Raw genomic sequence first — 143772 nt, forward strand, 5'->3', positions numbered from 1 at the left:
TGTGGAGAGAGCAGATGTGATTGATCTGGCCATTCAAGCTTGAGCAGAGTCCATGGGGGTGAGCATGCAGGGATGGTCTTCCCAACGGTCCAACTGAGGTGTGAGATGAGGTTCTAAAGCACCTCATGGAAGTAGCTACATTTTAGGTGGGACTAGGTATGTTTCTAAGAGTTACGCAAATGTTTATAGAGTTCTAGAGAAAAGAGGAGTCCTTTCTGGAGAAACAAGATTGCAGGTACACAGGGGGCTGGGTGGTTGGAGCCTAACACTGTAGAAAACCCTCCTGACCGAGGGGTTTTTGCCTTTGTGCCAGAATTGTATATCTTGAGACTCAGTCTTCTCTATAGGCTCTTCCTTTAATCAGAGCCTGGCTTCTCTGTCCAATAAGGAGCTTCTTGTGCTTCTTGGAACTGTAAGGGAACTCAGTATTTCTGGGGGCAATAGGACCACCTATGTAGTATGGGCTGGACCTTCCCAGGGCAGGGGTCTCCCTGTGCACCTTCACCACACTGATGAAGCAACGATTCCACCACTTCTCAGGATAAATCATGCCAGATCATCGTCTGGTTGTCTTAAAGGGCTGGAACAGAACATGCTCACGGCCTGTTGTGAAAAGGACCATGTTCTGGACCATGTTCTGTGCATAAGATTCCTCTGGGAGGAGCAGAACAGGTGGTGACTGGTGAATTCCTATCTCTTTGTACAGACTCCTGCGTGTACACATTTCCGTTTAATCTCATCAGGGTTCAAGTGCCCCTGTCCTGATACCTTTGTCACTACTATAGGTAAAGGAATGGAAAATACATACCTGAGGTTTCTGCAATATCACACACCCTGAAACATCTGGAAGGGCACAGACTCATAGCAGCCCCATGGACAACTCACCACATGGGAGACTCAGAAACTCTGAGAAGGAAATAAGGGTTCACCTTTACTCAACAGGTGCCACTTTGTTGCGGGGGGGAGTATATAGTTTAGGATGCTGCCATAAACTTCCTGCAATTGCTTCAACTTGAGCAAACTCATTATGTAGAATGTCCTCACCTTTTGTCAACAAATTGGAGCCTCTTTACTGGGAGGTGGACTGATACATGGCAGCACTGATTGAAAACCACTGAGAGGATAGGCATGGACTCTGCCTGCCAAATCCAGGAACTGATTTTCCTAGGATTAAGGAACACAGGAGAAACATGGGTGTCTTCTGTAGAACACTTAGAGCCTTGTCAAGATTGCTCTATTGGTGGCTGCCAGGAAGATTGGGGTTGGGGCTATTTGGAGGATGGGTATTGACTGGATTGGGAAGTCAAACTAATGGAATCTAGCAAATAGGCCCCTGACATTTGGATGTCCTATGGAATGGAGCTCATTTGATTGGCTAGATGGATGTACAAAAAGCAAAGACAGAAGGGCTAGACGGAACAAAATATTCATTTGGACAAAGGTTGAGTATTACAGCAATTGGAATCCAAGGGTTTTGACAGAGGCAATGTAGCTACCTTGGCTGATGGAGAGATAAAGATCTGACTCAGGGTAGGGCCATCTCTGGGACCCTCCAAAGGGAGATCATCTTGGGCATAACAGAACCAAGTGGGATTGAGGGTACAACCACTCAGCCTCATTACATGAAATCACAACGGAAAACATCATACAATGCATACTTCTTATGTATTATCAATTGATCATCAGGGTCCAGAAAGGAGCTTCCTCTTCCATGAGGAGGAGAGTTGCCACTTCTTTCCTTCTCTGATCGTCCTACCATCTGCAAAGAACCAAAACATAGTCAAGCCTCACCTGGTTAGGTCAATGCTAGCTAAAAGAACTGAATCCACCTGGTAAAGGCTTCATCTTGAAGGCTGGTGTCACCTTGAAGGCCTTGCCAGGGCTTAGGCTTAAACTGGGGTGTATGCTCTGGCCCTTAAGTGTAGACGCTCATCCAAGTTCTCGGTGACTCTGGGGAGACTCGTTATAGGCTCCCATCTAGGATGCTCAGGGTGACAGAAGGAGTGATGGATGTCAGAGTGTCCTTAGATGTTTGGATATGGCAGGTCATTGTGTCTTTCCAGATACCACAGCCATAGCTACCCTTGTTCCTTGTACACTGGCGGCATGCTCCTGGGGTAGAAACAGCTTAGCAAGGCCATCCAGGACCATAGGGACCAATAAGGTTTGAAGGTGTCTTGAGCTCAGCCCAGGGTCCCTGGAAACCCCAGATTCCATGTACTTGGTACATTGACTACCTGTGAATCAGGAGAGTAGAGAACACAGAACTGAGTTTAAGTTCCCTCAGTTTCTCAGGGTTTGACAAAGGAGTTACAGTTACTGGTATTGTTACAGAGAACAATCTGATCTAGGGATTCCTTGTTACTTGTATGGCAAAAACATTGAGCTCTCTAGGATCCAAACTCAAGCCTCATGACCCTAGCAAGGTTCATTCACACATCAATGTGTGAAGTATCATTATTGAGGAGCATCCTCCAACATGGCCAACTCTTTGTGGGGGCAAGCCCAGAAGGAAGAAATCATGTCTCAGAATTCACGGCCAAGTCCCTAGAGGTCAGGTTCATAGCTTGGGGCTCCATGACTTTTTCACTCATTTTGGCATTAGAGTCCCTCTGACTTCTAGCTTGCTTGGATCTCTGTGACTCAAGGCCTTATAACTGGACTGGAGAATTCTAACCTAGAATTCTCATAATGTCATATGCAGAATATGCCAAGGTCAAAGGAAATAGAGCTTCGTGGGAAACAGAAAAGGGGAGTTGCATAATTTGTGGCAAACTCAGTGCCTGCCCTGGTTCCTTTCTGATACTGTCCTGACTTACTGAACCTCTTAGTCTCCTCTCCCCTTTAATGGTCATTCTGAGGAACAGGATGTGGACACATGAACCTGTGTCTCCAGCCCTGACACTTTCTACATTCTTCATGCAGACGCAATTTGTCTGCAAGCTACTTTGTTAATCATAAATATGTCATGGCAGAGTTGAAACTTAAGATTCCCCTCATTGAAGTTCGCCCAGCAGTCAGTGGCCTTCATATCTATATCCCAACAGATACTCAACAGAAAACCCCCATGTTCTGATGGAGCACATAGTTTTAAAAATGGGATAATGTGAAATTATAAGTAATACAATCCGGCATTTGGGAGGCTCCAACCATCCTCATTCATTCCATTTACATCCTTGCCCAAACTTATTACGAGGCTGGCGAGATCTTGGTCATCAAAGACCTCTCACTATGTACCCTGCCACTCCTCATAAGGTCTATGGTCAAGGCTTCCCATGGTCACACATTCTGCAGAAGAGCTATTAGAAGCACAATGCTTCCCCTGTTCACCATTCCTGGCTCCCAGCACCACCTTAGTGGTTCCCAAATCTCATTACCTTCACTGACACTTAAGGGTTCCACCCCACCTGCTTACACTAGGACTTGCAATCCAACCTTTTCCCTCTTCTCATGGCCTTCTCCATGTCACCTCGGATATCAGCCTGTATTTTAGCACCTAGTACTCCCTGACCCAATGTCCAATCAGTACATCCCTACTTCGGTTCCAAACAGGTGTCTGAGCACATTTTCATTTGGTTTGCAGCCGTCATTTTCCTTAGGGGCCACTAGTGTCCTGGTTCCAATTGCCCCTTCTCAGAGCTTGGCACCCTCTCTATTCTGAAGACATGTGGTTGGCTCTTCTCTGTGTTGGGGCAGATTATTGACACTCCCTTGAATTCTACATTAAGAGATATCAACAGCTTTTCCGGAAGCAACATATATGACTTTTAGTACTACCTGTGTGGGGATAGGTAGAAAGGCCATAATTGGCATTTTTCTGGACTCGTGATCCTCAATTTGTTCATGCCTAGTAACAGTGCTTACATCTTACCCACAAATTAGGAAGGATGTTTTTGTTTATACTGTGGCACAGGACCCGGGACCACCCTGGGATAAAGCAAGAACCCGAGGCATTGGAAATATGAAAATCTTGGGCTTCATGGTGTCTTGGGAGAGGTTGAATGTTCTTAGACTCTGGTGCCGTCATTCACACTTCCTGATGGATGAGGGCTCAGACATGGGCTTCATTACCAATGGACTCCTCCCCTTAAAGCATCAAGAAAGCATCCTACCTAAAACCTAGTGGTGACTCAAGCAGTAACACGAGTTTGTCACCCTATAAGAAGACTGTGGTGATGATAGTAGCCTCCAGCCACGAATGAAGCAGTTTCCTGCCACAGAAATGGTTACTATCTACTCTAACCCTTCAGGAAGTGGTCATGAGAGGACTCTACTCTGATGCTTACTCCAGTTCTTTAATGCCTTCTGCCAGCTGTAGTATTTGAATAGCCTTGCATTTGACTGGAAAGTGACAAAAGACACTATGAGCCTAACTGTTTTTCTTTCTAGTGTAATTCTTGGCGGCAGCATAGGAGCACTGATGTGACTGGACTGAAGTCATCAGAACCTGAGGCCCGAGATCTTCTCACCGGGCGAGGGCCCATCCCCTGTAAACAATACCATAGGATAACCTGTTCTTAGGTAAGAGCCTCTAGTTGGATCCTAGCCTTACGATTGCATCACAGTGACAAATGGCAGGAACCCAGAGCTGCCGGTCAGTTCTGAGAGAGGTCAGTTTGATCAATTACCCAATAGGTCCCACAGGAACCTGGAGGATCATGTGATTCTTGCACAGGTTGTCAGGATTTACCTGTAAGATTAGCATCTCAACCTTCTTGTCCCTGAGAGCCAAGGGAAGCAGAGACCCATAAAGTTGCAGCAGGTTTAAAATTGCGGTTCTGTAGAGTAAGCCAGGAAAGGACAATGGCAGCACAATCCAGCCCTGAGTGTGAGAATGGCTGGGCTGAGGTAGCTGTCCTGTCAGTGAACAAGATGTTTTGTGAACATAGGGATAAAAGATTTGCAAAACAGTCAGTGTCTGGGTGAGACTGCCTCGCCAGCAGCCTGCCTATCTTGGCCAGAACTGATTGTCCTCTGTCAGTTGAGCAAGAACTAACCTGAGAGGGCCTGGCCTGGCCAGGAGTGGCTTCCACCCCTCAGTACATGTTCCCTGAGGTGACTCTGTCACTGACAGTCTGGAAACTTGGCTGAAAACTTTTTGCTGAGCGCATTCACCCTGGTGTTACTACATCCCTTAGAGGGGGTATTCTTGTCACCCTGCTTTTCCTGTATGCTGGCTGTCTGAAGCGCATGGTCACTCTGTTCTGATAGTTCCAGAAATTGTGACAATGGAAACTCTAGCCTTGGCACTTATTTTCCTCTGTGTCCCTCATATAATGAAGCAACACAGACCTCTCTACCCACAATACCTGGCTCAGTCAAGGTGGACTGTCATTACTCCTGTGATACTGTGGTCCACATTAGTTTCTATTTCTCACCCTCTGAATAAACTTTACAACTTGTTTAAGTCGTGTTGGCACCTGTGCTTAAAATGCTTTATAAGTAAAAGGCAAGAACCTAAAACATAAATATTTGGCCTACACCTAGACCATAGGGGCCTGGAGCAGTAGCCTAGTGGCTAAAGTCCACACCTTATACATGCCAGGACCTCTTATGGGAGCTGGTCCCATCCAACTGGGAAAGCAGCTGAGGATGACCCAAAGCCTTGGGACCCTGCACCGACATGGGAGGCCAGGAAGAAGCTCCCGGCTTCAGATCAGAGCTTAGCTCCAGTAGTTGTGGCCACATGGGGAGTGAATCAGCAGATAGAAAATCATCCTTTCTGTCTCTCCTCCTCTCTGCCTCTCTGTATATTTGACATTCCAATAAAAGTGAATAGATATGCAAATCTTTTCAAAAAATCCTAAACCCCAACATCTTGCAGGAGCCTGAGCCACTGTAACCACGGGCAGAGCACATGAGGTACCTAACTCCCCCGGAATGCAGCACATGATGTTGCTGTACAGGACATCCCCCACCCCACTCCCATCCATGGGGAGCACATGCCTGGTGAGTTCACACACAGCCTCACACCTACATCTGAAGTCAGTGTTGATAACATACCAGGTCAGAGTGCCATGTTTTGACATAAACTCATACCGAGGTCACTTTGGCTCCTACCAGCAGCACATCGTGAGGAAAGAGTGACATGACTGTCACACTAAGAACTCAATCATTCAGCAGCAGCAGCATGGAGAGACCAAGCAAACTCACCCGGGAACCGCTGTCTGAAAGTCCCCAGGATATGCAGAGAGCAAGGTCACTCGTGTAGGCAGTGACTCCATCCAGCTCTGTGAAATGTGCCTCCAACCTGCAAAATAAACAGGTAAGTCAGACATTGGTCACGCTGGGGACCTCCAACTGCCACAGAACATGGAAAGAGAGGCTTCTGGGTAATGGTGGCATCCTGGAGTTCTATTAGCCTTATGCCAATGCGTTTCCTTGGGTCTCAAGGTCCCAGATTCTGTTTCTTCAACTGCACGATAAGCCACAGCTCACAGAGGGGCTGCTGTTGTCTTTCCAGGGATCAGATAGAGAGGAAATAACAGTCGCAATGTGCCATGGAGTCAGCTGTGCCACTTTGTCACCTTTTAGAGAAGGTTCCAGGCCCTGCTCAGCTCTACTCTGGTCCCTCAGTGAACAAGCTCATACCAAATGCTGGAGGTGAGGGTGCTGCTTGGATCTGAGAGGTCACTGCCTCTAGGAGGTGATGCACAGCCCATGAGGTATGGAGTGAAGCACACGGGAATTATAGGAAAGAAGAGAAACCCCCTAAAGCTATGCTGAGCTGCAGAGTACAAGTTCAAGTGCACAAAGATATTGATAAGAGGGATACAAACAACACCAATGAATGCAAACCCACAGTAAGGGGATTGTCACGTCTTCACCACATAACAAATAAGGAACATCAGAGTCACATAATCCTCCTCTTTAACTGAATCCTAACAGTTGGATGAGTGAAGGGAAATTGCAGGGATAAATGGATGTCACTCCACTTCACTTTCTGTATCTGTAGACATAGAAGGAGGGGCCTGTCCCAAAACATAAACAGCCAAGCCAGGTTAAGACACACACCATAGAAAATGCTTAGCAACACCTCCAGCCTCCAGCTTCCAGTCCATGCCATGGTACTCTCCTGGCTCTGTCATTGCCCAGCCATCAAGGCGAGCAGTCTAGGGGTCTTTCTTCCTTAATATGTATAAACCCATAGAGATTCCTCGAAGGTCAACCATGACTTACTGGTTTTCCTACAGTATCCACTTGAGTTCCGTTTTAGATGCTCAAATGTCTGGGTTAATGGTGACTGATTTCAGAATGTATAATCATGTTAAACAAGATGAAATTCCCAGGCATGGAGAAGATATTGGGCTGCCATACTACCATGATCATATTACTGAGTTCAAACATGAACTTTGCAATATTCATATTTTACTAATAAACATGCCTCAGTTTCCAACCATGCACTTTTTTTGTGTGATTTCTAGTTATTTCTAGCACACCTACATTTAAGGAAATGTGATTATATAGGATTATAACCCTCTGAAATATACTGACACTGTTTTATAAAACAAAAGCTTCTCAAGAATGCATATAAGGAATAAATAGGGGCTCAGCACGATGACCAAGTAGCTAAAGTCCTCACCTTGAACATGCCTGTATCCCAAATGGATGCCAGTTCTAATCCCGGCAGCTCCACTTCCCATTCCAGCTCCCTGCTTGTGGCCTGGGAAAGCAGTCGAGGACGGTCCAGTGCTTTGGGATCCTGCACCCATGTGGGAGACCTCGAAATAAGTTCCTGGCTCCTGGCTTCGGATAGGCACAGCATCAGCCGTTGCACTCACTTAGGGAGTGAATCTTCCTCTCTGTATATCTGAGAGAAGAAATTCCAATAGCAAAGGTCTACTAAAAGGGTGGGAGGTTACTAAGGAAAACTCTGTTAGGAAGAACGCGAGGTAGAAGTTTGCACTGGCCTTGTTCTTGGTTTGTCTTCTGATGGCTCAACTGGAAGAGATTTCTGTGAATCACAGGAGGTGGGGTCCCATGATGGTGTCCACTGTAAGAACACCAGGACACAGACAACAGGGCATTTGTCAGAACATGAACAGCACAGGTGGGACAAGTGCGCATAGAACAGGAGACATCTCGGAGACAAACAGACACTCAAACACCTGGTTTATGTACCTGCCTTTGTTTTTGAGAGTTCCACGTTTATGTGTTTCCTGCTGATCTGTCGATCAACTTCAAATTTTGAATTCTGCTCCCAAGTTGTACATGTGCTTTGATACATTCTGTACCTTCTTCTGCAAAGTATCAAGCACTCCCATTCCTGTCGCACTCCTCTCTAACCACAGGTGACCCATTGCTGCCCTCACCACTGCCAACCTAATCAACATCCAATCACTGCTCATCCCTATCCTCAACTCACTTGTGATGTCATCGCTGCTCTACCCTATCAAATCCTTCTCCACTGTATTCCACACCCACCTACACCCAGCAACTCATTCCAGTGAGAGGAACCAGTCAAGAAGGTGTGTGAAGGTTGTCCTCTGGCTTCCTGTGCTGGGTTGCCTAGTCCACAGCACAGATTGTGAGTAAACGCTGGGTTCACTTTGGTTTTTTCCCCTTTCATTGGTTGTCTCCCATTGTGGTTTAAATAGCAGCATTTTCTGGGGCATTTGGACAAAAAAGACTGCCTCACCAAAGATGAAGGGCCTCAGTACAAATGTCTTGATCAGGTCTGTGAGCTTTGTCACTCTTGTGACATAACTTCCGCTAGATCTAGAAAGGGAAAGGCCGACTAAAAACAGCAGCTCATGAGATCAAAAGAGAAGGATTTGTGAATATCCTATAAGTCACTGCATTGTATATTTTAATGATGGGACTTGTATGATATGGGATTACATCTTACTAAAGTGGTTTTTACAACAGGAAATATTCTTATTTCCTAGGAGTCATGCATTCTAACCTGATTCCTACAAGTTCAGTGGAGATTCTCAACTGCCACCAACTTTGGTTCCATCATTTATATGGCTGTTTTCACTGAGATAAGATCCAGGTTTATTGAGGCCTAGAAGCCTTGTTACAGTAGTGCTAAATCAGTGGTATTAGCACTAGTTCATTAAAAGCAAACTATCTAGTTTGAATTTTCTGCTTTCTTGATCCTTAGACATTTCTGATGTTCTTTTCCTCTTTTCTTGGAATCTGTCCTTAGTGATGGTTTGACAGGAGCACTGAGGAAGTCATGAAATGTGAAAATAAAATAGTAGTGGAGTAACTTGATGTGAAATATGAAATGAGTTTGTCTACTAGGTCATGTACAGATTGTTAATTCACCTGCAGGAGAAAGAGAAGTCCATATTGTCCTTAGGATTGTCCAAAGCAATGGCAGATCACTGCCGGGAAGCCTTCACACTGTCACCATAAATTCACATTTCTCCTGTCAATCAGGAGAGAAAGAGGGCAAGGAACTAAGAGCAGCACATAATATAAATAAATTTGCATGAATTAGTGAGCAACAGATCCAGAAAGAGAGAGCGAGAGAGGGCCCTTCCAGTGATGAGGATCAACCTTCACACTGAGACAGAACCATTTCACATGATGGCTCCACTCAAAGGAGGACATATTCAGTTTTCTGAGTCTACTGAGGAGTTAATATCTTGAAAATATGCATTGAATTTGTTTCTCTTAACCGGGCTGCATTTTAATTAATGAATTTGGCTGTGTCCTCAACCTCATCTCTGAGTACCTGGATAGACGATCCCGACTTCTCTTTCCCTTGTTGGCCCTTTCTCAGGGTGATGCAATCTTTAGCTTTTAAACTGTTTAGATCTCACCTGGATGGAAGTACACAAATGGTACTGTGCAAACAGGTGGCAGATGCAATAAAAGTGCCCATTACTGGCCATGTTGGAACCATTGCTGACCGATGTCCTCTGTGTTTATGTTGCGTGTGTGGGGTGTGTGTTAACGGTACTATGAGTGCACCCATTTAGACAGCGGCTCCTCGGAAACATTCTATGCAGGAATACTCACTGACCTGACTTCAGCTTTCAGGACCCAGGATCAGGACGAAAGAGTTTGTATTGGAGGCAATGTTCTACATAGGTTTAATTTTAAAAATGAACCAATGAAAAGGGAAAGACTGAAGGCTTACAGAAGGGATATATTCACAGTTTGTGTTTTAAAGGCAAAGATTAATTGATTAAATTACATGTCCTAGCACCTCTTTCCAAGCTAAAAGTTGAACAAAGTACAAAATAGCATAAGTAAATTACTGTCGGCAATGAAAAGAAAAAATTAATTAATATACTAAATGATTAACTAATGAGTAAATCTCAAAATAGATTGCACCAAGTTAACTGAAGTAGAAGGGCAATAACAACAAAATCCATCATGCGTAATTTCTTCTGTAAAATGTAACCAACTGGGGCCCGGCACGGTGGCGCAGTGGTTAAGGTCCTCGCCTTGCACGCCCGGGATCCCATATGGGCGCCGGTTCTAGTCCCGGCAGCCCCGCTTCCCATCCAGCTCCCTGCCTGTGGCCCGGGAAAGCAGTCGAGGATGGCCCAAAGCTTTGGGACCCTGCACCCGTGTGGGAGACCCAGAAGAAGTTCCTGGATCCTGGCTTCAGATCGGCATAGCATCGGCCATTGCACTCACTTGGGGAGTGAATCATTGGACGGAAGATCTTCCTCTCTGTCGCTCCTCTCTGTATATCCGCCTTTCCAATAAAAATAAATCTTTAAAAAAGAATGTAACCAACTGGGTGGAGGTCAATAGTTCGTGTGGAATGGGAAGCAGATGGAAATTTTGGGAGTCATAGAAGAAATTACTATATTGAATGTCATAGTACTTGCACTGCTGTATACATAAATAAAAATGATTTAGGATTTCTAAAATGCTTCTTGCTTGCTAAAATATAGTGAGTGCGATTGTGTCTACTGATTATCTTCAATATATATTTTTTTTAATCACAGCTATCCCATAACTTTCTGGGCCATTTTCAGTTCAGTGATCTTTGGGGAATTTTTCAGAAGCCTATAGTTATTGCTACCTCCATAGATATTTTGGAATTTGCCATTACTTTCTGGAAGACTATCCTTGCTGTGAGTATAATAGAGTACCGTAAGAGAGCCTTTTTATGATAAAGACGAATTTTTATATTCCCTGGACCATCTATTTGTATTTCATACAATAAATCCTCCTCTATTCATCGCTTTCCTTGTATCCTACACATTTTAATAAAGCTATTTTTCTTTTTAAAATTTAAAATTTAAAATTCACTAATTTTTAAGATTTTTAAATGTATTTTGATTTTGAATTATGTGGTACAATTTCATATAGGCCGGGATTCCCCCCAACCAAGCTCCCACACCCGACAGATTTTCCCCACATTACTACGATAGTATAGTCCTTCATAAGAAATCATAATTCTATCAGTCTCTTATTTAAGTGTACCCCGACATTGTTGGTATAGACAATGTCAGGCAGTCCAGGATCCCATTGTCTACACATGTCCAACAGTTTCACTGGGAATCCATCTTTCGGCTGGAAACAGGGATGCATGTTGTATTATACCCCCATATCTGTATATGATAGACCCCAGCACTCCAACACTATACATTTCCATAATTGAGAAGCCATGAAACAAAGTCAACAACTTGTGTGAGTTAGAACAGCCACAGCATCAACGACCAATTACAGCACCATGAAAAAATGCGCCACTGAGTAAACGACACATGGGTGACAAAAAGGAAACACAAAAGTCTCTTGGGAAAAGTGATGCCACCGTGTAATCCATGAGCCAGTGATGAATTAGACAAGAGAAAAAGAAAGTATTTGGAATAAAAAACCATCAAAACACATGGGATATAGCCAATCAAACAAACAAACAAAAAACAGTATGGATCGGGTTATTGAAGTTACACTTTCCATGCTGCTTTCCTTATAGTAGAGAGAACATTTAGTATTTGTTCTTTTGGGATTGACTCATTTCATTGAGCATAATGGTCTCTAGTTGGGACCATCTAGTTGCAAATGGTCTAATTTCATTTTCTTAATAGCTGAGTAATATTCCATGGAGTAGATGTACCACAGTTTCTTTAACCACTCTTCTTTGGACACACATCTGATTGTTTCCATGTCTTTTTATTGAAGATTGAGCTGCTGCAAATATAGGATTACAGATCCCCTTCTCATATGCAGATTTCATTTCTATTGGGTGTATATATATGTATATATTCCAATTATATATAGAGAGAGTATATATTATATTATAATATATACATATATTATAATATATATTATATATATTATATTATGTTATATATTATATATATTCCAATTATATATATATATATATAATTGGAAAGGCAATATATAATTGGAAAGGCAGATATACAGATAATGGGAGAGACAGAGAGAAAGATTTTCCATTCAATGATTCACTCCCCAAGTGACCACAATGGCCAGAGCTGTGCTGAACCGAAGCCAGGAGCCCAAACCTCTTCCAGGTCTCCCATGTGGGTGTAGATTCCCAATGTTTCATGTCATCCTCACCTGCTTTCGCAGGCCATAAGCAGGGAGCTGGATGGTAAGTGGGGCTGCCACGGTTAGAACCGGCACCCATATGGGATTCTGGTGCATTAAAGGAGAGGACTTTAGCTGCGAGGCCACTGTGCCAGGTCCTAAAAGTTCATTATTTTATGATACAGTTCCATAGGCTCTGGGATTTCTCTTCCTCCTTCCCCACCACTGATTTCCCCTGTATTATTACAATAGTATAGCTTATTATAAACAGTCATAAGCCCAGCATTTCTGCTATTGAAGTCTGTCCTGACACTATGGGCATGGACAATGGCAGAGAGTCCAACATCCTATTGTCAAGATATGTTTAACAGTTTTATTGGGAGTCCATCTTTGATTTGGAAGGAGATACGCATATTGTATTGTATCTTCATTGTAACTTGGATTGAAACATTCCATTGTAAATTCTGTATTTACAGCAGCACAATCTACAAAAGCAAAGACATGGAAACAATCCAGATGTGTGTCCAAAGAAGAGTGGTTAAAGAAACTGTGGTACATCTATTTCATGGTGCTGTAATTTTGTTGTTGTTGTTCTAATTCATACTGTTTGTTGACCTGATGTCATGGCTTCTCATTTATGGGAATATTCAGTGATAGAGTAATAAAGACTACCATATCCAGATGTGGGGATACGATGCAATATGCATCCCTGCTTCCAAATCAAAGATGGACTCCCAATGAAACTGTTGGAAATATGTAGACAATGGGATGTTGGATTGCCTGGTATTGTCTACCAGCAGTGTCTGGACACACTTAAATAACAGACTTAGGGATTCATGACTCTTTATGAAGGACTGTACTATTGTAGCAATGTGGGGAAAATCTGCCAGAAAGTGGGAGTTTGAGGGGGGAATCCCAATCTGTATGAAATTGTACCACATAATTCAAAAATTCAAAATAAAAATTTAGCAACAAACCAAACAAAAAAAAATAGTTTTTGTGAAACTTCCTCAATCCATGTATGTTTCTGGGTGTGTGGTTTAATCTCTTAATGCTTCATAGTTTTTGTACTTTGTGATTGATTTTCAAATTAATTTGTGTCCTGGTAGTCAACTTTCTATGATTCTTACTCTTTTGCATTTGTTAAGTGATCTTAAGGTCCTGAATCTGGTTATCCTGAGTGAATGTTTAGGGTGAGTCTGAGTGAATGCATGCAGTGGTTGCTGGCTGACTCACTCTATAGATGTGGCTTGATTCAGCTGGTACTGTTCAGTTATGTAATGACGTTTCAGCATTTAAAATCATTATTGATATAATTGTTTTGACATTTTCCATATGTATTGCTGTTTTTTTAATCACTGTCCTTTTTTGCATTAAAATCTTCTCCTGCTGTATTAGGCTTCAAGGCAGAATTTTGCAAATTTTTTTAAAAGATTTATTTTATTTTTATTGGAAAGGCAGATATACAGAGAGGAGAGACAGAGAGGAAGATCTTCTGTCCAATGATTCACTCCCCAAGTGAGTGCCACGGCCGATGCTATGCCGATCTGAAGCCAGGATCCAGGAACTTCCTCCAGGTCTCCCACATGGGTGCAGGGTCCCAAAGCTTTGGGCCATCCTCGACTGCTTTCCCAGGCCACAGGCAGGGAGCTGGAAGGGAAGCGGGGCTGCCGGGATTAGAACCGGCACCCATATGGGATCCCGGGCGTGCAAGGCAAGAACCTTAACCACTGCGCCACCGTGCCGGGCCCTCATTTTTTTTTTTTTTTTATTATTCTTAGATCACCGGTTATATGTTGGGAATTCTTTGCAGTTCAGGATGCTTAGGCTTAGGAATTAAGTAAGTTGTGTAAGTAGGGAAAGAGTGTGGGGCCTGTTCTTTCTCAGAGTTAGACAATTTTTCTTCACAAGATTACCTTTGGAAACCATGTCAAGTGCATGGGAAGTCTCAAGATTTGAGTGACCTTTTTCCTGAGAAAGGTGTTGAGAAACAAATGGAAGACCTGCATGTTGACCAGGATGTCAAGGAAGCTTTTTGGTCCTGACTGAGTACTTATCTACAGATAGGAGGAAGGGTGGCCACGTGCAGCCCAACTCTGAAACAGCTAGGGTAAATAAGACCTTGCTAATTGCATTATCATATTTCGCTGATTCTTGCTTTTCCTGACTGCACATGATCTCTGTAGACTTGTTGGCCAATGAACCGTCTGATGCTCAGTAAAAGCTGAGCTGTAAGGTGGCTCAGGGTTCGATTGCATTAGAAGTGCCATGGGTCCACTGTCCCCCCCCCCCAAAACATACAGACTTTTGACTCATTCTTCTCTTCAGCTTCTTTCCTGGCAGATCTGTCTCTCACTGGTGAGTGACACTTGTGTTTATACTTTGATTCAAAAGTGGTAAGCCCTGAGTTGAAAAAACAGTCATTTCAAAATCCATAGGAAACTTGTGTTGTGAGAGACTCCTCAAACTCCCATTTCTTATGACATTGCTTTTATTCATCCATAAACTCTAGTCACAATATATAATATTGGTGCTATATATTTATTAATAAATTATAGTCATAATTTTTTAGATTGCTGCTATATATTTATCCATAAACTATAGTCATAATATATGATATTACTACTTCTTTTGCGGTTATATTAAGCAGTACTAGCTGATAGTCAATGAGACAATTTTTACACATATTCCTTTGCCATATGTTAGTTTTTTTCTCTTAAAGGACCTCTTATTTCTTTGAAAAAACCCTTGTTTTTATTAGAGAGTTACAGAGAGAAGAGACAGAGAAAAATGTTTCACTCACAGGGTCATGATCTAACACTGTAAATGGAAGATTCCCTTGTAAATAATCTTGATAATATAAAACCTAGTGAGCAAGAGAACTATATATTCTCAGATAATTGCAGTTAGCAATTGATTTTATCCCAGAAAACCTGAATATTTTGTAAATGTATTGCTCTTTCCAGCCCAGATTGTTTGTAAATTTAACAAACATCCAATTGTGTTTTACATTCTTTCTTATGAGTCAAGGAGATATGCTTTAGTGCAAAGGTTTTGGGATTTTTTTTCTGGTTTTTTGGAGGCTTTTAAACAACCCTTAAAACTTGATTATAGACATTGTGTTACATTAAAATATAATGTACATGAATCATAATTGTAAACATTTTCAGCCTCAAGGGTGGAATTAAAAAATAAAATAGAATCATAGACGAAAATACGATACAAATTACATTAGTAAAATATAAGCAGGTTTTTTAATGTTTCACTCAGAAATGGTTTAAGGAAGGATAAAATATATTTTATTTTTTGAATTCTATAAATTTATGTGAAACTAAACATTTTATTTCATTAGTTTAATATTTTCATTTTCATCAAGAACTATGTATATGTGTGTGTGACCGTGTGATTGTGTGTGTATCTCTTGATACGTTTTATGACAAAGTTTCTTCCTCTTCCAGGTAAAACAGGCTAAGAACTTAAATTTCTATTTTCTTTTTAGTACCTTCTTTCTTTATTTTTTTTAATTTATTTTTTTATTATGTGACACAATTTTATAGGTACTGGGATTCCCACCACCCTTCCCATAACCCTCCCCGCCATGATGGATTCCTCCACCATGTTGCGTGACACAGTTCAAGTTCAGTTGAGATTCCTTCATTGCAAGCATATACCAAGCATTGTGACCCTCATATTATTGCCCAGATAAGTTCAACGGCTTTTTGGAGAGACCTTCTCTGGTCTGAAGGTAGAGCCAACAGAGTAAAAAACCCAATCAATCAATCAAAAGCCCCAACATTGACATTTCCCCATGTAAGGTACATAACCGTTATAGGAGGGGTGAGCAGAGAAATCTTCGGCACCTTGGTGAGGAGTACTTGCTCTGTGTCCTACCTAGCAAAGTATGTTTGAGTCTATACTGACCAAGCTTTCCTTGTTGTTCTCTGTTTATCTATTCGTGTGTGTGTGTGTGTGTGTGTGTGTGTGTGTGTGTGTGTGTGTGTGTGTGTGTTTGGAGGGAGGCTCTGGAGCAGCCCTGAGAGTCATTGCAGAGAGGATTGCAACGTTGGAACTAAGTATGGACAAGAGAAAGCTTCTCTCCTTAGTCCTGAAGGAAGTTTACTGTTCTTTTGATTCTGAGGACCGCTCAGGGTTTCTGGCTGTTTTTCCAACGTCCTTGGATCCCCCGAGGAAGATTTCAGGCTTCTTTCATCCCGTATAGTAGATCCAGTTCGGGAGGGATGCCCTCTGAGTTGGCAGGCTCCGAAGGCATTCCAGTTCCCCGTGGTCTCTTTGGCATTTGGGATGCAGTCCTTGGTGCCCGTACTGATAGTCCTTGGTGGGGATTCTGGAGTCTCCAGGTGTGGGATACAGGCCTCTTCCTGTCCTGCTCCACTCTGGGGTCCACCTTGCTCTGTGCATATGACCTCCTGTTAGTAGGTTGTCAGGATCGCTCTTGGTTCCCCCTGTATGTCTTTGTAGTTTAAATGTTGTCTAGTGTTGTTTTGAGTCTATTACCAATAAGTTACCTTTCATTTTCCTGGTAGGTTACACTATATGTCTTCCTCACACTTTCTAAGGCTATGGAAGATTTATTTGCTTTCCGCCCCATTCTTGATGGGCACAAGGTTTTGAAAGTGTAAAAGGTTTTAAAATTGATCAAAACACATAGGTTGGAACAGTATTATTCACAAGTTTATCTGAGGAAGATTTACTGTTCTTGGGAATCTTTAGGATTAATTCACATCCCCAAAACCCTGTAGATTCAGCTAGAAGCTATCTAACCATCATATCTAATAATGAAAATCCCAGAGTTCCCTGGCTGGGCAGCCAGCAGACAAAGCCTAGCGCCTAATGGCGTGCTGGCCCGCCCTGTGGCCGCACTCCACATGGATGCAGCTGCGGCTCGTGTGTGGTGGGCATGGGGCAGCTGTCCCATCCAGCGTCTTCCGCGGCCAGGCCCGCGAAGGTTTAGCTCACCGGACTCCCAGTCCGCCCTCCACCCGGACTCCATCTCAGCTCGACCCCCAGGGCCCTTCTGATTATTTCTATGAGATGTGAGCTCTAATTAAAATCTTACAAGTATAAAGTCAATACAGCACTCCTTCTTGGCTTCTTTCCTGTTGAATGTTGTAATAATCTTTTAGTAATTATTTACTTTCTAAATAGTGAAGAAAGATTTGTGAACTGTTAAGATCAAAGAAGAGAAAGGGGAGGTGGAATCAAGATGGCAAAATAGGGTAAGGACACGTTTTAAAAGGACAGAAAAACATTTAATCAGGATGAAGCAGAGAGGACATATTCCAGGAAACAGGAAAGGATGGAACAATAGCAGAGGGGTACCTGGAGACTGACAGACACAGGAAAGCAGCAGACACAATGGTGTGGTGTTGCAGTGACTGATACCCCAGCAGCATTCAGCTAACAGCCATCTGAACTTCACCAGCAGCCGGAACTCCACCAGCAACCAGATGGGAAGGGACTTTCACTGGGAGCTTGGGAGGTGAACCCAGACAAAGAACTTTCCGTCCCACTGGTCCGTTTGATTTGCCCAGGTGCAGAGACAGAGCAGCAGATCCCAGATGGGCAGTGCAAGAACAGGGTGGATTTCATAGCCTAGTCAGCCCCCTAGAGCTGAATTGGGTGCCATTTTGCATAAGGAGGCAAAGGCAAGGACTGAGCATACACTGAGCTGGGAGTGAACTCATTTCTGACTCAGTGAACTGCAGCAACATGGCATTCTACAGGTTCTGCGCAAGATAGGTCTGGGTAGCCCTCAGATTTGATGGCCAGCAGATCAAGAACTGAAGTAGTGGTATGTCAGACACCATTTGGCACACTGTGGCAATAGCTTTAGGACTGCAGGGGACAACAGTGACCTGCACATGTGCTGAGCTCGGCAAGAACTCACTGAGTTCGTGGATTGCACTGGTCCTATAGGAAAATAATAGCAACTGTGGCATCTTACGGGTCCAAAAAGGTCCATGTGGCACCCAGACCCAACGTCCAACAGGTTCCAGCAAGATCAGCACCACCAACAATGTAATTATATAGGACAACTGGTGTCACTCTAATCCTGGGACCTGCTCCAACCAGAAGCGGGAGGAAGGTTGCAGAGACAACGGTGCAGCCTCAGCACGGTATCACAGGAGGTGGAGAGTGGTGAGCCAGGAGCTGGGGCTGTGGAGACCACAGTGGAAATCTGACATAAGAACCCAGACCTGGAACTCGCTGGAGGTTGTGGCACTAGTGGCTGCAAGCAAAAAGTTGTATACCAACTACAATAAGTAAAATCACACTGTAGACCTGTGGGTGACACAGCTTAGAAACCTGCCCCAAGGAGAAGACTCTGCTAACCAGAAGTGCAATGATCAAGAGCAAAAGAAGAGACCAAGGTACAATGAATATTACTGAAAACTCCCCTGCAAAGGAGCAAAACCCTATGCCAACCTCAGAGTTCACTGAAGAAGACATTGAGGAAATGGGGGACACAGAATCCGTAACACTCATTTTAAAGCTTCTGATCAAAAATGAGAAGCTCATGCAAGAGTTCAATTTAAAGAAGCAATAAAGCAAATCAAGGCTGACATATCAGAAATTAAGAACACAGTAGAACAAATTAAAAGTACAATGGAGAGTCTCCAAAACAGAATGAAGCTAGCAGAAGAAAGAATCTCAGAATTGGAAGATATTTCCTGTCATCAGGGGGAAGCAAACAAAAAGCTGGAAGCAGAGCTGGATCAGGCCAAAAAAGTATTCAAGAATTGAAAGACACTATTAAGAGACCAAATATAAGAGTTATGGGAGTCCCAGAAGGTGCAGAAAAGAGAAACTGGTTTTACAAATATATTTAATGAAATAATGAAGGAAAATTTCCCTAATCTAGAGAAAGAATTGGGAAACAAGATCCAGGAAGGGCACAGAACTCCCAACTGGCTTGATCAAAAGCAGTCTTCACCAAGACACGTGGTCATCAAGCTCTCTTCAGTTGAACATAAGGAAAAGATCCTTAAATGTGCTCCTGAAAAAATCAATTGACATATAAAGCAATCCCAATTAAACTCACAGGAGGCCGCTCACAGGAAACTCTACAGGCAAAAAGAGAATGGAGTGACATATTCCAGATTCTAAAAACAAAGCATTGTCGGCCTAGGATGACATATCCAGCAAAGCTTTCTTTTGTCTTTGAAAATGAAATAAAATTCTTTCACAGTAAAGAAAAGTTAAAAGAATATGCCTCTTCCAAATCTGTCCTACAAATCATACTTCAAGATGTTCTCTTGACAGAGAAGAGGAATAGCACCCACCAAAACCAAAGGCAAATGGGAAGAACATCCCAGTAAAATGACAACAGAAGACTAAATCAATGAACAACCCATTGCTAAAATGACAGGACCAAATTACCACCTATTTGTATTAACCCTGAATGTAAATGGCTTAAGCTCAATCAAACAGCATAGATTAGTAGACTGGATTAAAAAACAAAACCCATCTGTTTATTGTCTAGACGAGACACATTTCACCAACAAAAATCAGCAGAAAATATATTGCATGAGTTTTGATGTTTTCTGTTGGTTTCATCTCTTCAAAACACTTTTTTCTGATTAAATCATTCAATGATTCATAGATCATAGAGTAGCATCATTTTCTTCAAAAAGGTTCTTGATTTTCATTTCTTCAGCTACACGTTAGTCATTTAGTAGCATGTTATTTAACTTCATGGTGTTGTTAATTTCTTTTTTTCCTCATGTTGATTTTGTTTCATGACTCTTCATTTAAGGGGATGTGTAGAAGCTATGCAATGGAGACTGTCGTATCTAGTAACATGTCATTTAACTTCATGGCATTGTAAATTTCTATTTTTCTTTCTATTGCTGATTTTGTATTATGACTTTTCATTTAAGGGGATGTACAGTAGCTGTGTAATAGAGACTGTCATATCTAGTAACACGTTATTTAACTTCATGGCATTGTAAATTTCTATTTTTCTTTCTATTGCTGATTTTGTATTATGACTTTTCATTAAAGGGGATGTACAGTAGCTGTGAAATGGAGACTAACATCCAGATGTGAGGATACAATGTAGTATGCATTTCTACCTCCAAAGATGGACTTACAATGAAACTGTTTACTTTATCTTGACAATAGGATTCTGGACTCTCTGCCATTGTCCATGCCCGCAATGATGGACATATGACTGTGTATGAAGAATTACATGTTAGTAATGATATAGAGGAACTAGGTGGGTGGGAGGGGGTAAGGGAATATGGAACTGTATCATAAAATGATAATAAGAATAATAATAATAAAATAAAAAGAAAGAGGTTATATTCACGAGCATAGGAGACTAGGTGTAGCCGTACCTGGACATACTTAAGGAACAAATGAAGCTAAGAGTCTGAAGTGTAGTGGGAGCATTGAAGCACAGCCTGGCTGTCGGAAAAATGAAAACATGCCTGAGAGATAATCTGAGAGCCCAGCATTGTGGCATAACAAGAAAAGCCACTGGCTACAAAACGAGCATTGCGTATGTGTGCTGGTTTGTGTCCTAAAGGCTCCATTTATTTTTTTTAAGAGGTATTTATTTTTAATAGTAAGGTGGATTTACAGAAAGGAGAGACAGGGAGAGAGAGATGAGAGAGATCTTCCTTCTGCTGGATTACTCTTCCGATAACCATAATAGTTAAAGTTGAGTCAGTCTAAAGCTGTGAGCCAGGAGTCAGATAATTGCAAGGCTCCAAAGACTTGAACTGTCCTCTGCTGCTTTCCTAGGCCATAAAAAAAGGTTTGGATCGGGCCTGATGCGATATTGTAGTGGTTAGGGTCCTCGCCTTGCACACGCCAGGATCCCATATGGGCGCCGATTCTAATCCTGGTGGCCCCACTTCCCATCCAGCTCCCTGCTTGTGGCCTGGGAAAGCAGTCAAGGACGGCCCAAAGCCTTGGGACCCAGCACTCGCGTGGGAGACCTGGAGGAGTTCCTGGCTCCTGGCTTCGGATTGCCTCAGGTCTGGCCGTTGCGGCCGCTTGGGGAGTGAACCATCGGATGGAGGATCTTCCTTCCTGTCTCTCCCCCTCCTCTCTGTATATCTGCCTTTCCAATAAAAAAAGTAAAAAGGATTGGATCAAAAATGATCAGCCAGGACATAATCTTGTGTCCAAACAGGATAAAAATGCTGCAGCTAGAGAATTAGCATGCTATATTACTATGCCTGCCCCTGCTCCACTTCTGATACAGCTTCCTGCTAATGGACTGGGAAAAACAAACAAACAATAGAAAGAAGCCCAAGCGTTTGAGCCTACGACGCCCACTTGGGAGACCTGGATAAAGTTACTTGCACTGACTTTGGCCTGGCTCAGCTCTGGTCATTATGTCCACTTGCAGAGTGTAGCAGTGGGTAATAAATCTCTATCCCTCCCTCCTTGTAACTTCTTTAAAATTAATCATTGAAGAAAAGACAAGATCAGAACCTATTAAGAAGCTTAAGGCTTAGAGAAGAACCCAGTTCTGTTATGATAATATTCTGCATGTTCTGACCTCGTATGGTCAGAATTGTTTAATGCCATGCCAGTGGAGAAGCAGCATGAAGCACAACGAGGAGGGTGAGCTGAATGCAGGTTTTACAAAACATAACTAAGCCCAGATCACTGGGATGTAGCAGGCCTAAAGTGCTAGTGTTTATTTTTTAAAATGTATTTTATTTGAAACAGAGACATTTCTTTTAAATACTGGTACTTTCTCCCAATGGCCCAAATGATTGGGCACATTTCAGGACTAGAGCCAGGAACCAGAATATTTTCCTGGATCTCCCACTTGTGTGTGTGAGCCCAACCATTAAGGTTATCTTTTGATGAATTTCCAGGTATAGTATCAGGGTGCTGGATGGGAAGTGGAGCAGCCAGGAGTTGAACCGACACTCATATGGCATGCTGAAACTGCAGGCAGCAGCTTAATGTAGTGTGCCACGGCGCCATGCTCGATGAACTTTCTTAGGTGTGATAGTCACTGGGCTGCAGGACATCACTGAAGCTGTTGGAGTTCAGCGACTCTTTGGCTATTCCTTCTATGGAAATTTAAGCAGTGACTACAAGTGATGCAAACCTCGTGAAATTTTAACCTTTGTGGAAAGGACCTATTTATCTGTTTCGTAATTACAAGACAGAAACCTAGGAAGCTAGAGATCTTGGAGTCTTCAGTTTCACCTCTGACAAAGACAAAGCTGCTTGAAATTATGGAATTTTCTAAGAAAAAGTGTCAACTTGCAATAATGACAAAGTATTTGAGAGAAACCATTGTGTTTCCCCAGAGTTCATACTACTTTAAATAAGGGTATCATTGACAGTTGGTTGTTATACTTTATTAGTTTTTTGGATTTAAATTACTATAATGCTTTCATCAGACCCAGAAGTAAAACATAGCAGTTACTTACTGACCACAGTGTTAGACAATGAGGAGTTTCTGCTAGTATAGTGTGCAAATTCATACTCTTCATAATCTTATATTAAGTTTTTATTTCCTTTTAGTTAACATGCAGCAAATTTCTCAGAATATCAACAATGGCAAGAAGAAAATAGAAAAACGTATACAAAAAAATTCTGTTTTGGAACAAAAGGTATCATTAACTTTTTAACTGCTAAAATTTTCGTGTTTTTACTTTGAATCCATTCCACCGCTAGCAGTTGGCTACACCCAATTTCTACCCATTGTACTATTCCATAAAATCGATTTAAAGTGTCACATGCAAATCCAACTTCCTGCAAAGTTTTGCTCTGTTCATTCATGTAATAAACCACAATGGAAGATGTTTTTGGTTGAGCCTTAATTAACATTTAAAAAATTCTGATTTCTTTACTATTGTGTATACATACATATCAATAAATCAAAGAAATGTCTCCATGAAACCGAAGAGCAGAAAGAGATCATCTTTTATGAAGCAATGACATTTAAGATAAAACCCTTCACTTATGTGGAATTGTAAAAGGAAGTAAAAAAATGAATGTTACTGATTCAATATGTTTTATTGAAGGATGATGTACAAAAATGTGACAATACTGAAAATCCGTTGAATGAACAGATGCAAAGCACACGTAACCTGAAATTTGGAGAACAGAATGACAAGGATAAACGCTTGGTAAGAATTTGGTGTCTAGATTTTATTATAATTTGGCTCTGAGCTATTTAATTCATTGAATGTGTTAGATGGTGCATTTTCTTTTGCTTTTTATCAGAGTAAAAGAATAGGAATATGGAGGAATAAACCATTTTACAACTTTGTTTAAATATTTGTTTTTATTGGAAAGGCAGATATACAGAGAGGAGAAGAGACAGAGAGGAAGATCTTCTGTCCGATGATTCACTCCCCAAGCGGTCGCAATGACCAGAGTGGAACCAATCCGAAGCCAGGAGCCAGGACCCTCTTCCACGTCTCCCACATGGCTGCAGAGTCCCAAGGTTTTGGCCTTCCTCGACTGCTTTCCCAGGCCACAGGCAGAGAGCTAAATGGGAAGCAGGGCTACTGGGATTAGAACTGGTGCCCATATGAGATTCTGGTGCGTTCAAGGAGAGGAATTTAGCTGCTAGGCTACTGTGCTAGACCCAAACCATTTTACATCTTAATTTGAATAAGTATGTTAATTATCACAAAATTCATCATTATTATGCAAGATACAGAGAAAAACTTAGAAAATGAATGATATGTGAAGGAAGATACATAGGATCAAATTTAAAAGTTCCCACTCAGCCCAGATGTGGCAGTCCAGTGGCTAAATTCTCCCCTTGCAAACTCCAGGATCCCAAATGGGCACTGGTTTGTGTCCCAGCTGCTCCACTTTTCATCCAACTCCCTGTTTGTAACTTGGGAAAGCAGTTGAGGATGTCCCAAAGCTGTGGAACCCTGCACACACATGGGAAACCTGGAAGAAGCTCCTGGCTTCAATTTGGTTCAGTTCCAGCCATTGTGACCACTTGGGGAAGCCATTGTGACCAGCAGATGGAAGATCTTTGTATCTCCTTCTTTCTGTAAATCTGCCTTAGCAAGAAAAATAAACAAAAAGTTCCCACCCTTCTTAATGCTCAGCAAAAAAGTCAGGGAGACCTGACTTTATTTTTATTCTCTAATAATTCATTAAGAAAACTGTTTCATTAAAAAGTTCATTCAACCTTCTTGATTTGAATATTTACTCCATATTTGCCCTATCTTTCTCAGTCATCTCTCCTTATTTCCTGAAAAGGGGGTTTATTAGTGCCACAAAGTAGTTTTGCTTCAGTGTCTTTCCCTCCTCACTTTCTTATGTGCCTGACATTCTCCTATTCCCAGTTTGAATTTGTTACACGCCTATAAATTGTAGAAGTAGCCATGGGAAATGCATGGTTGATGCTTCACCTTTGCAGCTTATCACCTAAGATTTCCTTGGAATTAAAAATACAGTTAAATTCCAATACAGAAGTCACAATTCCCAAGCCGAGGCTTAACTGCTGTGTCAAATTCCTGTTGCATTGTATTTTGTTTCACTCCACTTTTTCTTTCATTTCTTTGCTTTGCATAGATAGTGGAAATAAGGATTCCCACTGAAAATATGAAAAAACTGATTTTTAAAAGATTTATCTATTTATTTATTTATTTATTATTACAAAGTCAGATATACAGAGAGGAGGAGAGATAGAGAGGAAGACCTTCCATCCGATGATTCACTCCCCAAGTGAGCACAACGGCTGGTGCTGTGCCAATCTGGAGCCAGGAGCCAGGAGCATCCTCCAGGTCTCCCGTGTGGGTGCAGGGTCCCAAGATCTTGGGTCGTCTTCAACTGCTTTCTCAGGCCACAAGCAGGGAGCTGTATGGGAAGTGGAGCTGCCAGGATTAGAACCGGTGCCCCTATGGGATCCAGGTGCGTTCAAGGTGAGGACTTTAGCCACTAGGCCACGCCGCTGGGCCCGAAAGAACTGATTTCAATGAAAACCTCAGTAATTTCAGAGGTTTTTCTTAGTAGTTGGTACATAACTTACATTGCATACCGTAGGTTTGATGAGAAACATTTCATGTTTTTAGAGATAAAATTGATATGATCTCTATGTGGAATTTTGTTCTTGGAAATAATCAGACATTAGAATACTTTCTGTAAGATCAAGTTACCTTTAATGATGCTGATTCCAGGGAAGAGAAACTATTGTCAAAAAAGGAACAACAACAAAAATACTTGGCTGAAGGATCTAGTGTGAGCAGGCAACAAGATGAACCACATTTTTGAGACAGTAACTCAGGGAGCTGAGCAATGTTTTCCTTTTTTATTAATTGTCCAAAATAAAATTAACATTGAAGTTTGACATAACATAAAATTAACTATTGAACAATTTTCAATATACATTTCTGTGGTGTTAAGGTCATTGAGATTGTTGTTCTGCAGCCATTTCTAAACTGTCTTTTCTCAAAAAGCTGTTAGCGGCCGAAGATGGAATCAAGGATTTACAGCTGAGAACCTTGAGGATTCTGGGAGGTATGTTGCTTCACAGAGAGAAGGCGTCTCATGGAGTATCAGGGAGATGTGGTGGGGCAGGTGGAGACTGGCTTCTTGCTTCGAAGAACTTTGTTCTCTCTCTCTTCCTCTGTAAAGTCCTTTGGTTCATATGCACAGACACAAAGAAAACTTGTATCTTTTCAGAAAATAAGAAGAACCTGGAAATAAACCATAACACATTTCAGTCTGTAAAAGCAATATGGAAATCTGAACTCAAACTGTTGGACATGAATATGAACAGTTTTTCTGAAATCTATAAACTGAAAATGGCAATTGCTGAAAAGTAAGGTGGCTCTTAATTGATTTGATCATATGTATGTAAATTTCAATGAAAATTGTGCAAGTCTATCTTGCCTTTTCTGAAATATGTATTTGTTTTTTCTGTTTATCTGTTTGCCATGTCCTCTTGTCATTTATTTATGGGTACTGAAAATACTACTGCTAGGATTGTTCATGGCTCTCTGCATCCTCTCAAGTCTATACTGCTTGTTGCTCAAATCATATTTTGTCGACCCATTTGTGTCAAATCACTTCTTATTCAATTCCTCGCACTGAGTAAACCATTAGTAGAAAACGTTGATGTCTTGCTTTAGAAAACATGAGAGCTTGCTTCAGGCAGACTAGCTAAGTCACTCATCAGCTGAGCACATCACCTTACTCTCGACTCCTTCAAGGCCAGAACAGTTCATGTCTCTCTATTTTTAGTATGCCATTCTCCTGAGTGTCATGCAAAGCCTGTAGATTTTTAGGGTCACCTTAAATGGAAAACCCTGAACTCCACTGTTCTCCTCTGAACCCACGAATGTATACAAAGGCTGCTCATCTCTCCTCCCCATGGCCTAGAGAATTCTCTTATCTCCAAATGCCATGTTGATGTTATTCCTAAGCTTACTTCTTGCTCTCACATTTCCTTACTGCTGTATTAGCAAATTTGATACATCCCATCATATGTCTCATGTCAGCCCAGCGTTTCCTACTGTTATTAGGGGGTACCCAAGACTTCACTCTCAACTTATCTATGTTCTCTCTCTCCTTTTTTTAAATTTTGATGATCTTTACATAGTTGATTAGGGCTCAAAGGGTCAAGAGCTACAGAAAAGTGGGTAAGACCTTTGTTTTCACATTCTCTTTTTCCTTCCTGTATCCAAAAGCAGAACCATTCTTGTCACCTCCCGTGACTCAGATTTCTTCTGAAGCCTGAGACATAGGTTGCTTTTATTCTTAATAGTATAATTTTTTGCACTAAAGTGTGGGCTTTGTTAGGGTTGTGCTCTATTGTGTTTCCTCAACACCTAAAATCACAGTCACTGCATTAAGGTCACTTCAGGATGAATTTTCCGAAGGATTCTAGGGGTTGAACGAGATAGCTTCATCGACTCCATTGTTTTGTGCCTGCTGTAATGTTATGAGAAAGGAGACTCTCGACCACGGTCTTCTGTTGCCTGTGCTCTCAGGAACACTAGTCAATCTAGATGCACTAGAGCTGAGGCAATTGAGCCGTAATTACATTTCTCCAGGAGCTGGATTACCAATGGGCTGAAGCTCAGGACATTGCCAGCACTGAGATTTTTTCTTGTCCGTGCATCATATTCCCAGCTGTACATGACACCCCTTCATCTTATCAGTGCCCAGTTATTGCAGGGTTAGTGACCCCCAATCCTGCAGACCAGGCTATGCCATGATACTATGGCACATCCTGAGAACCAGGTTTCTCCACGGGTAAAGGCAGACAAGTAAAAATCCTTATCTCATCCTAATGGAATCAGTTGTGATGAAATGATTTGACCTGGTTTTTCACCTTGAAAGGAAATGAGCATTTATCATGTCAAGGCCACAACTAACCAGGGAATGCCACAGGGGCTATGAATAGTCTTTCACTTATAGGTAATGAGTAGGAGTATAGACTTAAGCAGAGATGTCTGTGATCCAGAGGCCTTACTAGCTGGCCCGTGTGACTTCCCTCTGTCCCTCCACAGCAAGCTTCAATTGTACTGTGTGGGTCTGTGCATTTTTACAGAGGCTGTGAGGGGATTTTCACGTGAGCCCTCTGATTGCTAGAATGTAAGATGACAGAATTTCACATGTATTTCTGGGAAATGTGTATTTCTTTCCCATTTTAGGAAATGGTCAGAGAGACAACAAGAGTGGATAGAAAAGCAGAGGATGCTATCAGCAAAGGAGGAAAATGTGAAGCAGGCTGAAGAAATACAGAGCTACAAGTGAGTTCAGAGATTGAACAGCAACTCCAGAAACACTGGTTGGAATGAAACTATAACTACTGTTCAAGAGATGTGCAAATGATTAACACAAGATCATACAACATATCTTAAGTTTACAAATAACTAAATTATATGTTTACTGCACATTTTCTGATTACAAATGCTGGCTTGTTTATATGGAAACTCAATTCATACAAACAATTTGAGAGTAGTGAGAATAATAACCCTTAGAATGACAATTTAGGATAAAATAGATCAAATCCATTAAATTTTCCCCAATTCATGCACTTACCAAAGAAAAATGATTTTTCTACAGGGTGGCAATATGCCTCCTCAGTGCCTTAGCTAACTGGTAAGTTGGTCTCACCTCACAGAGGTACAACTCCAGCTCCAGTGCTGATATGGGCAATAGGAAACTTGATCTTTATGACAAAAGGTACTCAAGGAAAACCTAGGAAACATAAAAATGTCTGGAACAAAGGAAATAACATTGCAGTGAAACAAGAAAACAGACTTGGTAAGAAGGTTACATCAGCTCAGAACCCTGTGTGCATGAACATGAGAGGTAAGAAAAATGATAAAATACTAGATTGCAGCAATGGTGAAATATTTTTGACATCTGCGAGTAAGCTGTGTAAGGGTATAGTTTCAAGGAAAAGAAAACATGAGAACATTATTTAAAATCTTAATCAAGATATCACACCTTATCTAATGAAAATGATTCTAAATCACAGGAGAAGACTGAACGAACTTCAGGCTCAGCAGCAGCAGCAAACCCAGACCTTCAGACAGGAGGTAACCTTCATTCTACCCAGCAGTAACAAAGCCCTTCAGCTTTAATGCAGACACTCAAGAGGCCCCGAGAAGCCCTGAGCTGCATTTCTGTGTTGATCTTTGTAGGTTGCTGTTCAGAAACAGAGGGCTCATAACATGAAGGTAAGAGCGTTTCTTGGTTTCTTTCCGTTTTGCCCAGTTTTCCACAACTGAACATGCTTGTATTTTCCTCTGATAGCGCAAGGCTCAAGCTTTGGAGAAGCAGTTGACGGTACAGAGAAGAGAGACTGCACACTTAAGACACAGGTGCAGGAAGAAACAGATATGTTAAGGGTGTTTGTGATTTACGACTTAGGGGTTGAATGTCAAAGAACTTGTTCGTGTGTGTGCTCTAATCTTAAGCCCATCATTTATCCTCAAGATTGGAAATACTACATGTACAGATGCGGGAAGAGAAATACAGGCGCCAGAAGCCAGTCCCAGTGGAACATGCCTGGGAGAACTCTCCGAGAGGTAGGAATGGTGGGAAAGGGTGGAAGCTTTCATTCTTTTGAAGAGTCTACCCTTTTCATTGCTGGTTCCGGGAAGTGAGCCTTGTTTCACGATGAGAATGCCATGAACTTGGCAAAGAGAAATCATCGTGCCACGGGGTGGCAGCATGCTTTCATCCGGTGTCCTGGTCAGATGGCTTTTTACTGGAAGGGTAGAGCTCAGATCCCAGTGTTGCTGGGGACTTTCTCCTGCCCATCTGACTCTATTTATTTTTAACTGACAAGGAGGTATAGAGGAGAACTAGGTCAGCCCCTTCTGTGACTTTGAGTCAGTGATGGAGGCCTTATTTGTGTTAAGAAGAAAAGCCGTCGCAGTATTTGAAAATAAAGGTTGCATGTCCTGATGAGAGAGGCAATTTTCTTGACTATGTTCCTGTAGTAATATTGTACAATCTCTGATTTTACACTCGGGCATGGGTGCTTTGTTTTATTGTTTTTTATTGTCAACTGCAGAACTGCATCAGTTGAATTTTATTTCTATGTAATTATACTTTTCTAATGTAACAATAACTAAGATTTTAGTAACCCAATAAAAGGCCTTTTCTTTTTGTCATTACTACAACTATTAATATATTCTAGACCATCTTAATTTATGAACAGTCACTTCACACCTGATCACATCAGGAAGAACAGTTACACGTGGATTAATATTTGCAAAAGTATTCTGTGGCTTAAATGTCCAAGATCTGTTGATACTCTGTATCCAAGAGTATACTTAAATTAACATTTTCTCTCTGTGTTAAGTAATTTAATTTCATATTTACTTGGAGTTCTGAATTATCATCAGTGAAGAAGCTTGTGCTTAAAACCACTGATATAGGCTAACTGGGTACAATCATCTTTCACCACAACATGGCCTTTCCACTTGTATGCACAGATCTTAGGAGGTACCTGGTAAACCCTGTGTGTCTGACAAGATACACAACACGGTTTTCGAGTGTCAGGTGTTGAAAACGCGTTTGGATGTTCTGAACAGAATATTAAGTCAAACTCCACGGGCAATCACTGTGGTACAGCGAGTTAAGCTGCCGATGGTGCTGCCTGCATTCTGGGTCAGTGGAATGTCTTGGATTGAATCATGCCTCTGCTTCCAACGCAGCTTCTGGCTAACATGCCAGGGAAGCAGCAGAGGAGGGTTAAGTGGTTGAGTTCTGGGCACATGTTTTAGTCTTGCTGTGCAAGAAGAAGGAATTTATCTTTGTCTTTAAAAAAAAATAAGTGGACATTTTCAGCAAAAAGAACACACCCAGTTTTTTTCTTGACCTTTTAGCAGATCCAGGGACTTGTGCAAGCAGTACGAAGAATATTGGCTCATTCCCTGCAGAGAACACTAGGAAAGGAAAGGTAAATGTTGTGGCCAATTTTGTTGTAATGATAACAGGAAAACCGATCATTGTGCACAACACACGCTCCTCTGTTTGCTGGCATGTGTGCACTGTGATGTATTTGCTGTGTCTTTACATTTACAAGAAGTCAAGTCTAAACCCAAGGGTCTATCGGCTTCTTCCTTCCAAGCCTGGCATTGTTGGTGGTGCTTTCACCTTGAATGCTTAGAGGCTGAAGTGTGATGTGCTGGGAAGCTTCTGGGACTCACAGGAGGATGGTGGCTGCAACCTCCAGACCATGACACAGCGTCTCCTATTCAGCTACTTCACCTTGTGGAATAGTCAGGTCCTATTTAGGTATTGGAATAAAATTACACATTTTGTTTTGATACAATTTTGGACATTTTCTGTTTTCTGGACCCATGGGGAACATAAACTTTCATCTTGTAAATTTTTTTGTGTGTGCTGTGGGAGATGTTCAATACCCTTGGACAAAGAAAACCACTGTCTCATTTCTCTTGGTAAATGGGTTATGCAGACAACTATGTATGGATGCTCTCCACAAAATATACTGAAGTTTCAGGAATCACATATATGTAATAGTAAATGTTTGCTTGCAGTAATAATGCAAACTGACCCTCTGTAATTACCTGCTGGGGCAGTTACAAAGAGCATCAAACGATGTTCCCATAGGCAAGTTGTGGCATGATCTGTGTAGGTGCTTCAGTGGTGACTTTCTATTCCAATGTCACAAGATAACTGTAGTTTGAACTGAAAACACATTTTGTTTTTATTTTATCCCCACCTTCATTGCCTGCAAGATAAAATCAGTTTGCAACTCTCCTGCCTGTGAATTAAGTGGCTGTGATTACCTAACTTCCATGGGTAACAGGCTTTCTCTCAAAACACATTCCTGGTTTCCCTGCACAACAGCAGGAATCCACATTGCCCAAGAGCTGTGTGTGTCTTGATGCAGCAACTCTAGAGAGGAGATCCTCAGCCTGGGAAGGGACAGAGAAGGATGACAGGTTCACAGGGCAGAGCTGGTTGCCAAAGGAGAATGTGTGCACTTTGCCATCCTAATGATCCCTTTTTAATGTACAAGGAACAGTCTGTGAATGATATGAGGAGGTAGATTAGGATTTGTCACCGACATAGGAGTTGTCTGCATGGAATGTGTATATTTATCATTTGCCCATGACCCAGATTTTCCGGGTCAGGCCCCATCTTCCTACATATGCAGACATAAACAGCAATTTATACTAATAGCAGTTCATTTTTGTGACTTCCCTTTACTCCTCAAACTGTTGGGAATCAGTGGGAGAGAAGCCCTTAATGGCTTGAAGTTGCTTATTCGAACCCTGGTGGAGGGGAAAGTACCAGGGAACGTCACTTGTTTTAAGTGATTCAGTTTGGGTGATATTGGTGATGCCCATTATATTAATATATCTCAACATGCCAACTTCTGCTCTGCAGGTCAACATGGCTACAGGAGGGCCTCCTCCTTTCCCAAAGTCGCCTCACACGGTCTACTACATGGGTGGCCCCAGGTCGTCATTCATGTGCTATGTGCCACCTCCTCCAGTCTGGTGGTCTCCAAGACCTCTACCACATCTAGCTCCAGAGTTTGGTATGATGATCAGCACAAATGAACAGACTTGCCAAACGTATCCATCCTTTATCTCGTTTTGATTAAGAAACAAGATGTCCCCTTGGTCATGCCAGGGTTTTTATCTGAGGGCCTTGTAACTACGCTCACATTTCTAAGGACACTCCAAGGGGCTATACCACAAGCCCGCATTGTTTCAGGCAACAGGTGTCTGTTTAGACGAAGACAGGAAAGGTTTTCAGAAGCTAGAAATGGTAATTTTGCAGATGTGTACAAAACATGACTGGGGAGTCACATGCCCAGCTGAGTGAAAGGGAGACATCCCTGGCTTTCAGTGTCTCCATGACACAATGTCACAGGGCACACTCCTGGTCAGAGTCCCCTTGTTGCACTAAGGCCATTTGTCACAATGTGAGGGAAGGGGAAAGGACTGAGAATTCTAATGGGTTAGGGTTCTCGATCATGGGAGTGAACACAAAGCAGATCCAAAAAAATTCAACCTTGTCACGAACTGGTTGCCTGTATGCATCAACCCAGCTCCTCTGCCCTCAGCTGCCTCTGTTTCACATTGGATGTGACTCTGTGCCCCTGCATTCCCAGCTCCTGACGCTATTACTTCCTGGAGCTGCCTCACAGCCTCAGCTATCTTCTGCAATGTGGGCATACTAAGGGTTTCTGAGGCTATTTGGAGCAGGAAGAGGTTTAATCCATGGGAAGAGTACCCTACAAATATCTGGCAAATATGTTCCAATGAAATCTCCACTGCCATCAGATCTCCAAGAGATGCCAAGCATATTAAATAAGGCTGAGGGTGTAATAGCTCACACTAGAGGGTTTTTAAAAATTCTGTGTTTAATAAAAAAGTCAAAGCCCCACTCTTCTCCTACTAAAATGCAGACCCCACAAGAAACAGACAATGATGAGAGTGTAGGAACAGGTTATTAGCACAGTGGCTATGGCCTTTGTTTTTCATAGTGTAAAGACTCACAGATTCAGCTGACATGAAAATTTTCATCAGAAGCCCACATATAGAGGACAAAACGAAGAGGGGAGGAATAAGAGTAAACATGGTGAACTAACTGCAAAATCTTCTGCTTTCCAGGGGAACCATTCTAGGATTGGAACAGGAAACCATATCCTGAACAGGCCTGTGAGTCACATCTTATGTTCATTTTCTGGATGTTTTCCTGACTCATGAAGCCTCCTCTGTTCCATCAGCCTAGTGTTTTCCCTAATAAACTCTTTTGTGATTATGCCTTTGACTAAGTGCTTGTGGGAGGGGTGAACACCCCACAATGTCTACTCACACAATTCAAACACAGCCTGGCCACAGCATCCATTGGTTTGCTTATGAGATGGGGCTGGGGACGGAACTAACTGCAACCACAGAGCACACCGTCATGCATGACAGACTGAGCCAGATCCTGCACTGGCTGGCACACACAGGAGTCAGCTCTGGGGTCACCTCAGGCAAGGTTTATCTGGGACCCTGCAATTGGACCACTGCACTCAAAAGTCCAAGCACAGGGAAAATCATAGGATCTCTGGTCTGACCTTGGGCTGTGTGTGTCAGAACCTGGCCTCCTTGGTTGCTGAAGTACATGCAGTGGACGGCATGCCTAGAGGCCCATAGGGGACATGACAGATCGTTGAGACCTGCAAAGGGTGTATACTACCAGGCAGGGCAAAAAAAATTGCACAACAAATCTTGACAAACATGGCTGGCTGCTTTCAGAAAAATCAAAATATTTTGAATTAAGAATGCTTTCTGCCACATGTGAGTTTTTCAGTCAGAACTTCTTCACTGGATTCCTGCATATATATGTGTGCATGCATATATGTGTAATCCATCACAGAGGAAAATTGCATTTAAGCCAACTGGAAGGCATCTATTTGAAATCTTAGATAAATAGGTGCAATAGAAAGTCACAATAGAAACTTCTGTATTGCTCTGTAAATTCCAAAGCTATTTATTTTTGATGGGCAATTTAAAATATTTGCCTGCATGGCAAACCTACTGGATACTAACTTTTCTTTTTTTTTTTTTTTTTTTTTGCTTTAAGATATGCTCAGACTTCCACGTATCAAGGAAATACAAATAAAAACCACATTAAGATTCCATCTAACTTACGAAAAGCAAAAATTAAAAACTGTTCAGTAAATAAAACCATCTACATATGAATGTATATTAAAAACAATTAGTTAAGAAATTAGAATATTTTTAGCTATTTTTTAATGTAAAACAAGTATACCTTGTACTTGCAGCCTGGGTACAGGCGATCCTGTTGCACTGAAAATGCTACGACTCCAACCTCTTCACATCTACAATATCATGATGATTAATGCTTATCATGACTTCTAGACACTACAATAACCCTCAGTGACTTTTAGATCATCAAAAAATTAAATAGGTACAATTTTAATCTAGCTTTATGTAAATATATTTTTAAAAATTTGTAGTCTATCAATATATATGTGAAAATTTTCTAACACAAAGTGTTGTTCCTTTACTACTAATAAATAGTAGAAGCTTTGCCCTGATTGATTGCTCAAAATAGGATGAGATGTAAATGTTAAAGACACACAGTCTATTTAAAACAGACTCTATACTACTAAATGTAGCAACTTTTACTCAGCAGCCAACTTGCATATGGCAATCTTAAGAAAAAGCTAACCCACCTGGATTGGTGATGTCAGCAGTTTGCAGTAGTAAGGATCCTCCCTGTCGTGCACAGGTGCGTCACAGCTATTTATTATAAATAGAGCATTTATTATGAACTTCACAAGCACAAGGAGATGTGGTGGCATCAACACCAGTCACTGATCTACACTTGGCCTCACACCCATTTCAGAGCTCTCACTTTGATGTAAGTACTCATGAAGACTAATTTTCCCCCATTTTCTTCTAGTCTAGCAAAAAGGGTGAATAAGCAAACCAAAAATGGCTAACAAAGTGATTTATACATGAGACTTACACTGCAATGCTATAAGAAAGCAAGCATGAATATGGCCTAGCTACGGTGGACTATGTGCTCAGACCATCTGAAATCAAGCTACAAAACTTCTCAAAACCCTACTACCATGTCTGCAGTTTTCCTTTTAGATTCCCCCTTGCATTAGAAATATCATGAGGTTTAGAACACTGATTTCTATTAACCTACAATCTTTTCTTATTGTTTCTTAGTGAGGGTACTCTAAAAAAATTAAAATTCCAGCCTGTAGTTTTGCACTTCATTTTATAAAACATGAATTTTAGCTTCAAGATCCAACATTCCACTGAGATGTCTCCCACCAACATTGATGCTGAGTCATAACTCTTTTCATACTAACCTCCCCGACTCTGCTCTAGCTTAACACTACTGATCTCCCCCAAATGATTTCTATCTTGGATGATGATGTTTACATAGTTGATTAGGGTGGAAAGGGTTGGAGTTAGGGGAAAGTGAGTGAGACCATTGTTTCCACATTTCTTTTTCTTCCTCTATCTAAGGGAAGTGGGGAGATACAAGATGAAGCTGTACCCAGCCTCCCAACCACCTCAGTATCCAGGGATGGGGACTGGCCACCTGACATCATCCCAGAGTTTCTGGTGTGAAACATAATCCAAGAGTTCTGCTCAAGTGGTTTCAATAGTTCAATAGTTCTGAAATGCTGTTTATATCACCAATACAAGGATGAGGAAATCCTTCCAAGGTCCTTTGGCTGACATAGTCCACCGTAGTCTCCATTCGCATAGATAATTGCTGTCATTATTTGGCTAGGGTAGTTGACTAATTTGTTCTGCTCTCCTTCCTCTGTTATGGAACCAGTTGTCCTCTGCAGATTCCAATGTACTGCCATATCCTCCATTTGTATCTGGGAGTGCCATCCACTGCTCCATCCGAGCCAGTGAGGAGTCGCAGCTCTGACACACACACTCCACAATTAGACCACAGATCCTGTGATTCTCCCCATGGTTGGGGTTATGAATCCAACAGTTCAGTTCAGAGGATTCCCAAAGAAACCTTGTCTGAAGTGATCCAGGCACTTCTTCCAGTTCTCCAATGTGGGTGTAGGGTTCCAAGGTTTTGGGCCATCCTTTACTGCTTTCCTAGGCAATAAGCAGGGAGCTGGAAGGGAAGTGGTACAGCTGTGACATGAACCAGTGCCCATATGGGATCCCAGGACTTGCAAGGTGAGGATTTAGCCATTGAGCCATCACACTGGACCCTGTTAATATAATTCATCACCCTGGGAACACTGGGCAAATACAGGGGAAATCAGTTGGGGGGAGGATTTGGTGGGAGAACAAGGAAAATTCCACAGTCTATGGGAATTGTACCATAAAATTTAAAAAAATAGAAGGAAAAAATAAAAAGAATTGAGAGGAATGTCCTGCCTGGACAGTGGCAGAGAGTCCAGCATCCTATTGTCAAGATATATTTAACAGTTGCATTGGGAGTTCATCTTTGATCTGGAAGTGGACACACATACTGCATTGTACATCACATCTGGATATGAGAGTTCCCATTACACAGTTACTATACATCCCTTTAAATGAAAAGCCACAAAGCATGGTTAAGTTCAGACACCTTAAGGCGGGTTCAGTCCTAACAAAAACACTCAGCCTTAGCATAGCTGTTGGCCCATGTTGGCCACAAGGAACAGCAAGAGTAGACTCTCAACTCAGTTTTCTATCTTACTCTCAATGACCAGCTTTTTGGTCTTGTCAGCTGCGTGGGTGAGAACTATGGCAAACATGTTCGAGAAATTATGTGAATCAGAACATTTCCTTGGCTTTTGGTTAGTCTAGAGTAGATTCTGAGAGGGCCACAATCAAGTTACACCAAAAATCAAGCTTGGGAGATTTAGACTTCTGATTGTCTTTTCTCCACAATTAAAGACAAAATGATAAGATAAGCAGTATCCACTTTCTGAGATTCAGAGCTCGGAAAGACAAGCTACATTCTCTTTCTGGCCCAGAGATTCTGCATAACAGAAGATATGGCTCAGATGCAGCACTTAAGACTGCCTGTGGCCCTCTCTCATCCACAGCAAGGAAGACAGGAAGCAGTTGGCACTTCTTGGCTATTTCTTGACATCAACATCCTCCTGGATCCTCAATCTCCATGTGTACCTCCTGCACACACACACACGCACACACACACATCAGAAGATGGAGACAAAATACAATGATATGACTATTAGCATTATCAAGGCATCAGCAAACAAGCACCTGTCTTGACCAAATAGTGAGGTCACTCACTGGGGCTTTTTGTAAATGGGTTTGATGATGGACTTCTTATCACTGAAAGCGTAGAAATGGAAACCAAAAATATCAAGACAAGGGCAAGAGAAGGACAGAGAGTGGTGTTTTTGCCCCACTAGTCTCTGCCTCCAAACTTCTCTTTTGAAAAAGTTTGACTGCCAGCTCAACTAGTGTCATCACATGCTAGTAGACCAGTTGCCAGCACTGGAGGCACAAAGAGGATTTCCTGATACCACAACCAACATATTATCCCTTGGCTCAATCTCTAAGGTTTGCTATTGTTAGAGGCAACCAAAATGTTAAAAGGTCTACATATTAGAAGTGGGTTGAGTAAGTCAAAAGCAACTTGAATTTAAAGTAAAAAGTTTCTACAAATAACTTGGGCCACACTCTCAGGCTTAGGCTGTGAGGGTCAGTGGGTCTTTTGCAGGCACTGATAAGAGTAAGAGCAAGAGTCCATTGTCCACCGCACCCAGGCTCAGGATGTAAGTAAGGGTCAGTGGCCCTGATAAGTGTAAAATAGCCCCATGGTCTGTATTTTACAGATACGTTACCTATTGCTTTGCATCTGTAACCCTTTAGCTTAGAATAGTTTTGTCTTGTCATGATGAATAGGGACTTGAGGCATTTCACGGGCTTTTAGTTGATTGGAGTGTTTCATATTTACTTTGAAATGATTGGAGTGTTTTTTGCAGGCGTGGGCTTTGCTGTAACAGCCAAACTGGCCTATAAGAATCTGGCTTGTCCCTAGCTCGGGGTCTTGCTTCATCCACCGGTCCTGCGTGTCCGTGTGAGGAGCTTGGCCCTGGCTAGCCAGCTCAATAAACTCTGCTTCTGATTGCATCCACATCTGGTTCTTTGCTGTTCAACGGAGAGGCGATTTTGGACAGCTATGTTGTACTTGTGGTTAAGGCAGGACCTTGCAATAATTCCTGAAGAGCTATTAGCCCTATTTAACTAAGACTGTTTTATCTAAGATTGTAAAAGGAGGAGATAAATAAACTCCAAGATTCAAAGTTACATAGGACAATAATCTATTGATCTCTATTCTCACCAGGAGAGAAAAATAAACAAGTGAGGTAAGACTATGGTGAGAGGACTATAGGCCAATAACCACTTCATCATCATGTGGGGCTTTGGGCTACTGACACATCCTGGTCGGGTAGGTTCCAACCAAGCACTATCCAACAGAAACAGAATTAGAGTTACTACTTAATTTTAAATTTTCTCATTGTCTCAGACTGAGCTCCTAACCATAACCCTTGGGATCAGAGTCCTTGGGCCAAATAAACTCAGACAGCTCAGTGAAGTGTACCTGTCATTCTTATCATAGATGTTGAGACCCAGTCACAGCTCTGAGCCTTTCCTTTTCCTAATGCTGACAGTTCATGCCATATACCTCCAGATTGGAGCAATCCGCACTGAGTGACAGATCAGAGGCCCAGAGGGGAGCCTAGCTATCAGAGCCAGGGAAACAGAAACCCTGCTTGCTCTACATTTCTAACAAGGCTCTCCAGAGTGGGAAAGAGAACAGAAAGTGCGTGGATGACAGACAACAGTGCATATAAGGCTTTTGTTAAGCAAATTTTGCTGCCAAGAATTTAAGCTCTGAGATTCCCAAGAGGAATCAGGGAAGGCTGAGCCTTGCCGGTCTCTGGCACATTAGCTGCTACAGAAACACTTTCCTTCCCATTTATTTTTACAGACTATGATACTGGCATGTTCTTAGCAGAGCTCAGATATGGCAGTGATGGCTAAATAATGAGATTTTTCCTCAAACACTGCAGTATTCAGAGAACTCCTTCCCTATGTCATTTCTGGAGAGAAATCATAGGGGTCTAGAAGCCCTGGTTTACTGAGATCCCCTCCTCATATTTATGGTCAAAACTATTTGGGCTAACAATTGCTACCATTCACCAAAACCAAACAAAAATTCCTATAATGGGAATGTTTTGCTTTCCATATTTAAGTGCAACAGCATCTCTGTCCCTCTTCTCTGCAGCATCCAACAATATCCCCAATCTTCACTTCCATACAAAGGCTACTGGGCCCAAGCTGCCAGGGAGGGCTTACTTGAGCATACCCAGGAGTTCCTCATGCCACACGTGGAACCACTCCTCTCACTGGTCCTTGCTGAGGTTGTGCTGCTCTAGAACTCTAGAAAGCAGTAAGTGGTGAGTGGTTCAAGGTATAAAACCACATACAGGAGGGAAAGGAAGCCCACCTTAGGTCACTAAGTAGTTGGTGCAAAGAGAATGAGCAGTCATCTTATTGGGGTCAAATGAAAGTAGACAAATTATAGCAGAAAGATAGGACTACAAATTAGATGACCAAGAGAGATAATGGAGATGTATCTTCAACCAGAAAATCCGATACTACATTGCAGTCTCTATCTCTAACATGGCAGTGATGTATCAGGAGTCTGTGCTGACTTAAATGAGTTACAGTAGGGAAGGGCCTCATGGAGACAGGCATCATGTTCTTTTCCCAGATCTTTTTGGGATCAATAGTTTGAAAATCTTGTTCAAAGAGGACAGCCTTTGGGAACAAAACAGAAAGCCAATCCCATGGCTATGGGAGAAATTAATAGGCATAACCACCCCAATCTACTAGATTATAAATAAGGTTTGCTTTAAACATACCATCTCAAAGCAGCAATGACAATGACTCAAGTTGGGTCTCAAGGCACTGCTATTCCTAATGCCTTCTCCTGGGTTGTCATGGCTCCCATAGAACTAGAGCTCGCACTATGAGAACTGGCTTGTTTTTCTAATCCAAATACCTATGAAAATGATCGCTGGACACAGTGAGGGAAAAAGCAGCATTAAAACACTGCAGGGTCCAAGGTCTGGTTGGACCTCCAATGAGCAATGAGAGATGGGGCAAGTCAATATAAGAGGTACTTTTACTTCCTTACCAGAAAATATAATGTCCGATTATCCATTTAATGTGCTATGATACTAAAACAAAAATAACAAATGTTTCAGGGTGTTCAGCATTGAAGTTTACAAAAACTTCTGCAGTTTGAGCTCCCCATATCCCTGGCTTGTGTATTTCTCTCTTGTGAACCCCTGATACAAAAGGATCAAATCAGAGCGAAACACAGAGAAAAATATAGCCAGCCAGCAAGGGCCTGGCATGGTGACCTAGCAACTAAAGTCCTCACCTTGAATGTACCAGGATCCCATCTGGGCGCCAGTTCTAATCCGGGAAGCCCCGCTTCCCATCCAACTCTCTGCTTGTGGCCTGGGAAAGCAGTTGAGGACGGTTCAAGGCCTTGGGACCCTGCACCCGCGTGGGAGGCCTGGAGGATGGTTCAAGGCCTTGGGACCCTGTACCCATGTGGGAGACCTGGAGGAAGAGGTTACTGGCCCCTGGCTTTGGATCGGTTCAGCTCTGGCCATTGTGGTCAACTGGGGAGTGAATCATCGGATTGAAGATTTTCTTCTGTCTCCCCCCCTCTCTGTATATCTGACTTTGCAATAAAAATAAATCTTTAAAAAAAATTTTTTTAAATTAAAAAATTACATATATAGCCAGTGAGGGGAGAAAAATCAATCCATCTGATTCTATGTAAATACTAGCTCCAGGGTATAACATTCTATAAACAGGCACACAGAGGTGGTAGGGGAAAGAATATTTATTTTGAAAGCCAGAGAAACAATAGGGTACGAAACTATATACAAATGCATCTCTCTGCACAGTGTAACATGGTCTTCAAACAGACCCTAGTGGAAAGTCATAGATCCAACGGACCTTTAGAGTAAAGCCTTGGTAGTCGTAAGCAGCTGCACCCTCCAGCAAGGGCAAAGGACTAGGGCACCATCTCACTCTGCAGCAACTTGTCTCTGGTCAATTAGCTAGACTTGTGCACCAATTATTGAGGTCGCCACACTTGGACTGGACAGCACCGAATGCCCGAAGCACAGCTGTCTCAGGAGGGCAGTAAATATCATCACTGAGCATACTCACCTTCTCTTGCAGAAAGAACAGGCACTGGGCAATGTCCAGGATCAGTTCTTCAGATAATCCTCAGGGTAGAACTTGCCTGAAACTTGAAGAACAAGGGGCTTTACTTTCATATATCCTGTAGAGGCACCCAGACACAACACGGAGTAACAGACTCTCAAAATCCAAGTTTCAAGGTAGAAGCTGGGGGACAGATTGTAGAGCAGGGAGGAAGACACTCAAAAAAAAAAGGAAGAAAGAAAAAGAAACCAAAATACACACACATCCAGAGGGCTGGATGGCACACTTTGGGTATTGCAGAAAAGAGATGCATTATTTTCTTTGAGGACCCAGCAGCGTCTAATCTTTTCCCGTTGGAAATTTCATCTGGAAGTTCCATAACATTCACTGATGGTCTGAAACCTTCGAGGTGCCTTTAGCTGGCAATATATCCAACTGTTTCCAAATCTGAGGGTTAACTTAAAGCTCCTCTTCTAAGGTTCCTCAAACTCTACTTATAAGTGAAGTAAAAATTAGAATGTATGACTGAGACTTGGGAATTGGATAGGAAATAACAAAAACTAGATAATCATTTCAAAAGTATTTTTATTTGGCGAACAGTGCAACAGCTCAATTGGCTAATCCTCTGCCTTCAAGAACCAGGATCCCACGTATGTACTGGTTTGTCCCAGCTGTTCCACCTCTGATCCAATTTCCAGTTTTTGGCCTGGGAAAGCAGTCAAGGACAGTCCAAAGCTTTGAGATCCTGCACCTGTGTGGGAGACCCAGAAGAAGCTCCTGGCTTTACATGGGCTCAGTTCCAGCCACTGATGCCATTGGGATAATGAACAAATGGATAGAAGATCTCTCTCTGTGTCTCTTCTATCAATATGCTTTTCTGATAAAAATAAATAAATCTATAAACATGTTTATATTTATTTATTTTCAAAGCAGAATGATAATGGGAGAGAGAGAGAGCAAGAGAGAGTATCTTTTGTCTGCTGGTTCACTACCCAAATGGTTGCAACACTCAGGGCGAGGCCAGGCTGAAGCCAGGAGCTAAGAACTCCATCCAGGTCTCCCATGTGGGTGGCAGGGGTCCAGGCACTTGGGCCGTCCTCTGCTGCTTTCCCAGGACATTATCAGGGGCTGGGTTTGAAGGGTTAAGTAGCTAGGACTCACACAAGGCACTCTGATATGAGGCAAAGGCACCCCAAGCAGAAGCTGAACCTAATGTGCCACCAAGCTTGTCCCTAGACCATCTTGGGAAACAAGAAACTGACTCTTATTCCACATTTGTACAAAAAAACCTCTCAGCTTCTTGGAAAAAAGATTCTGCTAGCAGAAGGTGGAATACCCACTCCCTAGATGTAACTGATGTTACATGAAACCTCTAAGGACAAAGTCAGCTAGTTTGAAGATTCCTGCAGAGATGCTTCCTAGACTCCAATGATCCCATCTGGAATCCTACTGAAATGGAAGATCAAGAAAATGATAAACATTTATATGAATTGGGGTATCAATTGACCCACAACAGACAGATAGCATGATTGACATATTTAAGATTTTTTTAAACTCAAAAGTCTGTCATTCTCTAACAATCTTCAATAGTCTTTAATATTAGGAAAAGGGAGGGAGTATCAACCCCCTCTTAAAGCACTACTAATGAGTTCTGTTCCAAACAAGCGAAAGTTCCAGGCAGACTTCCCAGTGGGAAGGAAAGGGTCTCTTCTTGCTAGGACACTGGCCCTTCCAGCTGTGAGAGGTCAGTGCAGAAACACAGCAGGTGCTTTTCCTTGTCTGTCATCTGTCTGTATTCTGATCCAGACTCAGGTATCCTGCATTTGCCAAGAACTGTATATTATCTTTCTGAGCAAGTTCTTACAGAGAAATAAGTTCTGAATCCAACAGAAGAGTAAGCAGTTACCTCTTTTTGAGCTTGAACCAAGTGGAGAAACCCTCTGAGTCCTGGTGTTGCTGACCAGTTTACCACATTTCCTTCAGATCGATTGTTTTCACAACCTAGGAAACACAAAACCACAACTGATTGAATACTTTCCCTGTGTAACAGGCACAGAGGACACAAATGTAGAGCCAACAGAGTCTCATGCCCTTAAAGAGCTCGGAAAAATGGTACCTGCACCTCTCTGCACTAAGTACTTCTGCTGGATAGGGAGGAGAAGCATTTCAACATTGAGAGCTTAACATTCATTATCTTCTTTAATTTTCCAAATAGCCCTATGATATAATAAGATCTACTCTATAGATACTGAAAGTGAGGCTAAGAAACATGAAGTATGAGCAGCACCATGGGTGTCTGAGTCCCCCAGTCATGTGGCTTTGTCAGCCCAGCCTTCCTGCTAGGGATCCTAGTTCCCCATCCACCACTGCTAGGCAGGGGGAGAGTCTTAGGCTTGTCCAACCCCAAAGTCTGAGAATTTCCTCTGTCCACAGTGAGTATGCTGGGGACAGATCCAGGACAGCTCTGAGCATGCCCAGGACCATGGCTCTGTCCATCACTGCAGTGTTGGTGAGCGGAGTCCAGGTAAGTCTGAGTAGCAGCACAGGTGTCTGGGTCCCCCAGCCATGTAGCTGTGACTGGGGGTACCCATGCCAGCCCAGGCTTTCTGCTGGGGAACAGCTGGGGGAGCATCTTGGGCTTATGGGCAGCCAGAACACCAACTGGCTCCAGGCTCTGGGATCTTAGGGATATGGAATTACTGCCTAGGGACATCCATGGATAAGGCCTCAGCACATGTTGGGGAGGAATGAATCCTGAAGGACACTCAATGATAGGGCCACTGTACTTGCTGGTAAATGAGGGGACTGAGATTTGGTGATTTGGAGGGGAGAGATCTGAAGATATTTTTGGGTCAGACTGATGCACCAGCCCATGTAGAAGTCCTGGGTTGGGCTTGTTAGCATGGAACATGGCTGAACACCACATGCCAGCGCACATGCAAGCTATAGCTGGGGGCCTGTCTGGCAGGGCAAGATCCCAGTAACTGACAGTGAATGTCAAATCAAGGGATGGGTAACATTAGATTGGGCTATGATACCAACCAGCACACAAGAGAATCAGGTCCAGGAGTAGATTGTGTGGGGAATGTGGGCCCAACCTCATGGAACTACAGTCCCGCTGGTTAGCCTGAGAGTTGGGATGGTGATGGGCTGAGCTAGGTGTGACCATGTGACTCACCTATGCTCACCGGTACTGGAGCTGGGAACAAGCAAGGCAGGTCCAGGCTGCAGCACCCACATGAGCACCCTAAAACAGGGTGTGGGGTGGGCCAGGCACAACAGCTCATACAAGGCCAGGATTGATGGGACAGGCCATGTTGGGTAAGAGCCAAGCATCGCTGGCATGAGTAAGAGCTGAGTCTGGGAATGGCCCAAGGTGGGGGGAAACATGGGAAACTCCCCTAGTGGGTCATAGCTCCTGCTGATGAGCACGTGGTCCAGGCCTGGTATTGGGCAGGCCTGGTAGGGTAGCTTCATCCATCAGCAAGTTTGAGTCGGTTTTGGAAGGGAGCGGACCTGGCAGGGCCAAGTAAACTATAGGTCACTGACAAGTGCAGAAACCAGGCTGGAGTGCAAGTCATACCAGGCTAGGCTGCGAGCAGACTGAGCAGAGCCAGGCCGCAGCATCCACCAGCAAGAGTTGGGACTGGGGACTGGCTGGGCCAGGCCAGGCTGTAGCATCCAAAGACAAAGGCAAAGATAGGGGAGGGACTATGCCAAGCTTGGTCAGAGCAACCACTAGCATGTGCAAGATCTATAGCTGGGATTGGGCCTAGTTGGGGCGCTAAGGGGACACTTGGCTAGGTTGTGATTTCCACTGATGAGCATGGGGCCAAAGTGGAAGATGTGGTCTGGTCTGGATATGGATGCAGTCTTCCTAGGCATGGGTTTGGACTGGGTCTGGAGCATGCAAAACTGGGCTAGACTCCAGCACCCACTGGAGTTTGTGAGAACCAGGATGGGTGTATTATGGGCTAGGCTAGGTCTCTGTCCCTTCTGAGCCATGTGTGAGTTGTGTCTTGGTATGGACCAGGCTTAGTTGGGCTGTAGCATCCAACAGTAAGGACTGGAATGGGTGAGGGCCAGTCAGGAAAGGCCACTGCTCTAGCTAGGACATGAGGTGGACAAGTAAGGCTGGCCCATGGCCCACCAGTGTGAGTGAGATCTGGTATTAGGAGAGGTTCTAATGGAGGGGCTTGGCAACTCCTCTAAAGGGACACAGCTCCTGCAGGTGAGCACAAGAACCAAGAGAGAGAGCAGCTCAGACCAGGCCAGGATACAGTACCCATGGGCTTACCTTTGGCTCAGGTCTGGGGCAAGCCAGGCTGGACCAGTTCATATCAGTCACTGGCAAATTTGAGTGCCAGAATGGTGTGTGGATCATGCCAGGTCAAGCCCATAATACCAGCCAGTTGACACTAGGTATGGAACTGGGGGCCAGCTGGGCTGGCTAGGCTCTAATCCCCAGCAGCATGTGCTGAAACTGGAGGAGGGCTAGGCTGGACCAGGCTACAGCATCCACTGGCAAATTCCAAGATGAGGCAGGTCATAACAGATTGGGCCGCAGCACCCAACCAGCACACGTGAGACCCAGGGTAAAGTGGGCGAACCCAGAAAGGGGGGCTGCCAGGAGATAACCTGCTGGGCCATTATGCCCACCTGTGAGTGGGAGAGTTGCGAGTGGGGGCAGACTAGGCCAGGCGAGGCTACAATACCTGTTCACCTGCATGTAAGCTGGATCAAGGATAAGCCAGGCTGGGCAGACTGTACCTACTGGCACATGCCTAAGCCAGAGGGGGTAAGGGTTGGTTGGGCAGGATCGGACTGGGCTACAATACCTATCAGTTTGCATAGAAGACAAGGCTGGAGACAACTGACCCAGCAACTGCAACTAATAGTGTGCGCATAGGCTGATTTGGGCGATGGACTGTCCTGGAACCTGTATTTGCATGTACTCACAAGAATCAGATCTGGGATCACCTCAGATGATGTTTCTTTGGGAATCCCTTCAACTGAACTGCTGATCTCAGAACCCCAGCCATGAAATAAATTAAAGGTTCTGTGGTCTGACTGTGCAGTGCATGTGTCAGAGCTGTGCCTCATCAGTGGCTTGGACAGAGCAGTAGACAGCATACCAGATGCACATGGAGGATATGGCAGTACACTGGAGCTTGCAGGGGATACCTGGTACCATAACAGAGGATAGAGGACAGAACAAATTGATCAATTACCACAGCCATGTGTTGGCAGTGAATATCAGGGAAAACAGAAATTCTAAGGTGGACTATGTCAGTGGGTGGAGTCTGGAGAGATTTTATCATGATTGGAGTGGCAAGATCAGCAACAATACAGAACTGCTGAACTATCAGAACCACTTGAGAAGGACTCTCTGAACATGCCCCGCATCGGGGACCCTGGGATGGTTGGGAGGCTGGGTGTGGCTTCTCCCCTTGTCTCTTCTCTATCCCCAGACACAGGAAGGAAAAAAGAGAATGGCACTCACTTTCCTAAAGCCCTTGACCCTCTGCACCTTTTATGTAAAAAGTATCAAAAATAAAATTTATACAAAAAATATATAAAATGATTTGTCCAATGTTAGGTAGGGTCAGGATTCAAATGAGGTGTTTTGACTCCAAATCTATTCAAATCCAATGCTTTCTCCTACGTCCCTCTACTACACCATGCCACTTGATTGACTCGCGTGTATTGTTTGCCTGGGATGCTCCCAGATACTGTCCTTTATTTTTTTCAACTGGGATAATAACTCACCTATTTACTACACCCCATAGAAGAATATGTGCAAAGACAAAGCAAGAAGTGTGGAATCTGTATACTCTGAAGCTTTGCTGTTTCTAGGTGCTGGGGTCTGTTTATATATCTCTGGTCAGAGATTAGTTATAACTCCTTTTGCCATTCAGAAAAGCTGAAGATGGCACTGAGGCTGGAAATAGGACAGGTGTCTCAGTGTCGTAGCTTAGGGATCCTCTGGTGCCCAGGGCCTCCTGCTGAGCAGGGAAAGCTGCCAGGGGAAGACAGATGGGGTGTTTCTCCAGTCCCCAACACTACCATGTTAATGGGCTGGCTGTGGTCTCAAGCCCAGCATGCCCACCACTGGATCAGGCAGACGAATGAGGCCAGACTGACATCAGCTACTTTGTCTTTTATCTTTAGAGTGGGGAGGATAGAAGTTGGGGGGCTAGAGTGATCTGAAGGGAATATAAGAAAGGTACCAGGAGATAAAACTAGGAACACAGATTCAGAGTTGCCAATATCCTTCCCTATAAACAAACTATTATCTTCCTTTGAAACACACACACACACACACACACACAGGGAATTTTGTACAGCAGTTAGGATGCCCACATCTAATCAGAATGCCTGGGTGGGAGTCTCAGCTCTGTTTCCAAGTCTAGACTAATGTGCACCTTGGGAGTTTGTGGGAGACCTAGATCTTCAGCTCCACCCATCCCTACCATTGTATCTGGGGTGTGAACCAACAGATGCGAGCCTTTCTGTTAAGCCTCTTGAATTAGAATGTGCATTTGCACACACACACACACACACACACACACACACACACCTATTTTTGCTATATCTATAAAGTTTCTGCTGTACGTCCAAATTTAGGATCCATAATCATACCTGGAACTTATAATCTAGATCTGCCCAGGCCCAAAGAAAAAAAGTAGGTCATTTCTGTTAAGCACCTATTATGCACCAGGCACTGAACACTAAACAACTCTGTGAAATAGCTATCATCCCCATATATGGAAGGGAGAATTAAGGCTTAGAGAGACAAGCTATCTCCAGCACAGAGCCCTAGAATCCTGATGTGTACGACTCCAAAGCCTGTATCTGTCCTTCCCTAGCACACCCCCTTCTAAAGCCAAAAGCTCACAGAAGCTCACAACTGTGGAGCTTCTAAAAGGGTAGTTAGGTAACTCACTTCGGACTCTTTGGTTCCAGACAGTTCATCCAGATAATGAACTCTGACTACTTCTGCGTCAACACAGAATTTCTGGCTTTCCCACTAAGCCTAGTCCAACAGTCAGTCTGGGCCAACTTCTCAAGTCATAAACCTTCACTGCTCACCAGGTCAGCCTTCCTCCTTATCATTAAAATTGACTATCAGGAAATCTTAGCAAAAGTCTCATTAATGCCTCAAAACTGCCATGTGATTTTGAGGCAGCACATTTCCCACGTGGGCATCATCTTCCCTGACTATTGGGGTTGTTGTTCATTTAGTTATTTCTGAAATTCTGTCATTCTAATAATTAGGTTGTAAGGTTATTTTGCAAATGAGCAAGAAAGATAATACAATTTTCCACTTACATCTTGCTGACTTCACGCATATGGTTAGCAATGATAAACAGAGTTGGACAAGTGAAGAGGAAAGATAAAAAAGCTTCTAGGATTCGGCAGCCTCCCACATGAGGTCGTGACTAAATCAACAGAAAGCAGGAACTGCCAGCAAGTTTTACATGGACTAATGGGACTGCTTGCACTGAAATGCTCAAAGGAAAGTTAGATCATCAGGGCCAGAATGCCAGGTCACGAGAATTAGCTCTGACTGCAAAGTGCAAGAGCAGCTCCTAGCTGCCAATTCCAGAACAATCTCTGCGGACCAACTGACCAGAGTTTTTATTTGTTCCATTCTAGAAATGGTTGTAGACTTAAGGGAAAAAATCCTTTCTTATCTCCCTTTAACCTCAGCCAGCCAGTTCATCTGTTGAGCCAGTATTTCTCAAAGCTGACACGGAGAAATTCTTCAGCAATGAATGCAGATACTGACAGGACATAGGGCAAGGGTGGAGAGATAATAAGAATGAGGGCCAGAATTCCTTTGAAACCTCAGGTTAAGTCTTAATTGTACAAATTTTACATTCTACTCCTTAAACCAATGTCTTTATAATTGAAATTAAAATTAATGTATCAAAACATGTAGTACATTACATTTAGCCCTCCCAGAATCTGCCACATACATACCCAGTGGAACTGGACATTGTGGAATTAGTTCAGCTCCATGACAAAAATTTCCAAAAACAGGCCGAAAAACTAAGATCTAGTGGAAGAAAGAATTTGCCTCTGAGAAAAACTTTACTGCTAGGAACTTCTAGGTATAAAGCACCCTGTTTTCTTCTTGTTTTTGCACGTGAGGGCTGCCTAGATTTGATTTCTGTGGAGGGGAGTGCAGATCTGGTCAGTTCAGGAGCCCAGAGCTTTCCTCCTTGCATCCTCCATGCATCAATCTATCTCCGTGAGCAAACCAGTGCTGTCACCGGCCACCTCACACAGCACAATCAGGAAACTGAAGGCTGTAGCATTATGGGAACTGTCAGAAATTACGTGCAAAATGAGGCCCACGAGATCCCTTTCTCAGCTTGGAAGCAGCCGCATCAACCAGCCACACCGCACAACTCGAAGCTCCACGCTGCGTTCAGTCTGTGACTCACACTGCCTGTGCTCCGGTGGCTATCTGCTCTGGAGTGGGAACATGCTCAAGGGGTTCTGAGTCTGGGGAGCAGGACAGTGAGGTCACAGAGGACACACCTGACAAAACACAGAGAAAACTGAGAAACACTATGTGCCCTGATTCAAGCCCCAGCAATATCACTTCCTAGCGATGTGACCTTAAAATGATCTCTTACCCTCTCTTAGGCTCAGTTCTTCACTGGTATATGGGGATAATAATTAGCTATTATTATATATTATAACTATTATATATAACTATTATAAAAATAAAAGGTAAGTGACAAAACACAAGCAGATGGAAGGGTTGCTATTTTTCATGAAAAGTCCTCAAGTCCTAAGCACTTTAGTGAGCCAGGAAAAATTCTTGACTTAATGACTCTCTGAGCTCCAAGACCAATTTCCAGCTACTTATTTAACATTTAATAAAAACAACCAACATTTGAATGTCTGAACTTTATTCGAGGATTAAGTCACAAAATCTCTGAGCTTTCAGTGTGATTATCATTACATAGAGGAAAGAAAAAGCCTGAAGCTAAATGAGCCACTCAAGGTCACGCAGCTAAGTAGCAGGACAGAAACTGAATCCAGGGCTGACTCCAAATCTTACACTCTGTATACCACCCCATGTCACCTGCTCTTCAAGGGTGCTTCTTTCATTCTTTATGAAAAAGAGGTGTATGTGCCTATCTCAGTCTCCATTGGTAAGGAACTCCAGGCTCGTTTAAGGGCAGAGACGGTGTTTGGTAGGTTCTGGGATTCTCCCCAAGACACTGTAGACTTTTCAGTCAATATTGAGTGAGTCAATGAACAGATGAATGAATAGTGCTCTGACACTTAACTTCACCCTATAGCTTCAAGACCTAGAAGAGAGAAGATTACATCTTGAGACTATGGCTTGGGAGAAGCCATGCAGGAAGGTTTTCAAAATGGAATCCATAGTGGTGGCACTGTCCCCTAGTGGTTCCAAGGTAATTCACCATGGAGCACCTTTGGAAGGGTCTCGGGCTTTATAGAGGTAGAAGCAAGTGCTGAACTGTTGTAGTAAAACATGTTCTCTCTCCTCCCTAGCTGTAAGCAAATACACAACCAAGCACAGACACTTCCCTTTCCCAAAATGTGTATGGCTTTCCATTGTTACTGTAGCTAAGGAAGATGTGTTCTCTCTAGTCTGCCTCTTCTCTGGTTGTTGGTCATACGACTGTTGGGTTTCAGGATGGCTCCGGAGCTTTTGTCAGTTCCTCAAAAAAATCCAACTCCTCTTCCGAGGCCCTGGTTCCCCAAGAAAAACCTCCTTGAATGATGGACTCCTCGTGCTTCAAGTTACAGAAGGAGGAAAGAACTCCCATCTTCCTATTTCATACACTGCCATGGATTCCCTCAGAAGGTCCTACGCTCAACTCCTTGTTTGAGCTCAAATCTTTACCCAAATAGTTCTCACCTACCGAATCCCAGCTCTGCTCCTTCCGATCTCACAAAAAGTAACTGCTCTATCCCTCCTATGGCAATCCCTTTAAAGGTCTGAGGATGGAGAACACATCTTCCCTCAGTGTTCTCCAAGATAAACATGAATACTGCAGTGGCAGAAAACTACAGTTGTTTCACCCAAACTGCATTTTGAAATTCCATGTCACAATTTACTAACTCCATGACTCAAGGCAAAACTCTTTCACCTCGCAGAGGCCAGGTGGTGAGGACTTTAGTACTTACAATGAATATTCCTCTGTAGACACGCAATAAATGATGCTTCTCAAGAAAACACTGATCTTTTAGAACAAAAGTCAAGAACTTCCCATCCCCTCTGTGCCCTCTCCCCAACTAGTAAGAAAAACTCAGATTTTCAAGAGCTTTGTCTGGGAAGCAAGAGCTTTCAGAACTCTTACACCCGTCCGGCCAGGGCTCTCAACCATGTGGGTTGCGCCTGGACTGGAGCTCCAGGATCACGTGAGTGGCAGGGAGCCAATTAATTGAGCCATCACTAGTGCTTCCCAGAAGGTAAGTTGCTTTTTCATTAGCTGGATGACATGAGGCCAGAGCCCTTCCATCATGGACACTCCATTTTCTCAGGGTTATCAGTACAGGAATAACTGCACACTCCTGGAACTGTGTGGAGGAGTGCACAGCGCCAGCTAGATAATAAGTTGTCAATAAGTGGCAGAGCCTTTGTGGGGGAGAGGGCGCCTGTGAGATCATCTTAGAAACCCAGGCTCCACTAACTGCCATTCCTTCAATGTCCTCTGCATTATCTGTTTTTGTTTTATTTTCCCATGAACTTGCAAAATCTCCCATTTGCCAGAGAGTGCCTCCTGCCCCTTTCCCACTAAGGGAAACAGAAGTAAAAATAAAGATCTAAAGAGGGGTTGATTTTCGAAGAGTTCTGGATAGAAAGCCCACAAGGGAGAACATGGGTGTGATTAGCAGAATCCTGACCATTTGCATATTTATTAACCACAATGACATGTACTGAATTGTTGTCTAGCACTGTCTTCAGGGACTTCATGAGAGGAGTGGATTGGATGATGCCTTCACCCAATAACCTGACCAGGCAGTTAATACTTACTAGAGGCCTACTGGCTGCCATGCCCAGTGCTGGGCTCTGGCTTAGAACGATCAATGCATCTTGGTCTACCTTCAACAAGAGATCAGCTAATAAAACACTCCCTCTTGTGACCTGCATTGTGAGAACAGCCTTAAATGAGAAAGTACTGGAATATTCTCTGCACTGCAGGGAGTGTGACCAAGGCATATGATGGCAAAGCCATTCCACCTGTTTCTTTCCCCATGCTGCTTTTTTCATTCCAGCCGCATTTGTCTTAATCATCTGAATGGCTGTGTCCCTCCAAATTCATTTGCAGAAGCCTGAACTCCAAGGTTGTAGCAGTAGAATGTGAGGGAAATTAGGCCATGTGGATGGAAAAATGTGATTTTCTGTAATACTGGATTATACATCAATTCGGCACTGACAGTTTCAAAGGGTACAGTGGCAGCCATGTGCAAATACACCACCCCCTAACCAGAGGCTCCCTCGAAAGAAGCTAGTCTTCCAAATGCGAGCGTCCATCCAAGCATCTAGTTTGACTCCACCAGAAGTGCTGGAACACTGCCTAAGCAATAACGGAGGCCCAGGTCCACACGTCTGACGGTTGTGGAAGTCGTGACAGGGGAAGGGTAAAGAAAACTGCTGATTTGGGGATCAGGTTCTCTTGACTGCTTCCTTTCAGGGATACTTGTCCCATGGCCCTTTGAAAGGATGAATCCCTGGGGCCTGTGGTTTAATGTTCAGTTTCCAATTACGAAGCTTTGTTTCTCACACAGATGCCTTACCCTAACTCACATTAGCACTTAGGTAAAAAAGAAAAAAGCCAACACCATATTTTCTCTACAACTTAAAATATATGGTCCACAGACGAGAAGATAGCTGCCTTAATCTGGAAGACCAAAGCATTGCTTTTGTAAAGATAACATGTCTGAAGAACCAAGGATAAAGTTACTCTGAAAAGATCTTCCAAACTGGTAACTATGTTTTATTTTAAAATACACAAATATTTTGAAATGTACAATTTTAAGGCTGTTGATTTTTAAAACTCCACATAAAACTAATGCATCAAAGTCATCAATACGAAATCAAGCAGTGAGATGGGACTATTTTCACATGGCAGTATTCAGGATAAGTGAAAGGAATTATTACCAACCTTGTTTTTTACAAAATGTCACTTGCAATACAACACGCTAATTTCAATGGCAAAATTCTAAACTAAGACGAGAAGTTAATGTTCCACACAAGAAAAAAGAAATATTCTTCTGCTTTAACACTAAGCTCCATACAATCCTGTTACAGCCTCAAAGCTGGGAAAACTTGTCAAATGTCAGAATAGAAAAGAAAGTTGTCTGTCAGGAGCAGAACCTACATCAGAAAAATAGGAATCAAGAAAAGACTGAAAATACTAAACTATATGAATGAGCACCAGCCTGCCTGAAGTCCTTGGGATATCGTTCATGAGCGCCACTGGGTTGGGGAAAACTCTTTCATGTATCTCACAGGAAAAAAACCATTTATGTTTCCACCTCAGAGGAAAAAAGTAGTGCTTACGAAGTCCAGCGCCACCACGCCACCTTCATTCTGTCCCATGCTGCAGAGAACGAATCCAGCGCAGGCCGCACATCCAGGACGGTGAACTGGTAATCTTGGCTGACTGCGCCACCATCGTAGTAGTCAATCACATACCTCACTTCCGTCCCGCAGCGGCTGATGATCCAGTCATGCCTGTCGAAAGGCAACTCGTGCCTGAAATGAAAACAGGTGCACCGCAACGGAAATTTGGAAGACAGTATGGAAGTTTCTCAGGCTGTTTGTTTAGTTTTGCTGAAGAGAATGCTGCCCCTGATATGGGGCAACGTGCTGACACTTACCCCATCCAGGAACGAATTCTTGCCCTCGGCGAATACTCTCTAGCCTTCCCTCCAAACCGTATTAATGAGGGACCACACGGACATTCTCTGGAAATCCACAGTAAGAACAATCTGTTAAGGTCAGACCTTTCCTCTAACGAGGATGAAGTTCTCATCTTATCCTAATACACACTTTTCCACACGTGTCTCACACCATATTGTTTCATCTTCACAAAGTATAACTTCTAAAGTGACTCCAAGAAATAGCCCACACTTTGGAAGGGCCATGCTATAATGCCAGGGCCCCCAAAGCATCTGTGTATAACATTTCAAGTCTAGAAAGGTGGAATGAAGTCAGGATGTTTTCAGAAAAGCTGGAATGAAGTCAGGAAGGTTCTGGAAGAGCCATGTTTTAAGAGCTCAAATACACTTACGCTGCATGAAGGGCTTCCCACTTCAAAATCTCCTTCCAAGCCTGCTCATTATTCTGATTATGAATTTTAATAATATTAGACATATCTTGCTGACTGATATCCTCTTTCTTCCACTTCCAACTAGAAAAGAACCAGGAGGTAAGACAGGATCAATTCATAATGAAAAAATGTGCACCGTGTATTTAGAAGACAATTTGTTAGATATTATCCTTGATGCTCGTCTCCACTGAATTAGACTCATTTCAAGATTTACTCATCATGTTGGAGAAGTATCAATCAAAACTTAACAGACATAGGCTGAAAATAAAGATGAAAGGTTCATCTTCACCTCATTTTAGTGAGGAAAGAAACAAGTGAGACACAAGACTGACTCCAATGCTAAGAAACCATCAGTTTTTAAGCCGACCTTTTCTTCAGTTGGTACTACTTACTAATGAGTCACCTTTCCTAAGCATTTTATATAAAAGTGCTTTGGGTTTTTTCTCCCTGTTTTTTTTTTTTTAAAGATTTATTTTTATTGGAGAGATTGACAGAAAGATCTTCCATCTGCTGGTTCACTCCCCACAAGTGGCTGAGCGAATCCAAAGCCAGGAGCCAGGAGCCAGGAGCTTCCTCTTGGTCTCCCACATGAGTGCAGGTTCCCAAGGCTTTGGGCCATCTTCAAGTGCTGTCCCAGGGCACTAGCAGGGAGATGGACGGGAAGTGGAACAGCCAGGCCACAAATCAGTGCCCATACGGGATCCCGGCATTTTGCAAGGAGAGGATTTGGCCATTAGACCATTAAGCCAGGCTGTTTTCCCCTGGTCTTTAAAAAATGATGACAAACTCTGACAGTTAATTCTATATGTCAACCTAACTGTGTCATGGTGGGGGGAAATTGGAGGTTGAGACATTTGGTCAAATATAATTCTCATTGACTCATAAAAACTTCCTGTATGTTTGGGGGCTAAAACCTCTTGAATAATTGATTCTGAGATAAATCTAGTGAATACATTTGTATTCTAAATAATAAGCTAACTCACTCACCCTTTCCTTAACATTGCATTCCAAAACATCTGTTCGGAAGGATAGACCCACTTTCTCTCTGAATCTGCTCTCGGGATGGATGACTCCTCTCGAACAGTAGATAATGCAAATGGTTGATCTGGGGCCGGTGTTTGGTTAGGCGGTGGCATCTATATAAAATGAGCACATTTTGTTTCTTTTAATTGCCGGTAATATGACATCAAGTAGATATAAATGACATATTTCCTTCCTTTTTGGAAAGCAATGCCTCACACAGAACTCTGTGGGGTAATCGTCTAGATTTTCACTGTGGTTGGAATATCAAATTTCTTTTCAAAAATTAGAGATGATACTGTCTTAGCAGTCTGCCATATATCTTGGGTATCTATAGCTTTTGTAGAGATGCTTTATTGCTACATAAAATGTGCCAGAAAGGATGGATTACCAGGTTGGAAGGGTCTAGGTTCTCCTTGTTCTTGAACTTAGCTCCTGTAACGGGACATTCCACATACTCATATGCACGTTCTTGGTGAGCGGGCACAGAGTCTGTCTTCTCCTGGTTTAGGTTAGATGGTTCCATACTGATTGGACAACCTGAAATAAGGACACAACCCATGTCAACCTGAAATACACATGGCTCTCCAGTGGAGGGGGGCAAGAGAATGGGCACCCATTTTCTAGTTGTAGCATGTTGCCAGCAACACACGCAGTCATCTCAACAGTTGGCAGAGGACAGATAGCTCAAGCTGTGATTTCAGCAAAGGGGCCCACTCAGAGGGCAGCCCCAGCCTCTACTCACTAGATGCCTGTAGTGGCATTTTCTCTTAGTTACAACCAAATAATGTCTTCCCCATTGCCAACTAAGAAGCACTACAGTGCAGGTGGAAATGAATTTAGGGAGCGACAAGTACACACACCCACATTATCTGCCCCAGGACCCTGCAAAATCTCAGTTCACCCTGCCTACCAGCACATCCCTCAGGAGGGGCAACAGAAGGCCAGATCACCTGCGACCCTCCCCACCAATTTATACCATCCTTCCTGCAAAGCCTTCCAGGTGTTATCTTTGGATTTCACTTTATAGAAAAAGGGTCGGTTACCTTTCTTTGTACTTTCATGATTTTTCTCCGCCGGAATAGCCAGAGTCGATGTCCACAGGCCCATGGCTGGAATCAGAATCAACTCCCCAAATTCCCCAGCTGGTGAAGCAAAGGGACAGATTAATGTGGACGCCTGGAACCCACACGTGCCCTCATGATCCTGAGAGACCCCGTCACAGCGAGGGGACACAGAGCTGGCTGCTGAGAGACCCCATCACAGCGAGGGGACAGGAAGCAGGGGGTCTCCCAGGGGCCGTGATCCGGTCAGGGAAGGGCAGCCCCAAGGATCCCCGACGGGCCTCCAGTCCTCACGTAGCGGCAGCCAAGAAATGAGGATTCGAAGAAGGAAAGGATAGCGGCGGAGCGCAGGACGACCGAGGTCCTTCCCGCGATCCCAACCTCCACCTGCCTCAGCCATCTCGCCCTTCCGCACCTGACACCTCGGCCAGGCTGCTCCGAGCGGCCGCCTCGCCTCCAGCAGCCCCTGGGGCCCAGAGGGCAGGACGGACGCCGCCTTCCTTCCCTCAGGTCACTGCTGTCACCACAATCACCTTTGGCACTGGCGCGCGCCGCTACTTCCTCTTTCCGAAAGCGGGAGTTCCGGGCGCGTAGGCCGTGAGGGCCAATGGCTGAGGCGAAAGGGGTGTGGTCACAATGCCGGTCACAGCGAGCCCCGCCCCCGGCCCCGCCCCCAGCCGGGCACCGTTTTCCTCCGGAATCGCTCGCTGACTGGAACTTCAATGTGGTGCTTCTCTGAAGAGTCACACGCTGTTCGCTCTAAGCGGCAGAGGTGAATTTCTCGAGCTTCTTTTGCGTATGTGTGTTTTAAAAGGTTTATTTACTTAAAAGGCAGAGTTACAGACAGGGAGATACTGAGACGTCAGTCCATGCCTTGGGTCCCTCCCCACATGGCCGCCGCAGCCAGAGCTGCACCAGTGCAAAGCCAGGCACTTCTTCCTGATCTCCCACATGGGTGCAGGCTCCCTCCACTGGATCCTAAGGAGAGCATCCTGGACTCGAACCGACACCCGTATGGGATACAGCAGTGACTGTACTGCTGCTCCACAACAGTGGCTCCCCAATGGGTGTTTTTAAATATTGTGCCGTACATTTTAATCATTGCGCTCACTCAAGAAACATCAGTAGATAGCCAGACTTGCTTAATGTGTGTTACTTGACTGTCCAGCTGTTTCTGGCACTCATAGAAGACACATATCAACTGTCCACAGGGTTGCAGTGTCTGTCTCAAAATGCAATACACTAGTTGGAAACTCAGTTAATATGGCTTGCTTTGTAAAGAGAGGTGTGTGTGGGGGTTAACAGCCTGAGAGAGGGAAATTATTTGTGGGTAACAGCCAACTTGTGCAGAGCAATGGTAGGCAGGTTAGGCAAGATGAGGATTGGCTCCTTTGAATAAGGCCAGCTAGGCCTGAGGATATTGGGATTGTCTTCAGGCGTCTGGTACCATGATCCGGGTGGGAGTGACTAGGGCAGATGTCCAGAGACCCTAGTCCACGCCCAGATCATGTCCAGTGGCATGGAAACCTGCAAAGGATGCCAGTTGGGCACATGGACTTAAGAAGCCTCTCAAGAAGGGCACTGGTGGGCTCTAGCTGGGCCAACTCCTCATATTTACTGCAATTCTTTATTCTCTCCTGTAGGTCCCTGGTTTAATTAGAATTTCTGAGATATAACTTCTTAGAGATAATGGCCATATTCCCTCTCCCATCCATCATTCTTTGTTCTTTCCTGTATTTCCCATAATACTGCAACTCAGTTCTCTCACAATTCTCCATAGTCTTCAAAAACCCACTCTTCCCTGCCTTGCATCTCCATGGTTTTCCAAGATTATTTCCCAGAGGAGGCGGTTGTACAGACTAAAGTTCAGAGCACAAGAAGAAAGCATGGCCAGGTGTGAGTTGGAGACCCCAGAAAGGAAAGTCTCCAAGGAAATCTGCAGGTAGCTGTGTATAGTGTTGGTCCTTCATTTAGAAGATCCTACTCTGGAAAACATGTTCTCTCCATTAAGATAATGCTTAGGGAAATCACAGTCTCACCTTGTTTCTTCTAGCAGGATGGACCAGTAACACCTCCAAGGCAGTAGTGTTTATGTACCACCCACAGTATACCAGGTACAATGGTTAAGAGCCAGAGTCTGGGATACTATGGGGGTTTACAACCTAGTCAATGAACTGAAGTATCCTTTGTAGGGCAGGTTTGGAAGAGGCATATTCTTTTAACTTTCCTTTACTGTGGAAGAATTTTATTTCATTTTCAAAGACAGAGGAAAGCGTTGCTGGTACGTTATCCTGGGCTGACAATGTTTTGTTTTTAGAATCTGGAATATGTTGCTCCATTCTCTTCTTGCCTGTAGAGTTTCCTGTGAGAGGCCTCCTGTGAGTTTAATTGGGATTGCTTTATATGTCAACTGATTTTTTTTCACATGCACATTTAAGGATTTCTTCCTTATGCTCATTTGAAGAGAGTTTGATGATCATGTGCCTTGGTGAAGACTGCCTTTGGTCAACCATGTTGGGAGAGTTCTATATCCCTCCTGGATATTGTTTCCCAATTCTTTCTCTAGATTAGGGAAATTTTCCTTTATTATTTTATTAAATACAGCTTTAAACCCAGCTTCTCTCTCTACACCTTCTGGAACTCAAATAACTCATATTTGGCCTAATAACAGTGTCTCTTAATTCTTGAATATGTTTTTTAGCTTGATCCAGCTCTGCTTCCAGCTTTTTGATTGTTTCCCCCTGGTGACAACCAGGAAATATCTTCCAATTTGAGATCCTTTCTTCTGCCTCCTTAATTGTATTGTTGAGACTTTTCACTGAATTTTTAATTTACTGTATTGTGTCCTTCATTTCCAGTAATTCAGCTTGATTTATTTCAGTGTTGCTGTTTCCTGTGTGACATATTCCTTAAGTTCCTTGAACTCCTGCAAATGCTTCTTCGTTAATACGAAGCCTTATAACAAGAGTTTTGAATTCTGTATCCCACATTTTCTCGATGTATTCCTCAGATAGCCCTGAGGTTGGCACAGGCTTTTACTCCTTTGCAGGGGAATCTTCAGTAACATTCATTGTGTCTCTGTCTCTTCTTTTGCTCTTGGTCATTGTACTTCTGGTTAGCAAATTCTTCTCCTTGGGGCAGGTTTCTAAGCTGTGTCACCCAGAGGTCTGCAATTCTTTTTTTGCAGTCATTTGTGTCATTCCCGCCAATGAATTTCAGATCTGGGTTCTTATGTTAGACTTCTACCATGGTCTCTGTAGCCCCAGCCCTGGCTCAGCACTCTACCTCTTGTGATCCCATGCTGAAGCTGTACCAAGTTTTTTCCCCTCCTGGTTTCAGCAGTTCCCAGAATTAGGGAGACACCAGGAAGCTTAAATAGCTAAGTTGTTGGTGGTGTTGATCTTATTGGAACATGCTGGCCATTGGGTCTGAGGGCCACACAGATTTGTTTTGAGTCACAAGATGCAAAATTTGATATTATTTTCTATGTGGAACCAGTGCAATGCACTGACCTCAGTGATTCACTCCCAGCTCAGCACATGCAGAGTTCACTGTTGCCCCTGCAGTCTCAAAGCATTTGTCACACTGTACAAAATGGCACCTGATGTGTCACTGCTGGAGTTCTTGATCTGCTGATCATCAGGTTTGAGGGCTCCCCAGACCTATATTGGGTGAAACCTGTAGGATACCAGGTTGTTGCAATTTACTGAGCCAGAAATGGGTTCACTCCCAGCTCAGTGCATGCACAGTCCTGTCCCATAGCCTTTGCCTCCCTACACAAGATGGCACCCAATTCAGCTCTACTTGGAGTTTGGGCTATGACACACACCTGTTCCTGCACTGCCTGTTTGGGATCTGCTACTCTGTCTTTGCTCTTGGCCAAATCAAACAGACCAGCAAGAAGGGCAGTTCTTTGCGTTCACCTCCTGAGCTCCCAGGGAATGTCGCTTCCCAGCTGGTTGCTGGTGGAGTTCCAGCTGCCAGTGCAATTCAGATTGCCACTGGCTGAATGCTACTGGAATGTCTGGTCACTGCAACACCACCTCGTTGTTTCCACTACTTTCCTGTCCATCAGTCTCCAGGTGCCCCTCTTCCATCAGTCTGCCCTTTCCTATTTCCTGGAATATGCTCTCTCTGCTTCACCCTGGATAATATTTCTCCATCTGTTTAAGCATGTCCTCACCATATTCAGCCATCTTGATTGATCATTATTTTTTTACTATGCCCAATCCCTGTGCCATAAAACCCAAAAATCTGCATGCTGTAAATTTAGATTTGTTATTACAAACATGTGCACTACAGGCACACAATTTCATTGATTGTGGTTAATTTACAAAAGTTACTGTAGAGTGGAGAGAATCTAGTTAACAACCATTTTAATGCTGAAGAAAACCTCTGTATCTGAATGGACTTTTTTTTCCCCCTTTTAATCTAAAATATTTTGGAAATTTGTCTTGTCATTACATGCAATGCAACGAAACTAGGTTCCCTTGGGTGTCTGCCTCCAATCTGAGAGACTTGGATTGAGTTCCAGGGTCTTGGATTGGCTCCATTTCTACCACAGGCTTTTGCATGACCTGGAATCTTTCCCTCCCTAAACAGTTTTTAATTGTTTAAAAGCTAGAAAGGCAATACTAAAATGAATAATCTTGTACTTAAATCACCTCTCACCTTGAACCTATCTATGCAATATCTAGAATTAAAAGGACTCATCAAAGAAAATACACCTTTGAAACTTTGAATGTTGCTAAGAGCATAGATCTCATTTTTCAAGGTTACATCATGTTATTATTAACCATCAGTACTAGACCACACATTAGTGTTGTAGAATACAAGGGGGATTGTACTGGACCCAAGTGTAGGGTGTTAGGGAGAGTCTATTGCCCAAGTTTGGCAATAAACAGCAGCTCCCACTATACTCCAGGAACAACTGCGTCATGTGGCAGAAGTCAGGGGTTTTTAAGCTTTCGTGCTGCAATTAGTTTTAAAGGTGTACAATACAATGTTTTCTCATGCAATATAATACTTCTGATTAACTTCAGTAAGTGGAAGCAGTAAGGGAGGGGCGGGAGACACTGAGGGCTTCTCCCTAAAGATGGAATTAACATTTTGTTACTGTTAGGCCTTACCTTTAGGAATTTTTTTTTGAAAGTATACAATTAGAAATATAAAGAACATTAACATCTTCACTGAATCACCCAAGTAGTGAATAGAGGGTGGGGGAATGCAGTCCACTGTTACGGGGTGCTGGCTATCACTTGCGTACCCCATAGTATTAGCTCTCCAAAACTTATTATTGAAAGCTTATACCTTTGACCAGTATCTCTCCCAACCTCTGGTGATCACATTTATGCTTTCTCTTAGATATCTTTTAATAATTCCACAGAGTAATAAGATCAAGCAGCATTTGATATGATTTAATGTCATGTTTAACAGGTTAGTTCCTGTTTCCATTAATGAGAAGACCTTGAGATTTTGAAGGATGAGCCCCTACACACTCGCACACACACACACAAACACAGACACACACAGACATAGACACACACAGACACACACAGCACTGCTTTTTCTTTTTTGTTTCCATCTGCCTGTTTGGCCCCATTGAAGCACTATGAAAGGGGCTATATTTCTTTGACGTTTAGAGCCATGAAAAGGTCAGAGCTGCAAATCCTGCAGCTATTCATTGGGCGTAACCAATACACTTTTCATGCAAAGAATCATCTTCAGTGTGAGAATGGAAAAAAATAAACTATGGAGGGAAGGACAACCACAATCTAAGTACCTAACAGAAAAGATCTCAGAAATTATCACTGAGTGGCACTACAGATTAACTGTAGTTTTAGATTGAGTGTGCTTTAGTTGAGTCCAAACTGGAATTTGGAATCAGGAACTTCCAAGCTGGGAGAAATTCCTGGATGAGAAACACAGTGCTGGGACAAACTTAACCAAAGTTAGGTTAGGAATTAAGGTTAGGATCAGGGGTTAGAAGTTGGAGTTAGCAATTAAGATTTAAGGGTTAGGAGTTAGGGTTAGCTATAAAAATTAAAGCATATAAATTAAAAACAAATATAAAGAAACAAACTTCAACAAAATAAAAATTTATGCTCAATAAGGGAAAAAATTGATGAAATTAGAAAGGAAAGCAAGGAGCTGGAGAAAATATTAGAAAATCATATATTTGATTAGGAGCATAATACAAAGGCTTATATATTTGAAAGTGAAGATTACAATTTAAAAATGGACAAAGTATTAAATCATTTTTTCAGTAAAGATATACAAAGTAGCCAATGGGTATGTAAAGGAATTCTTAACATTCCTAATCACTGAGAAAATAGAAACCAAGACCTCAGGTTTATCACTTGACATCTGTTAAGATGGCTTTTATCAAAAACAGTGTTTGAAAGAATGGGGGAATAAGAATCATAATCTTTTGGTGTGGCAGCAAATAGCTGTGGTTATTATGAAAACTAGTATGAAAATCGCTTAAATTTTTTAAGACTTTTTTTTATTGAAAGGCAGATTTACAGAGAGAAGGAGAGTCAGAGAAAGATCTTCCATCTGCTAGTTTATTCTTCCAGATTAACCCTAACCCAGCTGCCCACGTGAGAGACCTGATGAGGTTCTGGGCTCTTGGTGCTTCTGTGGAATAAACCAGCAGCTGGAAGATCTCTCTCTTCTCACTGAAACCAAACTGCCTTAAAGTCAAACCAGAGCCCGCCTCTTGTCTGTCTCTTTTAGCCCCAGGTGTCCTTGCCTGTGCTCTGAAGAGAATTCTCATAGTTGTAATCACCAGACTGAAGGAGTCATTGGTTTCTCCAATAGACAGGCACCTTGACGGGCAGTGTGGCCCTGGATGGTTTGCGTTGGTGCATTAAAGGTCTGGGTAGAATTCAACCCCAGGCCAGTGGAGCCCACCTGGGCATCACAGACTCCCTGACATGGAGCATCCCTGAGCAATCAAAGGACGATCACAGGCTCCGACGACCAATCCGGAACGGCCCCAGTTTCACCCTAACTCCCCGGAGAGCCTGGGAATTTGGCATAGTTCTCTGGCTCCTTGCTCTGCACTTTGCAATAAATACCTCCTTTCTTCCACTATCATGGAAGTAATTGCCTTTCTGTGTGGTGGGCGGGCAGACCTAGTCTGGGGAGTCTACAGCGATGTTCACACAGTCTCTGTGGATCTTTGATTCCCTGCTTTTAAAGTATTCGCTGTCCTTTAATAAACAAAAATCAAAACAACCTCCCTTATGAGTTTCTATAAACCACGTTACAACACACCACAAAATGCTTCACAAAATACTAGCGGCAGGTAAGATATTACTACCATTAACACAGTATGCGACCACACCGCATTCCCTCCTGTTTCTCTAAAGCGCACAAGTTTCAGCAGATTTAGAGATAGATACAATGGAGTTTAAGTTTCAGAAGTCTTCCTATTACAGCAATTTGCCCTAAACCAGCATGGCGACAGCAGCTTATTCCAGTTCACAGCCCTGGATACTCTACAGGTTCCTCCCGGAACTGCTGGCTGGGCCAACTCAATGCCTCCGACGCGCGGTGATGACGACAATGCCGCGCGCGCCGCGATGGCGGGCAGCCCGCGCCTTCCGCAGGCGCAGCGCATCCCGGGATGGGCGGAGCCGGTCGGGATGAGTGGCGGAGGAACGGAGACCCCTGTGGGTTGTGAGGGCGCCGCGGCCGTGGGCAGCAAGAAGCGGGACTCGCTGGGGACGGCGGGCTCAGCGCACCTCATCATCAAGGGTACGCAGGCCCAGCGCAGCCCCTCCGCCCGGGGCTGGCTCCCGAGAGCCGGTCGCCGGTCGCTGGGGGTGCCGGGGGTCCCGGGGTGCTGCTCCCCCGTTCCCGGCACCACCGGCTTCCCGGGAACGACCAGCTAGCCCTTCCTCCGGGCTTCCTGGGCGGGAGCCTCCCCAAGGGCCTCGCCCCCCGCGGCTGTCACTTGGGGGTCGCGAGGAGTGAGGGAGGCGACCTCGACGGGTGTGCGGACACCCGCAGTGGGTCCCCTCCCCAAGCTTGCATCAAGGTCTTTGCATGCTGTCAGCTGCAAACCAAAGCTGCGGGAGGGCCTTGCACGCTGTTAACTGCTCCCTCCCTTCCCCAGCGTGCCCGCCCCCTCCAGTCAGGCCTGCCGGGGTGGAATCCTTCGCAGGATTTTAACTGGGCAGGTGTGTGAGCTGCCTCCAGGCTGCTGGTCGAGGCCGGTTTTTAAAGTTTGGGTGAGAAGCGGAAGCACAGCTTGGGTATGAGTGCTAAGTGAAACTTACAGGTGAGTTTAGCGAAGTACCCTTGTAGATGTCTTTCACTTGTAAAATGAGGGTAACACAATTTGGCACCTTAACTGCTTTAGAGTGTGCTGTTCTGCGACTTAAAGTACATTCAGCTTGTACTGCTGTTAGCACGATGCGTCCACAGGATTTTTCCTTCGCCCTGCAAAGCTGTACCCCAGTATTCAGCACTCCTTTGCTGTTCCTGGGCACCCGGGCTCCCACTTGTGTCTTTGACCTGAGTGGAAGCGTGTTTCTTTTTCTTTAAGATTTATTTATTTCTATTGGAAAGTCAGTTATACAGAGAGGAGGAGAGACAGGGAGAAAGAGCTTTCATCCACTGCTTCACTCCTTAAGTGGCCTCAATGGCCGGAGATGAGCTGATCTGAAGCCAGGAGCGTGGAGCCCCTTCCAGGTTTCCCACACAGTTGCAGGGCCCCGAGGCTGTGGGCTGTCCTCAGCTGCTTTCCCGGGCCACAGCAGGGGGCTGGATGGGAAGCAGAACAGCAGTGCCCCTGTGGGATCCCAACACATGTATGGCGAGGATTAGCCACTAGGCTATCGTATCAGGCCCCATTTTATTGTTATTATTTTTTAAGTCAGAGTTACATGGAAAGATGGAGAAACAGAGAGAGACAGAGATTGCACATCTGCTAGTTCACTTCCCAGATGGCCACAATGGCCGAATTAGCCCATCTGACAGGAGCTGGAAGCTTCTTCCTGGTCTCCCACATGGGTGCAGGCGCCCAGAGAACTTGAGCTGTGCTCTGCTAAGTTCCCAATCAATGAGAGGAAGCTGAATTGGAAGTGGAGCAGCCTAGACGAACCAACACCCATAGGGAATGCTGGTGCTAGAAGGTAGAGGATTATCCTGTTGAGCCGCTACTCCTGTCCCTGGAGTAAACCTTTATAAATCTGTTACTCAGTTTTTCCAGGTGACATACATGGTCGTGAGACTCCTAGGTGTACATGTGTTCAACTTTAATAGAAATTGCCAGCTTTTACTCAAAGTAGCTTTAGCAGTCTGAAGCGACAACTGAAGCTGCCCATCGGGAAGGGGAAGAGTAAGACAAACCTGGGATTATGCCACTTAGCGCAGATTAACCTGAATTCCATTGCCTCTCTACAGATCTTGGAGAAATTCATTCACGACTATTGGATCACAGGCCAGTTATCCAGGGTGAAACACGTTATTTTGTAAAAGAATTTGAAGTGAGTATTTAAAGTCATGTTATACGGCTCTAACTGTTGGTTGCAAAAACTATGCATGATCTGATTAGGGTTTCGTGTGTTCATACAATGTACAAAGCAAAAATTATAAAGCAGAAAAGCTTGTTTTTTTAAATTATTTTATTTTGATAATTTTTACATAGTTGATTAGGGCACAAAGGGTCAAGGGCTACAGGAAAGTGGGTAAGACCATTGTTTCCACATTCTCTCTCTCTCATCTCTTTTTTTTCTGTATCCGGGGGTAAAGGCATAGATAAAGGGAGAAGCCCCACCCAATCTCCCACCTATCCCAGGGTTTCCAACATGGGGCATGCTCCGAGGGTCCTGCTTAAGTGGTTTTGATAGTTCAACAGTTCTGAATTGTTTGCCAGTCTCACTATTCTAAGCACGATGAAATCTCTCCAGAATCCACTGGCTGACACAGTCCACCTTAGAGTCTGCCCAGGTTTTCACTGCCAACACGTGGCTGGGACAGATGATTGATTTGTTCTATCCTCTGTCCTCTGTTGTGGTACCAGGTGTCCTCTGTAGGTTCTGATGGACTGCCATATCCTCCATGCATACCTGGATATGTTGTCCACTGCTCTGTCTGAGCCTTGGAGGAGGCTCAGCTTTGACACTTGCACTCCGTGGTCAGACCGTGGAACCTGCACTTCTCTTCATGGTTGGAGTTCTGAGATCAGCAGTTCAGTTGGAGGGATCCCCAAAGAAACTTCGTCTGAAGTGATCCTGGGCCTGATCCTTGTGTGTGCTTGCCAGTATGGGGTCTGGCACAGTCCATTGCCCCAGACAGCTTATGCCTGTGCCGGTGGTTGCAGTTGCTGGGTCAGTTTTGTTTCCAGCCCTGTCTTCTGTACGAACCAGCGGATGTTGGAGTCCAACCTGATCTTGCCCACTACACACATGGCCTTCATGCAAACCAGAGGGAGCTGTAGCCTAGTCGGAGTGACCCACAATAACCCACCAGACCTGCCCCCTGCCCTGGTTCCTGTGCTTGTCAGTATGTGCAGCAGACTAGTCCAGTCTGTTCCACATCCCTTTCAGCTCTCCTACATGTCTGTGGGCATTGAAACCTGGTTCAACCCAACCAGCCCCACTATCCAGCCCACACACATGCTGGCAGGTGCCTTTCTGTCCAGCCACGCCTGCTCCAGTCCTGGTTTTCATGCTCTCCAGTGGAGTGATAACCCAAGAGGGAGGTTGCCCACTATTTCTCTACTGGGCCCACTTCCTCCCAAATCATGCACTCTTCAGGTGGTTCTGCAATTTCACTTGACAGAGTTAGCCAATCTTCCAGCTGATTCATTTTTGTTGGAAAGTCAGGTATACAGAGAGCAGGAGAGACAGAAAGGAAGATCTTCTGTCTGTTGATTCATTCCCCAAGTGGCTATAACAGCCAGAACTGCACTGATCCAAAGCCAGGAGCCAGGACCCTCTTCCAGGTCTCTCATGCAGATACAGAGTCCCAAGGTGTTGGGCTGTCCACTGCTTTCCTAGGTCACAAGCAGGGACCTGGATGGGAAATGGGGCCACCAGGATTAGAACTGGTACCCATGTGAGATCCTGGCACTTGCAAGGCAAGAATTTAGCTGGGCCCAGAAAATCTTCTTTTTAATAGGACTTTTTAATTTATTTTGAACAGTGAAAGAGTAGGTGGCAGGAATCTTGGGTTCCTGCTCTGGTGCCTTCTCTGTAAGAATGGGTGTCTTTTGGCCTCAGCTTTTTAATATATGAAGTGGAAGGTAGTAAAAAATATATGTTATGGAAGTTGATAGTTCTGTTTTCTGGATTTGTTTTCCCTTTTATTTATTTTTTTTTTTCTTACTTGGGGCATCATCTTCCAGTTGAGGCCTCAGTTAAAGCTTGGGACTCAGCACTGGTTATTCCCTTGCTTTTCAAGCCCCATGCAGTAGTCAATTCTTCTGGATGTTACCTGATACATTTCCATTCCTGTGGCTGATGTGCCTGCTTTACCAACTGAGCCAGATTCAGTATTCATCCTGTTGCCAGGGTGATCTACCCTGCTTCCATTTTTTGGAACCCTTACCTAGCTGCCCCCCTCTCAGCCCTTGTTTACACAGCTCCCCCTCTGTGCCTGCGCTGCAGCTGCCCTGGGTCATCACTGCTTCTTGCACTCTGACCTCATTGTACACAGTTTTTCACTTCTTGTGCTTTACTCATGCTTGCCTTCTCTATCCTGATTTGTATTCATTTGCTTTAGATATTTTATTTGCAGGTCAGCTGCAGACACAGAGATCTTTCATCCCCTGGTTTACTCCCCAGATAGCCAGGCTGAAGTCAGGAGCTGCATCTGGCTTCCCACAGGGATGCAGGGCATTTGGGCCAGGTATCACTGCTTTTTCCAGGCCAGCAGGAGAGATTGAAAGTGGAGCAGCTGGGACATAAACAAGTATCCATATGGGATGCCACATTGCAGGTGATGATGACTGTAACGACTACACATCAACACCAACCTCAAGTTAAAACAAGTCAGTATCCTTGAAGCTGTGTTGTGGTGTAGTGTGTTAAGCCACTGCCTGCTACCCCTACATCCCATTTGGGCACTGGTTCAAGTCCATGTACTCTACTTCCAATTCATCTCTGTTAATCATGGGAAAGACATGGAAGATGGCCCCTATCCTTGGGTCCCTGTACCTGTATGTAAAACCCATGTGGAATTCCTGGCTTCTGGCTTCTGCCTGGCCCAACCCTTTCTGTTGTAACCTTAGATGGGGATATGTATCTGTATTATTTCCAGTTCCTTTTCATCATGGTCAAAACAGAAGTAGCCTTATTTAATAAAAGGTACTTTGATTAGAGCAGTGTGGTTTGGCAGGGAGGAGCGGAGGAGCGAAGCTATCAGTCCCCTGGAAGCGTCATCTTTTTTTGTGCCGTTGAAGTGTACTTCACTTTAAGAAAAACTGCCTGCTGTGAAAACCGACATTGTTCACAGAGTGACAAGATTTTTTTTCTGATTTATTTTATTTCAGAGGTAGAGTTAGAGAAAGATTCTGGCCAAAGCCAGGAATGAGCTTTATCAGGGTCTTCCGTGTGAGTGCAGGGGCCCAGACACTTGGGGGCCGTCTTGTGCTCCTTCCCCGGGGGCCTTGGTGGGGAGGTGGATCAGAAGTGAAGCAGCTGGGACACCAGCATGGGTACCAGTGTTGCAGTTATCAGCTTAATGCACTATTCTGCAACGCCGGCTCCCAAGTTAGAACGTTCAGTGTATACGGCAGCAATGACTTTTCTTTGGGGGATGGTATATGTAAAAGGAGTCACAGCATCTTCGGGTTAGCCCCAAAGCACGAGTGATTCATTTGTGTTGATTGTTAGTGTGACATATTTGCCAGATAAAATATTGTCTAGTTGGAACAGGTACTTTTTTAAAAATCTGGGTCTAAAATTTATTAGCTTGCAATGAGGTTTAAGTAAAAGTTTAAGATTTTCTTCCCAGTGGCTGTGTGCTAGAAGGAAAGCACTGAGAAGAATGTGATGATCCGAGAACCCGTTACTGTCTCCCAATACTAACCTTGTTTTAAGTATCTTAAGTGTTCTTATTATTTGTGCTGAAACCAAACAATTTTAAAATGATCTTATTCAAAGAATTATGAAGATGATTCAAAGTTCTAGTTTTCATACTCACCTGTAAAACTTTGCCTTTGTATTTCTAAGTGAGTTTTATATTAAGTTAAACATTTAAATTTATTTAAGAAGCAGTAAAATGAAAGCTAAATCTGATTCCTGGAGTTCCCAATGGCATTGGTTCCAGGAACCGAGGGTGAAGCATGGGGTAACTGGCACTAGGGGTGGTGAAAGAAGGGCATCCCGCATATGTCAAGTGCTCAACAATGTGCAGTGTTTATGCAGTCAGTAACCTGACAACATTCCATGAACGCTTGACCAGTCTACCTGCTGTCCATTACAGAACACCTTGCTTATATCAATCTACTTAAGGTGTTGCTGTTAACAGTTACTGTATTGTTGTCATCTAAGTGTTATTTACATTGTTTATTCTTTAAAAGGAATGTTTATGCTAATAACTAATACGTAATTCATAGTTAAGTAGTGCCGTAATCTGGATTTCTTCTGTGAAATACTTTTATTATGCTTTCATACACATACAGAACGGTTATTAGCTTTGAAACTTGTGCACTGTCCTAATATAAAAGTGAAAAAAAAATGAATATAGTTAAAAGAAAAGGAGTAAGTCCTTGCCACATGATGGCAGCATTACTTAAGTAACTGAAGTAGTGCTAGCCTATTTTACACTCTTGCTCTGTTCACATTTAAGTAACACTGACTCTCTCCCGGCTTTATGGAGAATCTTGGCCCTTGATTCCAGAAAATGTAAAGATCAGAGCTGCAGCACCATCCCACCTTGTGGGAAGAGCCCTTGCAGTGCCCAATGCCGGAGTCCAGCTCCAGCTGAGTTAGGAGCTCGGGAAGGGTGCGTGGAGTTGGCGATAAAGACACAGACACTGTCACTTGGTGCCTTCTTGCTGCCTCCTCGCTCAAGAACAAGCTGTCCTTTTTATTTGCTCAGACACATCACAAGTCTCTGCACAAACATTTAATTTTACTATCTTTAACTTCAGAACTAAGCCAGCATGCACAGATGTTCAATTAATTTTTACTTCATGGTCAACCAGGTGCCCTTAAAGATAATTCCGTAAGTTACTATAATCAGTTTCTTTAAAGCAAGCCGTTATTCATTCTTCAGAAGTAGCCATTAGGTGACAGCCAGAACTCCAAGGCCAAGGCACAGATGGTTACCTACTAATTAGTAAAACATTCCTACTACATTTTATTTTCACAACTTTATCTATCACTTAATGGGAGAAATACATCAAAACAGAAAAAACATAAGGATCTAAGACAAAAAGTTTCAAACATTAAATCCCCCTACAACTGCAGGCTCTACAACCTCATAAGCAATCAAACAATAATCAAAAGTATATCTCTATGTTAATAGAATTGTCCTATATTTCCTCTAGTTAAAAAGTTATGAAAGTGGTTAAAACAGCTACATTTTCTATGTTTTAAAGAATTGCAAGGACAGGCTAACCTTTAAGGTCACAATAACTATATTTTTGCCATAGCAGTTTCAGCTCTCACTCCCATCACTTGCATTAATATTTAGAATATTTATCAAGCCCTTTCCCAGAAGGTGTGCTACATGTCTGGGACAGATTCTGAGGCAATGGTTAAGTACCCAATAAGGTGTCCAGAAATGGCACGGGCTTAATTGTGCTCCTGCATGTAAATTGTCAAAGGCCCACTCACCAAGACATTATCAGTGACATTAACTCTCAAGCTCACATTAGTTGCGAAAGCCATCTCACGGGGGCAAACAACAATGCCTCAATAGATTACAGAATTCTTAGCAGGGTGCTTGAGTGTCCATGCAAATGGGGGTGAGACCATGTCAAGGTGGTCATAGAGAAATCCGCCAGGCCCTGCCAAATATCTGGAAGCTCCCCCGGGCCCTGCCAAGCAGGGAGCTGTTCTCTTCACACCTTCATGCAATCCACACCTACTGCACGGATCCCAGCACCTATCAGTGTGGCAGTAGCCATGGAAGGGGTTGGTTGTGCTGCCACTGCCTGTCCAGATACAGGGGGCATGCCCCAGCCTTCCTTACAGGGAGCAGAGAGACCAGTGCTGATAAGGGCCTGTAGTCAGTCAGCCAGTGCTGATAAGGGCCTGTAGTCAGTCAGCCAGTGTTGATAAGGGCCTGCAGAGTCAGTCAGCCAGTGCTGATAAGGGCCTGTAGAGTCAGTCAGCCAGTGCTGATAAGGGCCTGCAGAGTCAGTCAGCCAGTGCTGATAAGGGCCTGCAGAGTCAGTCAGCCAGTGCTGGTAAGGGCCTGTAGTCAGTCAGCCAGTGCTGATGAAGGGCCTACAGAAGGAGTAGCCCTGTACAACAGGTTCTTGTGTAGTTTTTCATTTGACAAGCTCCCTTCAGTGTTTCTTTGATTAGATAATACCTGGAGGAGAACCAGGAAGGAACATATTTGGTAACTGAAAGTACCTGAAAACATGTGAGTTGAACAAGTGCTCATTTCTCTCTGTCTCTCTGAGAAATAAAGTTCTACTTTAAACTTTTATTTGGTAATCTCTGGAGCTTACCAGTTTACAAACCAATTTTTTTTTAAGATTTATTTATTTTTATTGGAAAGGCAGATTTACAGAGAGGAGAGTCATGGAAACATATTCCATCTGCTGATTCAATCCCCAAATGTCTGCAACCAGCCAGAGTTGAGCTGATCCAAACCAGAGAGCTTGATTATCATGTCTTGGTGAAGGTTACTTTTAGTCAGCCGTGTTGGGAGTTCTGTGCCCCTCTTGGATGTTGTTTTCCAGTTCTTTTTCTAGATTAGGGAATTTTTTCCTTGTTATTTCATTAAATACATTAAAAAAAATTTTTTTATTGGAAAGACAGATATTCAGAGAGGAGGAGAGACGGAGAGAAAGATCTTCTATCCGATGGTTCACTCCCCAAGTGGCCGCTATCACGCCAGGCCCATTAAACACATTTTTAAGCCCAGCTTCTCTTTCTGCACCTTCTGGGACTCCCATAACTTATATTTGGCCCTTTAATGGTGTCTTTCAGTTCTTGTATATATTTTTTAGCTTGACTCAGCTCTGCTTCTAGCATTTTCTTTGTTTCCCTTGATGACAGGAAGTATCTTTAATTCTGAGATTCTTTTTTCTACTTCCTTCATTCTATTTTGGTGACTCTCCACGGTACTTTTAACTTGCTCCACTGTATTGTTAATTTCTGATATATCAGCTTTTTTTAATTCAATTCCTGTGTGACATGTTCCTTAAATTTCTTGAACTCCTGTATTACATACTTCTTGTTAATAAGAAGCTTTATAACAAGTGTTTTAAATTCAGTATCCCCATTTTCTCAGTGTATTCCTCCATTAACTCTGAGGTTGGCAAAGGTTTTGCTCCTTTGTAAGGGAGTCTTTAGTAATGTTCATTGTGCCTTTGTCTCCTCTTTTGCTCTTAATCTGTAGTTCTAGTTATCAGATTCTTCTCCTTGGTGCAGGTTTCTAAGCTGTGTCATCCACAGGTCTACAATTCAGTTTTACTTATTGCAGTTGGTACATGGCTTTTACAGTTACTTGTGCAAATTCCTCCAGCAAGTTCCAGGTCTGCATTTTTTTTATGATTTATTTTATTTTTATTGGAACGTTAAATATACAGAGAGAAGGATAGGCAGAGAGGAAGATTTTCTATCCGTTGGATCACTCCCCAAGCAGCCGCAATGACTGGAACTGAGCCAGTCCAAAGCCAGGAGCCCGGAGCCTCTTCCAGGTCTCCCACGCTGGTGTAGGGTCCCAAGGCTTTGGGCCATCCTCCACTGCTTTCCTAGACCACAAGAAGGGAGCTGGACAGGAAGAAGGGCTGCTGGAATTAGAACCAGTGCCCATATGGGATCCCGGTGTGTGTGAGGTGAAGACTTTAGCCGCTAGGCTGCTGTTCCGTGTTCAGGTCTGGCCACATTTGCAAATACTAAGAAACTGATGTTGGTGCATTGCTAGTAAGGAGACACTGGCCTTGATGTGCGTTTCACCAGACTCCATTGCAGTCCTCCTCTTTCTGTTCCGAGATCTAATGCAGGGCACCGTGTTACATTTAGTTGTCATGTCTGCCTAGTCACTTTTGATCTGTGACAGTGTCTGATTTTCCTGACCTTGATGGTCTGTAGTGCTGGCCACACGTCCTGTCCCCCAAGCTGTATTTGTCCGTTTTTCTCTTGATTCCATTGTGTTTAGCAGTTTGGAGGAGTCTGTCACAGTAGTGACATTACAACAGGAAACATTTGCTTGTCATGACACCACCGGCAATGTGAGCCTGCCTTGCATGGTTGAGGTCATATTTGCTAGGTTTTTCTGCTGTAAAGTTAAATTTTTTCGGAAGGAAATCATTAAGTCTAGCCACACTCAAGGTGGACAGTGGCATGGCTAGCCCATTTTGGAGGGAAGTTGTGTTGGGGTCGCCCAAAAGAGCAACCCTAGATTTCAATGATTGACTGAAAGAGCTCATGAGACTCAACATATGATCATAATCATGACTAAGCTGTATTGTGGCTGAAGTCAGCAACAGGAACAGATTCTTGGGAGGAGTCTAAGGAGATGAAGCCGTAGCTTCTGAAATCCTTAGTGGAGTCGCTTAGCGTGTACTGCTTTTGTCAAGGAGCTCTGCTGAGCCTAGCTCTCCCAGGTTTTCCTGAAGACTAGTCTAGCAGTTATCATCTGCCTAACCAGTATTAAGATTCTGCACTCCAGGGCTGGCATGGTCCCATAGCTTGTAGCAAGCCTGAAAAAGCAGCAAAGGATAGCTCAGGTCCTTGGACCCCTGCACCCACATCGGAGGTCCACAGGAATTTCCTGACTCTTGGCTCTGAATTGGCTCGGTTCTGGCTGTAGCAGCCATTTGGGACGTGAGCCATTCAGTGGAGGACCTCTCTCTGTCTGCTACTCTCTCTGTAGACCTTCACTTCAGATAGATAGATAAATAGGATAGACAGGATAAATTCCAGACTCCCAGAAACAGAGTATGAAGCACATTGTTCCACAAACATCTTTTTAATCTAGTGTAGGAAAGCGTTTCGCAGTCAGGTTCCCTGCAGGCCCTGTCGGGGCTGGCCTTCAGGACAAGCGCCCTGTCGGGGCTGGCCCTCGGGACAAGCACCCTTAGGCTCTCAGTGGTATTTTCTGTATGGAGAAATATCTACACATTGTGGCTTTTACTAATTTTGAGAGAAGAAAAGAACCAGGTTAAAAAATATATCATGCATTAATAGGAATTATATGATGGCAAGAATGACAAAATGAAAATCAGATCAAAGACGACTGATTTCTTTTTAATGTAAAAATTGACGATCCGGACCTCCTATTTTGTATTTCTTCTGCCCATTTTACAATATTGCAACTTTTGGCACATGTCATAGTAAAAATGCCTTCCGGTTGTGACTTCATTTATTAACAATTAGAAGGTTGTGTAAATTTTGCTAGTAGGTAATAACATAACGAGCAATACCTGGGTGGAAATTTCAAATTACGAAGACTTCAGACACAATATGTACAAGCCATTTGCTTTCTTTTAATAGGAAAAACGTGGTCTTCGAGAAATGAGAGTTCTTGAAAATTTGAAGAATGTGATCCATGAAACAAATGAACACACTCTTCCCAAATGTAGAGAAGCAATGCAAGACAACTTAGAGCAAGTCTTCCAGAGATGTAAGCCCGTGGTCTCCTTTACGTTGCTTTTCATTTCGAGTAAATAGTGTGACAAACTGTTTGTTCAGGTCTTCTGCTGGGATGTGGAGTGGGCATACAGGAGGGAGGCTCATCCCAGAAGTGGCCGGGGATGAATGTGCTGCCCTTGGTGGTGGGAGTGGTAACCCCCAAAGGGCGTGGGTTCTGCAGGTGCAGTGCGATATGAGAAGTTTGAAGCATACTTTAATCTTGTTTTTCTCTTTAGTTCTATCTATAAGTTTTTCCCAGGTCTCCCATGTCTGTGCAGGGGCCCAAGCACTTAGGCTATCCTCCACTGCTTTGCCAGGTGCTGAGGATGAACTGAGTTGGAAGTGGAACAACTGGAGCATGAACTGGTGCTCTGTGGTGGCGCTGAGGGTAGAGGTTTAGCCTACAAAACACAGTGCCTATGAAAAATATCATAATGTGGAGGGATAACTGACCAACAAGAATATTTATTAATATTGTTATAATATTACTACTATTTAGTATTATTAATATAATCAATTAGTTAATTATTGATATTAATATTCCTTAACATGCAAGAAACTCCATTAGTAGTTTTCTAAAATTGACAAGTCAGAAACTTGACTTCTTAGATACATGTTGAGAATATTTAGCTTGTCTGGGGAGAGAGATCATCGGTACACAATGATGGATTATTGAAACACAAGATGGAAAACTTTCTGGGGAAAGAAAAATGCAGTAAAACTGATGGATAGAGAGACCTTGGGTCATCAGTGAGTTGAATAAGGCTCTATGTGACACTTCACGTTAAGTCCTGTGGATTCTAAAGCTACAAGAAAATTGGGAAGGGTAAACTACAAATTCACATTTGTTTTTGTTGAGGGGAACAGCAGAAAGTCTAACACTGATGGTAGATGTTTGCATTTTACTGTAACATGTCCTTCTTCACTCATCATAACCCTGGTTAACATCCGATGTTAAGGGCCCGGCGCGGTGGCGCAAGTGGTTAAGTCCTCGCCTTGCACGCCCGGGATCCCATATGGGCGCCGGTTCTAATCCTGGCAGCCCCGCTTCCCTTCCAGCTCCCTGCCTGTGGCCCGGGAAAGCAGTCGAGGACGGCCCAAGGCTTTGGGAACCTGCACCCGCGTGGGAGACCCGGAAGAGGCTCCTGGCTTCGGATCGGCATTGTATTGGCCCGTTGCGCTCACTTGGGGAGTGAATCATCGGATGGAAGATCTTCCTCTCTGTATCTCCTCTCTGTATATCTGCCTTTCTAATAAAAAATAATAAAAATAAATCTTTAAAAAAAAAAACATCCGATGTTAAAAAGAAAACCTCAGTTATCTTGAATGGGGATTAGAGGAGAGTTAGACAGTGGGTTGATCTTTCGCTCTTTTATATATATATATACTATCTGCTCTTTGTAACTCTGCCTTTAAAAACTTTTTAGAAATATTTGTTTACAAGCATTCAATTTGTTCCTGTTTTCTTTTTCTTCATTTGAGTTTTTAAAAATAAATTGAATGAATCTCGGTTATTTTGAAACAGTCGTTCTTGATCTAGAGTTATTTCTGATGTGGTTGTCAAGCCTTTTAAAAGTCTAGTCTTGGGCTGGTATTATGGTATAACAGATAAGGCTATTACCTGCAGTGCCAGCATTCCATGTGGGCACCAGCTCATGTCCTGGCTGCTCCACTTCTGTTCTTGCTCCCTGCTAATAGCTTGAGAAAGCAGCAGAAGATAGCCCAAGTGTCTGGGTCTCCCACCCGGGAGAACAGATCTGAAAGAAGTACCTGGTTGCTGGCTTTGGCCCGGCCCAGCCCTGGCTGTTGCAGCCGTCTGGCAAGTGAACCAGCTGATGGAAAATCTCTCCATCTTCTATAATTCTTTCCGATAGATAAATAAGTCTTAGAAAACAAACAAAAACAAATAAATTTTCATAATTAGTAAGCTGCAACTCTTGTAAGTGATATCAGTCATTTATCCCTTAAGAGCTGAGGGTCCTGGGAATGAACTCTGTCAGTGTAGGCTTTTTTCCATTGCTAACTGAAGAAAGATGAGTTTCCTTTAGCAATGGCTCAATGGGCTAATCCTCTGTGTTCAGATGCCAGCATCCCATATGAGCACAGGTTTGTGTCCCTGCTCTCCCTATTTGGGGCCTGGGTAAGTAGTAGAGTGTGGCCCAAGTGCTTGAGTCCCAGCACATCCAATGTGGGAGACCCAGAAGACATTCCTGGCTCCTGGCTTTGGATCAGCTCAGCTGCGGCCATTGTGGCCATTTGGGGAGTGAACCAGCAGGTCAAAGATCTTTCTCTGTCTTCTTCTGTGTCTTTTCTAACAAGAAGAAAAATAAATCTTTAAAAAATATTGTATTTATTTTAAAGGTTTTAAAATATTTATTTATTTGAAAGGTAGAGTTACAGAGGGGGCGAGATGGAGAGAGAGATCTCCCAAGTACTGATTTATGCCCATCATGACCCCAAGGGCTAGAGCTGGGCTGATCTGCAGCCAAGAGCCTGGAGCTTCATCCAGGTCTTTCATATGGGTGCAGGAGCACAAGCTCTGGGGCCTTCCTCTGCTGCTTTCCTAGGTTGTTAGCAAGGAGCTAGCAAGGAAGTGGAGCAGCTGGGACTTGAACTACAGCCCAAATGTGATGCTGATGGTATAGGCGATGGCTTTACCTACTGCTGCTCAGTGCCTGCCTTGCTTCAAAGGTTTTTAAGACTAGGAAATAAAAAGAAATCAGAAGAAACAAAATCAGGACTCTAAGATGAAGGCCTAAAGATTTTCCGTTAAAAATCTCATTCATTTGATGAGAAGAAAGAACAGGGGCCATGTTGGGTGGTTCATGTAAAGTCCTTTGGGAAGCTTGCTTATGTACTTTTCTGCTAAAACTTGGCTCACTTTCTCACAACACTGTTGCAATCAGATCTTATTCTTTGGCCTTTTAGAAAGTCAACAAGCAAAATGCCTAGAGCATCTCAAAATCTGATTGCCATGATCTTTCTTTGTGGCTGGTCCGCTTTTACTTTGGATCATGTCCACCTCTTGGTAGCCATTGCTTTGATTGTGCTTTTTATTTGCTCTTAAAAATCTTTGAAGAATATTTTAGGATCTGAGTCCTGCTTGAAAATGTCCATTAAAAGCTTTGTCCTGGCCTGAGGCGGTTGACGGACATGTCAGTTCTGGCACCTGTGAAGCAGGAATTTTGTGCCACTTTGATTTTCAGTCCGAATTGTGTCAGCTGAAGCAGCCGAGATGTCTCTGGTGTTGGCTATGTTTTACATGGTTAATCATTACTCCTTTTGGTCACAGCATATGCAAGATTGTTTTTCTCACAAATTCAGGTGGGTGGTATACCCTGAGAGCTTACTCTTAACATCATCTCATTTCTTCTTGAAAACAATTGCATGTTTGTGAATTGGCAGTTTCTTTGGAAAATTGTCCCAGTAAACTTTTCATGAAGTTTCAGTGATCTCCCTGTTCTTCCACCTAAATTTCACTGTCGATGTGGTATTTGTTCTTGCTTTGGTTTTATCAGAATTGATCTGACAGTGGCTTCTTTCAAACTAGTGCCTGCATGCCTCATGTTAGATTGTGTTCAGATGTGTTATAACAAGTTAGTGTGAGTTTATTTTGGTACAAAATCATTATTTTTCAAAATTTTGCTTTTATTTGTTTGAAAGGCATAGGGTCAGACAGAGGAAAGACTGAGAAATCTTCTAGCTGCTGGTTGATTTCCCAGTTGCCTCACCTGCTGGAAGTAGGCCAGCCCGGAGCCAGGAACTTGGAACTCAATCCTGGTCTCCCGTGTGGGTGCCAGGTGCCCAGATACTGTGCCATCCTCTGCTGCTTTCCCACGTACATTAGCAGGGAACTGGGTTGAAGTGGAACAGATGGAAACTGAACCCTTGCTGCGATAGGTGAGCCTGGTGTCACAGGTCCCTCCTGTGTCACAGTGTCCCTACAAGATCATTCCAAGAAAAAGAATTAGAAAATGTCACATTGCCATTGTTTGCTTATTTATATTATAGATTAGTTGTCCAGATTGTTAGTTAATGCCTTGCCAGGGGAGAAGGAAAGTCAAGAACTTGCATAACCTCTTGCCTGTCTTCCCTACACTCTCACTTGTGAATTTAACTTCATCAGGACTTAGAATATTTCTTTTTTCTGTTTCACAACTATGATTATCCTACTTGTTTAATTTTACTACTGTGTTTTTAGTCTATTTCTGATTTACTTGCTACATTTGTAATTGTGTTGATTTTTCTTTGTTTAGTTTTGTAATCTCATTTTTGTTTCTGTATTTTATCATCCCATGTTTGATCTCTTATTAAACTCTTGTTATCTTGTATTGTAAAAAGACCTATAGGATTTTATTAGATACTCTGTCAGAATTGATTCTTTATATGCCTCCTTTTTAAAATAAATATTTACTTATTTATTTGATAGGCAAAGTGAGTGAGAGAGAACAGAGAGAAAGAGATGTTGCATCCACTGGTTCATCCCAGATGACTCAATGGCTAGCACTGGGCCAGACTAGAGCCAGGCACCTGGAGCTTTGTTTGAGTCTCCAAATGTGTAGCAGAGGCCCCAGCACTTGAACCATCTTTTAACCAGTTTCCCAGACACATTAGTAGGGAGTTGGATGGAAAGTGGAGCAGCCAGACTCCAGCTGACACTCACATGAGGGCTGGCATCTCAGGCAGCAGCTGACTCACGGTCCATGACACCAACCGCTTGGATGTTCTGTATGTCTTCTCTGTCTTTCATAAATGAGGACCTTTGAACAGTTGGTCAAAAAGATGTTTATTTTCATGCCAAAAAGTTTGAAATCCATGCATAGTCTTTATTATACAGGTTTTCTGTGGACTTTTACAAGACCCCCCAGTATTCTTTTCTTTCCCCATTGTCTCCATCTTTTTTGTACAAGTTAAAATATATTAAAGTCCTAATATTTTTTAGCTTGATTTCGATTCCTTGCTTTAGTTTTGTGGGGGTGGTACATTGGCAATCTCAGGTTCCTTACAAGAATGTGTGTCCATCACTTCTGTTGGTGATTCTTTACTGCTTAGTAAATGATCTCACTGTATGTCTTCAGAGACCTCACTGTCTGTCCCCAGGGACCTCACTGTCTTCAGAGACCTCACTCACTGTCTTCAGGGACCTCACTGTCTGATTTTAGGGACCTCATTGCCTGTTCCCAAGGACTTCACTATCTTCAGGGACCTCACTGTCTCCAGGGACCTCATTGTTTGTCCCCAAGGACCTCACTGTCTTCAGAGACCTCACTGTTTGACTTTAGGGACCTCATTGCCTGTCCCCAGGGACCTCACCATCTCCAGGTACCTCACTGTCTTCAGGGACATCACCGTCCCCAGGGACCTCAGTGTCTTCAGGGGCCTCACTGTCTCCGGGGACCTCACTGTTTCCTGAGCTTCCTCCTTCCACACAGGCTTCTCCCTCACATTCCTTTCTGCTGACCTTTGACTCCAGTGTGCCCCTCTCCCCACTGGCCTAGTGATCTCACGTATTCACAGGTTTAAATGTCTCCTGTGTGAGCCATTCATTCCACACTTAGGTGGTCAGCCTGGACCTTCTCTTGAGTGCTGGACTTCCATATTCAGCTGGCTTGTTGTCCTAATTGTGTAATAAATGTCTCAATGTACCATGGCCAGAAGGAGACTTAGTTGTTGGATTCTGCTTGTCTGTCTCTGCATGGCATCCCTGTTCACCCAGCTAGTCAGCGTGAAAAGCCAAAGCTCCTGTCCCCTCATTTCTCCTCATCTCCCCTAGCTTACCCATTCCCTCTTTCATTCCCTCCTCTTTCTCTTCTTCTTTTCCTCTGTTTCCACCCCTTGCCCTCCTTCCTCCTCATTCCTTTCCTTCCCCACACATGTTTTGTCGGCAAATCACCTTGGTTCCATTTTGACCATGTAACCAGAATCTGACGAGCCTGACTGCTTCACCGCAGCTGCCCCTCTGGTTTAAGCTACTGCCGTTTCTCAGCCAGGTTAGTCTAGTGGTCTCATAGCTCATCTCTGCTTCTTCTGTCCCCCATCCTAGAGCATTCTCACAGGAGCCTGGATGGTCTAAATCAACTCTTGTCATCAGTAGGAAGATAGTCAGAAAGTCTGTGGAAAATGGAATTGAAATGGAAGTTTATTTTTGTACCAAAAATAAAATCGGGCATCCACACATAGTTTTTCCATAATCACCTTTTTCATGAACTTTTTGAGGATACCTCATGTCACAGATTCCAAAAAATTCGCACCCAAATAAGTGTATCTTTGAATTTCTATTTCTAAGAGTTTTTTGAAATGCCTTCATATACTCAGCATCTCCTTACCTTGGTTATAAAAGCCACAATCCTCATAACAACTTGGAAATCTCTGTGATGTCCTCCACTCTAATGCTTATTTCTTACCCCCATCCCCCCCCCCCTTTCTTTATTCAGCTGTGCTGGCCTTCTTACTGTTTCTTTCTTTTAGAAGATTTAGTTTTATTATTGGAAATGCAGAATTACTGACAGAGACAGAAAAAGGACACTCTTTACCCACTGGCTCACTTCCCATTGCCTGCAATGGCTGAGGCTAGGCCAAGTCAAAGCCAGGAGCTGGGAACTCCATCTGGGCCTCTCATGTGGGTGGTAAGAACTGGCTTTCTTGGGTGTGCATGAAGGAGTTACAACCTGGACCAGTCCAGCCTGTTCCCAACCCCAGTACTCATGAGTGTTGTGGTGTTCCATGGTCATTCCTAGCTCAGCCTATCATCCCCCACCCAGCTCTTGAGCAAACTAGTGGGTATTGTAGTTTCACAGGGATGAGCCCACATTTCCCCCACACAATCTGCCCCTATACCTTGTGTCTCTTGTGCTCGTCAGTATCATGATACCCATCCTCTGTTCTGATAATCACTAGTGAGTTCTGTGATATAACCCTGCCAGGTAGGCCCCCATCCCTAGCTTTAATGTGCACTGGTAAATGGTGGTTGGCAGTGATTGATGCTAACTAGCCCAGCTCAGGTTTCCCATGTGGGTGGGTGTATACTCCTCTACCTACCCAAGACCCAAGCACACTCACTGTTCCCAAGCCTGGTCTTATAGCACACCATGCCAGCATGCTGACTTATGGCTCTTCCCTTCTCCCCGACCCCACCCAGGATCAAGCACATGTGGAAATCCCCAGGCTTACTCTGCCTACTTGGGTGGGAGCCCCCAGGTCCCTGAGTTCCCCCTGCTGGAGCCAGCAGCCCCTGCAAGCCTGTACCCTCAGAGCCCCACGAGCTTACTTGTGCTAGCAGAAGCCAGGGGCTTGCGCCAACCAAGTGTGCCTTTTTAAAATAGTGTTCTAATTAAATCTTCAAAGTGACAAATGACAAAAGAGGTGCCACAACTTTGTGACTCTTTAGTCAAACCAAGCTCAGAATGGTCAGGAAGTTGTGAAGCCCTAAAGACGAAACAATGGGTGTGTTTAAGTTGTGTCCAGGAGTGGTGTGTGTGCATGTTGGTGGAAGATGTGGGGGGTGGCAAGTGACAGAACCACTGTGTGGGAAAAGTAATGCAATACTGACATGCCACAGAGGGGAAGCAATTGTCATCAGCTGTTTTATTTTCATCTTACAGGAAAAGGGGATGGGAACTTAGCTTTTAGTTATATAAATATTTGAAAAAAGCTAAAATGTTAATGATTATTGATAAGATGTTTTGAAAACAAAATCCTCCCTTTTTAAACACTCTTATTCCTACAGAGAAAGTTAAAATTTTTCTACAGAAGAGTTAGTCCCTCTGTCTTAGAACTGGTGATTTAGCAGGGGCCAGACTGAGTGAGGCAGTGAGGCCTAACAGTGAAGATGTTAGATAAACCACCAGTTAGAGAAGACAGGGTCACACGCCTGATGGAAGACTTTCAGATGAGAGGAAATGGAAACGGACTAATCTGGGAGGTCTTTATGAAGGGAGGAAACCTTGAATCTGGCCTTTGACACAATAAATGTTCTAATTAGAGGAAAAGAAAAATTGGTAAACCAATGGCTCGATAACTGCTTATTGCCATGTGTGAAGAACTATCCTAAGTTGTTTTATTATTAATACTTGCTATTCATTTTTAAGCATAATAGTTACTGTATTACCTTAATTCTGAAATGCTCTTATTGTTACTGAGTTAGCATTTAAATGCCTTTTAGTTTGGACACCCATGAATAAGGCCAGCTTTAGTGTAGGTGAGAGATGAATTCTGGATGATTCCCAGTAGCAGGGTCATGAAACTTTCTGGCAAGCATGGGGCCTGAGACCTGATGGTTTGGAGGGGAGTGTCCATGGGATCTATTTGGGCCAGACTGATTCACCTGCCAAAAATTAGGAATTCTGAGATGGGCTGTTAGCATAGAGCATCACTGACTGCCACACACCAGTTTACACCAAAGCTTTGGATGGGGGCCTGTCTGGCAGGGCTAGGTACCATTACTTGACTGGGTGCTGGAATAGTGGACTTGTCACATTTGGCAGGGTCAAGACACTAACCAGTACACGAGAGAACCTGGTCCGGGGGTAAACTATGGGGGAAATGTGGGCCCAACCCCGTGGAAATACAAGTCCTGTAAGTTAGCTTGCGAGCTGGGGTGGCAATGGGTTAAGCTAGGAGTGACCATGGCACTTGCCATCACTTACATGTAAAGGAATCGGTAGCAATCTGGGCAAGTCAAGGCAGCACCACCCGAAGGTGCATCCTGAAATAGAATGTGAGGTGGGCTGAGCTGCAACTGGAAGGGGGCGGAACAGGCAGGGCCAAACAAACTTCACCTCATAAAAAAGAATAGAAATCAGGATGGAGCACATGTCATTCCGATCTAGGCTCTTACCCCAACTGGTCTTCATGAGGCAGGGATACTATGGCACAGCATTGAAGGCAAAGACTGAGACAGGTGAGGAGCTAAGCCAACTGGGTCAGAACACCCACCGGCAGGCGCGCAATCTAGGGCTGGGAATAGACTCGGTTGGGGAGCTGTGAGAGAATACCCTTGCTGGGTTGGGATTCCCATGGGAGGGTGCGGGGGCTAGAGTGGGGGCTGCGTTCTGGTCTGGATATGGCTGCAATCTCTCTAGGCACAATTTTGGACTGCGGCTGGACACACCAAGCTGGGCTAGACGCCTTCACCGTCTGGCGCTCTGGAGAACTTGGGTAGATGTAGGACGGACTAGGCTGGGTCTCTGCCCCTATTGAGCCATGTGTGAGCAGTGTCTGGGTATGGACAAGCCTTGGCTGGGGTAAAACAGCCAATATCAAGAGCTGGAATGGATTGAAGGCCAGCAATGAGGGCTGGCCCATGGAACCACCAGTATGCGCAAGACCTGGCACAGGGAGAGGTTCTGAAGGAGGAGCTTGGGAAACTCCTCTGTTGAAACACAGTCCCTGCAGGTGAGCACAAGAACCACGATAAGGAGCAACCCAGACCAGGCCAGAGAAAAATACCCACCAGCATACATATGGTATGGGGGGGGGGGGCAGAACAGGCTAAACCCGTTCACATAAACTGCTGGCGAATCCGAGCACCAGCAGAGTGTGGGTTAGGCCAGTTTCGGTCGCAACACATACCAGTGCACATTAAGGAATGCCAAGGTGAGGTGAGTCGCACCAGATGTGGTTGCAGTACCCAAACAGCACACGTGAGAACCGGTGGGGAGGAGGCAAAGCCAGCAGGGGAATGTGGGCTCCCCTCCTGGACATCCACTGGAGAGCAGGAGTTGGGATGGGGCAGACCAGACCAGGCAGGGCTACAACACCTATGGGCCTCATGTGAGCTAGATTGGGGAAGGGCCAGATTGGGCTGACTGTTCTGACTGGTGCAAGCAAAAATTAAAGTGGGTGAGGGTTGGTTGGGCTTTGCCACATCATCAGATGGCAGAGGTTGGCACTGGGGGCCAAATCTGTTAAGTTTAATGCCAGAACCACCTGGAGGGTACATAATCCAGAAATTGGAGTTGCCTAGTAGGGAGGTAGTGGGCATCTCCCTTATGGGTAACCACTCCCACTGGAGAGCACGGAAACCAGGACTGGGGCAGGCGTGGCTAGACAGAAAGGCACCTGCCAGTATGTGTGTGGGCTGGATAGTGGAACTGGTTAGGTTGAACTAGGCTTCAATGCCCATGTATGAGAGCTGAAAGAGATGTGGGATAGACTGAACAAGCCTGCAGCACATACTGGCAAGCATGGGAACTAGGGTAGGAAGCAGGCCTGATGGGGGATATGGGGAGTCACCCCAACTAGGCTGCAGTTCCCACTGGTTTACGTGAGGACCGAGTATGAAGTGGGTAGGATCAAGCTGGACTATAACACGCATTGATTCAAGTGGGTGACAGGGCTGGAAACAGAAGTGACCCAGCAATTGCAATGACCAGCATGTGCATAAGCTGATTGGGGCGACGGACTGTTCCAGACCCTATACTGGCAAACTCACACAGGAATCAGGTTTGGGATCATCTCAGAAGGTTCTTTGGAGATCCCTCCAACTGAACTGCTGGTCTCAGAACCCCAACCATGAGAGACTATGGCAGCCAGTGGATTCTAAATAGGTTTCATCTTTGGAAAGGTGAGATTGGCAGTAATTCAGACCTGTTGAACTATCAAAACTGCTTGAGGGCCCGGTGCGATGGCGCAAGTGGTTAAGGTCCTTGCCTTGCACTCCTGGGATCCCATATGGGTGCCGATTCTATCCCGGCAGCCCCACTTCCCATCCAGCTCCCCGCCTGTGGCCTGGGAAAGCAGTCGAGGACGGCCCAAAGCTTTGGGACCCTGCACTCGCGTGGGAGACCTGGAAGAGGCTCCTGGCTTTGGATTGGCATAGTATCGGCCGTTGTGCTCACTTGGGGAGTGAATCATTGGACAGAACATCTTCCTCTCTGTCTCTCCTCTTTGTATATCTGCCTTTCCAATAAAAATAAATAATAATAATAATAATAAAAACTGCTTGAGCAGGTCCCTCGGAGCGTGCCTCACATGGGGGACCTGGAATGGGTGGGAGGCTGGGTGGGGCTTTCCCTTTGTTTTTTCCCCTGACCCCAGATACAGGGAAAAAAATGATAATTAGTGTGGAAACAATGGTATTACCCACTTTTCTGTAGCCCTTGACCCTTTGTACCCTAATCAACTAAGTAAGATCATTTAAAAAAAATTAATTAAATACCCTTAGTTTGCAATTCAAAGTCCGACTTGATGGTAGTTCTATTTATGACATCCTGACCATGTTGGTAGAAACTTTTTCTTTCTAGACACTTCATCACATCCAAAATACCATCAGTTTGTTGCAGTTTGAAACAACCAAAGTACCCTCCCAAACCCACCCCTGGCTAAGTTCTTCCTTGAACAAGGGCTTCTGATTGAAAACCCCTGTTTGCTTTATTTCAGTGCAAGCGGCTAATGACTCAGTCTGTAAACTCCAACAGAAGGAACAGGAGCGAACAAAGGTAAAAGGAGCTCACTGGTAATGGAGCGTGTGCTGCTTTTGATGCTGAGAGAGACTGTCGTCTGCTGGATCCAGGCAGGACCACAGGTGTCGGGAGTGTGGGCCTTGCTAGGGCACTCCTGCACGCTGCACTGAAGGGCTGCCCCCCCGGGCATGGAGCATGCTTTACGTTAGTAGGAACTGCTTTTCAGCAGAAAATTCCTTGAATTTATTTTCTTTTATGTAATGATTCTAAAAGATTTAGATGTGACTAATTCATTGAAGATGTATTGAGGAGCTGTGGTGACTTGGTCATCCCATCAATATTTTCATAATTCCAATTACACACTTTTTTCCTGCATTTCAGTGTTTCCATCTCTTTTGCCCTGAAAGCAGTGTTTGTCTCATGGAGGAAAGAAAAATAGAAATTTACATGGAACAAGAAATATTCACCAGATTGGAAATGTAAATCTTTGCTCTGAGCTTCAAGCATTGAGTGTATTATGTATATTTTTTCTAGAAAGGGAAGCATTCATGCCTGTGGACAGGTTATTTAATGAATAGTCACAGGAGTGTGAGAATCTATTGGCGGGCAGTGCTGTGCTTATTTGAATTATATCTTAACTAAATTCCGATGTGCAAAAATAGCAGGAGAATTTAAACTGTGAAAACGTGGTGTTTTCACTTGCAGTTTTCATAGTGTTGTTGTAACTTACTGATTAAACTAGTAAAAATACACGTTATGCTTTTTAAGAAATGTTAAAAACACCAAGTCACTCTGAAAAGAATGCCCTTTTCCATATGTGCATGTGACCAAATGTGCCTGTTTCCCTGCACATTTTGTGGAACGTGTTCATCCAGAATAATAGTTCTGATTCTTCAGGGTACACAAATACAACTGTGCGAACCTTTCCAGAATTTAAGTTTGCACATCGACTAGATGCTCATACAGAGTTTGAGAACTGAACAATCTAATGAAAGGTGCGGAGGCTGGCTAAGGGTGGAAGCTGAGCTCCTGGACCAGACAGCGAGCAGAGCCACCCTCGGGACAGTGTACTGGGGAGCTGCGCTTGCCTGGTACACAGGCAGTGCCAGCCTTAAGGGTGGAGGTGCTGTACCAGGCTGACAGCAATCATTTACTCAAGTCTCTCTTACTAGGAGTTTCTGGGAATGAAACATTTAGTCAAGTTTAAGGTCATTTCTGCACTGCAGGAACTCACAGTCTGAAGATTCCAAAACGACTAGCTGTAATCAAGCTGCAAAGAGCTTTTTAGTCTTGGTGGCTATAGTAATTTATCAGGAAAATGGTGATATCCAAGCCCAATTTTGATCTGTATTGAATTAAGCGCTGGAAGATGAGAAAAAAGACATTGAGAGGCTGTGGGTGACCCCAATCGACTTAGCTGCCTTCAGCCTGGCCCGGCCCAGCTGCTTTGTGCAGTTAAGAGAGTGAAAGATTTCTCTCACAGTGTCTCTCCCTTTTAGATGAATACAGTTCAGTTTTTAAATGTTCATATTGTTAATTCAGAAAAGCTACAATGGGGAAAGGAATATATTGTGAGCAGAGCCAGGAGAGGTGAGAAGGGGGTGGTGGAGCGGGTCTGTTGAGAGTCTGAGTGATATTTCTAGAGATGACCGGGCACCGTCTCGGAAGTAAAGAGTGTGGTTTTCTGCACCCCACCAGCTCTCAATGAAGCAGCCTTTCAGTGTATTCTCAGCTGGTAACTTTGGAGATTTCATCAAAACCAGTTTGGTAATACTCAGAGTTACTACCTGAGAGAGAGACTGACGTAGACTTTCCGAGTGAGATGAACTGATGTCCCTGGTTGCTTGCTGCCACTCAGCCATCTGTGATGCAAGTGACTCATCAAATAAGACATCATAAAAGCAGTTACAGTCTTGATAAACATCAATTCTTGTCATTCTTAAGCAGAATGAACCTAAAATTAAATTATAATTCTATGATTTTATAATTTTAAAAGAGTTATATTCTTCTTGTCACGTTAAGGTATTTTTACACTGAGGTTATTAGCCAGCTATCTGGACAGTAAGAAATGCACAGGTTGGGTAAAAAGCCCACAGTTTGTCTTTCTGATTTGGGTTCCCTCTGTCATCTTGCTGAATGTCCCCAGGCCAGTCTTGAGCTTCCACCAACCCACTGACAAAGTAAGTCCCTGTTCTCTGTACCTGATGAAGTCTGGAAATGCTCTAGCAATTGTCTGTCGCTGTCCAAAAGTAAAAGTTCAGTCTTCTCTGCCAGCTGGCTAGCTCTTCTCTAAGTAATTTAACAATATTAACTAGCTTCAAGTCATGGCAAGGTGTGTTTCTCAGATACCTCTCAGAGAACAGTAGCAATTCTTTACCTTCCTGCCGGTTCAGTAAACTTCCAGACCAGCCCGCCTTCCTTCCCTTACCCTTCCTGCCCCTCCCCTCCCTCCCTTCCTGCCCTTTCCCCTCACCTACCCCTCCCCTTCCCTTCCCCTCCCCCCTGCTACCCTACCCTCCTCCCCTTCTCCCCTCTCCTTCCTTCTCCTCTCCTCCCCCTCCCCACTCTTCCCCTCTCCGCCCCCTCCCCGTCCTCCTCTTCTGCTGTCCTCCCCTTTTCTCATGATCCACACGTGCAGTGCTGTGCTCATGTCTCATGATCCACATGTGTGTGCAGTGCTGTGCTCATGTCTCGTGATCCACGCGTGCAGTGCTGTGCTCATGTCTTATGTTCTGGACTTCTTACAGCCTTGGGTCTCAGCAAATGTCAAGGGTGATGTCCAATTACACTTATCTCCAATAGGATATACAGAAGCCAGCTGATTTCTTTCTTTCTTTCTTTCTTTCTTTCTTTCTTTCTTTCTTTCTTTCTTTCTTTCTTTCTTTCTTTCTTTCTTTCTTTCTTTCTTTCTTTCTTTTTCTTTCTTTCTTTCTTTCTTTCTTTCTTTCTTTCCTTCCTTCCTTCCTTCCCTCCATCTGTCTTTCTTTCTCTTTCTTTCTTTCTTTTATTCATTTCTTTCTTTATTAATTTCATGCATGTTTTACTAGAAGCAGTACTATTATAACTAGTCAGTTTTGAGACAAATGTGTGGATAATTAATAATCTTTCTCCATTTTCTTTTAAAGTTAACATTTTTAAGGTTTATCTCTGAAAGAAAACAAACAGACACATTTATGTGGGTGTACCATTAATTTAAGACAAAATGTGAAGCTTGATTTACGTGTTTGGTCATATGCATAAAGGTATAACATAAAATTGACTTTCTTAACCATCTTTAATACACATTTGAATGACCTTAAATACACTGACATTGTTGCACAGTCACTTCAGCTCCAGAACTCTTCTTACAAACCATTAAGCAGTGACCCGTTAAACAGTAATTTCTTCTCTGTTCTACCCCATCCCTGCCCCCAAATCCTGGCAGTCACCATTCTGTTTACTCTAGGGAGGGCACAGAAGTGGAAGCATACAGTATTTGTCTTTCCATAACTGGCTTATTTCTGTAGTATAATGCCACTAAGATTCATCCCTGTTGCCGCCTGTGTCAGATATTCCCTTCCTACTGAGGTTGAAGGATTCCATTGTTTGTATAAACCACATCTGTGTCCTTTCCATCCTTCTCTGGACAAGACTAGATTTTCGTTTGAATTGCGGAATTGTTGGCTTTTCAGGTGTTTTTCATGGGACTACAAGGCCATGAGATGATGTGCCAGATGTCAAAAGGCTGAGTGTCTGTTTTGAGTCACAAATTTCAGAAACTGCAACATAGGGATGCTGGTCTTTGTAATACCTTAAAGTCTTTTCTCATGGCCAATGGTCAATGGTGGCTGTGTCAGGGAGGAGTTGTATGGAGTATGGGAGTGGAAAGGGAACAGATGCAGTGAATTGTCTGTATCATTGAATTATTGTAAGACTCTACTAAGAGTATTAGAGAATGAAGCCTGAGCGGCAGGAATGCGCAGTGGAGCGGTCTGCCGTCTGCATGCTTTGCTGGTGATTTGCACAGGAATCCTGGCCTGCTCCCTCATCATAGGGACTGGGAATGCAATAATCTGTCTTCAGAAATAGTATTTACAAATATAAAATACTACTTTCTTTTTAAGGTTTATTTAGTTTCCTTGGAGAGTCAGATACAAAGAGAGAAGGAGAGATAGAAAGGAAGATCTCCCATCTACTGATTCACTTCTCAAGTGGCCGCAGCAACCAGAGCTGAGCCAATCCAAAGCCGGGAGCCAGGAGCCTCCTCTAGGTCTCCCACACAGGTGCAGGGTCCCAAGATGTTGGGCCGTCCTTGACTGCTTTCCCAGGTCACAGCAGTGAGCTGGATGGGAAGCAGGGCTGCCGGGAGACAAACCAACTCCTATACAGGATCCCAGCACATGCAAGGGGAGGACACAGCCGCTAGGCTATCACACAACTTTAAGCGTTCAGCATTGTTTGCTGGTGAGGAGTGAGCCAGAACCTGCAGCCAGCTGGTGCCGTGCCTCCCACATCTCCATTTTCCTCCACGGAGGTGAGAGAGGAAGTCCTGCTTCCTGGTCCAGTTACCAGCCTTTGGATAAATTAAGCAGTGTCTAAACATGTGTGCTTGGTGTGCTCTGTGTTTATTAAAAATGAAGATTGTATTTTAATGTTATTTGTATTTTTCTTCTCTTTCTAATCTACTTTTTGTCTTAGATTGTTAATGGCTTTTCTGTACGTTCCATTGAGTTTAATGAACTCTGCATGCTTCACTTATTTCTTAGAATTCATAAGACTGAAAAGCTAAAAGTGAATGGCTTCTGCTGAACTCTGTCCTGTCATCCCAGGGATCTCCTTGTTTTCGGGAGAATTGAACTGTCACTCAAACTTCCTCACTTCACCTTCTTTCACTCGAAAGTCTTGGTGTTTGAGACACTTCAGATCAGCTTGGCAGAAAGTTCTTGAAAGCTTACTCTAGGTCTTGTGAAAGATGCCGAGCTGCCTATGTCAGACTTCCAGAAAGATCTGCTGTGTACTCTGTCATAGAGGCGCACTGGGTGTCAGAAAGACCCGGTTTGCAGCTGAAGCTCAGCTGTTAATTGAGTGACCACGAAGAAGTAAAGAAATGCTTTTTTTTTTTTAAAGATTTACTTATTTTTATTGGAAAGTCAGATACATAGAGAGAAGGAGAGACAGAAAGGAAGATCCTCCATCCACTGATTCACTCCCCATGTTGTGTTTTTTAAGCCTTCATTTCTTTGTAAAATGAGAATGCTGGAGTCTTCCAAGGAGTAGATAATCTTTGTAGAAGTAGAAAAGCTACACTTTACATGGGCACATAGAGCATGCTGGTTTAACCAGCCGTCCATCGTGCTTTTGTCATGCCAGGTAAGAAGGAAAGTAGTGTGTCAAGGGCATTGTTTACAGTTTCTCAGTAACCTTCTTCTAGCAGCTGCCATATGAGTTCCTTATCTCTGAATACACTGGGTATCCATTCCTCATTAGAGCTGGAATTACTGACGCCTTGTGGGTTTTTGTGGCTTGTTCAATAAAACTTTGTATCAAAACTTGACTTGTTGAATATGTTTAAAGTTAATTGAAATTATACTTTAGGCTGACAAAACTAAATTTATTCCTTTTTCACGTATACAGTATTTCATCTGTGTTGTTTTGCTCAAAAAATTTACATCCTGGTGTGGAAATAGATTCATCTCAAGAAGTTGGCTGCTCCACAGGGATGTCTTAGGGTTAGATTTACTTTATGGGCTCTAGTTACACAGGAGACTTCTTGAATTTTCTCTCAGTGACTAACTTGTGGTTCTAGGGTTAGCATGTGGCCTGGCAGGTGAGCCATTGCTGGTGGCGTCACGGGCTTTCTGCTCAAAATACCAGGGAAAGTAGGGAAGGTTGGCCCTGTTGCTTAGGCCCCTGCTTTGGCTTGGAGCAGATCTGGCCATTGTGGCCATTTGGAGAGCGGACCAGAGTGGGAAGGAGCTGGGTCTCCTCCTCTCTGTGTAGCCCTGCCTTTCAAATAAATAAATTAACCTTTCAAAATAGTAATTTCTGGTTCTCTTGAAGACATTTTGAAAATAAGCATTTTACTCTGTTAAAATAGTAATTGTTTTCACATGATAAAATATATGCAGTAAACGGAATTTGAGGAGAATTAGAATTATGAAAATTTACTTGGGTTGTGTTTGTCATTTAATGTCATGGAAAATTCCAGAATCATGAGTGAGTTAAGTAGTAGAATCCTTAAATGTCGCCAGTCTTCTACTGTTTGGACAGTGAAGCTGAGCTTATCATGCGGCTTTGCAGCTGGTTGTTCGAGCAACCACATATGAAAAGGTACTTAGGATTGTGCTCTGCATGTGGAGATAATTGTCTAGAAAGCATCGTGTGACTCTCAAATTCTCTTTTCTCAGATTTGTAATGACCATTTAGTAGCTAACGAGAAGCAACACGCACTTCAATGGGAGGAGTTCATGAAAGAACAGCTGCACAAGCGGGCACAAGTGGACGAAGAGCACGGGAAAGCCATGCAGAGGCTGAAGGAACAGTATGCCGAAATGGAGAAGGATCTGGCCAAGTTCTCAACCTTCTGACAACTTGAGCCATACAATGGCAAACTATTGGAAAACACTGACTCCACACCCCCACTCCCACCCTGCATATTCCCACCAAACCATTTAGCCTCTGCTTTAAGCCTAGCAATATGTTGAACATCACTCGTAAAACAGGGAAGCTTCTAGAATCCTGATTAAATATTTAACAGAAGAGTGCTCCATATTTCTGGTTTTAAAGCCTACACACGATCATTTGAATAGAAAGGTGTAGCAGGAGGCAAATCTTATTCTTTGTTAATCAGAATTTCTCTTCTTTTTCATTGACTCAGAAAATTCAAGAATAAGCTTCTTAGAAAGGTACTTTGTTCATTCTTACAGAGTTAGTTGCAGTTTATTATTATGGCTTAAAGACAAGTCTCAGAGCACTACCAGTGTGGGCTTCCTGCCTAATAGAAGAATACATCAAGTGTTATTCCATGAGAAAATGAGACAAACATCAGCTGGCCTCGGGGCACAGATAAGAAAAGAAGTGAAGATTCACGCTTTGTGCCCACAGTGGCAGAAGCACAGCTGGCCATGCTGGTCTGTGCCCTATCCGCTGGCAAAGGTTGCAGAGTAATGCTTCACTGGATCATGGAACATATTTTGTTAAGGGTTGCAACTTCTAGAACTTGATACTTTCATGCTTTTTTTTTTTCCTGTCTGGCCTTTTCAAGAACCCTCTTTTTGCCGATGGGACTTCCTCATTTCTGTGCCTTGTTTGCTGTGGATGAGCCTTGTTTTATTATACCAATGTCAGAACGTGCTTTAACTATTGGGCACTCAGCGCAGTCTGCCAAGGAGCCCCTCTGGAACCTGAGTGAAGCAGAAGTGTCTGCTCACATGGCAAATGTTCCACGTGAAATGTAAATCCTCTCTGGTGTTCGTGTCTGTCCTCGGAAGCAGATGTACCGAGTCTGTCTTCACTGTGATCTTTGAAAATTTGATCTTAACAATCTAGTTGAAAAAGTAAGTTGACTTTTTTTATTGGCCATAAACCATGCACAAGTTAAAAGCAATAACCTCAAGAGGTTTGTGGCAAATATGGATAGCCTTTCATATATTTTTTTACTGCTCTTCAGTAAAGAAAGGCACAGGAAAGAAAACATCCAAGTCTGTGGTGTTGTCTCGCTGTTGCGACGGAACGTTGACAGGCTTCACTCTTGGCTGCATGCTGAACATGTGATTAAATTTGCTGGAGGTGGTGGACTGAGTATTTGAGATTTCTTTCGGTAATCCTGAACTTCTGCCAGCGCGCTCTGTCCACTGCCGTAGGCTTGACAGTCTCATCAATCACCTGCTGCCTGAACCGCAGAGAGCACTTGCTGACACCAAGGCATGTTGGAATGTTAATTCTCTTTCAGTGGCTGGGGGGAAAAAAACAACAACTTCCAAAAATATCCCACACGTGAGAAGGGAGGGGAGTATTAAATGAAAATTCCCTTTGTGTCACTGCGCTTGTGGAATGCCGTGAATTGCCAGCACACCATTGAGCAGACACGGTAATCTCGAAAGCAGGGTTATGTGCATGAATAGGAATGTTCTTAACTGTGCTTACCCAGCTTGTGCAGCAAAGGTCTCCGAGATTTCATATCATATGAATAATGGACACCTTGTAAGTTTATGTGCTGCACAAACATCTAAAGGACTCCCTAAACCAAAATGACATGACAGGCTTATTGAAGGTTACCCATTAGGATATTCAGTTCTTTCTTGGTAATCTTGTTAGCTATTCAACATAGCTTTTCAAAGACTCAGTAGATTAAACTTGCCTTTGATAGCTGTTTTTAATTCTAAATTGATTGATAAGCAGCACCCCCGTCGTGCCCCCTCTCCCTTCCCCACCCCTCTTCTCCCATACCCCGTCACCATAGGTTCATTTCCAAAATGCCTCAGCAACAACAGGGAGCTCAGTGCAGCTCTCCCCTGGGTGGCAGGAACCCAGCAACTCCCATTTCATCACCCCTTCTCGGGGTCGGCTTAGTAGGAAGCTAAGAGTCAAGAACTGCTTGGCAGAGTGGCCTCCTTTGTTTTATAAATATTTGTTTCTCTTTACGCATTTCAAAATCACTTTTATTATGTGTTTTACTGAGATAAAATTGATTTTAGTAAGTATACTTTATAGACTTTCTTAAGATTTTTAAATTTTTGTTGGAAAGGCAGATACACAGAAGGAGATGAAGAAAGATCCTCCATCTGCTGATTGCCCCCCAGAGTGCCGAGATGGCAGGAGCTGAGTCGATCTGAAGCCAGGAGCCTCCTCTGGATGCCCTGCACAAGCACAGGGACCCAGAGCTTTTTGAGCCATACTGCACTGCCTTCCCAGGCCGCAGGCAGAGAACTGGGTGGGAAGTGGAGCAGCCAAGACACTTACCAGCGCCCACATGGGATCCTGGCACATGCAAGGTGAGAATTTAGCCACTAGGCTATCGCACAGGGTCCAAGGAAGGGTAATGTTACAACAGTTAAAACAGAGGTTTGGGCCATCCTGCGCTGCTTTCTTAAGTATATCACCAGGGAGTTGGACTGGATGTTCTAGAACCAGCTCTGTACAGGCTGTCAGCACTGCAGGCTATGGATACACCAACTGCCGCTGCTCGGCCCCTCTTCATGTTCCTTGATCTGTTTCATATTTACATTGTCTCTGAGTTAAATTCTGGATGGTTTTAAATGTGTTGTCCATTTAACTGATTATTTTAACCTATTTGACCCACTCATTGTGCTATTAAGTGTGGTTATTACATTTTCATTTTCAGAATGTTCTCAACAAATAGTCACGAACTTTTCTTAATTTTGGATAGGCGCATTATTTTCTTTTTTCTTTAAACAAATTAAATGCACTGACCTAGGGTCTCTAATTCAGCATTTTAATACTTTTCCCTTTTTGTGGATGTGGATTTACAGTCTGTTGGTGAAATACCTCGTTTTTATAATGTTAGTAATGTTTTATAATGTCAGTAATGTTTGTGTGTGTTCATATTCTTATGGACCTTATTTTGGGGACTTTTTAAAAAGGTTTATTCATTTGAAAGAGTTACAGAGAGCAAGTGAGAGCGAGCGAGGGCCCATCACTGGAGTTGAGTCTCCTGCGTGGTTGCAGGGCCCGGGCATTTGAGACATGTGCTGATTTCCGGCACACGTTAGCCACGAGCTGGAAGTGCAGCAGCTGGAACTTGACCTGTCGTGTGGGATGTGGGTGTGCCTTGGGGAATTCTAGGATATATCCCTGCAGAGCAGATTGAGTTCTTACCCTGCTTTGTTTCTTGTGACACTAGGAACCCTGAAGCACTTCACGTTGTTTTCATGTTGGCCAGTCTCTGTTCCCTGCCCCACAGTAACTGTGTGAGCATGCACAATGTGCTGCTGACTGTTGGTCTGGGATGAAGCCTTCCCAGAGGAGGACCCCTATTCCCTCTGTATCTCTCCTGAAGTAAAGGGGGAGGCATTGCAGGTGATGAGTCTTTACCCTGCTCAAAATTGTCAGTTCTCCTGTGTCCACCCACAGGGAAGAGGGGGCGCTCTTTGCATTCAGACTATATCAGCCCCAGGGATGGAGGACAATCCTTTGATGACACCTTGGAGGTCCCAATGTGGATAAAAATGTTCTAAGCATGTTACCTGAGTGACGCCATTGGCTTTGTAGCACCAGGGTTGAGAAAATGCTGCCAAGGTCTGTTGACTGACCAAGTCCACCTCTGCTTGTACAGGCCCAGACACTTGCTACAAAGCAAGGAGAAATGCCCAGCCTTTCTGCTTTTCATTCTCTGATGAGGCACTCAGCATCCTCTGCTGCCCTAGATGAGCTGCTGTCATGTCCCCCATGTGCACTTGGGCATGCTGTCCACTGCACAGGGCAACGGCAACTGAGGAGACCCAGTCCTAATACACTCCCAGGTTGGACCACATAACCTTGTGATTTTCCCTGTGGCCAGGATTTCAGTCCAGTGATCTATTTGGGAAGTACCCCAAGAAATCTGGGCTGGGATGACTGGATTCTTGGGTATGCCAATCCATTTCCTGCACTAGCCAATGCACATACCAGTGGATGCAGCTGTCTGGTCAGTTCTACTGTCAACCCCATCCCTCATGCCAACCGGCAAGTGCTAGGCTATCCCAGCACAGCCCCGGATTTTTTGGGCATGCTGACATGCTACAGCTTATTCCAACCCATCTCACAGCCATTCTGGCTTTCATGCATACCTTTGGGCACTGTGGCTTCACTAAGCCCAGCCACCCCAGACCTGTCCCACCTGCCAGCTGACAGGTGCAGCAGCCTAACCCAGCCTGGCTCAAACCTAGACCTAGCCCACATGCTAGCTTACAGGTGCTACAGCCCTGTCTGACTGCTCGCTTGGAAGCAGTGGCTTAACAGTCCCCAAAGTTAACCCACAAGGCCTGTTCCCGCCCCTGTGTCTCGCATGTGCCAGCGGGCTCTGTGGTTCAGCCAGACATGGCCTGCCTTCCAGTCCTGGCACTCACTGGTAGGTAATTAGCCTAGCCCACACCATTTTGGCTCTTGAAGTTACTACAGCCTTGCTTAGTTTGACCTAGACTCAGACCCAGCTCTCATGTCACCCAGAGGGTGCTGCAGTCTAACCCAGCCCATCCTGCACGCATTTGGTTCTTGTGCATGCCAGCGGCTGCTGGGTCCTACCTAACCCAGCTTGGGATGCCCTCAGAGTCAGCCCATGTGCATGCCAATGGTGCTGCAACCTTGTCCCCACTCACCAGTGGGAGCTGCAGCCCAGCAAGGGAGTCCCCGCCATTCCCTTACCAAGCCCCTTCTCAATCCCTGGTCTTGCATGTGCTGCCAGGTGCTTCCGTTCAGCCTGGCATGGCCTGTGCACAGTCTCAGCTCTTGCTGGTAGGTGTTGTAGCCTAGCCCTGCCTAGCTCAGCTACACTTCAGCCTGGTTTTCATGCATGCCAGCCGGTGCTGCTACCTAGCCTGGCCCAGCCTGCCCTAAGACCCGGCCTACAGATATGCCAGTGAAAGCTGCAGTTTTTCCAAGTTCCCCAAACCCAGCTCTCATGCTCCTGTCGGGAGCGGTGGGCTAACAGGAATTCTCCAACTTCCTTTACCAGGCCCTCTCCCAGCCCTGGATCCCATGTGTGCTGGCAGGTGCCATAGCCCTGCTCAACATGGTCTGCCCTCAGTCCAAGCCTTTGTGTATGACAGTGGATGCTGCAGCCTCTCCCAGCCCAGTTTCCCCCACCCTCAGTCTCCTGCAGGTGTCGGTGAGTTCTATGGTCTAGTCTGGCTATTAGCACAGCTATTAGCATCCCCAGCTCACATACAAACCAGTGGGCACTGAAGTCCCACAGAGCCCCCCCATGCCCCCACAGGCTTTACCCCAGCTCCAAATGAAATGCAAAGTATTTTAGTCAGGGTAGCCAAGAAAAAAGCCTGAATATCCAGATATAAAATCAGATGAAAAAGAGACATTATAACAAATACTATAGCGTTTTTAAGTGTATGTTTTTTAAGAAAATAATTTTTAAATGTCAGTAGAATCATTGCCACAAGAACAGAAAAATCTTCTGTGGTCAGATTTATGTAAAACAAATTTGAAGTATACATAAAGTAATATATTAAAATGGAAAACTTAGTATTTCGTTTTACTAAGAAAAATTTGACATCTTAACCATCCATCCCTGAAGTCTAAAATTTACAGCTAACTACCAGCAGGTGTCGCTGCCCTAACAGATTTAGCCCCATTCCGAGCAGCTTTGTATGAATGCATCGCATCTGTGGGCAAAGATTTATAAGGGATTAAAAAAAGTGACAGAGCTGCATAAAAATAGTAAAATGCAGGAAAGAATATACAGTATCTCTAGATGTTTAGTAGTGTTTCTGTTTTTTTCCCTAACTTCATTCATGTATCAAATGTGAAGATTCCTTTGTTGTGCAATTAATGTGCAGGCTGTATTAAAAATAAAACCACAATAGAAACACTAATAATTTTTATACTGTATATCAAAGTATAGAATGGTAGGCAAACCACAAGAGTACAGCTTGTGTAACCCAAACCAAACCGAAAAAGAGAACATTCATAAACCAGTGTTTTTATGGATTTTGGTCATTTTCTTCCAATGAAAGTAGAGTTTTAGTTTCTAAATTGGTAGAGACATGTAAATATAGCAGTTAGTAAAAACATAGAGATTAAATCAGCAGCATTTTGTGGTGCAGTGGGTTAAGTCAGCAACTGAGAAACCGATATCCTACATCAGAATGCCAGTTTGAGTCCTGGCTCATCTGCTTTTAATTCTTCTGTGCCAGTGTACCTGGGAGCAGTAGATGATGGAGCCAGTACTTGCATCCCTGCCAGCATGGTGGAGATCCTGACTCCTGGCCTCAGCCCGGCCTAGCCCCATGTTTTTTGGCCATCAAATGTAGCTCTCTCCTTCACCTTCTCCCTCTCCTTCTCCCTTTATCACTCTGCCTTTAACAGGACTCTGCTGGGGCCTGTGCCGTGGCATCATAGGCTAAGCTTCCACCTGCAACACCAGCATCTCACTTGCTTTACTTTCGGATCTGGCTCGCTGCTTGCACCGTGAGAAAGCAGCAGAGGTTGGCTCAAGTCCTTGGGCCCTTACACTTCTGTGGGAGTCCCAGAAGCTCCAGGCTTTAGATCAGCTTAGCTCCAGCCATTGCAGCTATTTGGGGAATGAATCAGTGGATGAAAGACCTCTCTGTCTTTCTTCCTCTCTATAACTCTGCCTTTCGAATAAAAATAAAATGGAGTTTTTCGAAAAATAATAAAATAGAAAATAAAAAGACCATGATGTACTCAAGTGGTAAATGTTCCAAACAAGTGAATCCTAATAGGAGTCGTTGTTGTGAACTGTGATCGTGGAATTACTTGTAATAACGATAAAACTTGAATTCAGTAGGGTTAAGAAAATGAAAATAGATGATGAAGTATTTTCAGCTCAGTGTAGTTCATTAGGAACTTAACAGCTCACCTGTATTCTAGGTACTCCGGGGACCTAGAAAGACACTACAGCTGAAAGGCCAGCTAAAGCGTGGTCTTTTGGCTTAGTGGTTAAGAGGACTCTGGGGATGTGCATGTCCCATGTCAGGGTGCCTGGGCTCAGGTGTAGGGTCTAGTCCCAGGTCTGGTTTCCTGGTCCAGTGCGCCCTGGGAGGAAGCAGGGGATAGCTCAGTTAGGACCTGTCACACCTAGGAGACCCAAATTAAGGCTGACTTTAACCTGGCCCTGGCCCCACTGCTGCTGCCATTCAGGGAGTGAGCCAGCAGATGGGAGAATTCTGGCTTCTCTGACTCTTGGTTCTTTTAAAATAAAATGTGTTTTTAAAAAAGCAGCTGGAAACACTCCTAGAAAATGTGAACAAGAATTTGTAAGCTCCCTTAATGTTGGCAGCAGTTGGGTAAGATGGCATGTTAGAAAGCATACTGGCTTGAGAATAGGGAGGCCTACATTTTAGTCCCTAAATTTGTGCAGGGATTTTGCTTTTTGTTAATGTATCATTAACAATAATGATACATTGTTGTGGGTACAGAGTGAGTTTCTTTTTTTTCTTTATGCTCCTAGAAGCATTTAACAATTTTTAATATTTTGCCGTATTCATTTCATGCTATATAGGGACTATAAACACATCACCTTCACAACTTTGACATCACTTCCTACTTTAATAATTTGTGCTTCTCCTGTAGGTAATAGGATCATTAGAGTAAGTGGGCCGATGAAAGTGTTACAGGGAGGTTACTGTGTGGGCTCGGACGGATGGGTGGTAGATCAAGGAAATCACCCTCCTACCGTTGGATCATTGAGAATGTGGCTAAAAATAGTAATTCCTTGTCTAGATTGGGAAGGGATGGAGATGGAGATCTGAGTTTGGAATTTAAATTATGAGGATGTATCATCCATATATAGATATGTGTATGCACTGTTTATGTTACTTCTAACAATCACTAGCCTGGCTTCAGATTTAAGTACTCCGCCTTACTTCCAAACTGCTAGCCCAAGCGACTCAGTTTTTGCTTTTTGAGAATATTATCAATACAAATTAGGAAAACCAAGAAAGGCATTAGAGGGTCTTCTCTGCTTTTTAGATCAATATTTTGCTTTCATATGGTTAGTAAGAAAATACTGCGGGGTTTTATGAAGCAGCTGGCTTTATGTAAGGATTTCCCATTTCCTTTCCCAGAAGACTGAATTATTCAAGGGCAAAGAATGTGTTCTCTGCTCGTTTATATCCTGTGGCCAGGAAACGTGCTGACCACGTCCGTAAACAGGGCAGTTCTCTCCGTTCAAGGCAGGTCAGGAGCTTGGATGAGGTAGGGCTGAATTATCTGTGCTATTTACAGTGTAGTTGCATCTTACAATGATTGACCCTGAAGAAATAAGGAAAGGCCAAATGAATGCGTCCCATTATTTTTAATCTACACCATAATGTTTCTACACAGTTTTTTTTTTTATATTATTTGCTCTTCTGTCTAGAAGGATTTTAAGCTCTTAAGGTAAACCATGTAATACAGAAGTAGAAACTGGAAATCTCACTGCTTTGAAAATCCCAGTTACCTACAAGTAGTAATTTCTTTTCCCTAAGACTTCACTTAGGTCATGTGTTTGGGACTTGGGGTTCGTGGTAGAAACATTGAGGGGCGCATACTGAGACTCAGCAGGCCCACAGAACTGTCAGTGCTACCTGCCAAGATCCAGCCATGTGGTAAATTCTTGATTGTTTCAAGAAATGAACCCAGAGTCTTTTTTTTTTTAATTTACTTATTTATTTGAAAGAATGATAGAGGAAGAGCTAGAGATCTTCCATTCACTGGTTCACTCCCCAAATGGCTGTTAACAACCAGGGCTAGACCAGACCAAAGCCTGGAGCCAGAAACTCCATCTGGATCTCCCACGTGGGTGACAGGGTGACTTGAGCCCTCCGCTGCTGCTTTTCCAGGCTTGTTAGCAGGGAGCTGTATCAGCCGAGCATTCAGTATGGAAGGCTGATGTGAGAAGTAGTGGCTCCACTCACTGTGCCAAAGCACTGGTCACTTGAATCTGTGGTATATCCTTTGACTTTTTATTTGAAATTCAACCATAATAGGGAACAACCCATAACAGGCAATGAAAATTATCCCACTGGCATACACATGGCTTGGGTTGGGGGCAGACCAGCCTGAATCTGTTCACATTACCTTCTGGTGAATCCGAGCACTAGAACAGAGTGTGGGTCAAGCCAGGTTCGGTTGCAACACATACCAGTACACAACAAGTAATGCCAAGGTGAGATGAGCCGTACCAGATGGGGCTGCAGCACACAAACAGCACATGTGACAATCAAGGAGGAGGCAAAGCCAACAGGGGAACGTGGGCACCCCTGCTGGACAACTACTTCCATTGGAAAGTGTGAATACAGATGGGGGCAGTTCAGACTGGGCAGGGCTATAGCATCTGTGGGCCTCACGGTGAGCTGACTGTTCTGACTGGTGTGAGTTAAAATTAGAGTGGGTTGAGGGGTGTTTGGGCTTGGCCACAGCATTAGATGGCAGAGGCTGGTACTGGGAGCTAATTCTGTCAAGCCAAATGCCAAAACCACCTGGACACTGCATATTCTGGGAGTGGGTGTGGCCTAGTAGGGAAATAGTGGGCACCTCCCTTAGGGTTATTACCCTCACTGGACAGCACGAAACCCAGGCTAGGAGCAGGGGTGGCTAGACAGAAAGGCACCTGCCAGTGGGTGTATGGGCTGGATAATGGGTTGGTTGGGTTGAACCAGGCTTCAATGTCCATTGACGTGTGCGAGAGCTAAATGGGATGTGGGACAGACTAGACAAGCTTGCGGTGCATACTGGCAAGCATGGGAACCAGGGTAGGGGGCAGAACTGGTAGGGGTTTTGGGGAGTCGCCCCAACTAGGCTGCAGCTCCAACTGGTTTGCATGAAGACCAAGTATGGAGTGGGTAGAATCGAGCTGGACTACAACACCCGTTGGTTCACAAGGAAGACAGGGCTAGAAGCCGAATGGACCCAGCAATCAAAACGACCAGCATATGCATAAGCTGATTGGTGTGACGAACAGTGTTGGAGTCTGTACTGGCAAACTCACTCAAGAATCAGATCTGGGATCAACTCAGATGAAGTTTCTTTGGATATTTCTCCAACTGAACTGCTGATCGTGGAACCCCAACCATCAAGAGACTGTCAGCCAGTGGACTCTGAATAGGTTTCATTGCGGTTGGGACAATGAGATTGGCAGCAATCCAGAGCTGATGAACTATCAAAACTGTTTGAGCAGGACCCTTGGAGAGCGCCTCATGCTGGGGATCGGGGATGGGTGGGAAGTAGGGTGGGGCTTTTCCCTTTGTGACTCCCCATAACCCCAGATACAGGGCAAAATGATTATATTAGTGTGGAAACAATGATATTACCCACTTTCACCCTGTAGCCGTGACCCTTTGTACCCTAATAAACTAAGATTTAAAAAAGAAATTCAACCATAGAGCTCCCAACTGTTGATGCAGTCCCCCAAACATCCACAATAACCAGAACTAGGCAAGGATGCCGGAAGCCAACCCATGTCGCTGCGTGAGCCAGCACTGCTGCTGGGGGGCATGTTTGCAAGGAGCTGAGCTTTGGGGCAGAGCTGGAGCTCGAATCCAGGTACTTTAGCATGAGATGTGGCATGACCAGCATTGCTCTAAATGCCTGCCCTAGGGTGTTCCTCTTTGATACAACCGAGAGCAGCAATGCCGCATAAGAACAGGAAATGCTGGATCCTAGTTCTGGTCACTGAAAGAGGCCTCTACTATTTAGGGCCAAGTCCTCCTAGAATCACAGTCCCAACCTTCCCCCTAGCCTACTTACTTTTCTGTTAGTTACTACACATACTACCTCAAAAGAGCAAGCTCATGTTACCTTTTTAAAAGCCTCAGTTTTTCTCTTACTCATTTCAGAAACAATTTTAAGGTTTTTAATATGGTTGTTGAGAATAAGAGGAAGTCATTGAAAAGAGAAGCACTCATAGCCAGGTACACGTTCCCATGTTTAAATGCACTTACATAGCAGTGGTGGCTCCTCAGTGGTGAATCCATCCCTGGAAACAGGTGTCTCCATTTGCACAGCCGATGAGTGTCCACCATATGTTGCCCTTGGCTCTCCAGGTATGGCGTGCTCAGTTGGCCATGAGGTTATGACTGCACGAGGGCTTTCACTGGGGTTGGAGCAATGCCAAGCAAGGATGGAGACCAGCCTCCAAGGAGTTATTTTTCATTTCTTCCCATGTGTTTTGCCCCAACCAGTGCTGCAGTCACACACCTGGGTGACTGTGCAGGGAGTTAGGGTGGTGATAGAGGTATCAGGTCCTGACGCAGTATCCGCCTCTCTTCTGTATAGTGTAGGTGTCTGCAGCTGTGTCCTGGGTCCAAGTGGGCTTACCGTCTGCAAAATCTGCTGCAATCACGGAGTAGGATCACATTCCATTTCTGCAATGAGCAGATATCACACACCTGGATGACTGTGCAGGGAGTTAGGGTAGTGGAGGTACCAGGTCCTGACCCAGCATCCTCCTCTCTTCTGTATAGTGTAGGTATCCTGCAATAATCATAGAGTAGGATCACATTTCATTCCTGCAGTGAGCAGATATCACACACCTGGATGACTGTGCAGGGAGTTAGGGTGGTGGAGGTACCAGGTCCTGACCCAGCATCCTCCTCTCTTCTGTATAGTGTAGGTATCCTGTAGCAATCACAGAGTGGAGTTACGTTCCATTCCTGCCATGAGCAGATATCACTGAACCACTTTGAAAAAGTGGTGTGTTCTCAGAGAAGACCAGGCATGTGGAAGACCCCCTGTTCCTCCTGATCTCCCTGTGTCTACCCCTGCCCTCCCCCTTTTGCTACATAGTGGGTAGGGTTAACCTCTCCCCATGCAGGGAGTCTGGTGAACAGGAGTACCCAAGCTAAAGACTGAATGAGCAGGTTGCATGTGATGGATCAGCTTCTCCAGTCATGGCTGTTTCCATTGTATTATCTCTGAATCTTCAGGGGAACCACCCCGTACCATTCCAACACCACCTCTGCTATGTGGAAGATTCAAGAAGGGGTGTCAAGCTCAGCAGGTGGTGATGATGAGGCAAGCTCCCAGGGGATCACTGTTCTCCATCTACAGATCCCTGTCCATTGCCTACCTGGGAGCACCGAGATCGAATGTTGGTGAAGAAAAGGCCAAGTTCAGCTCCTAAGTGTTAAGAGAAAGCCCCACTCCAGACTGTAGAGATGAGATGTAAGTGGTAATATTCATATTCAGGCTGAGGCACGTGGATATAACCCATCTCTTAAGAATATGTAAGATTAAATGTACATACATGAAAGGTGCACATTTTACATGTTAGTTACAGTCAACCAAACTATTTCCTGTCTTTGACCAAGACCACTGCCTCTTCACCAATCTCAACACTCTCTCCCTTCAGTTTTCTGCACAGCTTCCTTGGATCTTCTAGAAAATGTTAACTGATTCCTGTCATTCACCTGCCAAAGCCCTATAATGAATTCCTCTTCCAAGCACTAAAATCCAAGTGCTGGTCCAGCATTGTGGTGAGGGCCAAGTCATGACCCACAACACTGGCATCTCATATCAGAGTGCCAGCTCACGTTCTGGTTGTTCCACTTCTGATCGATCCAGCTCCTGGCTAATGCAGCCAGATGATGGTCCAAGTATCCAGGCCCCTGCCACCCACATGGAAAAACTGAATGACATTCCTAGTTCCTGCTTTAAGCCTGGCCTAACCTCAGCCATTGGAGCTATTTGCAAAGTGATTCAGTGGATTTGAGGTATTTCTTTCTCTCTCCCTCTCTCTTTCCTTCTCCCTCTCTCCTTCCCTCCCTACCTCTCCCTCTCCTTCTCCTTTTCCTTCTCTCTGTCATTCTTTTCAAACAAAATAAAAATATTTTTTAAAATAAAATTAAATCCAGACTGCTTGCATGGCCTTTGAGGCCCTGTTATCTTCTTTCCTATCACCCATTCCTGTGTACCTGCTGAGTTTCATCCAACCACTCACATTCCTGCTGGTAGTCTAACTTGAGATAGTCTCCACCTTGAAGACTCTGCTTGTCACATTCTTTTCCCAGATCCCAGCAAGACTCTCCCTCTGACTTCTTTAGCTTTCTCTTCAAACATTACCTTCCCAGAGAGGCCTTCTGTGTGACTCAATTGTTGTTTAAGATTTCCCTCATGGAAATGTGAACTCCACAAGAATCGGAATCTTCTCTGCCATATCTATTTTGATTCCCCATTCCTGGAATATGGAGATTATTGATTGGATGTGAGTATGGAGGGAGGAAGGGAGAGAGGTAGGGGAGGAAGGATGGGTAAGAGTGTGGATGATTGGATGGATGGATAAGTAGGTGGATGGATGGATGGAGGGATAATAAGTGTAAATGGATGAATAGATGGGTGGGTGGGTGAATGAGTAGATGGACGGATATGCTATATATAGCATTTTCATCTGGATTGCATCACACTTATTATTTTAGAATGTAATATGAAAGAACTGATTTGCTTCTCTGTAGCTCAACTCCACATGTGGTAATTAATTAAAAACATTTAAAACTTAAAGATAATAATGTATCTTCAAACCGTTGAATAACAGTGCCATGCATATCTATTCCTCAGAGGCAGTTTTTTTTTTTTAAAGTAGTGTGTCATAGGTAGTAATACAGGGTAGTGTTCAGGACAGCCACTATTAGGAAAGAAGATTGATTTATAACAGAATTAGGATGTTTCAGTTAAACACACAGGGGTTCTAACTCGAAAATGTTCAGTACTTCCCATTTCATTGACAGAACACCCAAGTAATACTCTGTGGTTCAGAACAGTGTAGCCAAGGGGATGGGAAGTTCTCCGTGAGTTCAACTTGCAGCTCTGTTCTCTCTGTTCTTCATTAGCTGGTGACTGTGAGCAAGCTGCCTCAGTTCAAAGTATCAGTACTTGCCTCCAAAGTGTCTTTTCAGGATCAAATGGATTTCTATTATATTTTAAACAGAATCTCGCATGTAAGTGCCAAATTTAATGGGTTTTTTTGGTAACAGTTTTATCATCATCACCACCACCATCATGATCTCATCATTGGTTATAGATGTCCATTTAGGCCATTTACTCTGTGTCATCTATCCATAAAAGTTGATTGGTCATAATTATAAGAAGTTTAAGTCTATAGCAGTTTCCTTTTGAGCACCCAGCTGTATCCAACTGCTTTCTATGATCTTGAAAGATGTTTTAAAGCCAAAGAAATACTGGTTTCTTAAATCCTTAGCTGGCACACCCATCCAGCTGGGACCACAAATGACGTCACCTTTCAGGAAAATTGGCTAATATATTCCATGGAACCAAAGGTGCTTCTCAGGAGAAATGTGTTTTACTTCTCGCTCCCTTGCTGCTCTTTGAAATTCAGACTCAAACTAGAGAAAAGTATAGCCTCTCAAAGGGGTCTGTACTGGATGGCATTTGGATAGCATTTAGTTTGCCAACATTATTTATGACAACATTAAGCAATTTGGTAAAATGTCTCATTTCTGAAAACAAGGTTTTGGTTACACTATCTCCAAAGAATGTTCTTGGTATGTGGGTGGCTGGCTGGGACCAGCCTCTTATCTAGACAGCAGATCATAGAGTCTGAGTTCAGTGCAGTGGCTAGGCCTGCATGCTTCTGTTTGCTTTTGCTTTTGCTCTAATATGCATGTGTAGGTCCTGCTGAAATCCATTGCACCCGCTCTGGGAACAATACGCACACATCATTTCCTGAAATAATGGAGCTGGAAGGCCATTATCTGCTCACAAAACAGGCTGGAACAACAGTTCCTGATATTCTTCTCAAATACCTTAACTTCCCCAGGAATCCGGAAAAAATAATTCCATGAGACAGCATTGTGAATGGAGGTGTGACATTCAGTTCCCTTCTCTGGGGTCTAGTGGCCAGAAGTAACAGATTGCTAAGCTCCCAGCCTCGAGAGGACTGCTGGCTGTGGGGGGCTGTTTGTCTTCAGTCTGTGGATGGCGTCCTGCTGGAGCTATTGTGAGATGAAGGCCCTGGGTCCCTTCTTGACACCTTCAGGGAACCGTCCTGGAGATGACTTCCACTTTGTTGAATACACACATGAGTTCGTGTGTGTGTGTGTGTGTGTGATGACGTTGATTGTTTTTACTGCTAAGAACACTTCTGTTTCAGACTTTTAGATAAGAGATTGTCTGTCTTCTAGAAAAAAAATAGATGAATAGCCATTTCAGCAAAACATATTCTCTAGCAATGTAAGAGCTGAGGGAAGCCCAGAGCTCCTTCCTCCTGAATGTAGCTTAGTAGATATTCCTCATATGCACCATCCTGTTTGTGGTCCTTCTGTGGTGTTCATGGCAGATAAATAAATAAATAACCCATGGAATTCTCCTGTAGGGGGAAACTGGGAAGGGTTTCTTCTTAACATTCCAAGGAGGCAATGCTGAGCTCTAAGCCTCTATAATGCTATTTGGGAACCTCCAGAAAATTACCTATTTCTTTCTTAAAGACTTATTTTATTTTTATTGGAAAGTCAGATATACAGAGAGGAGGAGAGATAGAGAGGAAGATCTTCCTTCTGTTAATTTACTCCCCAAGTGACCACGATGGCCAGAGCTGAGCCAATCCGAAGCCAGGAGCCCGGAGCCTCTTCTGGGCCTTCCACACGGGTGAAGGGTCCTAAAGCTTTGGGCTGTCCTCCACTGCTTTTCCAGGCTACAGAGAGCTGAATGGGAAGCGGGGCTACTGAGATACGAACTGGCTCCCACAGGGGATCCCAGCACGTGCAAGATAAGGACTTTAGCTGCTAGGTTACCATGCCAGGCCTAGAAAATTACCTGTTTTCTAGCTTGTTTGGGTGTTAGTGAATTCTCTCCCCACCCAGAAGCTTAAGCATTTCTTTACTGTCTTATCATCCTGATATATCAGAATCAATTTGTTTGATGTTTTCACTAATAAAACATGTAACTTTAGTTGTTTAGCCTTTAAAGCTACTTATTTCTGATTGCATCTGAAATTGATCACTTCCTTTAACAATTGTGGAAATGGTTGACTTGAGGTTTTCTTCCTTTAAGGTAACCCATTTAGCCTAGCCCTTGCTGCGTGGATGCTATAGTTGGCTACAGGTTCCCATTAGCAAAATCTTTGCCACTGGACATTGTCTTCTTGGGATTCCCAATCCAGGAGACTCAAACTGAGAGGCTAGAGGGCAAAAAGGGCCACTCAGTCTCATGCAAAGAGTTCTGGGTGAAAATAAGAAAATCTGAATGGTTGGAGACAAAACTAAATACCACAGCAGAGTTTGTGTCCCCTGCACTAATGGGTAGAAATTAGACCTTAGGTGGCTCTGGGGTTGTGGCTAAATGAGTCTGGCTGGCAGAGAGCCAGGTGTGAGGGCTTGGCACTGGATTCACTCTGTGGAATCTGCTCGGTCTGTTGAAGAACTCAAAGAGCAAGAACTGGGCCTAGAGCCTGCTGTCGGTTGTATTCATTGTTGTGGCTCTGGATTGCATCAGTGGAATCATTTTTGGCTTTCTTATCTTGATGCACTCACAGGATTGGATTAACACAGTAACATTTAGCCAATCCTTTAAATTCCAGTTGCCTTATTAGTCTTGATATCCACCTTAAAAGGAAATCCGCAGCCAAGAATAATCTGTGTGGCTGTGAAGCAGTTAAACCCTACTGGGCTCTGTTTAAAGCTGGGTTATTTTCACTGCAAAGTTGCAGGTCAGTAAGATACAGTATAAACTTTTTATTTATTCACTCATTTCACTATAAGCTTTTTAAATTTATTTTATTTATTTTATTTGAAAGTCAAACTTAGAGAGAAAGAGAGAGGGAGAAACAGACATCTTCCATCTGCTTGTTCACTCCCCAAATAGCCGCCATGGCCGCAGCTGGACCAAGCTTAGGTTGGCAACCAAGAGTTTTCCTTCAGGTCTCCACATGGGTGCAAGGGCCTAGGTGCTCTCTGCTGTTTCTCAGGTTCCTACAGGGAGCTGGGTTGGAAGTGGAGCTGCAGGGACTTGAACCTGTACCCATGTGGGGTACTGGAGCCACACATGAAGGATTAGCTTGCTGTGCCACCACACTGGCCCCTCCTAATAAGCTTTTTAAAGAAGCACCAAGAGTGTGTTAGGCTTTAGTAACTGCGTATATCTCCAGGCTTTAGCAACTGCATATATCACCAGCAACTGATTATATCCACAATCAGGTAGGAAAGCTAAAAATAGAGTTTGTGCCTAATTTTTAACTTAATTTTTACCCATGGTAGATACTTAGTAAACTATGAATATATGCTTACCATTTACCTTTTTATAAGCAATTTTTAATATAGAATGAAAATTTTCTACAGCAATATCTTTCATTTTCAGAAAAATATTTTAAAGACAAAATTAGAAGCAGACAGAGATCTTTTCTCTGCTGATCCACTCCCTAAATGGCCACAATGATCGGATCTGGTCTAGTCCAAAGTCATGAACCTGGAACTCCATCTCTGTCCCTCACGTAGGTGGGTTGTCTTCTGCTGCTCTCCCAGGCACATTAGCTGGGAGCTAGATAGGAAGTTGAGAAACCAACATTCAACCCCACAGTCCAATAAGGGTTATGGAATGATGGTGTCACAGATGGTAGCTTAACCCATTGTGTCACAGTATGGGGCCCAGCAGTATCTCTTAAGACTAAGATCACATGGCTGCATTGCCAAGTCAACTCAGTTTATTTAGACTTCCTTGTGTACTTTGCTAAGTATAAGGATTAGATGAAATTCACTGCCTCAGTTTCCTTACCTGATTAAAATGAGGTCTAGATGGGTTACAAGAAAATACCTGAGAGAAGCTAGGGTTTTTTTCAACACTTACTTAATTATTTTGAAAGTCACAGTACAGAAAGAGATGGAGAGACAGAGGAAAGAAATCTTCCATCCACTGGTTCTCTCCCCAGATGGGCACAAGGACCGGCACTGGGTCAGGCTAAAGGCGGGAACCAGGAAATTTATTAGGTCTCCGCCATGGATGCAAAGATCTGAGCACTTGGGCCATCTTCCACTGTTTTCCCAGGCCATTAGCAAGAGCTGAATTGGAAGTGTCAGCAAGTTTATCTACTATGCCACAATGCCGGCCCCAACATTAGTTCTTAATATTTGTATATAAGGCTTCTTAGTTTATTTAAAAATCCACATGCTTATTCTCTGACTATTTCAGTCTCATTAAGCAGGCAAGAAAGGTGTTATCATTTTTTAAAATTTAAAATTCACTGGTTTAAAAAATAAAATAAAATTCACTGATTTACCTTATTATCCCATGGTACACTTCCAAAGCTGTCAGGATTTTCCTTCCCCCTCCCCAAACTCCCTACTATTCCCCCAATAATTTCCCCCATGTCGTTACAATGGTATGGTCCTTCACAATCAGTTGTAAGCTCACCATTCTGCTATTTAAGTATATCCTGATATTGTAGACATGGACAATGGCAGAGAGTCGAGCATCCTATTGTCAAGATACATTCAGCAGTTTCATTGGAAGTCCATCTTTGATTTGGAAGTAGAGATGCACACTGCATCGTATCTTCACATCTATATGAAATAGTCTCTACTACATCCCCTTAACTGAAAGCCATAAAGCAAAATCAACAACAGAGAGAAAAACAGAAAATCTATAACGCCATGAAGTTAAATAATATGCTACTAAATGACCAATGTGTTAATGAAGTCATGAAAAAGAAAATGAAATACCTTCCTGAAGCAAACAATGCAGTTGTGTTACCTATGAGTCAGTGAGAAAATTAATAAGAAAAGCAAAACCTTTTTTGAAGGAATGAAAATAAAAACAAATATCAAACCTCCTGAGGTGTAGCAAAAACAGTATTATAAGGGCTATTGATCTCATATTTTGCATGAAGTTTGCCATATTATATCAAAGAGAACATATGATATTTGTCCTTTTGGGATTGGCTTGTTTCACTGAACGTATGATATTTGTCCTTTTGGGATTGGCTTGTTTCACTGAGCATAATGGTCTCTCGTTGGGACCATTTGGTTGCAAATGGTAGAATGCCATTCCTTTAATGGCTGAGTAGTATTCCATGGAGTAGATGTACCACAGTTTCTTTATCCACTTCTTTTTTGTTGGACATCTGGATTTTCCATGTCTTTGCTATTATAGGTTGTGATGCTGTAAGTATAGGATTACAGATTCCTTTCTCATATGTAGATTTCCCTTCCCAGAAGTAGGATAGCTAGGTCATTTCATAGATCAATTTTCAGTTCTCTTATCATTCTCCATACTAACTTTCATAGTGATTATACTAGCCTGCACTCCTACCAACAGTGAAGGGGTTAGGTGGAACCTCAGTGTGGTTTTCAATTGTATTTCCCTTACAGCTAGGGACCTTAGGCATTTTTTCACATGTCCATTAGCTGTTTGAATGAGAATGTCTGTTCATTTCCTTTGCCCATTTATTCACAGTGTCATTTTGTTTTGCAATTGTTGAGTTTCTAAATCTCTTTGTAAATCCTGGATGTTAGGCCCCTATCACTTGTGTTGCGTGCAAAGATTCCTTCTCATTCTGTCGGTTGTTTCTTCATTTTGTTGACCGGCTGTTTTGCTGTACAGAAGCTTCTTAGTTTGATGTAGTCCCATTTGTTTATTTTGTCTTTGACTCAGTGCTTTTGGTGACTTTTCCCAATTCCTATATCTTGGAGAGTGGCTTCCCATGGTTTTCACTAATAGTTTGGGTGGGAATTTAAGTCCTTGATCATTAAGAGCCTTTTTGTTTAAGGTGGCTGGGAAAGGGGTGAGGGTCTTGCTTCATATTTTTGCAGGCCTCTATCCTTTTGTCCCAAAGCATGTTTTGTTGAAGAGAGCAGCCTGGATTATTTTAACTTCTCTTGTCAAAGAGTAATTGGCTGTACATGTGTGGGCTCCCTCCTGGGGTTTCTGTTCTGTTCCACTGATCGTATTCCCTATTTCTGTACCAATACCCGTTTTAATGACTACTGCTCTGTAGTATGTCTTGAAGTCTAGAATTGTGATTCTTCCAGCTTGATTTTTATTCTTCAGGATAGCTTTGACTGTTTGTGGTCTCTTGTGTTTCCAGATGAACTTTTGTATCTTTTCTGTTTTTGATTTGGGATTTTGTTTGGGATCACGTTGAATCTGTATAGTACTTTTGGTAATGTGGGTATTTTGATGATGTTTATCCTGCTGATCCAGGAACATGGTAGGTTTCTCCGTATTTTAATGTCTTCTTCTATTTCTTTTTTTTTCTTTTAATGTTTTACAATTTTCATTATAGAGGTCTTCCATATCTTTGGTTAGGTTAATTTCAAAATATTCAAAATATTTTGAATATTTCTCTGCTATTTTAAATGGGCTGTGCTTAACAGTTTCTTTCTCAGCCATGGAATTATTTGTGTATATAAGCACCATTGATTTATGTTCATTAATTTTGTATCCTGCTACTCTACCAAATTATCCCATGAGTTCCAGTAGTCTCTTGATTGAAACTTTTGGTTCTCCTATGTAGGGAATCATGTCATCTGCAAATAGGGATAATTTCAATTCCTCAGTTCCAATTTGAAGTCCTTTAATTTGTTTTTCTTGCCTAACAGCTCTAGCAAAGACTTTCAATAGCATATTGAATAGCAGTGGTGAAAGTGGACATCCCTGTCTAATTCCAGATCTTAGTGGAAATACTTCCAAATTTTTCCCCATTTAGTATGATGTTGGCATTGAGCTCGTATGTTGCTTTGATCATGTTATACAGTGTTTCTTCTATTCCTATCTTGCTTAAGGTTTTTAGCATAAAGCAGTGTTGGATTTTGTCAGATGCCTTCTCTGCATCTATTGAGAGAGGATCATATGGTTTTTATCTTTCAGTTTATTGATGTGATGTATCACAGTTATTGATTTGTGAATGTTGAATATTCCCTGCATGCCATGGATGAAAACCTGATGTACTGTTAGATTCTGTTGGCTATTATTTTGTTGAGGATCTTTGCATCTATGTTCATCAAGGATATCAGTCTGTAGTTCTCTTTTTCTGTTGTTTCTCTATCTGGCTTTGGTATTAAAGTGATATTGGCTTCATAGAAAGATTTTGGAAGGACTGCTCCCCTTTTCTCTTGTTTGGAATAGCTTATGGAGAATTGGGGTGATTTGTTCTTGAAACATTTGGTAAATTCTATAGTGAAGCCATCTGGTTCAGGGCTTTTCTTGGTTGGGAGGGATTTAATTACCAATTCAATCTTAGTCCTCATTATAGGTCTATGTAGACTATTAATTGCCTCATGATTCAATTTTGGTAGTTCTGCCACCAGTCCCATCTCTCACACTAATGGATGCTGTGGCCTAGCCCAGCTCAACTCACCACAGGCCAGGTCTTCACATGCACCAACTCCTGCTATGGCCTAGTTGGGGTGACACCCAATAACCTCCATCAGGCCCAACCCCAGCCCCAGTATTTACATGTGTGGCCATGTATTGTGACCTAGCCTAGCCTGGCCCACATCCCATCTGGTTCTTGTGCATGCCCATGCGTATTGTATTTTAACGCAGCCCAGCCTAACCCAGCCCTGGCCCATAAGTATGCTGATGGATGCTGTTGCCTTATCTAGCTCACCCCTCACCCTGACTATTGTGCATAGTTTCCCTACCAGATCCACTTCCAGCTTTGGATCTTGCACCCACCAGAGGGTGCTGCAGTACAGCCCAATATGACTCACACCCAGTCCTGGCACTTACCAGCTGATTCTGTGGCCTCTCCCAGCTTCCCCATTCCCATTCTGGCTCGCATGTGTTCCAGCAGGTTAACAGCCTACCTCAGCCTGGCCTGTCCCCACACCCAGCCCACATGCAATCTGATAGGCACTACATCCCTGTCCAGACCAGCCTGTTCCACATCCTAGCTCTCACATTCGTCAGTGGAAGCAATGACCCAACAGAAGTGTTCCCAAGGTTCCCCCATCAAGCCCACTCCAAGCCCTGGGTCTTAGGTGTGCCAGCAGGTGCTGTGGTCCAATTTGAGATGACTCACCCCAAGTCTTGGCATTCGCCAGCAGGTGCTACAGCCTGGCTCGGCCCAGCCCACTCCAAGTCCCAACTCCCATCAGTTGTGCAGAAACCTAGCCCAATCTGGCCCACTCCAAGCCCCAGCTGTCTTATGAACTGGCAGATGTTACAGTACAACCCAGCCCAGCCTGCACCCATCCTTGCTGTCACTCATGCCAGTATGTGTTGTAGACTGGCCTAGCACAGGCTAGCCCCAGAACTGACCCACACATATGCTTACAGGTAATGCAACCCAGCCTGGATTACCCTGTCTCCACTCTAGCTCTCATACTAACCAGCGGGAGCTGTAGTCTAGCAGGGAAGTTACACAAGTTCCCTTATCAGACCATCTGCTAGTCTCAGATCTTGCAAGTACCAGCAAGTGCTGGCTCACCCTCAGACTCAGCCCACTCACATGCTGATAGGTGCTGTGGCCTTGCCCAGCTCAGTCCAACCATAGCCCCAGCTCTTGAATAACCACTAGGAGCTACAGCCTAGCAGGGGGAGTTCTGCTAGTTCCCCTACCAGGTTCATTTTCAGCCTCAGATCTTGCGTGTATTGTGGATGCCTCAACCCAGCCTGGTATAGCATGCTCACAGTCTCAGCTTCCGCTGGTGAGTGTTAACAGCCTACCCCAGCTGGGCTCAGCCCATGCATGACTGTAGGTATTACAACCTGGTCCAGCTTGGCCTATTTCCAGACTTGATTCATACAAATGCTGAAGTGCAGTCTTGCATGGCCTGGCCTACCTTCCACCCCAGTTCTCCATAACTCCTTAGTGGGAGCTATAGACTAGTATGGGAGTTTTTCAAGTTCTCAGATGTTAGTGCAGTGGTCCTGTTTGGCATGGTCTGCCCTCAATTCTGGCCTTTGTATTTGCCAATAGTTGCTGTAGCCTGGCCCAGCACAGCCTCCCAGTGCTGGCTCCCACCACTGTCAGGAGAGCTCCTGTCAGGTGGGTTCCATGGTCCAACCTGGCTTGGCCCATCACGACCCCAAGTTCTCACCAGACCAGCAGGTGCTATAGTCCCACAGAGGTGAGCCCACAAATTGCTTACAGAATCTTTCCGCAGGAATGGGTACTTCAGCCCAGCCTAATGTTGCCCACACTCACAGGTGGGTACTATGGCCTAGATCAACCAGGTATGCCACCCCCCAGCCCCAGCTTTCAAGTGTGCTGGCGGGCAGTGTACAATGCTACTTAGCCTAGTCCACATCTCTCACGTAGGTGGGTACCTTGGCCTGACCCAGATGTGCCCTTCGGCTTTCCCCTCTAAACCATTTATCTCAGTTCCCTGGCCTACCTGTGAGTGCCATGGCCCAATCCATGGAAACCCCCAGAAGTCATTCTTCCCCTGTTAAACATGCCTTCAGCCACTCCCAATCCAACATGTCCCCATATCCTCTGCTCTGCCTGGGGGCCAATAGGGTATGACCCAGCCCAACATGACCTTCCCCACATGTCTTTAAAACAAAAAAGACACACTAGTATGGTTAACACAGATTTGGCATTAACAGGCCCAGAACGCCTGCCAGTCAGCTATTGACTGCTTTTTTCCCAGCAGTGAATCACTTACCTAGGTGCAGGGCAAGCTAGGCAGCTACAAACAGATGGGGATATTTCTCTTTCTTAAGATTTATTGTATTTATTTGAAAGAGAGAGAGAAAATCTTTCCTCTACTCTCTAGATGACCATATATATGGGAGCTGGGTCAAGCTGAAGCCAGGAGCCTAGAACTCCATCTGGGTCGTCCACATAGGAGCAGGCCATCTTAGGCCATCTTCGACTGCCTTCCTAGGTAGGTGCATGAGCAAGGAACTTGATTAGAACTGGAGCAACTGGGACTAAAACCAGGGCTTTAGATGGGATGCAGGAATGAGAGCAGACCAGGCTGGGCCAGTCCACAGCGCAGTGTGAAGCTCGTGGGTACAGTACAATGTAACAGCACCATGTACCATAGCACAGTGTGACAGCACAGTGTACAACAGCATGGTATACGGCAATGCAGTGTACAACAGCACAGTGTACAACTCTGAAGTGTAGGACGGTGCAATGTCAACCGGGCAGTGTACAACAGCACAGTATATGACTGCTCTGTGTACAACAGTGCAGTGTAGAGTACAGTGCAGCACAATGTGCAATTGCGCAGTGTACAACAGTGCAGTGTACAACAGCAGTGTAGGACAGCACAGTGAGGAATAGCACAGTGTAAAACAGTACAGTGTAGGACAACACAGCCAGTTTTCCAAAATGTCTGTTCATTTTAATTTTACAAATCACTGATTCTCAGATATACTTAGCAGAAGTAGAAGAACATTTGGGAAATCTGATAAAAATGCAGGGTTCCCCCACCTCCACTTCCAAGAACACACTAATAATTACGGGTGCAAAATGGCTAATTCACAGATTTGGCCAAGCCCAGAGATCACTCATGGCTCCCGTTGGTTTGCCCACATTCCCAGCTTTGTCTTCATCTTGCTCATTTTTGCTCTGTTAGGTGTTTGGGCTTAACAAAACAGACTGGTGTCACAAGAGACTGAGTGGAAGACTCAGTATCAGGACCCAACACTAATCTGGCGGTCCTTGCACCTTGGATGTTTTTCAGATGGAATTAGCATAAGATGGAAGACTGTAAAGTCTGATTAGAAAGTACTGTGTTAGCAGGGAGTGGGGGACAGGGACATTTGCATGTTATTGGTGAGAATATAACTGTTGTAACCTCTTTGGAGAGCGTTCTAGAAATAACGCTTAATGAAACTGCACATACATACATCTGGTATAGAACACGTATGGGGTGGGTGTTTGCTGCAGGGTTAGATGCCACCTGGTGCCCATATCCCACACCAAAGTGCCTGATTCGGGTCTCAGCTCCACGTGGGATCCAGCTTCCCCTAGCACACAGCTCAGGAGGTAGCAGCTGATGGCTCCAGTGCCCAGTCCCCATCTGCCGAGTTCAGCCTGGCCTAACTCCTGCTATTGCAAATAACTAGGGACTGAATCAGAGCATGCAAGATTTCACCTCTTTCTCTGTTTCTCAAGTAAAGTAAATAATACATGACTATTTAGAGAAGGATATGTACAAGGATGAAAAAAATGTCATTTGAAATGCATGCATCTGTTATTACGGAAAATGTACCAACATGATATGTTCAAATGGGAATACTGTGCAGCCATGAGAAATGCTATGCAATGATTTTAAGATGAGTTATGTGAAAAAGCATGATGTGTGTGTGTGTGTGTACGTACTTCTTCTTTTGAAAAAGCACGTGTGTTTCTGAAATTTGCAGCAGCAGCTGCTGCTGAGGCTGCTCCAGGAAGAGAGAAGGGATCCCACAGCTTACAGGACTGCGGTGGGGGGTATTCACTGTCCCTGTGTGCTGGAGCTCCTGAGCATTTGTAATGAGGTCCTTATGTCATTTGTTATTTAACCAAAGTGGCCAAGAGTATGCCATCTGTTTTTCAATAGTTTATTTTAAAATTACTATGCAATATAACAAAAAGAGTCTAGTGGATTCTTAGATAAAAGGAGATGTTTTGAAATCAAAAGTCTTATTATTTTAGTGCTTCATGCTCTAATGCAAGAACAAGGGGCTCCTGAGGGAGCTAAGGACTGGTAAATGAGTCAATCAAAGGAAATAGCTTTTCACACAGCATGTAGCTAGTCTGAGGAATGTACTGGAACAGACGGTCCTGCAATCAAATACAGTGGCTGGAGTCCTTCTGGAAGTCTGGTGGCTGTGACCAGTCATAACATTTTTCATTATGTGAGGAGAGATAAGGCTAACCAAACCTGATGGTGCAGGATGTAAGCTCATCATTGCAGAGGAAGGAATTTCTCCACAGCCTCCCTCCGTTTTTGGCTTCTCCAAAGGCCTCAGAATAACATTACACAATCAGTTAGGTCTGCTTTGAAGAGTGGACAGTACTTGGTGTGTCTCCTCACGTGTTAGCCACAGCCAAGGGAAGGACTCCAAGCTGGACAAAACAGCAAGCCTTGCAAGCTATAAGTTTTTTTAAATTTATTTTTGTTTGTTTTGTTTTGTTTTGTTTTGTTTTTATCCAGAGCTAGTGGTGGCTTTGGTCCCGAGTCTAGCATTTTGGCAGGACAGCCTCCTGCTGCTGGGCTTCCCATACCATGTTCGGAGGCAAACATGTTCGAGGGGGAAATTTGGGGTTTCATTTCTTCTGTGGAGCTTGAAATCTCATGTAAACAATAAAGCCGGGGTTATCCAGGAATGGGATAGATATTGGGAAAATAATTCATGCTTCTTTCTCTTTTCTTCTTTGCTCCAACTAGTTGTGAATCCCTCCTCCAAGGGGTAGACAGAAGACATAAATTAGTGCTAGTCAATCTCATTTAGCCCTGGAAATAGGCTTAACATTTTTTATAGGTTTCGCTCATGCCTAGGACCTAAAAAGTCCTCCATGATTGGACTTCTGTGTTGTGTTTTAAGACTTTGTAGAACAGGATTCTGGATTTGAACAAGTGGATGCAGTGTACAATACAGAGCAGCATACGCAATGGCAATATGTGCAAGATCAATTACATTAACCAAAATCTACTGCAGAACAGCTCCATTCTGCCCCCTGCCATATGACCAGGTCAGGAGCAATCCTTGAAGTGTCCAACCACATAAATCTTTTTTAAAATGAAAGATTGTTCTCTTGGGCCCAGCGTGATAACCTAATGGCTAAGTCCTACCTTGCACTTGCCAGGTTCCCATGTGAGTGTCGGTTCTAATCCCAGTGGTCCCACTTCCCTTCCAGCTCCCTGATTCCGGCCTGGGAAAGCAGTCAAGGATGGCCCAGAACGTTGGGACCCTGCACCCACATGGGAGGCCCAGAAAAAGCTGCTACCTTCTGACCAGTTTGGCTCCAGCTGTTGTGGCCACTTAGGGAGTGAACTAGCAGTGGAAGATCTTTCTGTTTTTCCTGCATTCTGTAAATCTGACTTTCCAATTAAAATAAAATAAATCTTTAAAAATGAAGATTACTCTCATATTATAAAAACAAGTAGAAGACAGATGGTATAAGTTTATGTGCATAGATTTACAAATATTTTTTGCAGTAAAGTAAGTTTATTTAAGATATGGTTTGTTTATTTATTTGAAAGAATGACAGAAAGAGAGGAAGAAAGATAATTTTTTAATCCTCTGATTTATTCGCCAGCTGGCTACAACAAAGCAGAGCCCAGAGTCTGGAACTCTATCTGGGTCTCTCACATGGGTGGCAGGGGCCCAGAAATTTCATGTTCTACCTTCCCAGATGCATTAGCAGGGAGCTGGATCACAAGTGGAGCAGCCAGAACTTGAACTGGAGCTGGTGTCCTAGGCAACAGCTCACCCTGCTTTGCTACAGCACGCACTTATCTTTTTCATTTTTTAGTTATTTTCTGATCCCTCTGTGAAATGAAACTACTTGCCCTTGGACTGTTTTCTGCTTCTGCTCTGAGACAACATGATGGTGACTCCATGATGACCACATACAAGGGTACAGCATCTTGCCTGTCCCACAGGAAAGACTCAGAACAATCACCTGGAGTGCCATCATTTTTGTGTGGCTTAATTATGTGTTCAAAGTTAGAGCTGATTTTTTTTAAACTCTCATTCCACGCAGTCATATTTTTAAATAATTCCTCTTCTTTACTATCTAAACCCAACCGTCAATCTTCTTGAGACACATCCCACTTTCAGCACGGCTCATTGAAATTTTCTGCCATTCTGTGTCTAGGCCAGCAATACAGCAGCTGTCAACCTTGTGTGTGTGACTTAGGACTTTGGAATGTGAAGAGCACCCCTGAGGAACTGGGTGTTTTGAGGCCTTAATTTCAGTTTGCTCATAAGCCAGAATGTCATCTGGACTTTAGTATTCCTTCCATCCTCAGCTCATTTTGTCTTTAGCAGCCAGCAAGTGTTCACAAGTGACATCACTGCTTTCTTCTTACCTGCACAGTGTCGGTTCTCCGTCACGGCCATCTTGGAAAGCAGTCCTGAGATATGTCCTGCCATCTCCACACCATTCTAAGAAAAAGGACATTATCTGTCATTACACAAGACTGTGCTCAGAGCCTATCCTAGGTCCTCCGTGCATCCCATAACCCAGTGGCAAACAGCCTGCAACTCTAAATGGTATAACCTATGGCTTTTATATAATCATTAAAAAGTTAAAAACCTAACTTTTTTTTGCACAGCCAAGAGCAACACGGGCTCCAGGAAATTCCACTAGTAAGCCAAGCAACTTCTTGGCAGCAGGAATCGTGTCCTTTATCTGTTTCCTCAGTCCTAGCTTGCATCTTAATGAGTGCCTCGTGAATGAGTGAATGGATAAAGTTGCTCAGAGGTGACACTAGTAATATAACACCAGATCAGTCTTTCCTTCCAGCACCTCACACGCTAGCAAGTATCTTTATTAGTACATTTGTCATGGAAGTATAGAGGCACAAAAGATAGGGAATGATGGCTCGGATTTATGGGACAACTAATGTATAAATACTGTAGTGCTTATACTATAATATAGATGTTTATAAAATGCATGGGTCTGGAAACAATCCCCATTTTACACAGAACTGTTACTTCTACATTTATTTTAATGAACACATCTCTTACCATTCCTTTTCTTCCTGCACTCCTGCCACTCCTGCTGAATTTTACCCTTATTTTGGTCAGGTATGTAAAAGTTGAATTACAAACTAAGAGCTTCATTTTCTGCTTTAAGGTGCAGTGACAAGAGAGCCTCAACTTGTCCTACTCCCCATCTGCTTTCTCCATTGTTCTCATCAAAGTGCTCTGTTTCTTCAACCGATCTGGTACTCACTGACCCTCCTAAACCCCTTTTCTTCAAGTTCTGCCTTCTTAACGGAGCCCTCTTCCCATCTAGTGCCCCAGCCTCACGTTATTCTCAGCATCAAAACGTACTTGAAACCCCGATTCATATACAGAAGCGTTCTCCAATGACAAAAACCAACAGTTGTAAAAGAAAGACCTGTGATTTCAGAGATGTGATAACTGACCTAGAAATCTGCTTGCCTGATCTTTAGCAAGTTTCTGAAACCTCCCTGGGACTGTTACTATTTGTAGCAGCTTAGGCCTGGCCCAGGAGAACGCCACATCACCACGTTGGTCTAGGATTATGACATCACACAAGGCACATAAGGGGCTCGTATCATGGCATACTGTGTTAACCTGTTGCTTACAACACTTCTGTCCGACTCGATGATGCAGTGGGGACAGGCGTCTCTTCAACTAAAGCCTTAACCATAAGTGAAAATATTGACATATTGGGTTCTCTTAAAATTTAAAATTGTTACCAAAGAATAGTGCCGCTGCCCAGCAGCAACACTAAAATGACGAGGTCTACTCAGGGTCTGGGAAAAGCCGGAACCGCAACCAGATCCTTCAGTGCCAAAAGCAGCTGTGTTTAAACCCTTCTCGCCACTGTTCCTTTCCCCATTGGGCTTAGCTTTCCTCCCCCTTCTCCAGCCCTCTCTCTGCCACCCTTCTTCCCGTACTTTATGTTGCATTTCTCCCTTCTTGTCCACTTACTTAGGTCTTACTGCTTCTGTGCCGCTTTTGTATCCCTCTCGCTTCTCCAGCCCTCTCTCCTCCCACCCTTCTTCCCGCCCATCCTTCTTCTCTACGTCCTGTCTTTCTCCGTTGTCCCTCTCCTCTTGCTCTAGCTCTAATTCTTTTCCCCGTCCGTCGTCCCCTGCCCTATTCTTCTCATTCCCGCCCTCGTTCTTCTTTCCCGTCTCCGTTGTCATCTCTCTTTCTCATCCTTGTCGTTGTCCTTCTCCTAGCTTTTACCGGCTACTTATATAGCGTTCTCCACCAATCACTTCTCCCCGTGGGTCCACTTGGCGCTACGTGATAGGCCAGTAGCAATGACATAATCACAGCGAGGGCATTAGCCTATCCCTGTGACTTCCTGTTTGCCTGCTGGCGAGACCAACTCCACCTCCTGGCCCTGGGCCACCCGCCATCTTGCAACGGCCTCTTCTAATCCCGGAGTGGCTTCAGCACCCCGCTCCCTACAGAATAGCACCAAAAAAGTAAAGGAGTGAGCATTTGCTGCCGCAGTTCATATACCACATTTGCTGATGTCGCTCCTAACTCCACCTTCCTGCTGCTGTGTCTCCTGAGAGGCCGTGTGAGGCTCAAGTGGCTGTCCTTGGCTTCCATAGAGGAGATCCAGACTGAATCCCTGGCTTCTGACTTTGGCCTGGCTCAGCCCTGCTCACTGTAGGCATTTGGGGATTGAGTCAGCAGACAGAAGCACGCTCTCTCCTCCTCCCTCCCTCTTTTCCTCCTTCTCCTCTCTCTGCAGCTCATGTACATTAAAATAATATGAATTAAAAATTTTGTAGAAGTATAAAGGCACACTCCAGAGTAGGAGGACATATTAATAACATCTCTATCTATGAAAAAATCATAGTCAAAGTTAATTGGGGGAAAGTCAGAAATCCCAACAGAAAACAGAAAACAGACAACACAATTAAACAGAAACAGAAAATTCCTAAGAGACTTTTGCAGTGGGCAGTGTTCAGTCTCATTAATGATGAGAAGATGAAATTAAAACCACAATACAATACTCTTTTCCTTCTTACATTTTGTAAACAATCAGCATCTTCTCTGTGTATCAAGAGAGAGCTAGATAGCCAGAACTAATGAGGTAACTCATGGGTATACAGGCATATTCTCTCTCAAAACAAATGAATTATACACTTGTTGCTATCACTTTAAAGAGGGATTTGCTTATTTGAAAGAGAGAGGGCAAGGCGTGCACACGCACACACACACGGCAAGAGAGACTCAGAGAGAATCTTCCATGCACTCACTGCCTCAGTCTCCAAATGGCTGTGACGCACATTGCTGGCCAGGCTGAAGCAAGGATCTAGGAGCTTCCCTCAGGGCTCCCTGATGGGTGCAGGAACCCAAGTGCCTGGGCCGTGTTCAGCTGCTGTTCCTAGGTGTGTTAGCAGGAAGCTGGGTCGGAAGTGGAGCAGCCAGGACTCACACAGGCACATATATGGCTGCTGTGGCAGGGGGAGGCTTTGCCCACCATGCTGCAACGCTGATCCCAAGATGTGTGCGTTTTTGAAATAAAAAATTTTAAAAAGCTGTGTTTCAGGCCAATGTGATGACTCAATTGGCAGCTCCTCCACCTGTAAGCAGTGGGATCCCATATGGGCACCAGTTAATGTCCTGGCTGCTTTACTTTTCCCATTCAGCTCCCTGTTTATGGCCTTAGGACCCTGCACCCAAGTGAGAGAAGAGCCAGAAGAGGCTCCTGGCTCCTTGCTTCGGATTGGGTCAGCTCCAGCCATTGTGGCCATTTGGGGAGTGAACCAGTGGATGAAAAACCTTTGTTTCTCCTTCTCTCTGTAAATCTGATGTGCTTTTTGAAAAAAACCAAATAAATCATTAGAAAAGCTAACCTATCTTCTTGTGTACAGTATGGCAGGCCAGGACTAAGACACTTGGACTTCAGTTATTTCATATACTTGGGAGTAGCCCAGCACAAACAGAACTAAATATTTAGATGTAAAATCCAGGCATATCAGGGAGAAGAAGTGAGTGCTTGTGTCCCCAGCTCACACGCTGCACGTGCAGCTTGGTAAAAAGCTGCTCACACTGCCACTGCCCTCGCCCCCAAACTGAGCAAAAGTTCAGGTGGTTGGAAAGCTAGTCTTTCATCTGATGGATCCAGTTACATCCTGGATGGGGACAGTCATGAGCATGAGAGAGGCACCTATAATGCAAAGGAGACGGCAAGCCAGAATGCTGTGGAGGAACCAGAAGTGCCTAAGGAGTCTGTCACCGCAGGGTTACAACAAGCTGTCCTCCATCACCCTAGGCAGCCCCAATCTCAGGTTGTCTGACCTGTGACCTACACAGCACAGCTCTAGGACCCCTTAGCTGTTCCAGATTTGTGGGAGGTGGATGGTTTTCAGCAATTGACAGTCCAGCTCATGTGGACTTTCAGAGTCCCTGCTGCATCACTGAAACCGGGCTTCCCACCCACCGGGTGACCTGTGCAGGTGCTCAGAGGAAGGACCTGCTTTGAGCTGGGCTCCCCAAGCTTGGGAAGCGGGTGCTAGCTGTCGCTCAGGCCTGCACTGCTGCTTAGGGCTGCTGTCTCCATCCTGCCTCTGCGTGAGGGTGGAGCTGGGCCCAAGGCCACACAGCAGGATGCCCTCCCCAAGGGCAGGAGGACAAGGGGAGACCAGAAACGGCTTGCTAGCACATGGTATCTGACAAAAAGGGAGCCTAAATGACAGAGCTAGACATTTGCAAGAAGAAAAGCTACCCAAAGCAGCATCAGCAAATACTTTCCAGGCTATGTCAGACCTTCACAAACATGCTCACCGATTGCCCGTTGATAAACTGCTCACTTCCCTGTTTCTTTGATAGGAAGGCTGCAAAGGCAGATAAAGTCAGGTTGAGCTGCACAGGACAAACATCTCAGCATCCAATAAACTTCGAACTGTTTCTCTTTTTGGTTTCCAAGACTGGCTGCTATTTCCTCCATGCCCCTTGTCTGTGAGCATGTGGCTCTGCAGTGCCCAGGGCCTCCTGCCACCCCCGCTGGGACACACTTGTGCCTCTGCCAGGTGGAGTGGCTGGAGATAAGAGCCGGCAACAACAATGGTCTTCCTCAGAGCCTGGGCCAAAAACTCTTTTTTGGCACAGCTGGCTGTGAATAACTTATCATCCGTGCCCTGGAAGGTTCTGATATTCTGTTTGCCAGGCAGAGATAACAGGCAGGGTATGTTCTGGAAGGCAAACCCCCTGGCAGAGGCAGAGAAGGAGAAGCAGCTCTGGCCAGTTAGCACAGCGCTTCCTGGCTGCCCAGACCATGCTGTCGACACAGGCAAAGGTTCCCAAGTTTGCCAAAAGGATCTTGTTTCTTTCCAGGTTGGGTCAAGAATACCTGTCTTTGTTTTTAATGAATGCAAGCATGCCATCCTAAGAAGAGAGAATGCGATCCTTTTCAGTTGTTCTTGGGAAATCACATGATTGGGTATCAAGGTAAGGAGTCCCCCCACTGCCCCTTAATTAAAAACAAATTTGAGAGGCAAACAGAGACAAAAAGAGAACTCCTTTTGCTGGTTCACCCCCCAAATGTCCTCAATGCCCAGGGTTAGAGAAGAAATCCACTCAGGTCTCCCACAAGGTGGCAGATACCCCATTCTACTTGAGTCCCTCCCCCTTGCCTCCCAGGGTCTGCATCATCAGGAGGCTGGAGCCAGGCACTCTGACAGCAAGCCAGTAGGCTCAGGGTTCACTTCAGTGTGAGGATTTGATTGGCATGCAAATCAAATTAATTGTTGGTGCATCCTTGATTCTGTAAGGATTGACTTGATAACCCAGAGACTCTCAAAATTGGGCCTATTTGGGGCTCAGCACAATGGCTCAATGACTAAGTCCTCACCTTGCAAGTGCCAGGATCCCAGATGGGCACCAGTTCATGACCCAGCTTCTCTACTTCCCATTCAGCTCCCTGCTTGTGATCTGGGAAAGCAGTGGAGGATGGCCCAAAGCCTTGGGACCCTGTACCCACATGGGAAACCCAAAGGAGGCTCCTGGCTCCTGGCTTCAGATTGGTTCAACTCCAGCCACTGTGACCATTTGGGGAGTGAATCAGTGAATGAAGAAGACATCGTTCCCCCGTAAATCTGATCTGCCTTTCAAATTAAAAACAACAACAACAAACAGGACCGACTTGTTCTGAGCTGCCTAAGAAGCATCTCAACTCAGTCACTCTTCATTTATAAAACTTGCCTTTCAAAGGAGACATGAACTCGTGCACATTGCTTTAACTACATTCATGAAATGCACAGATGGGCATCACCTTTGAGGATTTTCATTGTAAACATGTTCTGAAAAGGAAATTTAGGGTAATAAAACTTTTCTAAAAGAAAGATCTGTTTATGTAGTTGGAAGGCCAAGTTATAGTGAGGGAGGGAGGTAAATAGAGAGAATCTTTAGCCCTTTGGTTCACTCTTCGAATGGCAGCAACAACCAGGTGTGGGCCAAGCCTCAGTCAGGAGCCAGAACTCCTGTGTTTTACACGTGTGTGGTAGGGGTCCAAACACGTGGACCACCTTCTGCTGCTTTGCCAGTTGCAGTAGCCTGGAGCTGGATCGGATGTGAAGCAGCCGGGACTCAAACCAGACCAAATGTGGGATGCCAGCACTGCATGAGGTGGCTTATCCATCATGCCATAGTGGTGACCACTCAGAGTACTTTGTAGCAATATAAATCACTTCAACTCTAAAGTGCTATATAAGCTTACATAAAAGTGTCAATCATGATTAACATGAAGAGTGTGGAGATTAGGGAACTTGAGTTCCATTTCAACATTTTTCAAAGTTACAGGGCTTATTCTTCCATAATGACTCAAAGCATATGTTGTAGCTTGCTGACTTGATGGAATTTTCATACCTAATTAACACTTACATAGTGACAGAATGCTCCCACGGGAAGCGCTGCGACTTAAGGACTCTGCGTATCAGTACAATGTGTCCTACTTACCTTTGCACGTGCCTTTAAAACCATAAGCATGATGTCCTCAAGTAGGTCACAACTGAAAATAAAAGCACAACTGTCTTTATTTCACATTTAAAAAAAAAAAAACATTTCATTCTTCACTAAAGAGAGAAAAGACATAGAGAGATCCCATTTTCTGGTTCAGTCCCCAAATCCCTGCCCGGCTAGGGCTGGGCCATGCCGAAGCCAGTGAGCCAGGGACTCAGCTTCTTGAGGGTGTGTATCGTCAGGAAGCTGGAACAAGACTCAACCCAAGCACTCAGATAAAGGATGCTATCTCTTAAAAGCTAAGCCAAATACCTGCTCCGTTCTCTTCAGGTGGCCTGTTCACATGGTGGTCATTGAAATGTCCCGAAGAAAGGTCTTCATCTAAGTGTGACTCTTACCTCCATCAAAGCCATGGTTACTGGCTGACATGTAACATGTTCTCACTGCGTTTGGGGCAAGTTAAGGTAAGCTTAGATGGATTGCTTTGGTTGAATAAGGACTGCATGCTTTTGTTGTGTTGTGAGCAGTAGGGCCCCTGGCTGGGTTAATTCCAGATTCTTCCCTCCATGCGTGAAAGAAATCGAAGTGGAGACACAAAGATACACATGGAAATGGGATATTTTCAAAGCATGGGAAAAAGCGTACATTATGGAAAGGCAATGCATAAAACACCAAGACACCGAAAAGACCCAAGTCAGTGTGGGGGAACCTACAACAAGGTGGTACTGGGTTGACTATTCCAAAGGGGTGGAGGTTGAGAAAGACTTGAGGACTGTCCATCTCGGTGCCCCTTTTTGGAAACATTGGACGTGTCATGGCATCAGGTGTATGATGGGAATAGAAGTGCCCCCATGATAATTTTTATGAGGACATCCTGCAGTTACACTGGGTAGTTCCTGCTATCACTACTTCCACATCTGCAGCATCAGAACATGAGGTTTCTGCCTCAGAGAAAGGGGTGGAGCTTGGCAGTGCATGAAAAGTGGGCCTGCATGGTACACACACAGGGAACAGTTTGGATGGTGTACAAAATGGATTTCTCACCTGGGTAGGGTTGTCATGAAGGGTTAGCTGCAGCTGCCCCATGGCAGGCTGTGCAGGAGCCATGAGATGGCGGCCTGCACTGTTGCTTTCAGCAGCAACAGCTATAAAGTGCAGTTGGAATGAACTATCAGACCTCAGCTCCATTCTGCCAACTCACCCTGCCTGCCTTTCCACATCAGTACCAACATTTTTGTCATTCATCTTTAAGTCTACCCAGGACTGTGATTAACTGTACAAATTCAACAGAAGCATTTCTTGGGCCTGGTGCAACAGCTCAGTCACTAATTCTTGGCAAGTGCCAGGATCTCATATGGGCACCAGACCATGTTTCGGCTGCTCTGCTCCCCACCCAGTTCCCTGCATGTGCCCTGGGAAAGCAAGGGAGAAATGGCCCAAAGTCTTAGGATCCTGCAGTCTCGTGGCTCCTGACTTTAGATCAGCTCAGCTCCGGCCATTGCAGCCACTTGGGGAGTAAACCAGTGGATGAACAAGCTTTCTCTCCTTCTCTTTGTGAACTTATCTGCCTTTCTAGTAAAAACAAATAAACCTTAAAAAAAGAACAAGAAAATTTGTTGCACTGGACAAGTCATTGACTTCCTACATGTGGGGACTTTAAGAAGTTCATAGAAAATGGATTAAAAATCAGCTTAATTTTGGTGCAAAATGCTTAAATCTCAACAATTTCATGAAAAGCGCATATTATGAAAAAATTACTCATTGATTTTTGAATTTTGTTTTACCCAAATACACTTTCAAGTCTGATTATTTTTCCTCCTGATGTTGAAGTACCCTTGTAGATTACAGAGCAATGTTAAGGATACAGAGAAAGACTGACCTATCACAAAGTATTTTCATTCCCAGAGCCTGAAAAATGCAATCATGCACGTTGTAGCTCTTGTCTCCTTTGGGCCGGCCATCTGGTGGGCAGGTGGGGAGCCTGCAGGTGGCTGCTGGTGGCTGCCCCTGCTGTGTGGGGAGTAAGGCAGCCCTACTGCCTACTGCCCACAGAGGGCTGCGGGCTGGTGGGCAGCCATGCCCCAGCCACTGTCCAAATGGTCCCCTCGCGTCTGCAGAATCTCTAGTGCCCTTTCTCATTGCTTCCATGTCCTTTGAGCTAATCAACCACCTTGACGATAACGCCTTGTTCTCAGGATTTTCTCCACCTGGCTGAGCAGGACCCAGCAGGTGAATAAAGCCTGCTTGCTCTGTAGAAGGGGGGTGGTGGTGGTGGTGGTGGTGGTGGTGTGTGTGTGTGTGTGTGTAAGCCATTTCCATCACTACAGAATGCATTGAGGTGTACCTAGTACACAATCGATGGAGAAAAATTGGCTTTTCCCCCTAGAATACTTATTATGGAATAGAAGGCCTGTCTCAGTCATTTTACCACCGCTAGGGACATTTTATTGAAAGTGAAATTCTGCTTTGAGATTATATTTTTGGGATGGAAAAATATTCAAGAAAAACGTGATCATTTCAATAGGTTGAAGGCAACTCCTCTGAAAGTTAAACAAGGAGACGATGCTCACTACACCTGTATCACTGCATTTCCTCAGATGATGCACTTCATTGCTGGTCCCCTCTGCTGGAGTGGAATAGCACCGTGGATGTCTGCACTTAATGTGGCAGTGTCACTTCCCTCTTGCACTCCCCTACAAATCTGTTATGAAGTCCTTACATTTCAGTGCTGTGAATATTTCAATAATCCGTTTATGCATTTCAGATTTACCATAAGTGCCATATTTATAGCTCAATTTAAGTCTTTATAGCTATCCTATATGGAATGATGGCACATCATGGGTTAAATCATTGCCCTAAAGAATAGTGGCAACCCAATAAAACCTCAGAGCCTGATTTTCCCAATTTCACATAATAAAGTTTAAGATTGGGTTTATTTCTTTTTTTTTTTTAAGATTTATTCTACCCTCATTAGAAAATCAGATATACAGAGAGGAAGAGAGACAGAGAGGAAGATCTTCTGTCTGGTGATTCACTCCCCAAGTGACTGCAACAGCCAGAGCTGAGCCAATCCAAAGCCAGGAGCCAGGAGCCTCCTTCAGGATGCAGGAACCCAATGCTTTGAGCTGTCCTCAACGGCTTTTCCAGGCCACAAGCAGGGAGCTGGATGGGAAGTGGAGCTGCCGGGATTAGAACTGGCGCCCATATGGGATTCCAGCTTATGCAAGGGGAAGACTTTAGCTGCTAGGCCATGGTGCTGGGCCTGCAGGATTTAATTTTTTTTTTTTAATCTAAATGGGTATCCTTAAAGTGATGTCACACAAAGAAGTGATTTCTCAGATAAAATTTAAACAGAAACCATTACCGCATTATTTGGAACATAGAACTCTTTAACTACGGTTATTCAATGACTCAGAGTGGTAAGACAGAAAATGTAAAGTTCCATGATATTTCCATTTGGGGCTAGTCCTCCACAACTCCCTCTCTGCCCTAGTGACTGAATGTGTATACCGCAGGCAGTGAGTGAATGTTCTGGGTCCCCCACCCCACCCCTAGTTGATGTCCTCCAACAAAATGCTGATCTTGATTCCCCAGATGCAATGTCGGAGTCCACAGGCTCTGTGCTGGGGGCCTCTCACATCTGATACCAGTCACGAACCCAAGAGCACCCCCAAGTGTGACTGACACATTGGCCCCACGTGTGGGGGTCCCCCAGGAGCCCTCAGGAGCACCAGGCACATTTAGGACTCCTACAGGTAAGAGCACTGTGTTAGGATGGCAGCACTGATAGAAAGACTGAAGCCCAGTCACAGTGCAGGAACTAAAGGGGCAGAGCAGAGCTTCCAGGGGCCGTGCTGTGGAATCCAGGCCTCCGCTGTGCTGACTCCAGGTGGCCCCTAGGCCAAATGTCACACACTTGTTCACAGTGTGACCCCAACTGGATGGGACGTTTCTGGACTAAGAATTTAGTTGAACAACGCAAAGGACTTTCGTCATCCTCAGCCTTTCCTAACCGAAGGGCATCACTAAGGTTTTTTCAGAATCTGCTCCCTGCATCCCAGAACAAATGCCGGCAGGAACCTTGGAAAGCAGGTTTTGGGGTTTAAAACTAAGAGATGGCTGTGCAGACAGGGAGTGGCAGACACAGTTGGAGGTTAGATGCTGACAGATGGGAGGTTGTTAAACGCTTTCTCCTTTTATTTTCTTAATCTAATCTGTACGTCCTCAAAGCAAACTTCTCTGACCCCTTCCTGTGGTGCGTCCATTCACTCACTCGCTTTTACTCATTCATTCCAGCTCTCCTCTAGGCCAGGCAACAGTATCTAAGAACACTTGGCCCCTGCTCCTGGGTAAACTCCCAGTCCAGTGTCTGCAGCCACAGCAAGCAGACAGATACAGAGATTAACTGCAGCCTGGGACAAGTGCTATGGAAACAACATCCAAACAGCCTCAGTCGCCAGAGTGGTGGCTGGGTGGAAAGTTCTAGATTAGACTGGGTGCTCGGGGAGACAGCCAGAGGGTGCATGCTCCTGCCCCAAGACAGAAAAGAGACTTCTAGAAAAGAAAACATGCCAGGAATAATGTGCTAGTGGAAAACATGGGATTTGGAGATGGACCTTACGATTACAAAGAACTAATTGGTCTTAATGCCAAACTCTGAAATCGGAGAAACGGGGCCAGCATTTGTTCAGCTTTTGCTGTGACATGCTGTTGCATGAGGGAGCCCTCCCCTAAGCCAGACTGTGACGTCCCCAGAAGAGCCTCCAGGGGGCGTGGTGGCTCCCTACAGAAGTCAGCTCAGGACTTAACCTCACTGACCGCTCTCCTTAATATTGACTGGCTCATGCCCTCTTCATCTCCTCCTTCTAATTCCCCCCACCCCCCGCTCTAGCTTTCTCACAGCAAGCTAATATTCTTTCCGTTTATTCTGGGGTGTGTGTGAGTCTCCTGGATTTTCATAGCACACAAGGTCACAATCTACCTGAGGACACTATAGAAGACTTGTGCATTTAGGGGATGCGCTGACAAGCGTGGCAAGGACAAGGAAGTGTGGAGACCAGCAGGGGCTGGGAGCCCTCTGCAGATGCTTCTGCATGGGCAGGCGGTCACTGCATGACCGAATGCCTTATTATGTCCAGCAGGAGACAAATCAAATCTGGGAGCATTCAGCAACCTTCTCAGGATATTTTATGAGGAGTGGTGTTTGGAGCCTCAAGTCAATAGTGTATGTTGGCATGAAGATAAGCTTTCAATACAGCCCTTAATTGTAACTCATCTGAAATGCTTTCATTTCCAATCCTCTGCTTTAAAACATCAGGACAACATCTGATCCAAATCAGCTTGATAAATTGTAAGATACTTAGAGGCAAGTGCTTGTGTCTAGAAGACATTCCTCCCAGCCACTTCAGTCACCTCACCCTCACTGCCACCCTCGAAACATTGGGTTGGCATGGCCTCATGAGAGCCTCTCTGCTGTCCTCCCTCTCTCCCACCTAACTCTGAGAAGCAGAAGTGGAAAGAAGCAGAGATGAGCAGTAACTTATCATTGTCATTCATGTCCTAGATAAGCTGGGCTTCTGTTCAGACATCTCCCTTCCAGCTCCGACAGAGTTAGCGAAAGAATCAGCTGGCAAACTGGGACCGCAGCATAGCGGTACTACCGTCTGCTTCACCTCCTTCTCAGAAAGAACCTGTATGTGCATAATTTACACTCTGCATGGCTCAGTGTCAGAGCTAGTAACAGAAAGTGCCAAGACCTGTCAGCGGGGTCTTAAAATGCATCAGATGCCACCCTGAAGCCCCATGTTTGTGCGTGTGTGTGAGAGATGAGAATAAGTAAGCTCTACTCTTAACACATTTCTTTTTCAAAAAATAAAAAATATTTTATTTGGAAGGCAAAGTGATGAAAGACAGAGAGACAAAATTCTCTTCCATCTGCTGGTTCACTTCCCAGATGCCCACAACACTAGACCAAGCTGAAGCCAAATGCCAGGAACGTTGAGTTTGCCACATGGTGGCAGGGGTGCAAGCCCTTGAGCTTTCCCAAGCGTATTGGCGGGAAGCTGGGTCCTAGGCAGAGTAGCCAGGACTCAAACTGCAGACACTGACACAGGCGCATGATCCTAAGTGGTGGTTTAACTGGCTGTGCCACAACACCTCAACAAATTTCAGATGCAAAATACTTTACTGTCTTTTAAAAGTATTTTCCGTTTACATGCGGAAAAGCAGATAGCAGCGCACACGGGGACAGAGGGAAAGAGATCTTCAATTCACTGGTTCACTCTCCAAATGCTTGCAGCAGTCGAGGCTTGACAGGACAACGCCAGGAGCCCAGCATCCCACATGGGTGGCAGGGACTCACGTGGGTGACAGGGACCCATGTGGGTGGCAGGGACTCAGGCTCTTGAACCCCTTGGTGCTGCCTCCCACCATGTGCATTAGTAAGAAACTGAGTAGGAAGCAGAACAGCTGGGCCTCTCCAGCGGTCAGTCTGACACGGGACGCAGGTGTCCCAAGTGGTCACCTAACTACTACCCGTTTCGCTTAACTACGGCCACGCGTACATTAGAGCATAAAATGTGTGCACCTCAAACCTGCAAGCCTTTGCCCTTCACCCAGGTCTCTGTAATCATCCTACCCTCTGTTCCTTGGACCTGACTTCTCAGATTCCGCTTACAAGCCCTGCTGGTCTACATTTAGCTTTTTCAGGGCGGTAGTGGTATCTCTGTGGTTTGAATTTGCATTTCTCTGATGACTAATGATACCACATATCTTTCTGTGTCATTTTTGTCACTTACACATTTTTTTGGGGATATGTGTGCCCTTATGGTTTTCAAGCCATGTTATTATATATATTATATATATGTATTGCTTGTTCATTATCGACTAGTAGCAAATCAGATTCGTTCATTTCAAGTATTTCCCTTGGTTTGTAGCTTGCTTTATATTTTTAGTCTGTTGCTTTTAAAAGTTTTACTCAGTTTCCCTGGTACCTTTAGTTCAAATTCTTGTTTCTTATTCTTTAAAGCTAGCAATAATAAACTGCAATATTTGCTGAGTGCTGGCTTATGTATACCATGGAAACAATCATGAGAATCAATGTCTTTTGGAAAACTAAAATCTTGAATTTTGCTGAAGTCCAATTCATCAAATATTCTTTTACAGTGATTTAAAAACTTTTAAAAACCAATCAGGAAATGTTTATCCAGCAATAAAATTTGTCTCCTTTATTTCCTTCTAGAATTTCTATATTTTTTAGGCTTCATCTCTGGGCAAGGAACATCCTAAAGTAATTTTTGTGAATAGAAAGTTGGGATTGAAGGTCATTTCTCTCTTACATAAATGTCCTGTTACTCACATGTCATTTGTTGTCATATCTTTCTGACTTTAAAAAATTGAACACGTGGGTAGGCCTATTTGTGGATTCTATTCTACTCCATTCGTTTCCATTTAGCTTTGCAACAATACGAAATTGTGGGAGCTGCATGGTTTTATAATATGTCATAAAAGCAGGCAGTCAGCTTTTTCTTTTATAAAATTATTTGGCTCTTCTGGGTTTTTAAATTTTACCATAAGGGGCTGATATTGTGGCACAGTGAATTAAACTGCTACTTGTGATGCCAGTCTTCTGCTTGAGTACCAGGCCCGGTCCTAACTGAATCCCTTTTTATCTAACTTCCTGCGGGTGCACCTGGTGAAAACCGCAGAAGATGGCCCAAATGTGTGGGTACCTACTACTCATGTGAGAGACCCTGCTGGAGTTCCTGGCTCCTGGTTCAGCCTGGCCCAGTCCAACCCTTTGTTTTTGTTTTGTTTTCATAATGTTTACATAGTTGACAGGGAAAAAGAACAGAGGATTAGGGGAAAGTGGGTGAGACCATTATTTCCACATTTTCTTTTTGTTTTCCCTGTAACTGGGGGGAAGGAGGAGAGAGGAAAAGCCACACCCAGCCTCCCAACCGCCTCAATACTGGGGTATAGGGAATGGTCCCCAGTGTGGGGCATGTTCAGAGGGTTCTGTTCAAATGGTTTTGATATCTTTGACATGCTGTCAGTCTCACAGATCCAAGGATAAGAAATCCTTCCAGGGGCCATTGGCTGACACAATCAGTCCACCTTAGGGTCTCCATTTACCCAGAAATTTGCTGTCAATGCTTGGCTGGGGTAGTTGACCAAGTTGTTCTGACCTCCTTTCTCTGCTCTGGTACCAGATGTCCTCTGCAGGCCCCAGTGGACTGCGAAATCCTCCATGTGCATCTGGGTATGCTGCATGTCCACTGCATCTTCTTCCGTAACTGAGGAGGCCTAGTTCTGACACGTGCACTCCACTGTCAGATCACAGTTCCTGCCCCTCTCCCCGTGGCTGGAGATCTGAACCCAGCAGTTTAGTTGGGGGGGACCCTCAAAGATATTTCATCTGAGGTGATCCCAGAACTGACTCCTGCATGCGCCTGCCATATGGGGTCCTGCTGATTCTGCCACCCACATCAGCCTATGCACACAGATGGTTGCAATTGCTAGGCCAGATGTACTATCTCCAGCTCCATCTCTTATGCAAACCAATGGATGCTGTGGCCCAGCCTGACCCTGGACACCATGCACTTGACCGTTATGTACACCAGTGAGAGCTATCACCCAGTTTGTGCGAACCCCAATAATGCCCACTTGCCGGAATCCAGCTCCAGGTGGGTTCGGATCTCGAGAAGGGTGCGTGGATGAGGCACAAAGAGAGATGGACCACTAGGATTCCATGATCATTGTGGACAATGCACGAGAGCTGTCCGCTTTATTTATACAAAATCACTCAAACTCTGGCTCAGACTCTTTGCATCATGGTCTAAAGATAACTCTGCCATTTGTTTCACCTTAATCCAGGATGTTATCCATCCTGGCGCCGTGGTTGGGAAAAAGTTCTCAATAGATGGCGAATATCAATCAGTAACACATTCCTACCACAATCCTCATTCTTGAGTCAGTTAATGAAGGAAAGACTTCACAGGAGGGACCTAAAGATCAAAGAAAGAGGGAAAGAATAGATTCCCGCTACACCTGGGGATGTAACACTCTTGATTAGCATAGGATCAAAGGGGGAGTTAGCACCCTTGATCAACATATTGTCATGAGTGCAGCCAAGACAGCAATAATGAGAGGCTTTTTGGCTAAAAACAGCAACATCAGCTTCCAAGCTCACATTGATATTAAACATTAACTCCGCAGAGCCAGACAATGCCTAAATAGATTACAGAAATCTCTGCGGGGTTGTCCATGCAAAGGGAGGCGGAGCTGCATTCAGGTGGTCGTAGAGACATCCACTGGGCCCTGCCAAACAGCGGGAAGTTCCTTGCGGCCTTGCCTGCAATGGAACAATACTCTTCACACCTTCCTGTCTTCCACACCCATCGCATGGACCCCAGCACCCGCTGCCAGGCTCATGCTTTGTAACCATTTTGGGAATGAACCAGCAGGTGCCTCTCTTTATGTAACTCTGCCTTTCAAATAAGTAAATACATATTTAATATTTTCTCCTATAAATGTTGAAATCATCATTAGTTTCATTAGAAAAAGTCCACTTGGAATATTGATTAGGTTTACATTAACTCTACACATCAGTTTATGAAGAATTGATACAATGGCATTCATAAGCATGATAATGTCTTGTTTAGACTTTCTCAGTTGTTTATTTAAGTATATTTTAATAATGTTTTGTGGATTTAAACCAGAGGTCACACACATATTTCATTAAATGCTTTTTCTGTCCTGCGGTTTTTCTATTTTTAAAATTTATTATTGTTTTAAATAATGATTACATGGTTGATAAGGGTGGGAAGAATTAAGGCTTAGGGAAAATTGGGTGAATTCATTGCTTCCAAGTTTGCTATTCTTGTTGTTGTTCCTGGGGTGAGGGAAACAATGGGAATAGCACTCCTGACTTTTCATACATCCTAGTACCCAGGGACGAGGAACTGCCACCTCCTATCAAGCCCTGGTCTCAATGTGTGCATATTCCTAGGGTTCTGTCCAAGTTTGGATAGTTCTGAAATGCTGTCATTTTCACTGATCCGAGGATGATGTCGTCCTCCCAATGTCCATTGGCTCCATTCACTGAGATTATTTGCTGTCATCATTTGTTGGGTGCTGGGGTCCGTGCAGCGGGTCTGGAGGACACGAAGGTGTGAAGAGAACTGTTCCATCGCAGGCAAGGCCACAAGGAATTTCCCACTGCATGGCATGGCCCAGCACATGTCTCTGCAGTCACCTGAAGGCAGTTTCACCTCCCTTTGCATAGACACCAGACAACCCCGCTGAGATTTCTATAATCTATTTAGGCATTGTCTGCTTCTGCAGAGTTGGTCTTTACTATCATTGTGAGCTTGGAAGTTGATGTTGCTGACAAGGTCTTAGCAAAAGGGCCTTTTACTATTCATGCTGTCTTGGCTGCTCCCATTGACCATCATTAATCAAGGGTGTAGCAGGAACCTATGCTTAGGGTCTTCCTCCCCCTTTGACCATATGCTAATCAAGGGTGTTAAGTCCCTAGCTGTAGTGGGAATCTACTCTTTCCCTCTTTCCTTGATCTGTAGGTCCCTCTTTCTGTGGTGCATTTCCTGCCTTAACTGATCAGACTAAGCTGTAGAATGAGGATTGTAGCAGCAATGTGTTACTGATTGAAATGTCTGTTGAGAACTTCCTGACCACAGGATTAGGACGGCGGGTATCCTGCCTCAAGGTGAAACAAATGGCAGAATTATCCTTGGAAACAGCCACTTGACCATGATGTAAAAAGTCTGTGCCAGAGCTTGTGAAGGCTTCTGTATAAATAAAGCAGACAGCTTTTTTGCATTGTCCATTATGATCCTGAAATTGTAGAGGTCCGTTTCTTTTCTACGCCTAATCCATGCACTGTTCTCAAGTTGTGAACTTGGCTGGAGCTGGACTCCGGCAGTTTGGGGTTGTTGTCCAGTTAGTTCTGTTCTTCTGCTACAGCACCAAATGTGCTGCTTTAGTCTCCTTTTACAACAGGGCTTGTGTCTACTGTGCCGCCTTTTTCATTAATTAGGGCATGTTCTTGCAGGCGAGTCCAAAAAGCTGGGCCAGATGTCCCAAGCATCGCTGGATCCCCCACCCCTAGGGCTTATGAACCCGACACCCACCTGTTATGCGAGACATAGAACTCAGACCAGTGGACCCAAGCCCCACCAGATAACCCAGCCCGGGGTTCATAGAACCAACACCCACCTAGAATGTGGGCCCCAGGATCTGGGCCAAGTGACCCACATCCCACCAGTTCCTGTGTCCCTGGGGCTCAGGAAGCCATCCCCCACCACACAGGTGGGCCCCATGACCTGAGCCAATCTACCCAAGCCCTGTCAGATCCTCTGTCCCTGGGATTCATGTACCAGACCCCTGCTTGGTCCAGGCTGGCATGACTTGCCTCACCTGAGCTTCCACAGTCTTATTGCACTGCCTGGCCTATTCTAGTCTGCCCCCTGTTCCAGCTCCTGTTGGTGGGTGCTGCAGCCTGTCTCAGCCCAGCCTGATTGCTGTCCTGGTCCTAACGTGAACCGGCTGGTGTTGCAATCTTATCTGGCTCCTCCTGCCCTGGCTCTCAGATCTGCCAGTGGGTGTTATGTGGTGGCCAAGACTGGTCTGTCCCCAGGCCTGACTCACATGTATGTTGGCGGGTACTGTAACCTGGCATGGTCTGGGCTGCTCCTTGCCCTGCTTCTTGCACTCTTCTGCAGGGTCTTGTGTCTCAATGAAGGAGTTTCCTAAGCTCCTCCACTGAGTCTCCTCCCAGTGGCAGTTCTTGCACACACCATTGGGTCATTGACCCAGGCTGACTTTGTCCATCTTCTGTCCTGGCAAGGACAGTGTCCTTGCTCAGCCGGCCATACCCATTCTGGTTCTTGCTGTTGGTTCTTGTAGCCTAGCACCACCTGGTCCGTACCCAGACACAGCTTTCACATAGTGCAGCAGGAGTCAAGACCTAGTCTGGCCTGTTCTACACCCAAATTGGCCCTCACGAGTACCAGTGGGGGCTGGAGTTAAGCCCAATCTGTTGCTCCACCACCCCAGTGCACACCCATGCACTCAATCCTACTCTTGTTTTCACCAGTTTGAACCCCAACCCATCTGGGGTGTCTCCTTGGCTCCCCAGCAAGGCCTGATCTCATCCACGGTTCTTGGGCAAGCCGGCAGAGATTGCAGTTCCACAGGGATGAGCCCACATTGCCCCCACAGATTCTGCTAACAGACCAATTTCTCTCGCTCCTATTCTCTCCTCCAAACTGCTTTGGTGTGGGTCCCCTCCATACATACACATGCTGTGGACTTACCCACAAAGTCCCTCAGCTGTTGTTACTAACCTGGGCATAAAAAACCAAAGGTCATCCCCCCCTTCCACGTGTGTGAGCCCATCATCCACTGTAAATCATGATGCTGTAACCCTGAGGGTATGCCTCTGGGTGGCCCACGGGGCTTCACCGCCCCCCCCCCCACCTTTGGTGCCTGAGACTGCCTGGCTACAGGTACCCCTGTAGGCCATAAAACCCAACCTCCAGGATGGAGGGTGTCCCAAAGGCCGGCCAAGCCTCCCTCCACAAGGAAGCCAGTGTGCTCAACTGTTCGTACCTGCAGCAAGCAGTTTTTCTATTTTAAATGGCATTGCTTAAAAATGTATTAACTATTTGTTGCTAGTGTTCAAGAAAAGAACTTACATTTTGTGTATTTATCATGTGGCCAATGTCCCTGCTAAATTTATTTATTAGTTCTAGTAAAAATATTCTGATGTGCTAAGATTTTTGTAATGGCGATGATAACATCATGTGCAAATTAACATAGTTTCAATTTCTTTTTTTGTTTGTTTTTGTATGTTCTTCATTTCTGTTTTTCTATTTTTTGGTCATAGTCTAACAGGCCCTCCTGTGCAATATTGAAAAGAATGATAAAACTTTTCCTTTTTGCCTAGTTATTCCTTGGAGGAATTGTTTAATGCTGTCAGCATCACACTTGCTACCGGCTTTTCACTTATGCCCTTTATACAAATGAGGAAGTCTTTTCAACTCTATTTGCTCCGAGTTTTTATTTTACTGAGTTGCATCAATCCTGCCTCCTAAGGAACACACTCGGCCATTTGCATTTTCATTTGCAGGATTTGCCATTCTGTTTTGTTAGGAATGTGTGTTGCTTCTCTGTGTATGTGAAATAGCGTGCTTGGATCCGTCAGCCCGGTGGTGCCCTGAGTGATGCTGATGTCAGTCTCGCTGACTTCATCGCACGCAGCGTTCCTCTCCTTCCACTTTCAGGAAGTTTATTGAGGAGTGAGAGCATTTCTCCCACCGGTGTTCAGGCGAGTGCACCAGTGCCGCGTGCAGGCCTGGAGTTATGCTCGTAAGGCTGCTAGGCAATTTCTGTGCTAGACACAGAGCTGTTCAGTTTCCGTTTCTCCTCGAATCAGTCTCAGAAGTTTGTGAAGCACCCGTATGGGATTTTGTGCTTCAGGGATGAGTTTGATAAGCTACCACGCTGGGTCTTACTCTTTCATCTTGTGTGTTTGCCATGTCACTACGCACAGTATGTTTCACAGAAGTACCCAACAGGTGTTATTCTCTCTGCCACATACTTCTGTGAATACTTCTGTATGTTTCTACACAGCGTTGGGTGTGTTTATTTCTCTGGCTCTTTTCCAAATGTCTGCCTTAAATATCTGCCTTCATTATCTCCTTTTCCTTCTCCCTGGTAACACATATTCTTCTTTCAGAACTTAAAGGACCCCTCTCTAGCAGTTTCTCCTGAGCCTGTGGCCGGATCGTGTGAACCTCATTTTGGGTGTTCACACACCCATCACTCAGCAGAGCCTGTTAGAATTGCGTGTCTATTCTTTCTCTGCCTCCTCCACTTGTGAGCAATGACTCTTATTTGTCTCTAAGTAAATAAACATACGGGAGGTACATACCACTCATACATACATACATACTGTTGCTTAATAAATATTTGCAGGACAACCAATGCAATGATATCCTCAACAGGTACTTAAACGTGTGGCACATTCAAATTGTTTTACTATTAAAATAATTGCTTTGTTAACATAGTGTGCCAGACTGTAGAAATAAAACGATGTTTCTCCGAGCCCAGCTCCTGCCCTTCAACCTCAGTGAGACAGCTTCTTTATGGCGTGAGGGTCGAGAGGTACTGATTTATCCCGGAGGTCCACTCCCCAGCAGCCTAAAGAGAGGCACAATGGGAATTTACACTTTTGCTGATTTAAGTGGGGGTGGAGTAGAAGAGACTACTCAGCTGGGATTCACTTCCCCAGTGCAGAAATAACCAGGAGTGGGTTGGGCTAGCTCAACCCAAGCCTCCCATGTGCATGGCAGAAATACAGCTGCCTCTGTTTGCAGCTATCTGCATAGGCAGGAAGTTGGCGTCACCAGTCATCAAACCTCAGGCCTCTGATTTGGGACAGTATCATCTGAACTGGCATCTAACAGCAGCCAAATGCCTGCTGTTAAACTGTTGTGGTTTATTTGAGTCTCGACTGTGGGGATGGCTTTTCTCCCCTAAGAACCTGCCACAATGATGCTTCTGTGGGCTCCGTGGCAGTCCCACACTGCATCCCCCCTTGCACTAGGCATTCCACATTGGCCGCCTTCCCTACACACACAGTTCTCGTTTTCCGAGGGGTCCCCCTGTTTGCATTCTATTTTCGGGTGCGGTTTGTTTTCCCTACTCTTCCATCTGAGAGGGTTATCTAACCTTTCTTGAGTGAGCTGCTTTCTCCTTTTCATGAGCATTCCACAAAGGACTAGCACACGCTGTGTCTTAGAGCTACTTGATAAATATCCCATATTGAAGAACAAAATCCGATACCCAAACTGTTTTTTTGGTGGGATAACTCCACTTGCTTGCTGCAAGAGAGCATGGCTGCCTGCAATTCCAGAGTTGAATCCTTATCTTTTACAAGAAACTTTAAAAAGCGGCTTAGATTCACCAAGCCTGTTATCACTTACATTTTATTTATTGAATTCTGTTATTATATTCATATTTGTGGCTTATTACAAGGAAGAGTACACATGAACACCTGCTGAGGGAAGGAGTTTGAGCAGTGCAAGTAGCAAACACAGAGTGTCCATTGTCGCTGAGTCAGGACATGGGACAACATGCGTGAATACTGATGCAAGCCTCACCGTTCTCGGTCATGCCTGGGCTCCCACCAGGAAAGCAGGACTCAGAGCTAATAGTCTGTCTCTCACTGCTGTGGCTAGCTCTTCCCATACCACAGTAGGATGTGGTTGGCTTCTTCCTTTAAATGATTACTATCTGCCTAACCCAAGGCC

At 44.2% G+C, this 143772-nt stretch overlaps 3 protein-coding genes across 6 annotated transcripts; 2 read left to right on the forward strand and 1 right to left on the reverse strand.

Moving 5' to 3' along the window:
- Nucleotides 1-22049: 22049 nt before the first annotated feature.
- On the forward strand, nucleotides 22050-33711 carry LOC121158965 (transport and Golgi organization protein 1 homolog). The gene is made up of 13 exons (XM_040983951.1): nucleotides 22050-22068; nucleotides 22990-23078; nucleotides 23493-23597; nucleotides 25896-25956; nucleotides 26122-26260; nucleotides 28098-28196; nucleotides 28931-28991; nucleotides 29097-29132; nucleotides 29209-29276; nucleotides 29392-29483; nucleotides 30792-30865; nucleotides 32323-32476; nucleotides 33558-33711. The coding sequence occupies exons 1-13, from the start codon at nucleotides 22050-22052 to the stop codon at nucleotides 33569-33571; spliced, it is 1011 nt and encodes a 336-aa protein (XP_040839885.1). The 3' UTR covers nucleotides 33572-33711.
- Nucleotides 33712-36547: 2836 nt separating this feature from the next.
- Nucleotides 36548-57610, reverse strand: LOC121159020 (holocytochrome c-type synthase-like). Of its 3 annotated transcripts, XR_005884291.1 has the most exons (9): nucleotides 57503-57610; nucleotides 57070-57168; nucleotides 56415-56563; nucleotides 55991-56139; nucleotides 54965-55084; nucleotides 54552-54638; nucleotides 54232-54426; nucleotides 43579-43673; nucleotides 36548-36564 (listed from the first exon to the last, which is right to left on the reverse strand). XR_005884291.1 is itself a non-coding variant. In XM_040984006.1 (8 exons), the coding sequence occupies exons 2-8, from the start codon at nucleotides 57131-57133 to the stop codon at nucleotides 50998-51000; spliced, it is 771 nt and encodes a 256-aa protein (XP_040839940.1). In that variant the 5' UTR covers nucleotides 57134-57168; nucleotides 57503-57610; the 3' UTR covers nucleotides 50586-50997. The 3 variants fall into 3 exon arrangements, 2 of the variants coding, with proteins under 2 accessions (XP_040839940.1, XP_040839939.1); XM_040984006.1 differs by lacking the exons at nucleotides 36548-36564; nucleotides 43579-43673 and adding an exon at nucleotides 50586-51004; XM_040984005.1 differs by lacking the exons at nucleotides 36548-36564; nucleotides 43579-43673 and adding an exon at nucleotides 51014-51413.
- A 7098-nt stretch (nucleotides 57611-64708) lies between these two features.
- Nucleotides 64709-94006, forward strand: BLOC1S5 (biogenesis of lysosomal organelles complex 1 subunit 5). 2 transcript variants are annotated; one of them, XM_040984007.1, is made up of 5 exons: nucleotides 64709-64851; nucleotides 66505-66587; nucleotides 75729-75858; nucleotides 87246-87304; nucleotides 93655-94006. In XM_040984007.1, exons 1-5 carry the CDS (start codon nucleotides 64740-64742, stop codon nucleotides 93832-93834), a joined length of 564 nt encoding a protein of 187 aa, XP_040839941.1. In that variant the 5' UTR covers nucleotides 64709-64739; the 3' UTR covers nucleotides 93835-94006. The 2 variants fall into 2 exon arrangements, with proteins under 2 accessions (XP_040839941.1, XP_040839942.1); XM_040984008.1 differs by lacking the exon at nucleotides 75729-75858 and having other exon boundaries at nucleotides 64722-64851.
- The last annotated feature ends 49766 nt before the right edge of the window (nucleotides 94007-143772 follow it).

Source organism: Ochotona curzoniae, unplaced genomic scaffold (assembly GCF_017591425.1).
Source record: "Ochotona curzoniae isolate NIBS_2020 unplaced genomic scaffold, NIBS_Ocur_1.0 contig_4064, whole genome shotgun sequence".
NCBI classification, from domain to species: Eukaryota; Metazoa; Chordata; class Mammalia; order Lagomorpha; family Ochotonidae; genus Ochotona; species Ochotona curzoniae.

What these genes read in the sequence shown, in the direction of transcription:
- LOC121158965 (XM_040983951.1), top strand. An exon ending in ATTCTGTTTTGGAACAAAAG is followed by an intron (nt 23,079 to 23,492) that starts GTATCATTAACT and finishes GTTTTATTGAAG; the next exon opens with GATGATGTACAAAAATGTGA. An exon ending in AACCTTGAGGATTCTGGGAG is followed by an intron (nt 25,957 to 26,121) that starts GTATGTTGCTTC and finishes GTATCTTTTCAG; the next exon opens with AAAATAAGAAGAACCTGGAA.
- LOC121159020 (XM_040984005.1), bottom strand. Translation starts at nt 57,133, where the DNA reads ATGGGCCTGTGGACATCGACTCTGGCTATTCCGGCGGAGAAAAATCAT. An exon ending in ACCTAGACCCTTCCAACCTG is followed by an intron (nt 56,140 to 56,414) that starts GTAATCCATCCT and finishes CATTTTATATAG; the next exon opens with ATGCCACCGCCTAACCAAAC. An exon ending in GCGTGGTGGCGCTGGACTTC is followed by an intron (nt 51,414 to 54,231) that starts GTAAGCACTACT and finishes TTGGGGAACCAG; the next exon opens with GGCCTCGGAAGAGGAGTTGG.
- BLOC1S5 (XM_040984007.1), top strand. Translation starts at nt 64,740, where the DNA reads ATGAGTGGCGGAGGAACGGAGACCCCTGTGGGTTGTGAGGGCGCCGCG. An exon ending in ATTTTGTAAAAGAATTTGAA is followed by an intron (nt 66,588 to 75,728) that starts GTGAGTATTTAA and finishes TTCTTTTAATAG; the next exon opens with GAAAAACGTGGTCTTCGAGA. An exon ending in AGGAACAGGAGCGAACAAAG is followed by an intron (nt 87,305 to 93,654) that starts GTAAAAGGAGCT and finishes CTCTTTTCTCAG; the next exon opens with ATTTGTAATGACCATTTAGT.